Source organism: Buteo buteo, chromosome 22 (genome assembly GCF_964188355.1).
Source record: "Buteo buteo chromosome 22, bButBut1.hap1.1, whole genome shotgun sequence".
Lineage (NCBI taxonomy): Eukaryota > Metazoa > Chordata > Aves > Accipitriformes > Accipitridae > Buteo > Buteo buteo.
The window spans coordinates 12,132,322-12,249,205 of NC_134192.1; the positions used below are offsets into that span (position 1 = coordinate 12,132,322).

The 116,884-nt window shown below is 48.0% G+C and overlaps 1 protein-coding gene across 1 annotated transcript; it reads right to left on the reverse strand.

Moving 5' to 3' along the window:
- Window positions 1-1,108: 1,108 nt before the first annotated feature.
- Window positions 1,109-76,156, reverse strand: LOC142043006 (gamma-aminobutyric acid receptor subunit beta-4). Its single transcript, XM_075053628.1, has 9 exons — window positions 75,403-76,156; window positions 71,243-71,331; window positions 48,186-48,253; window positions 24,605-24,825; window positions 11,683-11,765; window positions 7,201-7,338; window positions 5,423-5,575; window positions 2,416-2,660; window positions 1,109-1,912 (listed from the first exon to the last, which is right to left on the reverse strand). Exons 1-9 carry the CDS (start codon window positions 75,480-75,482, stop codon window positions 1,535-1,537), a joined length of 1,455 nt encoding a protein of 484 aa, XP_074909729.1. The 5' UTR covers window positions 75,483-76,156; the 3' UTR covers window positions 1,109-1,534.
- Window positions 76,157-116,884: the final 40,728 nt, after the last annotated feature.

Sequence of the window (116,884 nt, forward strand, 5' to 3'; positions counted from 1 at the left end):
GAACTTCTTAGGAAAGGGGATAGTAATCATTTCCAGATTTTTTCATCCTGAAGCACAACAAACTTAATGACATCCACCCTTTTCTGCACCTTGCCATAGGCTATGGTCACTCAGTGGGCTGGAGTGTGAAGTCCCTTGCCTGGCACAAGGAACACAGGTAAAGGCGGGGAAGAATTGAGTTTTCAGAGTCCTGCAACTGCTTTCCTCCCCAAACTCAGTAAGAAAGATGCAGGGTAGAAATGATGAGGAACAACCCCTCTTTTCAGGACTGAATCAGCTTAGTCTACTAGAGATCAGATGCCAGTGTTGAACAGCAGCTCTGTCCCATTGCTGATCCCCAAAGCCCTCTCTTTGCTCAGCAAGTATATGTTTGCACAATCTACCTCCCCAGCTCTCTCTAATACAAGCTGGGACTCCAACTCCAACCTTGCGAAGCTGCAATGAGCAAACAAAACCCTGCTATTCCTCCCCAAAACACTGCCAGTTAAATGTCATCTGTGTCCTCTTTCTACAAAAGACATTACAAAACCCCCCTCCCCAGCTCCCCTCCCCAGAAAACATGCTTGCACACACACATCCATATCTACATACATGCGCACATACACACACACAGCTGCGCTGCGCACACACACACGCAGACACACGCATTCGTACAGGAAAAACAGCTTGCAAACTCCTGAAGGTGGAAAAAGGCAACTTGCAAATGTGCCTTTGTTTTTGATAAGCTCCCTCCTCCCCCCCTCCCATAACCCCACATTGCCCCTTCCCTCCCAAACAATTGCCTTGTCCTCCCCCCTTCCCAGCTCTTCCAAAATAAATATTCTTTTTATTTGTTGGTTTAAAAGATTCTTTTAGGCTTGTAAGCAAGAGAGAGGGAGAGAGAAAAAGAAAAGAGAAATCTCATAGCATGAGAATGAAACCCCACCATCTCATGAATCCATGAAAGAATAAACATGAAGGTGTTAAGAGCAGTGACAGAAGAAAGATTAAAAAAATATAATAATACTGAGAAGAGAAAGGTGAAATTCAGTAGTGAAATGGAAGTGAGAATAGCGCATTACTGAGCACAGCCAAAGATAACCTATCACCCCCACCAGTTTTTGACTCAATTTCTTTAAATCTCCCTCCCCCCTTTTTTTTAAATTTTTCTTGGTTTTTTTGGTTTTTTTGTGTGTGGTTTTTTCTTTTTTTCTGTCATTTTTTCTTTTTTTTTCTTTCTTTTTTTGTTTTTGGTGTTTTTTGGTTTTTTTTTTACAATGGTTTAAGTCCTTCAACAGGAAACCAAAATCAAGACAAACACATCCCTCCCTGAAACCAAACCCCCTCCCATATACCCTTCTCTCCCTTACCCCCCCCACACTCCATGGTTCTACATGTGCTGAAAAGAGAAGAGTAAGCTTAGAATAAATCTAATGAATCAAAGGAATAAATGACGATGATAGTAAGGAGTAAAACCCAAACCCAAAAGACCACAACACTCCTGTGTTGTCATTGTCTGAGTGTCTGTCCCTATCTCTCTCGGAGGCTGCAGGCATCAATTTACATAGTACAACCAGTAAACAAGGTTGAAGAATCCAAAGGTGATTGGAAAAATGATTCGTGACCACTTGTCAATGGTGCTGACGTCTGTCAGGTCTGGAATTTTGAGCTTCAGCTTAGATGACCGCCGGCGGAGACGGCAGTTGGCACGGTTGCGGGCTGCAGCATGGTGGGTCAGTGGGACGTGGCGGTCCAGGGTTGGGTGGTGACCAAATCCATCCCGAGAGGCGAGCTGCTTGCGGAACTGAATTCCTGAGCCTTCAAAGGACATGACAGAGTTTCGAGAGTCTCCAACGCTGCTCATCATGTCCGTGGCCAGCAGCTCGTTGTTCATCTCCAGAGTGCTGAGGAGGATGTTACCATAAGGGTCAACCTAGAACAGGGAAGACAGAGAGAAAGGTAGCAGGGGTGTCCTGTGCACAATGCACAGAGGGCCACACCATCAGGGGTGAATTTGAACTGTTTCCTGTGTAACAATACCACTGATTGGGTCATTTGTGAGCTCTGAACCTGGAGTTCTGCATTTGAAAATGTTGTCCACTGATGCTGGAGTTGAAGGACTAGCCACACGTGCTTGCAGCAAACTTTTGAGCGTGTTAGTGTGATTCTGCCAACACAGTAGGACCAAAAGCCACAGGGGTACTTTTGGGTACACCTGCCCTGTGCAAGAGGATGGTCCTGATAAGACTGACTTGAGGATGATGACAAAATGGTCAGGGAGAAAAGACTCCCAGTAATCACCAGACAGGGGAACAGGAGTTCATCTATCGTGATGAGGAGAGAGGCTGCTCCATAGCTCACCCAGGACTGAATGAACAGTGGAGAGTCTGAATTCTCCTGCCACAATGAAAGAAGGGGACAAACCTGCTCTCTCACCCTCTTCTCCTCATAACGGTGGCGTTCATTGTTGGCCTTGCTGATCCGTTCACTCTGTTTCTTTTGCTGCCGGGGGCCTCGCCCGAAGAATATGTAGTTGACAAAAGCATACTCCAGGAGTGCCAGGAACACGAAGACAAAGCAGCCCATGAGGTAAACATCAATAGCCTTGACGTAAGGGATCTTGGGGAGAGTCTCCCGCAGATGGGTGTTGATGGTAGTCATTGTAAGTACCGTGGTGACCCCTGTAAGGAGAGGGTAGGTGCTCTGTTACCAAGGTGGGATGGTTTCCTGAAATGCCACTCTCAGCTTCCCCATCCCTCCTCCCAGCTGGACAGCCTCAGGAGGAATGGGAGCAGTGCAACTGGGAAGAAAATCGTCATTATTCTAAGCCCAGCTGCCCAGTATAAATTGCTGCAGAAAATAAACCAGCTGCCAACAGTGGGAGAAAATGTCAAAGCTGAGTATCATCAGGATGATGGGGATCAACATCCTCTGGGCCTTGGTTCTTTAAGTCCTCCCTGATCCTCATTCTTTCTTTCAGTATGGTAGGAAACATTCAGTTTTGCTCTCAGTCTCTCAACCTCTTCTCCCTTTTTTCCACTTCATGAACTCATCAGGCTTCCCTGCGCATTACTGAATGCCTCAGTATCCTTGACATGAATCTATAATCTGCTGTGTCTTTCCAATGCCATGAATAGGAGAAAAGTGAAAAGATTCCCTCTTCATGTGGTCTCTTTTTTTGACTGCCTCATAGGCTTCTGTCTACATCCCTGACCCCGTCAATTCCCACCTTCCTCTCACCAGTTTTACTACTCACCACTTCAATTATCATCTGTACACACTCCTCCCATGGTCCTTACGCTCTCCATTTTAGGCCTACTCATATTTCCTGCATCTTAAAGAAACACTTCTTGGTCTCATTGAACACTTTTTTCCTCATCTACTCAGTCTCCAAGAGCCTGGTGTGCCATGATTACTCTCACAGCTTCAGCCCTCTTCTTAGGTTTCTTCTCAGCCTCTTCCCTTCTCTGGACTGTCTCTTTGACAGTCTTCTGCCAGCTTCAAAAAGATGGCAATGAGCATTCATGCTTCTTTTGGGGGCAGTAACTTTTCTTCTTCAACCTAGTCTTCTTTTCCCGCTTCACTAGCTCAGCTGTCCTGCTTTTCTTGCTACTTTGCTGATCTCCTTTTCTTCTAGGGTCCCTCCTCCTCATCTCTCTGTTGGCAGCTCTCTTAGTCTCCATGACCTTAATTTGCTCTTCTGGTTTCAGCCCTACCTCTACAGTGATGGCTCTCAAACCTCTCTGTGCATCTTGGACTTCTGCTTGTCCTGTTTCCCCTTCACCCTCATCATGCCTTTAGTGTCATTCCTGATAAAAGATTTAAAGAACTAATAGTCTTCAGTGCACAGAAGAGTAAACAGAAGGGAGATATATTTATATACATACAATATATTATATTGTCTATATTTAGATAGTAGTCTAAATATGCAGAAATCTGGGGCAAAGAAAGGGGGAATGGAATGTTCTCCATGTCTCCATTAAGAGCTGGACAAATTGCAATGGAGACTTAGGACAGGGGCAAAGAAGAGCTTTTTGACTGTCCAAGCAGATAAATCTGGAGATTAAGTGTCCAGAGGAGGCTGTGGAATCTCCTTCTTTGGAGCTTTTTAAGGACAAGTTTGATAGAGAGCTGTCAGGAATAGTTTAGGGAGAGCTGTTCCAGTTCTGATCTACAATGTTTTTCTTCTGTCTTCTCCTTTGAATCCAGATGTCAGCAGAAATTCAGCAGCTGTGCATCTCATGTCCACCCTTCTGCTTGCACTTTCACTGTGCCAGCAATGTCTGCCATGGTCTCTTTTTCTTCTGTCACTGATTATACTCTTGTCAATGCAACTTACCTTTTTAATTTACCATGTTCTTCTTGTTCCCTCCCTGTCTCCCTGTGTCTCCCTGTGTCTCCCTGCTCCAGCCTCTCCAAGCAAGCACAGCCAAATCATCTGTTTTACATCTTTGTACAAACCATCCCTCCTCTAAGTCTTCTCAAACTCTGTCTTCTCCTAGAGCTAACTTAAGCCCCCAACCTTTTCTGTAAGACCCAGCCTCTACCTGTGCTCCATTGCCTCTCTGAGCCTTTTCCCACTCACAGATTAAATCCTTCTCCCTCCTTGGCTCTCCTATTTCCTCTGAACTTTCTATCATGTTGCACAGCCCCATTCTCATATGCCAGCCATCCCCCCTTTCTCCTGTTCCTTCTTCAAAATCCTCATCTGCAATCCACCCCCACTTCCCTTCTGTTGCTTAAAAGACCTCATTTTTTTCCTCTTATAGGAAAACATTCCTATTTAGGGGAGCATGTGCTTAAGGAGAACTTGGACTTTAACTACTGTCCCACATTTGCCTTGGTTATGAAGGTCTTCAGCTACAAAAATGTCTGTATGGGGCCTAAACTATCACGAAAATGTGTAATGCCACTTCCTTTATTTTTTTTCATCTTTTAGCCATTCACTCACCATTTTTACTACTCTTTGGTGACCCACCCTCAGCGTTTATCATCCAGCTAACCAGTCCTGGCACACCTGTTGACCAAGAGGTGCCAAGGTTTCTCTGAAGAAAACAAGTACAAACCAGAGTGAAGGAACTGGTGGGCTCATGGCATGTCAGTGTCTTACATGTCTGAGAAGCTGTGACCATTTATGCTTTTGTTACAGAGTTTAAACTTGCACCTACAGAAATTTATGGTAGAACTTCTACTGATTCAAATAATACAGACTCAAGCTTGGGAAGTACTGATACTTCTGAACAAAAGTAACTCTTCTGGCTCAAAAGGTGAAGTTTGTTCTCAAACTAAAGTGTCCTTCATTTGGGACTACAAGTCTGACAGACCTAGGTGGCTTGCTTAGCTGCTACCTCACAAAGAAGGAGGTATTTTCTTTCTTACAGCTGTCCTAGCTGATTTCCCTCAAAAAAACACCTTCTTCAACATATAATGAAAAGGTACATACCCAGTGCCACTCGTGCAGCAGAAGCATCATAATTGATCCAGAAGGAGACCCAGGACAGGATGGTGATGAGAATAGATGGCATGTAAGTCTGCAGGATGAAGTAACCAATGTTCCTCTTAATCCGGAAACTCAAGGATAAGCGCAGATATGAACCTGTCAATGAGATATTAAAGGGATATGTTGTTTGAGAGGAGGGCAAGGCTGTATTTATGATAAGAGCTTAGGTTAGAAATTGAAATTTTATTTGTAAAATGTTCTCAAGAGGCAGGGATAATGAGAAATCTCTTTTTTCTTCATTTCATTTTGCAGACTCATCAGTTTTTGGAAGAGGGCTCTTCAGCATCTGCTCAGTTGGCTCAGAATATTAAGAAGAAAGGAAATTCTACATAAGTTACGTTATGGTATCAGACATCATGGGAGAATGTCTGTTCAGTGCTGAAATTGCTATTATGGTACATGCCAATTTGATACAGGCTTACACAGGAGACTTTAACCCTATATCTGGATGCAATAAGATGATTTTCCAATGTTTCATGTGCTAGCTTTTCCTCCAAACAGCAATGAAGATCTGAATCGTATTTTTCCCATGCTGTTCTAAAAATGGGTTATGGTCAGACTGGGCAAATTCATATGCAAATAGAGTACTGTTAGTTAATCTGTAGGTCTTTTTTTTTTTTCCCAAGTTCTTGCAACTTCCTCCTAATGTTTTAGCAAATCTAATGGGGATAGTAATGACAATAAGTACTTTTACAGTCCTTCCACTGGAGAGGGTCATTTTGACAGGGACAAAGCAGGGCCTCTCTCATTGCTGTGAAACAAAGTCCAAGTCATTCCTCCTTCCCACCTCCGTCCCTTAGGCAATACAGCAGCCTGAAACATGGGTGTAATCATGGGTTGGCAGCTAAAGTAACAAGAGAACAACAGCCTTTAATGATCAAGGAGGTAGACTGGGAAAAAGGAGGTTATGTTCTCTTACCATTATGTGCCATTTGTGTAGCTTGAACACAGTATTTCACCAGTCTTTTTTTGAAGGTCTTACCTATTTAGACTGCAAACTTCTTTTGGAGGAACACTGCCTCTTGTTGTGGGTCTCTAGATTACCGTTGCAATGGGACTCTGCTCCTAGCGTGCCCCCGAGGCACTATTGTAGCAACATCACCATCTGCCACCACGGCTGATAGACTTAGGCTGTGGCATTTCAAAAATTGTCCTATTTAACAGGTGTGTGGCGTGCTGTTTTCACAGTGAACTCCATGCCAGATCAAAGTGAAGACAGCAACCAAAATCCAAACCCCTCCAACTTTCCAACTGGCAGTACCTGAATCGTCCAAGGTATTCTCTCCAGATCATTTTATTGCCATGTACAGATGGGTTTGCATCTTTTCATAGACCACTTGCTTTTCAACTGATATATTCTTCTACTCACTATTGCACCTACATTAGCTTCGAGAGCCAGTTGCAAACCACATAAAAATAAGGTAAAGGCTGAGAACCTTCTAAAGAGGTTCTGTTTTGAGCTCAGTTGGTGTTTTGACTAAGAAATGGAAACAACTGCAGCAAAAAAATGATCCCATAAGTCTCTGAAGAGAAGCAGCCAAAAAAAAAAAAAAAAGCAAACTTGGTGGGCAAGGATGCCTCTTTTCCAGTGAAATAGGACCCTAAGTTGAAGCCTAGATCCTAAATTAGTGCCTCAGCATCTGAATCAGAGGAACAAACACATTGATGTTGATCAGCAGAAGGCTTGCACATTCCATCACATCCCTTCATCAGAGACTCACCGGTGGTGAAGACCACTTCCCTGCTGACCAGCCTCTGCTCGATAATGGTGAACTGAGGCAATTCTAGCACCTCCATCCCTGTGACAGCAGAATCATTTCCTTGCCAGAAGAAGACAATGTCATCAACCGTGTAACCATCTGCAGAGATGAAGAAGCAGAGAGAGAGAACTGAGCTGACAAGCTGGAGCAGATGACACCCCCATTTTCTCTAAGATGATCTGGAAAAGGATCCAAAGGAAAGCCCACACCATCAGATAGCAAGCATAGCCCCTCCCTGCTGACGTACTTTTCTTCTTCAGCTGAGCTTGGCAGTACAGTCCCCAGGAAAAGAGGAAAAAATTGGTCAGAACTCCCACTTCTGGCTAGAATTCAGGAGAAAAAAGTGAGAAGTGGCCCATCGAGCTTTGACTTGTGCTACATAATCTCCATGGGTGACATGAAAAGCACTTGTGCATCAGAAGCCTCTGTCAAATGCACCAAACACGGCATTTTGTTTTTTAAAAACTGCCTCCTTCTACCAGAAGGGGGAGACCACACAATAGATTCAGGTGGGGACTACGTAAACAGAGCATCTAAGTATTAAAAATTCCCAGAGAGAAAAAGATTTACAGCAGCAGTTGAAAACAAATTTGAACATCAGAGTATCTCCATCTTCTAAGCACTCTCAGTCAAAATTTGAAGCTGAGAAGTGGACAGAGTATCTAAGATTGGGGGCTGCTTTTACCAAGAGCTGGCTGAAAAGAGAGGTAATGGGAAAAGAGAGGAAGGGGAGTCAGACTGGTAATAAATACTAAACCCTTAAGTTTCAGGGTAATGGATTTGTTAACTCAACCAAGTGTACAGCCTCTTACTTCAACCCCAAACTATACATGCCAGACAGGGCTGCACAGGCTGGAAGTGCTGAGGAGCCCGAAGCTACAGTCCCAGGAGAAAGACTCCCCAGATGCTCTGGACTCATGGGGAGCGAGGCCCAGGGGACGAACTCACGCAGCTCCCCTCCCATCAGCGTGATGTTCACTGCCCTGCCTGTTGCCCTGGTGGGCAAGGATTCATCTCCACCTAAAAATTAATGCTACTTGTGGCAAGCTGTGTTTTGAAGCACTGTGGCTGTTGCTGCACAAAGGGTGGCCTCTTATTTGAAGCAAAGTGCAGAGCTGCACGGGAACAGCTCTGTGTGCAAAGGAGCAGTAAGATATGTACAGGCTTTGGTGTGGCATGGTGCAAGGCTTCCTTTAGTGCATGAACTTCACCTATGCCCGCAGACAGCTTTTATTCACAACCTGCACTGCAGCACAACAGCCTTATCCACAAGCCCTCCCAGCAGAGAGGCAGTTGGCTAGCAATACCCATCAAGGCTAACATCCACTAGGGAGAGCTGCCACCCAAACCAGCACCAGACTATAAGTGGGATCAGGGGAATGAAGAGCTGTTGAATGTACCATGGAGGATAAATTCTTCTACCTAACCTTAAGGGCCAAGGGTTACCCCAGATCAGAGCTGAACCTTTGAGGATGGTGTCATCCTGCAGCTCCCAAGCAGACAAAGAGCTGAGCAACCCAGTCTGATCTCATAGCTGACCCTGCTTGGAGCTGCCGGCTGGACTAGAGACGTCCTGAGGTCTCTTCCCAAACTGAATTATTTGATGACTGTGTAGTGTCCAAGCCCACAGCCTGCGCTCTCTGTCATTACTGCACTTATTCATGGGTGCTAAAAAATAATAACAATCTTCCAAATGCCATGCCAGATCTGCTTTTGATGTAAATCAGCTAAACCAGGGCTCCACCTCCTCCCCTCATGGCATGCTTCTGCTCCTATGGCAGTAAGTGGGTAAAGCACCCACACCCACGAGCCCACAGCTGTGGGCGAATGTCCACCCACATTCAGGACCCTTAGGTTATCATCTCATCTGCTGCAGACACTGGGGTGTCACAGGATGTTGCACTGCCTCGAGTACCCCAGCTTTCTGCACAGGAACTGGTATTTGCATCTGGCTGCAGCATCTCTCCCAGAGCAGTGAGACCAAATGTGGAAAGCAGCAAGAAACAGCCAAGTCCCCCACTCCTCCTGGTGGTTGATTTCAGCGGCTCAAACACTCTCGCAGCTAAAAACATTGTGTGTGATTTTACATTTGAATTCTTCTGGCTCAGACTTTCAGACTCTGGTGGTTGTTCTGAATTTTTCTAGGAGGTTACTAAGCCCTTTCCACCCAGCACTCCCCCTCTGCAGAGGTGCACCCAGCCTGTAAACAAGTCACCTCTCCACCTCCTTTGCAGTAAACAAACCAGATTGAGCTATTGAGGTTTCTCACTGCAAAACATCTGCTCTAGTCCTTGAACTACTTTTTAGCATCCTTTCTCAACCTCTTCTGATTTCTCAACCTCTTCTGATTTCTCAACTTCCTTTCTAAATTTTGGAAACCAAATACAGACAGAGTCCCCTTCCCTGTTTCACCAGCGACATATTCAGAGGCCGGTCGACTCCCTGCTCTGACTCACAGCTCCCCTAGTTTGTATAACGAAGGCTCACTCCAGCCCTTTTTGTCAGAGCCCTGCTACGAAACCTCCAGCAGTGGTGCTCAGGGCTGCCATCCCTTCGCCATTTCCCCCAGTCGATACCCGTGCGGGTACAAGTTCCTCAGTCTGGCAGCCTGGCCCGTGCTCCCGCACCCAGGCACAGACCTCCACATTTAGCTGTATTCAAATGCATTCTGGATGTATTCAAATTGGGAGGTATTCAAATGTGCAGCGAGCAAGCCACGCAGACTGCTATCTTCATCATCCACAAATTTAACAGCAGTGACTTCAAATTTACTTCCTGATCAGCAATGAAAATGTCAAATTACAGTAACTAATTTTAGGAGATCTCACAGTTAACTAGCTCTATTCCATTTATTCTATGACCTGCTGGTAGTGGGTATGAATTTTTGTATTTTTTTTTTATTATGGCATTATACAATATGAAATCGAACATGTTTTTCAGGAAGCCATTTTTTAAAGTGATTCTAAAGGGAAAGGTTGTTCAGTCTAAAAATAAATGCTTCACTTTGATTTCTAGCTTTAAAAAGAAAACCAAATTTCCATTTTACTTTTTAAAAGTAAAAGAACTTTCACAAAGACAAGTCATTTCAACCTGAAATATCATAAAGTATTGATATGACGTCTTAAAATGTCAGATTAACAGCCTGTTTGCAGTCTGCCTCATCAGGTTTCTGTTGAATCCTGTCACACACCTAGGCAGGGGTATATGCGATGAGGGCTGTTTTGGGGATGGAGGGATGGGATCAACAGGCAGTGCCAGCACTGGCTTATCTCCTGCAGGTAAGTGTCCCAAGCCCCTGTGGGGAAGGAGACCCCAGCTGCTTGCTGCTGCTTTACAAACCCAGCACCCCTACACCACAAAAGGGCTATTTTGGTGGTTTGTTTTGGTTTTGGTTTTTTTATATACTTTGTTTTTTAAGGCAGCCATAAAAGGACTGTTATTCCAGAGTTGTGTGGACTTGGAAGCAACCAAAATGGAGCCCTGCAGATTTCGAATGGGCAAGTGTGTAAAAGACAAAAGCTCTGAGGAAGGAAACGATTGAATCTCTTCATCTCTGCGTGGATCTTAGAAATATTGTAAAGAAACGTAGCTTTGACTAACAAATTGGCTTGACATGTCCCATTAAGGACAAAATAGCAACATGGGGAACTGTGGGTAATTCTCTGCCTTCTGTTTTCTTGGTTGTACCGTAAACTATTCTCAAAATGCTAAGGAGTGCCAGAAATGACATGTCATTAGTGCCTCCAGCAGGACCTAATTTACATCCCATTACCCGCCACACCAAGCACTGTGATGGCTGCGCATCCCGAGCAACCCGAGCAGCAAGGGGGCTCCCAGGCGCAGGCAGGGCTGGTAAGGCGGCACGGCGCCTTCCGACTATGGATGCTGTGGGACCTCTTTTATGAAAAAAGCAATTCTCTGATAATCACCACTGAAGCTGCATCATCATTACTGTAAGATCTGCTGCTCTGGACCGCTCCTGCGGGGATAGCGTGGTGCATTTTTATGAGGGAGAGTCGGACCTCCTCTGCCAGCGCGGTCGGGAGAGGTTTTCCATAGGAGTCAAGGGAAGATCCTTGACGTGGGGAGGGACTGCGGGATGGCTTGGGTCCCACCTCCTGTGCAGAGCAGGGCCAGCCATGAGCGAGGGCAGGCTCCCAGGACTTTCTTAGGGCTAAGGGAGGCTTCTACCACTCTCCTGGGGGTGAGAGTGATTTTAATGCCCAGCCTGCTGCTAGAGCTCCATTTTCCTGGGTATTTCACCCATGAGGTCCCCTCAGGATGGAGTTTGGGTGAGGGAGCCTGGTCCTGCCCCAGGGGACATCCTCCAGGAGGGGTCACCCATAACACCCCGTGAGGCATCCCATGAGTGGGAAGCTGCGGCTGGGGTGGGTGGCATCAGGTGGCACCCCACGGCGGAGGGCGGGCACGAGGCATACGCACAGCTCTCAATCTCCAGCGTGCAGTTCTGCTGGTCCAGGGGGTACCTCCGCAGGTCCATCATGCAAGCGGCCGTGGTGGTGATCCTGAAAGGGGAAGGAAGAAAAAAAATCAGTTAAGCGTTTTTCCTTACAAAAAAAAAAAAAAAAAAGGAGAAATGAAAGGCAGACATGAAAGTCAGGCAGCATTTGGGGCCGCTGTTTCCCTGGAAACCAGGGAGATCCGTGGTGGGAGGTGTGCAGGGCGGGGGGCTGGATGCTGCTCACCCTCAACTGTATGGCATAAACCCTTCGTGACTCACGTCAGCAAGGCAGTATCTCTATTAATGGGGTGGGGAGGGATTTGTGTTCCTCCTCTGCCTCTCCCTTGAGAGAGACAAAGAAACCAGGAGTAGGCAGAGCTATGGGCAGGGGGAAGAGGAGAGGCATGTCAGTTTGTAAGAGACAGACAGCTGACATGTGTCCATAAAACAGAAGACATATTGATTAAATTGCGCAGCAATGACTATGGAGAAGAATAGCTGACAATATTATTCCCCCCGCTTTCCTCCTGAGTTGCCCCAGTGATGCTACTTGCAGCCCCCACCGACTCATGCCCTCTCCATCGCACCCACTTCGGCACTGCTGAATCCAAAAGCCCAGACCCCACCAACGAGGCCCGTCGGCTCCTGTGAGCTTATGGCTCTGGTAACAGAGTCACTCTCGTGCAACCAATTGCATGATCAAGATTCATGAAAGACACGTGGGTGTGAGTGTGCATCCCCCTGAAAAATTAATATGAGGAGAGAGCGAGGGTCGGTGTTCCTTTGGGGGTGTCAGAGCATGGGGTGGGGGCAGAGCGGCATGGTGCCCATGGTGGGGTTCACTTGAGGGTGCGAGGAGGGTTTGTGTGTGTTACATCTTGTACGTGACAGAACATCACTTACTGGGATGGGGAATTTTAGGGTGGGGTAGATGAGGGAAGAGGGCATGAAGCAGGGACAGAGCAAATTAACAGCTAACTCACCAGCCTGGCAACGCTGCCCTGGAGTTAACAGGCTGCCCCTATTTCCAAAATACATTGCTCCTCTCACCCTTTAGTACAGTTTTCTTCCTGTGCAATGTATGTGTGCAGAGTGCTGAAGAGGGGGGAAAGATTGGTGCATTCCCCCCCTCTTTTTTTCAGTTAACCATCTGGAAGGCATTAATCAAGCTACACATTTTTTACTATGTAGGCATAACCAGTGAACTGTTAACGAGAAAGCTTTATCTTCTGAGCCCCGTGGCCTGGGCGAGAGAAGAGAGAGGAAAAAAAGAAAACCAAGAAAGCAGAGAGGATGAGATGGCGAACCAGCAAAAAAGAAGGAAAAAAAAAAAAAGAAAAAACATCAATGATAGAAAAAGAGACCAGAAAGGGGGAGAGAATGGGTGAAGCTGGATAGAAAATTGGAAACGGGGAGGAGAAGGTGGGGGGGCAAGCACCCACAGAGGAGGGCTGTCCTGGTGGGGGTGTTGGGGTGGGGGCTGTAGCAGGGCAGGAGAGCAGCCCCGCAGAGCTGCTGGCTCTTTAAGAAATCTCGTGTGCTAAATTTATCTCTCTGCTGTCTGTGAAGACTGTTTGTAGGAGATGAAGCCTTGAGGAGAGCCTTTGCCACTGCCTGCTGTGCTATAAATAGATCCGAAGCGACGGAGGGAATTTATATATATCCTCACTGGGTCTAGATACAACATTGCAACTGCCCTCTCTCCGAGCAGGGGGCCCAAGTGAGCTCTTAACCCTTTTATCTGTAATGTGGTTGGGGTGGAGGAGAAAGCTCAGAGGGGGAGAAGGATAACAGGACAGGAGCCACTTAAAAATTATCACCATGGCTTTGGGATTGCACGTACTGCTTTTACAGCCTCCCAGTTTGGCACCTCCAGGAGGGCTGCTGGAAACGCAATGCCTCACCCACCCTAGTCCTCCTGGACCAGGGTAGCTGGGCACGGCAGACCACAGTGGAGGAGCAGATCCGAAGCCCACCTGGGGGGAGCTGCACCTTGCCAGGAAAGCCCAAAGTGGCAGGTGCAGAGTCCGTCCTGGCCAGGCACTGAGACCAAAGAGTCATGCACGGGTATGACTCATCCCCCTATGCTGCACACAGCATATACTGTATATATTATACTGCACCCGTGGGAAATAGCAGTTACAAATGCGTTTTCCTCTTTTCCCTAAAGTGTGAGATGCAAAAATGTATTAAATGAAAATTTTCCACCCCATTTGTGGGACCCTGTGGGCTAAAACCTTTCCACAGTGTCCATCCCAAAATTGCAGCCTGGCTGGCTAACTTGGCCACACAAAGGACATCCAGGGGAAGCCTTTTCTGGTTCGAGAGGGACCTTCTCGCCTCTCGACAGGATTTGCTTATCACCTGCAGTGCTGGTTGGAAATGCAGAGCACGACACAGTGAGCTATGGCTACCACACTCCATGCGCCAAATCCTGCTCACACTAACAGCCAGCATAAATCCAGAGCCACTCCAATGATTTTTGCAAGATCACACCAATTTATATCAGCAGAGATTTACATCAGGGCAGAATTTAGCTGTGTTGATTCAAAAAGAAGAGAACCTCAGGATAGGTAGGACAGAAAGGAGAAAAACAAGATTAAGAGGGCATCTGTCCTCAAAAGCCAGGTAATTTCTCCTTCCTTCTGATTAAAGGGCAGGTGTATCCACACTGTATAGTTCAGCATCCTCCAGAGATACCCCAGTTGGCTGCAGGTCCCAAACTCCTGGTGATCTGCGCATGTAATGCTGCTCGGGCAGGTGAGAATTGGTGAAGGTTTTATTCTGTTTTCAGAGCAGAGGTAGCACAGCTGCACGTGGCTGTCCTGGGCTGTAGCCACCTGCTTGTCCGGAGCATTTCAGCTGCAGTGCTGTACCCACGGTGAGGTGTGCCTGGCAAGCCCAGGGACACCAGCACCACAGGACCACCTGGATGTGGGCCTCCTGCAGCATGACGAGATGCGAGGGGCAGCTGGCCTGGGGCACCAGGTTCATCTCAGGTCCTGCGTCTGGGCTTCCTACATCCTGATACAGCAAGTGGTATCCCAGAGAGGAAGGGGGTGTTTAATTCTTTAGACTTCGGATCTCAAAAAGCATCCTGGACACCAACTTCCCTTTGATATACGCTGCTTGAAGTTCATGGGTGACCCACAGCATCACAACCCTGTCATTGCTTTACACAGCACCTGCCACTGTTGGTGAAATATCCACCTGTGGCCTCTGTGACTGACTCAACATTCACTTGCTCCTAGAGAGGCCAACAAGCAATTTCTCAAGCTCTTTTGGTGGCTGTGTACTGCGGGCAGGTGGCACTCATAAAGGGGTGAGAGGTTCCACTCACCTCTCGCAGCCAAAGTGGGAATGGGAGCAAAACACAGGCACCCCAGTGACCTTGTGGAGTCACAGCACATGCCATCTCTGGTCCAGAAGGCCACAGGACCAAGCTCTGCCTCATGTTTTGATGGGTATAAATGTATTACCTTGATACACTCTGAGCTGTTGTGTGAAAAGATGTGTTTGCCTGGTACATAGAAGACAGTGTGGGGAGAACTGGATGGAGAGATGGATGGGGGAATTGACACTAAGGAGCTCCTGGGTGTGTCAACAGGGTTAATAGGCAATAAAGGTGGAAGGAAAGTAAGAGGTGGAAAAATGAGGAAAGGATCAAAGACTGATGACATCAGGAGCACTGATGGGGGAGGCAGGAGTGGAGATGAGAGACAGGAGAGCAGATAGTGCAGGACAGGAGGCCACTGGGGTAAGGGAACAGAGAGGGATCAGGGGAAGCAAGGGGTAAAGCAGCCTGGGGAAGGAGAGCTGGAGAAAAACAAGAGGTTAAAAGACAGAAAGCAGAGGAGGAGTGGATACTTACACTGTGAGAAAGGAGATGAGGATACAGAGAACAAACCATCGCCTTGTAAACAGCTCTAGACAGAGCGTGCTGCCTCCAGGAGATGCGACCAAAGTGAAAGGGAGCAGGGAGCGCGGGGGCTGGAGGGAACGCCGGGAAAGGATGCCACCTTCCCCGTGGCGTTAGCAAGAGGTGCTGGCAACCGGCCAGGCTGCGTCTTCTCCCTCCCCCTCCTCCTCTCCTGCTTCTCTGCCCACCTCCCTCCCCTTTTAAATTCAAAAATTTGTGTGGTGTGAAATTTCATCTGCTTTGACGGCGATTCACAGAGACACTGCCCATCGGAGGGGAGAGGCTCGCCTGCGCTTTGCACAATGCGCTCAATGAAGCAGTCCCGTTCCCTCCAGCCACCGAGCCCAGCCACCACCACCACCCTCCGTCTCCAGCTCCCCCTTCCTTCCCCAATCTCTGCCCACCCTGTGGGCCTCTGGGCCAGCCCCCTCACATGTCACAACCTTTACACCTTCTTCCCCACAAAAAAGACATTCATGCCCTTGCCCTAATCATTCCTCCTGAGATCTGTAGGCAGTCGTGCTATCAAGCAGCCAAGTCCTCACCGCCCTGCTACTTGGCTGCATAGCTGGCAGGTGGACGCAGTTCATTTGGGGGGAGATAGAGCTGTGGAGAAAACACCTTACATCCCCCCCAAAAAAGGAAAAAAGGGACAAGCATTCATGAGATGTCAAGCAGCTCTGACAGGCTGTGGGGTGATAGAGATCCCCCTTCTCTGCTGGCACCCAGTGGATCCAAGCAGAAGCCAAAGTATCATGGATACCTTGCTCTGGAGAGCATCCTTCAACCCCAGGAGAGGTAGAGACCATCCCTAGAAAAGCTGCCACAAAGCTATAAGTTACACAAGGCTGAGTGCTAGGTGTCTATTTGTTACAATGAGGAAAGCTCTGTCCACCTGAAGCTTGTATTGACAAAGCAGATGCTGGCACAGAAAGGGTAATGCAACCTCGCCCTGCTGTCCCTGCACCACTGCCTACTCTGCAGGCTGAACCCCGCAGCAGCAGAAGACTGTCCCACCACAGCTGCAGCTCAAAAGGGAACTCTCAGGTTTCTGTAAACCGTCAGTCTCTGCAAATATTTCAGTTCTCTGACATGAACACCACCAGCCGTTTCATTCCCTCTCTGATCCTCCTCATCGCTGTTTACTTATTAATGGCTTCTTCTGTCTTATTTAGAATGATTATATAAGTTCACAGACATACAACAGCATAGAGCTCCAACTTGCCATTAAAACCTGCCATGGTTCAATGTCTTCTTTCCATCCCTTCCTTATCCTGTCGCTAGCCACTTCCAAGGTAGCTGCCCTTTCAGCTCCTGCCCCAGTCAGATCTCCCTCTACCAAACTTCAGCTCTGAAGGCCCTCAGCCACCCATTCATCCTCTAGATCATCTCCAGTGTGTTGGGAGAACCAAGTTCACCAGCTACAAGTGTAAGGGGCAAAAAAATGACTTCCCCAAAATACCATCTGGTTTCAAAAGGAGCAGGTCCAGACTCTCTGAGGAGGACTGGGTGGGAGAGAGGGGAAGACTATTACCTTTGAGGGGTTCCTAAAGCAAGTGCGGTCCCTTTCCCGTTAAGCTCATCCTTACAAAATAAACTACTGCACTGTCTGCATCATAACTGTGTCTATATCAGGAAACTAAACATGCCTGGCACTGGTTTCTGGGGCCAATGTCAATTGTCTACACTTAAATCCTTACCCTCCAGAAAAAGGGTCTGGCTGCAGGCAAAATGCCTATTGAGAATGGTCACAAGCCTCTGCGGTGCTCTGACTGGGAAATGCCCAAGAGACTGTTTGTGGACACAGACCAAATCCAGGAAACAAATTGGCTATGTGGGCCACTGATGTCCAGTGCCCAGGAATGTTCCCCGATACCTTTCGCTTCAAAAGGTTGTTGCCTAAAACTCAGTATGGATGAGAATAGGAGGACTATAGCACAAATACCCCCACCATTGCCTTCCTAATTCAAGGGGAGAGAGAGCCAGCAGTTCAGGCACTTACCCTATTTTGCAGTTACGGATTAAGTATCATTCATTATGCAGGGACTAACACAAACACTCTCACAGCAAAAGATAAACATTTTTTTAAGTTGCTAGTTGCAACTTTTTGGATTTCAGGTCTCCTGAGAAGCTGAAGACACTCCTGTCCTCCTGGGATACAGACTCCCAAAGCTCACAACAGTTTGCAGCAATAAGAATGGATGGAAGCAGCTCAGGTTTCGTAGGACTTGTGCAGGCTCGCCCCATGGGGAAGTTCGACTCGTAAGGGAATTCTGGCGACTAAGAGTAGAGAGAGGCAAAACAGCTGTTTTGCTGAACATGGGAAAAAACCAAAATTGAATTTTTACTCTATACATTCTCAAAGTCAGTCATAAAAACAGGCTGGCAAATGTCACTTTCTGCCTGGCAGTAAGCACAAACTTTGTAGGGCCTGGAGGGATTTATAAACCCATAGTGAATTTTGCCATTCTTTTAATACAGTCTGATCTTTGCGAACTCCTGGAGGTCATGTTAGAACGAAGAGCAAGGCAAGGATATGGAATATCTTCCCCTTTTGTCTCTTTGCCTAAAACTGACTCCATAAGCCTTGGCACAATCCTGCTAAGGTCACTCTGTTTCCAAAAGTATCTGTGCTTGCATAGGCATCCTTTGATAAATAAGTGTGCACTGCACTCAAATGGGGGAGAAAAAAAAAGCTCTTCTAAACTAGTACTCAGGGTACCAGCCATCTAAATCAACTGTTTTTCCAGCCTGGGAGAGTACAAAGCAGAGTACAAAGCAGAGCTGCTTTGGCTGCGAGGTTTTGCTTTTCTGCCCTTTACACTATTCCAAAAGCGCTGTGTGTCTGGCAAGTTGTCAGCTGGATTGGGGGACAAGAGAGACCCAAGTGGAACATGTTTTAGAAGAGATTCATTTGTTACAGTTGCTTCAGACAACAGTGACCTGCACTTAACCGAGCAGGAGGTCTCTTCCTTCAACAGCATCAGGCTGGAATGTAGTTGAATTAATAAAAAAGTAACCCATGAATTAAACCTGTGGGGTTTGGCAAAGAATAGACAGGGTCCAGGGATGAGCTCAGACTGATGGCTGGGATAGGAAAGCAGGAAGACCAAGAGGTGATGTCAGGGTGAGCCTGGGGTTCAGGGCACACAAGTTGTTTCAGTCACCTGTGAGGAGACAGTGGTAATCAGCTGCTTGTGGATACACCTTGACCTCTGTTTTTGCTAATAAACAAGTTGGACTTATAGGAGATGTAGCACAGGCAGCAATTCCAGCCAGGCCCTGATGATGCTTGCCTCTGTTCTTGCAACATTAAGGATGGAGAAGCAGCTCTGGCTTGCTGCTTTATCCTGTTTTAGTGAGCTCCAATTTCTTCCAGAGCTTCTAAGATTATTCTGAAATTCCATATTATAAAACGTCCCTCCAGTGTTTCCAGCTAAGTCCCTCATCCCGACCCTAAGGAGGCAAAAAATGCAGATCTGTCCTTAACCTCAACTGGGGAGCTGAGCTCCTAATTAAATTCTCTTTTCCCCTCCCCCACCTAACAAACTCTTTTCCCACCCCCACATCTTTGCGCTAAGGAGCTGGCCCAAAGCAGAGCTCTGTGGTGGGAGCAGTACAAGACTGCAGGACTAGCTCCAAGGGGCCAGCTGGATGGACATAAGCCCAAGTCTTTGCACCCAAGCTGCCAAAGGAGAGATTTCTGTTGCCTTTGCCTAACCTGCAGAGGGTACAGGCAGAGCTACTAGAGGCAGGGTAGAGCCTGAATCGTGTCTCACATTTCTAGAGAAACCTCTCTCAGGGAGGGAAGGGGAAGTAAAAATCACAGATTTCTTCCTTTCTGGTCTGTAAGATGGGAGAAGAAAATTGTTCAGTGGTCTCAGTGTAGAAAAAACTCCTCAGTCTTAACCCATCAGGCCATCTTCTCTGCAGAAAATCAAATAACACCCATGGAGGGAACAAGGACATGGCTGCAAACAGCAGGCTTCAAGTGAGACAGGACCAGGAGAAACCTTTCTACCAGTTGGAGAACACAATAACCCCAGGCTGGGACCTGGAGAATGTAACGCAGGCAGGGCTGGGTCCTGATCAAGAGGCAGGTTGGAGAAGAGAGCTATGAAGAAGTTCCCAGGATGAGCTCCAGCAGAGCTTCAGCCAAGGGGAGCAGGCAGGGCAGCCCTGGAGGCACCACACACCGGGGCGGCATGGGGGTTTCTGACAAAGTACCTGGTGTTGGATGAGTGAGTGGGTGGGATGCTTGACATATGTCTGTTAACCTGCGTTGCTTCCCTATGTAAGGTGAGCTAGAAGTGGTGCTCTAGCCATTGCCTTGCCCAGGAACAAGGTCTGGTCCACAAGCAGGTCAGCAGAGTCTTGCTGCAATGCGAGGGCTGACATCCCCCAGGAGCTATTACCTTGCAGGGAGCAGCTGACTGGTGGGAACTTACCCCGTGAAAAGCAGAAATTAAGTGCTGCCAAAGCAGATACGCCCAGCTTCTCTCAGTTTAAAACTGCACATTTTGAGTTGTTTGAAGTATGACAATCCTCTCCCCCTTGCTTTAAGCACTGAACAAGTATTTACACTGATGAGGATAGCAGGGGCCTTCCTCCCCAGAAGGGCACTCACTGGGCTCAGAGCCCCGCTATGCCTTGGCCCCTTTTGCATGCATCCAAACTGCCTCATCTCTGAAAACACACCTTATTGCAGGGACTATCATGGACAGGAATAAAAACTCCAAAACACACATGCACATGCTCCCTACCACCACTACCACCTTCGCAGGAGGAGATCCCTCATTCTCCCTGCACAGGGTTTAGTCTCCGTTGATGACAGTGACTAAATTCCTCTGCAGTTTTTCAGTTGCTCAGTTTACATTGCCTGGGCTCCTCGCCAGCCAGGCATTGCATCTCGCTTGCTGTCCACCCGGCTTCGCACCTGCTTCCCAGCATCCCAGAGCCCACCCGCTCCCCCTGCAAGCTCAAGGATGCAGTCTGGGCTCCTCTAAGCACCTGTTTTGCTTGAATCTGGTTTTGTCCTTAATTAGAATGAAATCAAATAGCTTCAAGATTTCCCTGAAGGATGTTTTAAAGCTGGTTTCAAATACGATTTCAAATCACCATATGAGAATTTCAGCATTGTTACAGTTTCTATTTTTAGGTCTCTGAAAACAGATCGCAAAATGCCGATGACATCAGCATTTGACAAGTGTCAACCTGTTTCACTACCAAATGGATGCTACATGGTCTAGAAGATGAAATAAAAATCTCAGACCATAATATAAAGCTTGTACATGTGATAATGTAAAGCTTATTGAATATTGTGGCAAGGGTGGACTAGACAGTCTCTGGAGGTCCAGAGAAAGCCTTTGATGATTCTCTATGTTACTCAGACATCAGTAGTGGTAGTAAAGCAGCTTGAAATAGTGAGGGAAATATTGACATAAATGAAAAATTCTCTACAAGAAATTAGGAATGAAACATCAACATTCTCTGAAATGCTGCTTCTTAAATGAAAAATTTCTCCCTAATTTTTTGTTTAAAATTTGATGAAACCAATGCAATTTCTGACAAAAAGCCATTAGGAGGAAAAATATATTGAATTCAGCCAGTGCTATCCAGCTCTTCCTCACTATTTTATATGCCTCCCTCCACTACCCAATGGCTGATTGCTTTGTCTTTGTGGGTAGATCCTTTAAGCCTCCTTTCATCTTGCGGACTTCCCACATCATTTTAGCACTTTCCTGCTGTGTGCCACAGGTGACCAGCTCTCCTATGCTCCACAGGCACTTTTAATTCCTGTAAGGTGTTTGGGGGCCAGGCGAGTTCAGGCACCATCATACCAGGTTACACCTCCTAAAAACCCTTTCAGCTCTGCCGATTTGCATCCTCCCATCCCACTTTGTGTTTGCAGAGATAAGAATGCCCTCTGGGCTGGATCTGGGCTCCAGGCCCCTATTTGGCCTTCTGGGATTTATGCCACCTGCTAACTTGTAGGGGAAGGGGGTAGGGAACACCAAGCCTGACTCCAGCCCCGCAGGAGCCCAGCATCACTGTCCCAGCACAGCCCGCTGCTCTTTATGCATTCCTTTTGTTGGAGACCTGGCAACCAGCTTTTAATCTGAGCCCAGTGGGAATCAATTTTGGAGTAAGCTTTTATATCGAACGCTTTCCTAAGATGTAGCTGTATTACATCTGCTGCACTCACTTCATCCATTAATTTGCTAATTCTACCAAAAACAAGCATATGCTTTTCTGACACACGACTTTCACAATGGAGCGGAGTAGAGGAATAAAGGGCTTTATTTACTAATGCAAACAAGTTATCTGAAGCCTGATCTTGTTCTCACTGAAGTCAGAGACAAGATACCCATTGAATTCCACGTGAGCTAACTTGGACCTTGTGGTCTGATCCAGAGCTTGAGCCTGATCCTGCTGGTTGCTTGAACACTTGCTGAAGGCAGGGGCCTGCCAGGGTGTCATACTCCCCATTCTCTGACATCAGAGACTGCTGGAAAGAAAAATTACTGTTGTGCTACAAATAGCATGATTGAGTCACTTTGCTACAGGATCAGCTCAAAGGAGGGGGAAGTGACTGGCGAGAAGGTAGCAGGAGAAGGAGCAGAGCTGTGGTATCTCGCTTGGGGAAAAGCAAACAGGCAAACAAAGGAAAAGAAACAGAAATTGCTTCCTTTGGCCTTCTTCCATCAGGGCAACTCATTTTATGAATCCTTCCGAAAAATGCAGGAAAAGACAAGAACAGGCTTCAAAATACAGGGGGGACCTGCACTTTTCTTCCTGTTTGCAGGACAAGCATGACTGCATTTTTACAAAGATAAAGGGAACACAGGTGAATATTCAGTGACTATTTTCTTACTTGCTTACACCTGCTGTGCACATGGCTATGTATTTTTTAATAGGATCACAGTTATTTGCACCTGCAAAACTGGACCTAGTACTTCTGTTGTCAGCAAAATTGCAGGTGCAGGAGTCAGTACGGAAAGTAGCCCTAAGGAAATCGTTGTCCATACCACTATGAATAAAGCTAGAGACACTTCAAGCATTCAGGGCACCTGGCTTGTCCCCCAAAACCCCAGTGCTTTCAAGATAGCAAAAGCCAGCCACCCTGACCTGGGGTACAGTTCAGGAACAGGAGCTGCAGTTGCTCAGTATTTCATTTTTGCAATTGCCATTTTCTCCAGGGGCAAGAGAGCAGCTTCCAGGAAAACCAGCCAAAAGTTATAACAACACAGGCAGCTCTTACTATGGCCCTGGAAATAACAGGGGCAAACAGCTGTCATTTTCTTTCTTTTGGCCTCGATGCAATTTTCCTCATCTCACCCATTTACACAGGTCATGTGAGGGAGCTGAGCTCCCTTCCCCATGCTGCTGGGCCCCGTGGGAGGGGAAGGGAAGGAAAGGAATAGTGCAGGAGGTGCTTGCACAGCGTCCCAGCCCAATCCAGCTCAAGTGCAAACCCTCCAAGGACTTCCACTGCCTGTCACCTATGCTGCAGGGTTCACACTGCTCATTATTTGAGCTGACTAAATGGCAGTTGATAAAAATATACTAGCATTTCTTCTTCTTTTGCTGTGCAGGTGTGTGCAAAGATTTCCCACCAGCCTGGGGGAGGCAGCTCTACGCTCAGGTGGGCTGGTTCAGCAGCAAAAAGCAGCCTAAGCTTAACAGCACTCTTTGTCCCCTCCTTCCCAACAGGCTGAATTTATGCTCCTACCTACCCCAAGTCAAAGTATCTTTTTGCCTAGCCTTCACTCTTGTTTTAACACAATGAGGAAATTTGGGGTAGTCACTCTGCCACAGGGGAAGCACAGGGCACAACCACCTTGCTGCCCTGGCAGGATGACGCCCTGGGCAGCTTCCTTCTTTGCTGTGCCTATACCCAGCCCTACCATCACCAAAGCAGCCCTGCTACTTAAAAAGAAGGAAAAAATCATAACAATTCAGACTTTGCCACAAAACATGAAGCAGCAGAGGAGCTGATACTGTAAATGGGAAGGGTGGGTGTACCCTCTTTGAAGGAGAAAGGTCTTTCTTCCCCCTTTGCTGCACTGGAACGTAAGCCCAGAGCTGCTATTGCAATCATTTGTGAATGTGGAGGCAGGTCTAAAAAGCCAGCTGTGAATTTTGGTAGTCAAAAGGGAAAAAAAAAACCAAAAAACAAACTAGGAGAAAAGCTCAAAGCAGACAAATACAGGGTTGGGAAAATAATTGCCTAGATTTCAGCTAGAGTATCCAAAACCTGCACTCTTACCTATAGCTGTAAACTCCCCTTTTAGCTCTCTACCCCCTCCATTTTACTTTCTTACCTACCCTGGCATCTCCACATATCCAGATAATACACTAAGGCCAATCTTTGCCACCTCCACCACACACAAGCACAGCACTTTCAAAGGCTGTGGACTTGCCTACGTTAATTTACTCCAGACACCACAAAAAGCTTCCTCACTGAGGACCATTCCCCTACTAGATATCAACTTTCAAGCCTCAATCTTCAGAATTGCTCTGGTAAAGAGATTTATTTTTTTAACTGTACAAAAACATGTCTCCTATCTCATACTCAGAAATGACTAAAGTGATTTGACTCAAATACTACAGAAATTCAGCTTTAGATACGAGAGTAACGAAGCCTCATCTCCATAGGCCAAACTTGCAGAAAATTATAAGCAACTGAAAATGAGTGTTTCAAATGGAAGTGTTATGCAACATGAATGACAGTGACCTGAAACACTCAGAGCAGACTATTCCTATCTCCAACATTTGTCTATAACAGCACAGGAAACTTTGGAGGCCTGAAGGAAACAACCATTTCTAGCTTGGAGAAAGAGCAGATACTTAAAACTGTGCAATACTTGAGTATCTTCTGGGCTTTTGGGTCCTTGCCTTACCAGAATATCTTTAGAAATTGGGGATGTTTAGATGAGATGTCATTCTTGACCGCAGCCAACAAAGATTCCCCTTAGACTTACCTCAGGCCATACAGGACAGTCCCATCAGGATGGAGCCGAATCATGCGATTCTTCACAGTCACCCCATGCAGAAAGGACTTCTTGTCATTCAGGAAATAGGTGTCAGGCAGCCACAACTGGTCAGCCACCCGGTTGTCCAGGGTCAGGTTGAGAGGAAGGTCGTTATATGCCAGGCGTTTGTCCCGCCAGCTCTGCTGGAAGTACATGGTGATGGTGTAGTCCTGGGAGAGAAACATGGAAATGTCAGCCTGGCTCCAGGATAGGGACATAACTCAGTCCCTTCACTACTGCCGCTGCCAAGACCTTTGATGCGTCTGCAGATTCCTTGGCACCCAAATGTTCGTGTCTGCACATCTACCAGCTGGGGGGACTGTGCTTTTTTCTGGGAAAATGGAAATAAGCCTGAGCTTTGTAGGGGACAAAATGGCATTACATGACTCCAGTCAAACAAAACCGCATCCCACCCATGTTGACCCACACTGCTTGGAGTTTGGCTGCAAAACTAGTAGTAGTGAGAACTACGATAGCACTAAAGGATGTCAACCAACAGTGGGCTACACCATGCCAAAGACTTCAAAGGTTGATCTCCCAATTAAGTTACATAAAGATGTCTGGACACAATGCAGTCACACTCAGCCACTGCTTGTTACCACACAGTTGGTAAAAGCCAATTTTATTTTGAGCACAAACTCAGGAGATCCCCAAGAGCACATGGAGAATCTTACCTCCAGGCCAAGGTTTCAAAGTCAACCCAGGTCAGCCATGTCAAGCTATTAACACTTGCCTTGTTATATGAGCTAAGTTGGGACTTCATTGCAATTCTCAGGAAGGGACATATGTGGAGGAAATCTGTCACCAGTGGAGCATGATCCACTGGTAAAAGGGCAGTTTCCTAACCATCCCCAGCTAGCACAATGCCATATGTATCTCCTGCTCCTCTTCTGTTCGATAGTAAAAAGTTGGCACTTAAAACTGTTGCTAAGACAAGAATTTTATAGAGGGCATGGAGGGCTCTTTGGTGGCCCATAGCTGTAGCTCTGCAGAAACCATAGTGGTTGCTGTACAGTAACAGCACATCCAGGGGAGATCCAGAGGTCCCAGACCAGCTTGTTCAGAGACAAAGTATTGTGGCACCATTCTAGAAGAACAATTATTTCTTCTCAGGTAAACGAGTAGTACAGGAAGGGGTCTTGTACACACCAATGACAGAAAACATTCTCACAACAGGTCTTAAATAGGATATGAGCCGAGGTTTTGGGAGGGTAAAACAGCTAGCCTTAAAATAACAGGATGCTGATTAGGAAGTGGGCACAAGTCTTGCTGACAGTGGCCTTACAGAAGTCAGTGTTTTTTCACAAGTCCTTAAATAAAAACCATTTTTGCAAATGCATGCAAATGATCTAGAATGGATGGGGCCAGAGACGCATTGTCTCTTCCAAAGCAGATACCTACAGTGCCACTGAAATCCTCTTGACCACACAGATTTGCATGACGGGCATTTCTGCTCTGCAAATTCCACCTCTGTGCAAAGAGCTGATGAGGACCTTGCTCATGTGCTAACATCTGGGCTGAGCACAGAGGCAGGCATCCTGCCTGCCTGTCTTCTCCCACTGACTTCACTCAAAGCCAGGTTTGATTAACACCTCTGAAAACAAGCTCAAATAATTCCACATTATGGGTATGCCAGCTTTTGGGTATCTAACTATGATTCAGAAATCTAGACCCACATGCATATCCAAAAGGTCACAGAGTAAATCTGTGGTATAGACTGGATATAAAAGCTATATCTGTCACTTTCTGTGTTATATTGAAAAGAACAAAAACACAGTGACAGTTTTCTGGCCAAGAAACTGTTTTGCTTTGCTTTTTCAAGGACTGCTAAACTCCTGCCTCAGAAACTTCACAGTCCATCTCACAGGGGCACAAATATTTTCATTTCGGTCAAGACTTTGCAAAGGAAAATGTTCTCCCTGGTACCCCTCCCAGGGAGTTCGGACCTGCATTGCAGTGAGAGCACAGAGGAGCAGAGTGTCTGAGTTCCTGGAGCCTCTTACCCCCGTTGGTAACCATCTCTTCCCCTGCCTGTGGGAAACCTGGCTACAGAGGCATCATTTCCTTTCTCCCCCCTTTAAGAACTCCACCCACACACCTTAGCAAGCTGCTTCACTGACCTGCATTTTCCTAATCCTTGACAGAGCCCTGCAACACCTCACCCCTAACCAGGCCACCCTGCTCTCACTGCAGGCTCCTGCCAGCCTTCAAGCAGCAGCAGACAAGAGGTGGCACTGATCTCCAGAAGACAAAAAGGGCAAGCTGCTTACAAAGTGATCAGTCATTAGCACCTAAGGAATACACCTCCTAAACACATCTTCTGTATTTCCAGGATTGATGGGAATAAACTCAGAAGGGTGCAGAAATAAAAGCCTACATCCTAGCATTCAGGCTGATGATGTTCTTCAGGTGCAGAGACCTTTCTGGGGAGAACAGCCAGCCCAGCCCTGGGCTGAGCTCTGTTCTCCGATCTTCCTGGGCTTTCTGGCACTAAAGATTTCTTTGGGCAGCATCATGGAAGTCTAGAGCACTTGATAATCATGGTTCATCTAGTGCCTGAAGTTTTCCTTAGCCCCTCTCTCTGCTGATTCCTGTGGTCCACTTGTCATTCTCCTGCTCTCCCTACCCCATCACACTGTTAAACAGTAAGCAGGATTTCTGGGCAGAATGAAAAGACAAGTGTCCACCCGACAGAGGTCAGTCCTCCCTGGGAGGACAGATGCTGCTGACATACTGATGAGCACAGCACTGAGCTATGGGGAAGATGGATGCTCTGCCTCCAGGCCCCTGGGAGAGGGCAGGGCACAGACCAGGGGGCTGGAGGAAGCACTGATATGACCCACTGCAGTTAGTAAGAGGGACCAGTACCCAGGAGAGAAAGCAGTGAGCTTGACTTCCCCTTTATACCCCATAGCCTGGGCAGGCAATTATGAAGCACCCACGTGACAGCCTAGCATCATCACCTGGCCAGGCTCCAGAGCTGATGAGATCTTAATCATAGCCTTCCTTTCAGAGGCATATAAAATAATGACCGAGGGTGACATTGTTCTGCAGAAGCAGAATGGGGAGATGGAGCCAATACATGTAGTGGTTCATAAGTTCAGGAATCAGAAGTAATGAGCCTGATTTTCCTCCAAGTCTTGAATGACAACCCCTTTGTTGTAGGGTTTTATCTGTCATTGGGCTAATACGAGACCTTCCCAAATCTCCCAATAACCAGTGACATTCACAAGCCTGCTGATGCCACAGATATACCACAAGCTGGGTTTCTCAGCACCACCAGCAATTAGAAAGTTGGCCCATTTACCAGGCTCAGTGAAGAACTTCAAAGACACCTGGAGCCCATGCACCCCTCCAGCTCTTCCTTCCAGCTCACCGCAGAAGCACTTTAGTGGGACAACGCAACTCAATTTCCCTGCTGCCTGTGCTAGGGATGAGCGAGGGGGCTTTCTCTGTGCATGTATACCCAGTAAGCAGCTTTCTCTACTGCTGCTGCTGCTGGAGGAGCAAGTGGGAGATGCAGGCAAATATGACTTTCCACTTGCCTCTAAACTAGCAGCCTAGACCCTCTCCAGACTGCACCAGTGCAGCTCCAGTAGCAAGAAAAATGCTTCCAAATTTCCTGTTAGGGATTCCACTGGGTCTTTCTGGAGGACCATAAAATGCTCAGGCAGGGCCAGAGTCTGGCCAAGACCAGTCACTGCTGTGGCAAGGATGGGAAAGCTTTGCAGAGAGCTCCCGGCTCACCCTGCCAGGTACACCTATTGCACTGGGGAGAAAAGGCAGGACCCACGCTGGAGGGAACATACATGTGTCAGGCCACCCTGTGCAACCTCCTGCTTCGTCTGGTGGCTACTGGGGGACCAGAGGCAAGCGTGGAGGAAGGGAGATACCACTCCTCATCAGAAGCTCCATGCAGGTTGCACTGCAAAGACCTTTGGAAATTGTTCAGTGTGAACTTAGAATTCAGGTTTTAAAAAGCAAAGGCTGGGACAATGGAAAGAGGGCTTCTGAAGGGTGGACATGACCAGAAGTTATGTGCTTCCACCTGGTCCTCTGTTTTCCAGCCACAGGAAAACAAGCTTTACAAAGATACCTGCAAACTTTCTCTAACTAGGCTTTACTACTGTAGCTTAGCTGGCTATGTCAGCCTGTACCTACACTGACCAGCATCCCACTGTGGGAAGCTGAAATGCTGTAGTCAACAGTGCTGGCAAGGGGAAAGCCTGTTTTCAGACCCAGATGAGCCCTGCCCAGTCTCACTGACCTACAAATCACGTGTCCCTTATGCCGAAAGAGCTTGTGTTTCGAAACAAGCTGTTCCTCTCTCGTCCATCTCTGCTAGCCCAGCACTGGCCAGATCCCTTGGTTTGTCCCAGAAGTCTGGTACCCAGTAGCTCACAAGCTGCACAACTGCAATGCTGCTTCCAGCCCTTTTATTTACCGCAGTACTCCCGTGCTGCCCTCCCTGCCTTGCAAGGCAGACCTCGTGGCCCAGCTGCGTGCAGGACCGCACTCAGCATTACAGCTCCCCCTCGGCCCCTCGTGAAGCCGAGATGGCACCTGAGCCTCCTGGAAAGCTGCTCAGCATGACCATCCCCTTGGGACCCCCCTCCACATGCCTCTATTCCGTCTGCTCTGCTGAGCAGCTCCTTGCGAGCCGTCAGTCCCAGCCCCCTTTGCCTCCCCCACTCCCAGGTTTTGCAAAGGCTTTGCTCTCTTTCTCCCTCCTCCTTCTTGCTGCGTGTGACGCACGCAAAGCAGAGGTGAGAGCAACACATGGAGCCAGCAGACACTCATGTTGCAGAGGTGTCTCCCTGCAAGGAGGGAGGGCAGCTCATTTAGAGGCCCACAAAAGCCCCAGAGAAGGAAGAGGAGCTTACCTGGGGGCTTCACGTGCTGAAATGACAGCGCATCCTACCAGCTGCTGAGGACAGGGCTGCTAGCATCCATCTCCAGACAAGAGGAGACTGATAATTACAGCCTTTCCTGAAACTCAGCAGAGACCCCAAACCAAAGATGATGTAAGAGAACTGAACAGTGAAAGGCTGAAATGTTGACATGAGAGGGGCATTGATGGAAGGAAGGTATCTCCTGCAGAACCCCAGAGGCAACAAATTAAGTCAAGCATACACAGGGATTCCCCAGTTTCTCAGAGGACAGGGTAGATAAGTCTAAGGGAACAGCAGCTGAGGCACAGCAAGAAGGGAAATAAGCTGGCACCAATAGTATGAATTCAAGAATGAATTTCCACTGGCTCATATTCCAAACGCCTTTATTAGCACCTAACATACGAGCCCCTCCACCTCCATCTCTGCAGAGCCTCTTTGGGAGTGAAATGCTCACCTATCCTTAGAAAGCAAACCTGGACTCACCCTGGACCCTTCTCCACTTGTGCTGGCTCTGTGCAGTCTGGGAGCAGAAATGAGCTCACTGTCACAGGAGTCCAAAGCTGCCTCTTGGAGCAGAAGTGTCGCAGGAGGAGGATGCCAGATCTGAGCCTAATGGGAACAAACCCACTGGTGCAGAGGAAGGCAAAGTTTAAGGAGGCCAAGTCAGTGAGAGGACACGTGGGTCCAGGAAAGGGGACTAATACAGGAGAGTGGGTCACTCCTGGTGCTGGGAGCACAGGTTGGTTGCCACTGAAGCAATGACAAGAAGGAGGGCAGGAGGAAGCTGGAGCGCTTGGGGGTAGAAGATACTATCTGAAGCCACCACAACCCAGGTGAGGACACGGGCATGTGGCTGGTTGCTTGTGGGCCAGCCAAGTGCCTTGAGCAGCATGCAGGGATGCGCCCAGACCACCAAGGGACACAACACTTCGGGGAGTCAGTTCAGGGTGGGAACCTGAACTTCCTTGTCTATAGATCAAAGAACAGCAAGGAGTCGAGTAGGACCAGTTAAGGCACCTCAGTAACAAGGGCAGCACTCTGCAGAGAGCAGCTTCAGTCTCTAACTGGAAAGCCACCTAAGGCACTCCTCCTTTGCATGCAGTGACACACTGTTAAGAGTCCCTAGGTTCAAGGACGTCCCTTTGGAGGATAGCACCGTGTATCCCTTTCTGCTCACTGCAGTGAGAGAAGGGGTGTAAAATTAAGGACCCCCTCTTCCTCAGAAAGAGCTGCCCTTCCGCACAGTCTCATGTCAGCATGCAGAACACAAACATGGTATATGTCCCAAGTGGTATTCTTACAAGTGTGCTTGTGCTGATTTTGGAGACACTGTGACAGACCAAAAGTCTTTCTACATTAATATCCTGTCTTCAGTAACAGTAAAGAGAATAGCAGGGAGGAATATAAGCAAAACAGGGTCTCTGTTGTGATACTTAATTCTCCAGCTATTTGAGGCTTAAGGATCTACTGAGCCAGAGCTTCTACCTTCTTAATTGAAGATACTCAGTTTCTCTTCTGAGAGTTTGTCTTATCTCTCAGAATATTCAGCCTTTGGCATCTGCAGTCCTGTGGTAGTGAGTTCCACAGTTTTGTTCTTCCCTGTATTTACATCACTTTAAAAGTACAAATCAGTCTTACTCTTTTCTGATTCCCTTTAGTGCTTGCATTAAGTCAGTAAATAGTCATAACCCTATGCTGCTCAAGCTTACAGGGTCCCGCCCCGTTTTAGATACTTAAGGGTTACTGAGCAGAACACAAATAACTACATACACTCTCAGAAGTGCTAGAAAGGCTTTGATAGAGGCAGGAAGCAGCAAGGCAAGGAAGAACTGTTGCACGTGTTAAACACAGAACAGAGCTGTATGACAGTATCTGACGTTCTGCAGTGGGTTGTTGCACAAGAACAGACTGAAGGCAAGGTAATGGAAATAACTTTCCACAGAGCCTGTGGAATTTGCTGTTACAAAATCATGAAGTCAGGAGCTTAACAGTATTTTGGAAGGTCTAGGCATTAATGTGGAAATTACAGTCCAAGTCATAAAAGGAAGGGACTAACAGAAAAGAATAACCCAAGGACACAGAGCTTCCTGCTGCAAGGCAGAAGCTCCATCTTCCAACAGAAAGTCACCAGAAGCATCCCTCCCAGGCAGGCTGCTTCATTAACCCTCAGTATGGCTCCTGGGAAACGAAGATCTTTGGCAGGTTGGGTCAGATCATTTGCCTTTGTGCTGTGACCTATAGAGTCCCCAGTACTAAACCTGTCCGGAGGCAGAAGTGTGCATGCTCATTGGGAGCTACTCTAGACTCAGAAGCCAGGATTAGAAATGGAAGGAATAACGTATGTGAAAGGGTCGAATCTTTGCTCAGAATACAGTATTTCTGGCAACATGGATGTCTCCTGTGCCTGGTCCATTTTGGGGGATGACAAATGACTCGGATACTTTTTGGAGGGCCTTTGAAAGTGAAGGTGACTATTCCAGGCTGCTAGTGGAGGTTGTGTTTCACCAAGCACTTGTAAGGTACTGGAAGCAATAACTTTTTTGCAGGGGAGAGTTTACACTGCTCTTCTGCTGCTGCATGACTTTGGGCACAAGGGATCAAGGAGATTTTGCAACTTGCCTCTAGCACTAGCTGTGCCACTTAACCTTTTTCCTTCATTTCCTCTCCACCCTGACTTTGATAAAGCACCTCCTTTTGGAGAAGTGACCAAATAAAAGTCCTTCCCCATATAAGCAAATGACATATGGTCTCCTTGTCCAAGATCACAAAAGAACATTAGGAAAGCCAAGATGCTCCAGAAAGAAGGAGAAAAATGGAACATCTGACTTAGTAAAAACCAAGCTGCCACTGCCAGAGACTAATGAACAGTTTGCTGGCTTCAACTTCTTTGATGATTAAACACCATCTCCTGTTCCCGTCATTCTTGGGAAAGAAATTAAAGGACAAAGTAGTCCTCAAGTATGTTTCATTTTAAGGAGGGGGTAGGGGAAATAAGAGGAATTATTTTTAAGGGGAGGAGACAGGATGTGCCTGCATTCAGTTGCAAAGAATTGGAGCAGTGTAAAATGTACAGGAGAATACATGAAGGACAAAGCAAGACAACCATAGTTCTTCCTTAGCAAGCTTGTTTAAGAAAACTACTTTGCCCTCATAAGGGATTGTCCATTTTCATGCAGATAAATCAATGGGTCCCAGACTTTAATGAGCACCAGTTAATCTGACATAAGTAAATACCTGATAGCAGTCTCTCCAGCCCTAAGACAGCACAAAGTCTGTTCACACTTTTGCCTTTGCTTAGGGGCAGGAGGCAGCAGCTCTTGTACTTACTGTACTTCTCATGGGGAGAGTATTCTGCCAAAATGCTGCTTTTAATTTCTCTTTTGGTGCAAGCCAGTGCCCAGTTTACAAGTCTGAAGTTCTGCATGACAACTGTTATACATAAAGTGACAACTATTTTAGATACTGCCCTTTTCCCTACATTTCAGCTTAGTAGGTGAGAAAGCCACAGTCACTTTCCACCTCCCCTGTTTCTGAATAACCAGATGTCAGCACTGACTTGGGGATCAAGAAGAGCACCTCCTATCTGCAATCTTTCTGCCAGTAATGCAAGGGGACAGGAATGGTTGGCTTCTAGTATATGCTCTATGCCCTTTTGCGCTGCAGGTCTTTGTGCTCTTGAACTCATTTCTCTTTAGGACCTGAGAAGTATTTTGCATGGAGATGTTCCTCTCACTAATCTGATCTACTTTTGTAGTAATTTGCATGTGTTTAATTGCTGAATGCATGGCCAGAAACTGGGACAGGTATCGGCTATCCTCAACAGCTAGGGGTGTGCAAGTAAAGTGCCACTTTGCTGCCCCATTTCTCTCCTGCCATGCCCTAGCCCTGCAGCACCTGTATTGGTGCTGGTCTTGCAGGTGTAAGATAGAGGACCTACCTAGTTGGGTCCTAAGCCAAAAGAGCATTGATCTGCCCATGACAAGGCTTTCAGACTTCTGAGCCTGTATATCAATGCCCTATCTGAGCAGAGGGCAGCACTGCATGTCATCTGCTTAACAGTTCCAGTCATGCTGGAAGCAGAGGTCAAGAGGAGAAAGCCAGAACTGATGGGCACAGGGATGAGTATCACCTGCTTTATGAGCATATGCAAACCAGCAACCTTGTTCAGTGTTATAGGCAGCAATCCCAAAATCACCACCTGCAGCATGACATCTTCCTCAGGCAAGCTCTTAGAAAACAATGCCAGGCAGTTTCTATTCTTAAGGCATAAAATCTGTGAGCTACTGCATACCATTTCTGCTGGCCTGGTCTCCTCACTCAGTTCCCCATCACCTAGTAGCTGGACAAAACCCAGAGCCCATTCTACGCCCAAAACCGGGATTGTTTGACCTTCCCATTCTGCATCACCAGCTAGCTTTCAGTCCAAACCTCATCATAACTTGAGAAATTGTCTTTCCCAGAGAGGAACCACTTACTGAGAAATGGTCAAACTCATTTTTGGTTCCTATACCTTCCCAAGCCAAAGCAGCACAGAGGGGCATGCTTTGTCCAGAGAGCCAACTAAGGCCAGAGAAGCAAGGCCATACATTAAGTTCAGAAAAAGGTAATGCATGGATTTGACCAATTTTCAGGCAGAAAGTCAAAGGGGTGGTACTTACACTATCTTCTCATCCTAGATGGGCCGGGAACTGGTAAGGACTCATTGCAGTACTAGGAGAGCTAAAAACAGGTAAGATGCTCACTTAAACAAGCAGGGAGCTCAGGCAGCAAGGCCAAAGCTGAGTAATTTCTTCCAGGAAAATGGCAAGTTAGAGGGGTGACTGGCTTGAGATAGTGCAGGGAGGGCAGCAAGCTGACCCCCCCCACCATGAGAAGTACAATGTATGTTTTCCCAGGTGAAGTCTGTTCCAGGAATGACATGGGTCCCAGACAGTGCAGGTAACATGGGTTCTTCCCCTTTCTGGAGATCCTTAAAAATTTATTGCTTACATCTATCATCTGCTAGTGTATCAGATGTCTCCAAATGGCTTCATCAAGCCTTCCCAAATCCCTCCTCTCTCTTACCATATTTACTTAAGGCAAAATCTTAACTTAGCCCTTTTTGTTGATTCTCTTAGCCTCTCTCTAGGTATGCGCAAGGTCACCCATTACCACAGTGTGAGACACACAAGCATTAATGCGCTATCTCTATGGAGTCTCAGAGAAGTGTTACGATCACGCATTGCATAGCTGGGAAATGGAGTCCTAGGGCATGCTTATATTACAATAAGCTTTCAGGTTTGAAGTACTGGGTAATTTAAAACAGATTTTGCTGCCATAGGCTTCTGCTGACCCATGACAGGAAAACATGGTGCCTTCAGAAAGGCTATCTTTACCTTCTACTGTTTGCCTGCACTAATTTAGTATGCTACACAGCTGCCTTCTGCACACTTACAAGCCATGGGGCAGTGCTGGTGCCTGTATCCCACCTCTTCTTCTCCCCTCTCCCACCTAGCTTCTCCCAACTCATCTTTTCATACCTTCCCAGCGCTACCCTTACTACCTTACAGCATGTGTTGCCAGTGTCCTCCTGCATACACATATAGACATATCTAATATATAGCCATTAAAGCTCAAAAATGTTTTTAATAATCACTTTATATTTAATTAAACATGCAACAACTAGCCTATTAGAGTAAATTAAATTGGAGTGAGACATTTGAACAGTGACTAGTGAAGATATCAGTTTCTAAAGCCCTCAGAAAGATGGGGGAAGAAAACTGTATTGTGTCAAGGGAAAGGTGATGCTGGAAGACTAGTGATGCTCTCTAAACCTTTTCAAAGGGGCTTCATAGCTTCTGCATGTATCCTCAGAGAATTTTCACCTTGTAGTGACTTTCTTACCTCCTGCTTGCTGAGAGATGATCACTTCAAGTGGTTAAAACTCAATAGGCTTTCTAGCAGGAACAACCTAGTAATGGAAAAATGTAATTTCTCCAAAACACTCCCAGAACTCTTCACTCCTTTAAATGAAACATCCTTTTCACCTTGCCAGGAGTTTTACTGGACACCAATCCAATCAGACTCTACCCCAAACAGGAGAGGTTCTGCAGCCCTCCACATAGACACTGACTACTAGAGATCATGGGGAGAAAAGGCTGGGGGAATGCAGAATTAAAGCAGCTAGGGGGCTTAGTTGCCCATTGGAATTAATGTACTCTAGAAAACACCTCTGAGTATCAATTTCAGCTCACTCAATGCTAATTCTGTAGGAGATTTTGGACACTTTTACCTATGCCTCATTTTCTGTTATCTGTAAAAATAAGACACTGATGCTAACTTGCCTCCCTGCTGCAGTTTGGGATCCCCACATGTCTAGGCAAGTGCTAAGTGTGTAATGAACAGAAATTACTTTTTCTCCCTGGGGAAAAAAAATTAAATAGAGCTTGTAATTCCCTGTGGCAGTCAAGACCACCAATGCTGTTTGGGGCTGCTTAGATAGGGAATCATGTTATGAATGAAGCAATATTACTACTTTATATGGCAGAATAAAATGCTTTATATACAGCTCTAAGCACTGAAACCATGAGACTCTCTGCAACAATATCAAGGCACACAGTGCTTTAAAGACACTGTTTTAACTTAGAGAAGGAAGGTTTGATATTCCAGATTCTGAAAACTGCCACAAAGATGTCATTTCCCAGGAGGCAGCCAGAGGCAAACAAATCCTTTAAATGATGTAAGACAACTAACATGTCCTGGGCAGAGCAATCACCTCAACTACGCTGGCACAGATTGGCTTGACCAAAAGGTTAGAATGGTGTTTATTTCCTGAAGAAAGTGAAGTTTGATCATGTAGGAAGGATGACTGGGAGTAGGCAGATAAGATGGTGAGATGCAGAAGAGCACAATTTATTTCTGGCGATAGGGTTCAGTTAAGTCAAGGGTGGTCCCCTAAGGGTAGAGGATGGCCCCCTAAGGGTAGAGGATGGCAGCCCTATGGTTTGAAAAATAAAAAAGGCCTACTTTTCAACGAGCCCAAGCAAACTGGTTGCAAACTATTGTACTTGAAAACCCTGAGACTCCTGCACACAGGGACCCAGTTCTGTATCTGGGGTGACTGCTTCTACATACAAATATTCTGCATAGCTGTATTTGTGGCCCCTAAGTTGAAAAACTCAGTAAGATTGAGTTATCATTAGAGCAAAGGGCTAGCAGTCAACTGTCTCAACTGTGATGTGAGCAGAGTACTGTATAGTCATGCTGGGACAACCAAAAAGTACAGGAGTATCCACTGATCTGTTCTAGGAAACAATTTCTACTGTCAACAGTACTGACCGGACAGTGTATCATCATGGATTTAGTCTACCTCTGCCTTTATCCATGGGTTAGTCTGCCCTTGGTTATGCCAGGGTAAAGCCAAGGGAACCAGTCCAGGCTGACACCAGCAGCAGTGCACACAATATGGCCCATACTATCATTCTTCTGCTTTAGCAATCCAAGTCTTGGCTGCGGGATCATAAACCTGATGGATGGGTGCAGTGTAGTTAACTGACAATAGCATTCAAAATGCAGCTGTATGAAACACTCCTGATTCTGCTGAACAAGTCAAGCTTATTACAGGGTGCATGAAGAAAAAGGAGATTTCAGCAGGCTGTGGAGGTCCACAAGCAAGCAGACTTTGACTTCACGGCCAACTGGATGGCAGAGAACAAGCTGCAGTCTCTGTCCATGCTGAGTGAGTGCTCTCTGCAGTACCAGGACCAACAGTCCTGGAGCCAAGGAGCTCTATTTGCAGAGCTGGCTGAAAGTTATTGGCAGGGAGCCCATGTGAGCTCGGTAAATAAAGTATCCAGATAATAAAAATACCCAAAGGCACTGTTTAATTTTTCTGAGAGTTCTGATACAGCCAGTAATATTGAGAGGGAACAGAAATCTTGCAGACAGGAGCACAGGGCAAAACCAGCCTTCCAGAAGAGTGGAACACAAGGCACCTGGTAGGTCTGATGGCTCATGGCCTGTACAGCTAAATATCTGACACTCATTTATGGGGGGGAACAGCTGAAAAGGAAGAGGGTTTGTGTTCAGGAACTAGACTGGGACTCAGGAAATCTAGGCTCAGACAGGAGCTTGTGTATTGTAAAACCTCAAGTCCTCTTGAACTTTAGCTGCAAACTCTTGATGGATAAGAGGGTCAATACTTTGTGTATCCATGACCTAGGAATGCGAAGGGGATGGACAGGGAGATACAAGCCACAGGCTGCCTTCCCCTGCAGTCACACTGAAGTTAAAGGAGATACCGCGGTAGCAGGTTGCTGCAGTGGAAAAGGGAGATGAGGTCCAACCTGTAAGAAGTGAGCATGTTTTGGGATTGCTTTCCTCTTCACTAGAGCCTCAGATGGGAGCTCAGTGCACCCTGCAAAGAGGGGGCAAAGGTTGTATAAGAGGGCATACTCCAGCCTGGTGATCCACTGCACCCTGGCACAGATAGTAGGAGGCCAGCTGTGCACACCTTGCAAGCAGTGACAGAAGTGGCCAATGGATCTTGTCTTTTACTCCCTCCTCTGCCATTTTTCTGGCTGGAGCTGGCCTGAGACTCCACTTGTGTCAGGGCAGCAGGGACTACCACATTTCATCCCATGTTCATGCACACCCTCCCTCCCCCAAATGATCGCTTTCATCTGACTAGAGGACCTTTCTGGATCTCCAAACAGCTCAGCAGATCCTCTTCCTTTCACCATCCCTTTTCCTTGAATGTTCATTTTTCTCTGTAGCCTAGCAACTCAGCACAGACTCAGAATATTAACAACTCCTGTCCCCACACACGGTCTTCTCCAGAGGCCTGAAATATGTGATAGCAGAAAGGCTGAGAGGGGTAGGAGCAAGCACGAGAGATGTAGGGAGCATGCAGGGAACCTCTACCAGCATTCAGAAACAGCAAAGCTATTCAGCTGTCGTATCTGCCACCTTCACTTAACATGTACATAGCATATAGAGCTATATATAGCCCCATTTATTTACATATTGAAATAGCAACACGACACGCATGCACTTGTATTTGGATCTACGCTCTGTATCGAGGCACCGGCACTCTTGCGCACATACACGCTCTATTGCTAGATGCTTTAAATGTATATATGACAGGATGTCAGAAGGTTAGATTCTCAAGATCTAATTTGGTTTTCAATCAAACTAGATGAAGCTTTCACTTGTGGGAAGATACTTTAGCATTCTGCAGTAATCTTCTCCAATGCTGCAGCACTGCTATTGAAACAGGTGGCAGTTTGGAACATTGCTCTCAAATACAGACAGCTTTTTAATATATATATATATAAAAGAATATATATAAAGGCTGTGGGAGTTCTGCCTGTGTAAAAACCTGAATAAAAACTTAAGCAGGAAAAAAGAAAAAAAAAAAAAGACATTTTTATCCTGGGCAAAGTTTTCTGTGGTAGCAATTCTAACTACTACAGGAATGCTGGGGTACAAGCTGAAGTGGTTCATACCACCACCATACAACACTGACATGTTCAGATCTAAAGATAACTTGGCTGATACAGGAACAGATGGAGCACTGCAATACATAGCACTGTTCAACTGAAAGCACGCTGCAAACTATATAGCCATGGACTCTCATCCTCTCCAACATGACTTCTTTCCTGCTGTGGGGTGGAGTCACCTACAAAATGCAGAGTGAACTTAGCCTCCTCAGTGAGAGTACAGAAATGTTCTCATTTGGGAAATCGCCTAGTGAGCAAAACATGTGAACTCTGTTTCTCAGTACTGGAGCTGGGTTGACTCAGCCCTCCTGAGGCTTGAACTTGTGATACTGGAGGACTTGCAGAGCTTTTCCTTAGGGATAACAGCATCATGGAAAGATGCACAGGGGGGAATAATTTGCAACAAACATTGCCACCACATTTTATTTGTGCTGCAAAACCCAAGGTCTAGGCTAGGAATCAGCCAGTCTACCCAACAGCTTTCCCATAACCAAGAATTTCCAGTTATGCAAAGAGCTTTCTGCAAACTATCCCATTAAGATATCATATAAATGCTACAAGATCCCTAGGAATAAACAAGCATGGTAGAATAGAAAGCCTCAGGGACAGAGAGTCGTTCCCTAGTCCAGAAGTTCACAGTCTTTCTTCAGCTAGAGCGCTTGTTTCAGCAAGGTTTCCACAGTTCACCATCTGCTGATCTATGTACATGGCAAAATCATGCAATTCAGCCAGCAAAAGTATTTCATTCAAGGGCATCATTAAGGTTCAAAACATCAGAGCCCTTCAGCACAAGCATAGGATACCACTTTATAGGGGAAACAATAAAGCTGTCCACTTTCCCATGAGGACACTTCCAGGCAGTACAGTGGCAGGCACCTGGCAGGACTGCTGCTTTACCAGGTTGCTCTCTGCTACCCATGCACTGAGTCCTTGAGACCTCTGTCTCAGAAGGAATTCCTTGTGCTTTGTGCAGATCCAGGCTTTCAGATGGCCACGGCATTTGAAGAGACTGTATGGTGATCTTTGGGTTGTTACTTAGCAACTTGACTCTAAGATGTAGTGAATTTACTGGGCTGTCTCTGCAGTCAAGCAACACCAGGACCAAGGGCAAAGCGAGAATTTTGTCATAGGAATGGGATAACCTGTGAAATATTATGGAATACAGATAAGATTTTTCCCTTCTACAAGTTGCCATAAATGCAGTAAATATTGACATATGAGTCACACTGACCTATTTTCTAGTTTTTAAGCTGGGACAATCTCTTTGCAACCAATTTCAGAACAAATGAATGGGGAGTACTTCAGGCCCCTTCACAAGTTTGCTTTATTCTTAACTATTTTGCACAAGAACCCTATCCTCTTGTGGAAGGACCATCCCTGTCTTTTGGGCAGAAAGGGGACCACTGCTTGTTTAAACTTGAGCATCCACTCCCCACTACCACCACAGTGCAGAGCACGCCTGAGGCCAGACGCTTTACTTGGACTAAGGTAGTGCATGAGGACAAGAGATCTTTCAGCACAATCAGTGAGATTTCTGTTAAAGAAAAGCATAATGTGCTGTGAGCAGATATCCACATCTGATTCTTGACTTTTTAGACTGTATCAGTGCTGGTGAAAGTCACCCTGAGCCTCAGCAGTCACAGGATGTCACCACTGCAAGGATAGACAAAGTACGCTCAAATCTAGCAATGGCAGGTAAGATAGGTCCCCGACATCTGCTTTGTTGCAAAGATGTTTCTAGGGGATCACTAGATTTCTACTCTTACCATCTATCTATATGAGCCACAGAGCAGGCAGCTGTACCTCCTGCCTGCAAAAGAGAGCAGCTCAAAGCTGCTGTGTCTAGGGTGGTTTGGGGGTTACTCTCCACCATGCTACAACCACCTTTTATTTCTCCAAACAACCCTCTAGCAGAAGGAAAAAGCATCAAGATGCTGTTGCTTTCCTTCAGCTAGCCAAGTGCTTGTGTGTTCACGCACAAGCTGCTTCCTGTTGCTGGAGAAGCAGAGACGCGAGAAGGCCACCAAGGTGACTATATGTAACCAATGGCAGGTGCACAGGACACTACACACAACCATTGTATGGGACTGCCCTTTGCATTCCCTGATAACTCTCCCCTTCAGGAAAATGCTGTTTCACATGTGCAGAACTGCCACTGTTCGATTTCCCAAGAAAACAGCCATCCAATGCATTGCAGCTCTGCACATCAGGACTTGAAGTGACAATAGCTGCATGACCTAAGTTGTACCAAAGTGATCATCAGCAGAGGAAGGCACAGACAGTTGCAACCTTCCAGCTCAGCTGCATGTTTGCAATAGGTTAGTTTCAATCACAGCACACAGATGCCCTTAGCATGTGAAAAAAATCACATAACCCCTACCTGTTCATGCCAGCACAGAGCCTGGGGATATCTCACCCTAAGTCAGAGCTGTACCATTCTTACGGTACATTCTTATGGTACCATGCCACACTGGTAGGATCTGGCCCTTCTCCAGTACTAAGGCCCCACATACTCTGCTACCTGCAACACTACCATCCTGGGAGCCTACAGCAATCCCACAGGACTACAGCCCGTGCAGTACCATTACAGCACACCCATCATTAGCTCAGCTCAGTCTCTTAGTTTTACCATATTTTGGCAGTCTTCAATATTCAGCAGCCTTAAATACCAAGATGTAATATATACACACACACACTCAGTTTAGATACCACAGTGTCACAGGGCTGGAGATACCCTAGGCTACAGGGAAACATTTACAGCACTGGAGTGTCATGTCAAACTTGTATCTCATAGCATATATAACTACAGGAACCTCTGACTGTAGGATTTAAATGCTTTAACCTTTGCTTTTTTAAAACCTTTGGATACCCAGGGACATAGAATAGACTGACTAGGAAATATCTGTATATCATTTCTCCATCGAAAAGGCATGGCAACAAACCAGAACACTTTCAGTTAAGAATAAGGAAAATGCTGATGTATTTGAAGGGAATATATGGTAGTATAAGGCACAGTATAATAGTAGGAACTTTTTCTCGGTTTTTAAAGCTCAAGACATATATACCAATGGAAAATCCTTTTCAGGGTCATATTGCACAAAGTTGTTTCTGTCTGTTATCGCAGGCGTACAGAGGGTCTGCTGAGGGTCCTCAAAGGCTACTGCCAAAGCTGCCCCAAGGAAACCAGGGGTTTGCATACACAATTTGACTGTCAGAACAGTTCAAGAATGGATTGGACATCATGCATCCAGATCAGTGATCCCATATGGATATACATTTTCCTTCCTTTCCCTTCCCCTTTCCTGAAAGGGCCCAAAGGTCAAGAGCTCTGACCAGGAGAGTGTACGGCCTAAGAGACTGCTGTGTTGTGTACCAAAGAAAGCCTCTTGTATGGAGCCTACCCATCCACACTGCCTTCTTTCATCAACTATGCCCAGCATACAGCGGAGTTAAGCACATATTTTACTGTGCATGGGTTACACTGAAATTGAGATTCAACCAGTCAGTGCATATTCATATTTTAGTGAAAACAGAACTGCAAAGTCTGACCAGGACAGGTTCCACTACAAAGGCTATTTCAAGCATGCCTAATAGATAGAAAATTTGATGTAGTGAGAAGAGTGATGCCCCACTGATGACGGCATAACAGGTTGTAGAATGAACTGTCCTGGTCAAGACCACCCTTACACACAACCTGATCCACTCTTTGTTTTGGGTTAAAAGCCAATTTAAAACCATTGCAGCTCATCACTGTCTTGGGACATGCTTTACATCTCTCTTGAACAGGGAAAACGTTTTTGCCAAACAAGACAGCTTGTTTTTCAAGCAAGCTTCGGGAAGTTGGGAAATAACAGACATGATGTTTCCTTCCATAACCCCCAAGAGATCCAGTGCAGTATGCTAGTGCGAGTGCCGTCACTCCGACAAGGCAGCAGTGAGGCAACAGGTGGTACAGGAGTAGGGAGCAGGAGGCAATGAAGCGAAGCATCAAGGTCAGCTTTGCCAAGCATCCTGCACCAACTTCTAACCTATCTGCACTGCAGACTGTCCCCCAGCAAAAGGTATTGCCAATCCCACAGGCATCATTCCTTTAATGCATATTCCTGCGAACATTTCTGTTTGGAAGCCTTGCTTCTTGCACTAGCCCTCTACAGCAATCCTCTTGTAACTTTTCAACTTGTCACCAGGTTTATAAAACTTTAAAGCTAGTGCTATAACAAACTGAAACAATGTTATTGCAGATGTAGGAGAGCATCTTGGGATGAATAAATTATAGGAGCCGCAAAGAAATCACAACTATAACGGCTGGATGCTCCAAGCTGTCTACGGTGTGCAGATACACAGGAGGGAGCAGGCTTAGGACTGCACAGATCATAGGGCAGGAAAATTGAAGCGTTATGAAGGGTAACCATCTCTTATTTCAAATGCATACAAAACTTCTGGTTGTTTTCCTTACTGAAATAGTTCATTAATGCTTGAAGGGAGTCTGAACTGTCTGGTACTAGAAAAATACATCCCCAAAGAATACCTAGAGAGAGAGAGAGAGTAGGCTACAGTTGGAAGTATTAGCCCCTAGTCCCACTGTGCAGCAAGTACAATATGCCCTGAACAGGCCAGTCATCCGCTCTCTGTTGAAAGGACATGCAAGAGTAGGGGAAGACTTCCAGCTTCTTCTGCAGCCATTGGTACTGGATACCATGAGAACTGGATCCACCAAAGCAGGTTGGTTGAACCAGACCATTAAGCCGATAGTGACTTTGGGCAGCATTCAGGCCACGTAGCACAAGGACAGAAACCTGCATGCTGCTTCAGCTGCAGAGTGACTTGAGTTCCATGCTGCCAGTGCTCTTCATCCTCCTAGGTCAGAAGTACTGCTAGACTCCTCAGTAACTTGGGTACCGTACTAAGAGGTCTGAACATAGCACTGTCCAAGTACCACTATACACCAACAAGCATCTATAAATACCTGCATGTTGTTCCCTGCTTACCACAATTCAACCACCTGTAGCAAAATGACATTTACCAGATAACTTACCCAGCCCATTTCCTTTAAGGAGGAGTAGGAGATACCATCATTCCATTCTTTGCAGATCACCTGAGCTACTGAACATCATTATGAACACTTTCCTCCTTTCACTCTGCCTTTAAATCCCCAACTTGCAAATTTGTACAGGATATGAAAAGACTCCAGCTAGGCCTTTCGTCTTCATGGATCAGCACTTCCCAGATGGTCTGCCAGTCAAATGTGCCCTCCCCAATACCTGTTTGGCCTGGCCCCTGGCATCCTTTCCTAGGCTTTTCAATTGATGTCACTGATCTTGGCTCAGCAAATAATCCTTCTAATCACTGACAAGAACAGAGGCTGCAGCTCAGTGTTGCTTAGCAGGGCTAAGAGGAGTACACAGTAATAAAGCATTACTCTAGCAAGTGAGCTTGAAAACATGGCTGACCACACACAGGCAGCAGCTGCGATGAACAAGAAGATGCCATTTTTTTTAAAATAAGGACTGTAGTTTTGGTCCCTCATTCTTGGGAGATCGTTACAAAGCCAGCACTGCACATATGAATGTCCTGTGTCCTGGCACAACTCCATCTTCTGTGCTATACCATGGCACAGTACCTGGGCACGGCCCTCAAGGAGGTGGAGATGCACTGACTTTGTGTAGCAAGGCACCAGGAAACACATAGCATATACAGAATGCTTTGTAGCTGCCTGTACATCAGAGTGCCTGGGAACTTCCAGCATAGAGACATAACTGTGTTGCCTTTGCAGAGAGCCCTGTATTCTCCAGGGTTGAAATGTCACCACATCATCACACTGGGAATACAGTTCCCATGGGAGTGAAGGCAACGATTGCCCCTTAGATCATGGGTGGAGCTGTATTCCTCCACAGCACCACATCCAGCTGGACTCCTGTGAAAAACAACTTTTTGAATCATGCAACGACTAGTCACTGACAACACTTGTTCCCCACCATCACACAGCCAGCAGACACAGAGTCCCAGGGAAAGGCATGGGGAGCTGGGGGCTCTCCTCAGCCTGCCCAGCCCCAGCACCAGGGCCATTGTTCCAGAAAGGATGTCTGAGGATTAATTAATTATCCTACAAGGGGCAGTAAGTAATAACACTCCTTGTGGAACAATAGAAGCTATTTGGTTGCCATGACAACCCAGCTTCACTTGTGTGCCTTTAATTTATTCATTGCACAGTCCCTTTCCCAATCACACATGATGCCAAAAAATGCCTTGTTTTTCTTGCCAGTATCCATGTCCAGAGCAGGGGTAAGACACAGCCCTTTCCCCGGGGCATCTGTCACACAGAAGAATGATGCACATAAAATCCCTTCAGCCTGGAAACTTACATCACGAGAGCTCTTCTGCTCCTTTGTTCTTTAAGATGATTCTGATTTTTTAACCCCTTTTTGAAGCTGCCTCACCACGGTGCTTATAGACCTTGATCAAGTTCTCACATATAGCCACTTTGTCTCCCTTTCCCACCCCCTGCCCCAACATATGTAGGAAGGATGGGCAGGAGATTATGCTTGTCAAGTCAAGCAGAAAGCCAGGAGGGATAATCAAAAGCCCAGAAGTGACATGCCTTCACAGTATCAACAGGAGTGTGGCATGGACAGTGCCTGGTGCCCAGCTTGAATCCAGCCATGCCACAACCATCAAAACATTCAATGTCCATCAGTAGTGCTGCCCAAATTCTGCCAGATCAGAGCAGCATGTGGATGAAGATTGATGCCAGGAAAACTGCTTTCCCATGCACCCCACAGAGATATTATTGTTGCTTTTTCTCCCCAGACCTCAGCGTACACATTTGTCCCAGCCATCCTGTGGCAGAGGGAAGCAGGCATTCACTGGAGAGGGGAGAGCATCGCATTCACATGGCAAGGGCTGAAAAGTATTGCTGAGAGCATGGCTACTAGCCTAGGACACAGCATGCCTGGCCACAGCTGCTAACTACAGGTGTATGACAAAGCACCTGATCACCCTTTATAGCCCATGGACACATCTCCAGCAGGAGATTCATCCTGAATCAGCCTCTGCTGTTCTCAGCTATCTTCCCAGGTCTGCAGAAGATGATCAGGGCAGTTGTTACAGGTAAACTGAGAACCAAATCCCACACTCCCTCCCAGTTATGTTTGTGCAAGCTGGGGTCTTAAGCTACAGGTCCAGACCCCAAATTGTTCATGCTGGCTCTAGCAAGGAGGGTGACAGCTGGTTCACCACATAGGAAAATGCAGGTCCAAGTTGAGACCGGGGGAGGAGATGACTCAAGCTTGAGCTCTGCCCTGACAGGCAAGATAGATGGAACTAGGTTAAGCCATCTGGCTCTTTCAAGTTGAGCCTAACCTCAAGCACAGCTACCCAATGCAATGGGGACATAGGTCTGTACCTGAACTTCTGACTGTACATGCTGTCCAGTGTCACTGTGACTAGACTGAGGTCTAACATGCCATGCAGATAATTACAGTAATGGAGGGATGCTAGTAAAGACCCTGCAAAAGAAACTGTTCAATATGAGAACCTGAAGGTTCATGGTTGGCCCTTCACCCTGGGCTGTATCAACATATGCATTCAGGATTTTCAAGCAGTTTGGAAACCAAAACAATTAGTCAGATTGTCTTGCCTCCCCTCCTCCCCACCATGCAACAGCAGAATAGCTGGTGGGCTAGAGAAACAGGGCAGGAAAGTCCAGAAACAGATAAGTAGGACGGGAGCTTTGGGAGACCAAGGTTTTAATTGACTTGAATAGCAAAAGATTTAAACTGGCCTAGGATTCTCCTGCGTGGGTCAGGAACCGAGGAACAGGACAGCTGCTGCTAGGAGGTCCCCACCAGCCTTGCACTCCACTCAGCCTCTTGGAAATGAGAGGAATTTGGAGGAAAAGGCTCTGGGCAGCAGGGAGGAAGGCAAGGTTAGGCAATGATCAGTGCAATCCATGTCCTCCCCTGGGTGCTAAGGGCTTCTCAGGGACAGATAGCAGAGGCCTGGATGAGTACCCAAACCATGACCAAAATAATTAACAAATTTCACCCCAAACCATTGCTGTCTGAGCAGATAAATTTTTTCTTCTCAGTCGTATGAAAAGCTCCAGTCTTTCAATGCCACCCAAAACCCGATCTCCATTAGATGCCTCCCTCTCCAGTACAGATCTCCAAAGAAAAGCCAAATTACCGCCAGCAGACATGAAAAGCCACTAACTGTTTTTCAACTTGGCAGGCACAGGCTGACTGTAAATCCACCACTGCCTTTGTATCAAGCAAAAAATACAATTCCCATCTACTGTTTTAAGGCATAAGCATTAATGGTTCGGAGAGGTGGCTGTGCAACAAGCACAGAAATATAAGGGATGAGAATCTACTCTGGATAAGATGCCACTAGCTCCAGAGATGCCAGCAGAGATCCTCCATCCACATGTTTACAGATAACACCAGGGATACTTCAGTGTGCTGTTATAGACACTCACTAACCCTACTAGAATGTACCCCACATTAGGAAGTGAACTTCAGTCTTTCAGCATGTCTGACCACATCACAAGTACCACCAGCAGTGGTAGGTGTATGCCACAGAGGTCCCACATGCCAGTCCTGTCTTGCAAATGTTGTTTCAGTGAGTTCAGGATTGTTTTAGCCTGGGGCTGGGCTAAGGCTGTGGGGACAACTGACAGGCAGTCCCAGTGACACAGGCCACTCAGTGGGTGGAAGGAGCAAGGCTCAGACTGAAACCAGCATGCTAAGAAATAAGTTTGGAAAAAACCACTCATTTCCTACAGCCCAGTTATGTGTTTGAAGTTATTTTTCATCAGACTACATGCAGAGAAATGATCCTTGAATTCCTTATTCTTTAGTGAGGAAGAATTCTGTCTTAAATTAGAGTTCCCATCACCCCTCAACATTCTGTCCAAAGCAGAAGAAAAAAAATACTTCTTCAGTAACAGACAAATGTCACTCTTCCTGCAACAACTTCCCAGCTGCAGGGAAGATCTGTAGTAGGAAGTGAAGGAAGCAGGGGTGTGACTACCCTACTTGTCAGAAGTGCACCCTGAGATCTCAGGTAGCTCCAAGGAGCCATTGCCTTGGAAGCACATCTCAAGCAGAAAATGGAAGAACAACTTGTTAGGCTTTTTTTAATTTTTCTTTCCAAACTTACCATGTTGACTTCAGAGATCTGGTCAATGCTGGAGATATGGATGCTCATTCCCACTGTGACAGGGTTACCTGAAACACAAATGGACTGGGTTAGGACAATATTCAAGCCCTCCTCCTTTATCTGCTATTAAAGAATTGCCTAGAAATGCATGGATATGATTTGAAGCAGACCCACATTCCCCAAGTATCAAGGATTTCCAAGTCACATGTGCTCAAATGATTAGACAAGAGTAGATTTCTCTAATTCCCAGCCTTACAGACTCACCCCTAGGAGTAGTGCAGACTAAGCTTGATTCTTTAATTCCTGCAAGTTAATTACCCCCTAGTTATACAATTATCTCTGGTTATTCCAAATAACGCCTTCAGAGACCATCAGTAGGCTCCCAGTGGGCTTGCATAAGGTGTTACTGATTGACCATACAAAGAACATAGCAATCAAGCCCATGCAACGCATGGGCAGGAAGATACTCCAGCTCACTCCTGTATCACTCCGTCAGCTCTGAGTGCTCAGTCTGAAAACCCCAAGTGAATTTTAATACCCAAGATACCATACAAGTACAGGAACCAGATCTATGACGTGAGAAAGCAGCATTTGTATAGTGGCTTTTCAGACCAGAGCAGCACTTGGATTAGAGAACAGATTCCCCATTTTACCAGGGGCATCAGGGCACATGTCACCCCACATCCTCTTGCCTGCAACTGCAGAGCTGTGGTAGACATCTGTGCACAGATTTGCTGGGCAATTCAGATATTCCCTTACTTGGTAACCAAGCTACTCTCATGCTGTAGTAAGTGCCACCAACTGTGGCATGCAAGATGAACTTGTGAAGAAACACCACACAAGGGCAGTCACAGCCAGACCTATTGCCCTCTCTTGCCCAAGTGCAGCAAGAGCTGTATTACCACTTCCCACAAACCTGTAGAGTCAGGGCAGAAACCAGCCATTTCAGCTGATTCTTCCAGATGTATGGGCATCCCAGCTAGATGCAGACTCACACCCAGTTCTACCTAAGCCTGTCTGACTAGCAGCTCCCACAGCCGGGCAACAGGACAGCCCTTTCAGTGGGATTTAAGCCACATAAAACAATTTGCAGAGATACACATCCACTACCAAAAGCAGCAAAATACCTCCCATAGCTTGAGACGGTGTTTCTGAGTCCTACCCCTCTCCTGTCATCCCCACAGCCCCAAAGCCAGAGCACAAACCCAATCCCACGGCAAGCAAAGCCCCTCGTCTTGCACATGCAAGGTGGAAAATTATTCCTTGCAATGCAGTCCTAGAAAGAGAATGGCAAGCAGTTATGCCACTCAAGGTATTAACTCTTCCATGGACTCATTAGTAGATCTAAGTGCTGAAATATTTACAGATAATCATGAAACGGCTTAGAAAGTAATTAGGAGATTGGGGGAGAGGGGAGAACCACACAACTGGAAATGAAGTGATTTTTTAATTATGTGTTACCAGAAGTAGGGAAGTAGTGTCATTAGGGCTGCCTTGTGATTGGATATACTGTTAACCGAGACCCTCTGTTGCAAATTAAGCAGCATTATCCTTTAATGGAATATGAACAACACTGAAAACATCAGAATCAACAACTGTAATTAGGCCTTGCTATGCAAATCTCCTTAAAGAGGCAGTGCTTTTCTCCAGCACTCCTGGTTTGCTGTTGGGGTGCTGGAGGCAGGGGTGCTCAGGAGACCTTACAGAGCCTCTGAAAATCCCTACACGGCCATGCTCCTAGCCACATCTTTGCTGTACTGCTATGTTCATCTTTCATACGGGAACCAGGTGGGAAAATAACCAAGAGTCACTCCAGGGACAGCTGATTCTCCTGCATCCTCCCTTGTGCCAGAGGCTGACAGTGGCACAGGAAAGCTTTTAAGGAATCTCACTTTGATAGTTTGTCTTTTTTTCTGAAATCAGGGCCTTGTGATAGAAGCCGTAGCAGGAGGAGGAAGTCACCGCTGCCTTCAGGATCTTACTGATTAATTGGTTACAGGAGGAAAGACAGGGCCATGCACAGGGCTGCAGCAGAGCTGGGGAGAAGCCAGCTCCTGACTCCTGAGCCTTTCTGCCATGCAGTGTTGTTTCCTCCAAGGGCTGCCCTACTGCCTGTTCTGCTTCCAGTCTGTCACCACTGGTACTTGTGTCACTGTGGTTATGTCTCCCCTCCTTCCTCACTGCAAAAAGTGGTTCTTCCCCCTTGCCCCTGTGTAGGAGACCCACTGAAACCATCAGGCTGGATGGTTATAGCAGGAGAGCACCAACAGTGGTGATATACAAATATTTGTCAAATACAAAGTCTATCCAATCTAATCTATCTGTCTAGACATTTGTGCTGTGTTCATCACCATGGTATCTGAGTGCCTGAGGTCATGCAGTGACTCAGTGTCAGAGCCGTGGATAAGATCCAGACCTCCCGACTCCCAGATCCTCCGGATGCTGAAGTAGAGATCAGCCACGCCGGCCCCCGTCAGCCTGAGCTCAGCTGCACCCAGCTCCCGTGCGCAGTCAGCAATGTTCCTCTTGGCTGCTCTGGGCACTGCCAAGGCCTCCACACCCCGTCTATCACAGCACGTGGGAGGCTCCACTGCCCTCTTGCAATCCCTGGGGGCTGTGCCCATCAACCCACAGGCAGAAGCGTGTGATTGTCATACAAGCACTCCGAAGATGAAGGTATACGAAGTCCTGCCTTTACTGGACCTGCTCCTGGCTTGATCACAGGGAAGCCATTTCACCTTCTCCATCCCTGTTCTGAAGACTGTCTCGCAGTCTCCTCAGGGCAGGAATGCAAGAGCATGTACAGAGCCAAGCGAAAAAGCATGCCCTACCTCTTACTGCAGCCCAACGAAAAACTAGATCGGCTGGTGTCCAACATTCAGGCTGTAAGTAGTACACAAAATAAACAAAGGACATCAATTCTGCCAATGTTAATAGCTTCAGGCAAGAGGGATACAAAAGTAGGGTATTCAAAATATGGGATAACGTCATCTGTAAATTTGTCCAAAAAGGCAGAACTCTGCATTTGTGGATCTGAGACGAGGCAAACAAAGCAAACCTGATTAAAGGTCCATGCTTTTATTTGTGCCTTGCCAATGGGTGCAAAAACTAAACCTTCTCCCCTTAAAGAAAAAGATTACACCTAGAAAAGATTTGTAAGCAAGATCACAAGTGAGGGAGTGCGAGAAATTCTGCCACTTTCACCAGTGAACAGCACCCTCACACATCCTCGTTTCTCACCACCACTGGAGAAATCACCAACATTTTGTCCTGAAAGTAGTTTGACGCCTGTGAAAAATGTACTTGGAAAGTTGGAAGGGAAGCAGACAAAAGAGTTATAATAAAACCTGTCCTTTTTCTGCTAGTGATACTTGCCAAATATAAAAACAGTCAAGGTAGAGAACAAGTTGTGCTAATCTGCAATATTTTCCCAGCAACCAGTTATTACTTTCACATTTTATTTTATAATGCTTAAAAGCCCCAGAACGTAGAGTCATGTTGCTACAGAAATAATTCCTATGGCACAACTGCAGAGGAAAGGTTGTGTTTCCAAGCCTGTGTCTGCCTACACTACAGCCAGAGGTGACAGCAGCCTGGATCAGGACATCTCTTCCAGATCTCAGCCTGGTACCTCAGCTGCAGAAAGCAGTGAAGACAATAGCACAAAATTCAGTGTAATAGCTCTCCAGTCAGTGGATGTTTACTTGGGCAGCTGCCCTGTACTAAGGTCCAAGCTGCCCTCTCTTCACTCCTACACAAGAAAGTTAGGCTAAAGCAAGCTTGGGTTTCTCTGCCATCAGATCTCCAGTTGCAATACAGACACAGCTAAAAAGACTCAAAATCAGCAGGCAGGTAAACAGAACTTGCTTTATCATCCACTGAAGCCATACCATTTTTACAAACTACAGCCAATGCTCGAGAAGTCTGGTTCATGCATTTCTGACCACACGAACTCGGCAATGCTGGCAGAGCCAAGGCTTGCTGTTGCTAAGGGACTGGCATCAGCCTCAAACCTACCCTTTAGCCTAAACTACAGGAACAAAGATACTAACAGGGATCTTGGGAGGTTGCACAGCCCATATCTTTTATGGAAGCAGACCAGAGTTTCTTTAAACCACCAGTGTCAGAAATTCACAGCTGCCCTGGATAATCTCTTCCTGCATTTCACTGCACTGAAGGTTTTTCCTAAACACCCAAACTAAACCATATCTGCAGTGTAAATGTAGTTTTGTCTCACCATTTCCTCCCAATGATAGTGAAAGAATATATCAGTCATCCTTCCGTAACAACAGCTTTTATGTACTGAGAAATCATGACAACCCTCTCCCTCCTCCACCATACTGGCATGCCTAGATTAAGTGCACCTGATTTCTTCAACCTCTCCTCAGAGGTCATGTTTTCTAAAGCTCTGACAATTAGTGCTGCTCTCCTCTGGCCTTTTGCCAATTTGTCTACATCTCTATTTTAAAGCACGGTATCCAGAAACCAGCCACTGAAGCAAAGATGACATGTCACCAGTACAGAGAAAAGAAAAGCAACCTCCTGTGTACAGCATTCTCATAAAACCAGAGAAGCCTCTCCAAACCCACTGCACCCACCCAGGAAGCTGCTCACTTTGTGTAGGAGGTTAGAGATGTTAAAGGGGCAGCCTAGCTCTTGCCAGTAGAGTGCATCACGCATGCAGGAAGAGGGAGTACAGCACTGCCTCTTTTGAACAAGAGGTAAGATTATTCAAGACAGCTTTGTGCATGAGCCCCAGCATTCCCTGCTTGCACCCTGCCTGTGGCATCACCAGCCTCCAAGATCCCTGCAGCAGCAGGAAAGCTGCTTTAAGGTCTTCTGCTGAGTAAACAAAGCCAACCAGAGAAAATTAGAGGCTTCAGCCACTAAACCTACATACAGAACAGGTCTGTGCCTTACCCTGCAATGGTAAATACCCACAGGTATAAGACTCCATCCATGCAAAACCCTGCTCCTCATTCCCAGCTGTCCAGAAGCCAGGAGACAGCAGTGGCACTAGAGCCCAGAAACAGCAAGTCCCAGACAAGGTTGCCCTGCACTGGCTGGCAGAACTGTTTCTGCAAATGCAGGGTGATACAGGCAGGCATGGAGGGCAAGGTTTGCTGATATATGTAGCTACAGGACTGCAGTGTCTCACTTGCATTTTCAGTGACCCCCACACCAAACAGGATCAGCAGTTAGGATATTGTCAGACTTGCCAAAGGCATGACCAACACAGACTGTAATTTCACTCCCAGGGCTTTTTCCTTCAGTCTTAACCCCACTTCCCTGGACAAGGGAGAACTGTTCAGTGTCTAGCTGCTCTTTCTGTAGAAATAGTTTGCCCAAGCCGCTGCTTCTGCTTTGTTCACAGCACTGAACCTCAGGGCACCCTGGCTTTAAGTTTACCGCTTAAACCATGACCCACGTCACTGCTACGTGCAGTGCTGAGTTAGCTATACAAGGGCTGACAGTCATGGTTAGTTAGGAGGCAAGAGCTCCCAGGTAATCAGATGTGCAGAAGGCAGCGCATTCAGCATGAAGCTTGTTACTAGCTGAGGAGCTGCTGCCTGGATGCAACCATATGATCTCTTAAGAAATCCCACTCTGTCCCTCCCAAAACAGATACCCTTGAATAATTTTCAGCTGATGGACTAATTAGTCCTTGGCCATAGTTTTTTTTAAACCCACCCAAAAGGTAACTCAGAGGCCAGCCTGTGAGTAGTCAGGACACTCAGGTTCACTGTGGAGGAGTCTATATCAACACCCCAGAACAGGGAGAATGGAAACGCTCCTGGGTTTTCACCATACAGGAGGATGGTAAGAGGAGTTCACAAAATGCTATCTGCATAATAGCTGTGCTCACAGATCTAAAGACTGAGGCTCTGCTACAGCAGTTAATAGGAGAATGTCTAAAAGGTGCCATCCCAGCAGACTACACAAGCCAAATCACAAAGAATTTTCCCAAGACTAATTTTCCTGTTCCTTTCCTTCTTTTTTATCTTAGGTACAGCATCAAGCACAAATTCAGTAAGTGTTAACATTGCTTGAGGAGCGACAAAAGTATCATGAAAACAGAAACGTTTTGGGAATCACTTTCATCCAGCATCTCTGATTTACAGTGACATCTAGAAGCACCAAGTGCAGCAGTGTCTCCTAAGAACCTACTCAAACTTTTCCAAGAAAATCTAGGTTTAAATACCCATTAAACACTCTCCAACCTTTCTTCCACTTGTTTTTTTACTCTTATCTCCATGACCTCTCCCCCACCCACAGCCAATGCTGCACACTAAGCTTGCAGGGCTCAGCACAACAGCCAGGACCATCAAACACATTCAGAGGCTGATATCAAAGCTCTCCCCCTACTCTTAGCAGGTCACTCCAGGACATCCACTGGATTTAAAAGAGCAAAGCATACCATGACATTGCTTTTGGCCACTGTTATACATTACCAGAAAGAGAGATGGTCTCATGGCAAGTCAGCAAATATGACATTGCCTTCTGGTCTGGGGGGAACAGTGAGTATGAATGACTTGCTACTGCTGAGGAATCTCCTCCACATAAAGAAAGCATGGTATTCTGGAGCTGAAATACAGGGCCCTGGTCTCCAGAATATCTGGGGCTGCCAGTGCCTGCTATTTCCCCATGGGTTCATTGTTCTGCAGGGGCAGGAGAGGTATCTACCACCACTAATTCTCATGGAGATTGCAGCTAGTCTCCAAGTAGCTGTGGCAGAAAACAGTTTCTTCCGCCTGACAGGTTTCCTGCATTATGCCATACTTCTTTAGGAAGTGCTTGGTGCTTTTTAAGCCGCTGAGCCTGCACATAGAACAAGATCATGCCTTACCTTACTATGCTTTCCATCCATCCACATCAGACCAGACACGGCATCACCCTATGCGAGGAGGCTAATGACAATTTCCAGCCTGTACCATTCTGCTCTCCTGGTAACCTGGCTTTTCACCTCATCCAGTCAGATGACTGAGTTTTTACTGTTCATTTAAGAATGGGGAATACTAGGGACTTTCCAAGAGAACTCAAAAGTTAGAGCAAGCTCTTGCCAAGATGGTGACATCAAGGACAGCACATGTTTGATGGAACATCTAAGGGAGGGTACAACCATAGCATAGCTCTTGAGCAGACCTTTGGAATATCCAAACACTGAACAAATCAAGGGCTTCAGCAGGAGACAGGCTTTTCTCTAAGCAAGCAACGAGGCCAATTCTTCAGCAAGGAGCCAAGAGACACAGCACTTGCAGAGCAGGCAGAACTGACCACTCAAGTACTGCTATCCTGTAATGCCCTTTGCAAACACACAGGTTAACCTTGATAATGGCAGCCACATTTCCAGCATGTTGTCAAATGAAGCTGTCCCTGTAGATCTGAATAGATACAGAGAATTTTCTCAAGCAAGCTGTGCCTGCTTGTGAGCCAGTGCTGAGGGATCCTTTTGGAGGAACAATGCTTTCCCAATGCAGATGTAGCACTCATTCTGTGACTATTCTAGGGAAAGCAGAGAGCTAAGGAGCACAATCTTTGAGGCACAGTGGATTACCTAATCTATCTCATGGGTATTTTTAATGGATTAGTAGGTATTAGAGTGGGATATGGCAAATATCCCATGGAAATTTGGAAGTGAGAGAGAACAATCAACTGGCTGCAAAAACAGTGTAAAGGTTGTCCCAGAGGTATTGAAGGATTACAGAGGAAGCTAAATCAAGGTTGATTTTAAAAGATGTTGGTAGACAGCTACCCAAGCTGAATAAAAACAAGGTCTCAAATGTACAGGCCTAAAAATGGAACAAGAGAGTAGACGCCAACCCTTACAGCATCTGTACTACTGGTGGACTCAGTTCAGGAAAGCACCTGTACACACACACAGGGCTTTCAGCATTAACAAAAATCACTGACTACTCAGAATACCATCTGTTCTTGGGAGAAGCCTAGGTCAATATTCAGGAGACAGATTTTTAAAGCTTTTGCATCCTCAGTGATGAAGATAGTCTTCCAAAGCCTTCTGTATGCATATCTCTTGCCTGGGTGATGCAGACTTGGTAAAGTCACACCAAAGTGAGAGCAAAATAAGTTCCTGGGTTTGTTAAACTGCATATTTGCTCTCATTACAGACATACACAACTGCATCACCTTACTAGAACTGATCATTATCAACCTGGCACCACCAGTGGATCCCAAGCAATCAACTCTTTAAGAGTAACTTTACCAAGAGCACCAATTCCCAACCACCATCCATCCCTTGAAGCAGGCAACACCCAGCTCAGATCACAGCCAGTTTACTTCGCAGGGCTGCCACAGCCATCAGTTTCTTTGTCAGAGCAGGGTGGCTGCAGAGGGCAGATCCCTATCTGACCATCAGGAGATGGTGAAGGCAATGCCCTGACCTCCTTGTGCACTGTGCTGCTAGAGCAAGGATTGGTCACCTGCCCTCCCCTTCCAGCGACATTCCTCCCCGTGTCCTCCAGGGCACCCACACAGACCTGCTCCACGGCTTTGAGGTCTGCAGGGTACGCACTTTGTGTTTTGCTTTTACATGCTTCTCTGCAGAGCTGGGCACTACGAAACATTGAATTTTCCTGTGGTTATGCTAAGCTAACCCTGGGAAAAGCAGAGACACTGAGCATCCCAGATCCCTTCAGCTCTTACTCTCCACCAAGAGCAGTAGCAGGAGGGCAACAGGGCTTCCCAAGCAAGCATATATTGTAGACTGGTAGCAGATCAGCACAAGCCAGGCATTTCTTCCTCAGCAGCAATGTGAAGCATCAGACCCACACTGATCAGCCGCCCCCACATTTCTCCACCTGAGAAGACTTCCCTCCTACCTCTGTCAGGATCCTGGCAGGCAAGTGCATCTTCCTTGTGGGTCCTGCCAGTGCAGCCGTGGGACACAGTTCTGCCCGCCTGCCTGGGAAGCTTTGGGGGACTCAGGAGTAGTCCAGCCCTTTTGCTTTTACTCAGGCCCTCAGGCTCACGTTTGCTCCATCTCCTCACAGCCAGCCTGGGCACTTGTCTGCACTCCTAGAGCCACCGCTCCCCCAGCTCGGGCAGGCTTAGAAGCCTTTGGTACCCTGCTGCTCCTCATTGCCCAGCCCATCGCCTGTTACCCTGCTTTTTAAGTGGGCAGGTCTTCAGAAAGGGTTGCACACAGACATTAAGTATATTGAAACCCCTAGGTAAATGTGCAAAAGTGAGCAGGGTATTTAATCACATACCTACAGCTTTCCACCAGAGCACACTCCACGAGCCTCAGCGCAGGCAGCTACTCCCTCCTGCCTCATCTCCAGCTCACCAGGTTAGTCTCAGAACAGACCCACCTCCAGGGCTCCCTCACAGCCTGGAAAACGCTTTTTACAACCCAAAATGCTGGATTCCTGCACAAGCTCTGTTGCTACAAGGTCCACAAATGCATATAGATTTTTAAGCAGGATTAGGGCTGAATTCCTAGTGCTGGGACCCCCACAGCACCATGACACTCTTGCAACAGCCCAGGAGCTAGGAGTACAGCAAACTACCTGGGAAAACCACAGCACCATCCTCCTACCCACTTCCAAACAGCTCCCAGCGACAGGGCTGGTGGTCTGTGTGGCACATCCCATCCAGTGCTTGACTGAGCACTGACACAGGATCCAACCGCCCAGCTCCCTCCCTCCACAGGACCCTCCACCCCCCTCAGGTGGGGCTGCCAGGGTGGCACACAGGTGAGGCCATTTAGCAATTTTTCCTGCATACCAGCTGGCAGCTGTGGAAATTTCTCCCATGTTGCCCATCAGTCTGTCTTCTCATCTTCTCATTCTCAGGGCACAAAGGTCCTGACCCACCTTTTCAGTGCTGGGCATTTCTGGCACATTACCAATAAATGCTTGCTACATGGAGGAGCCTCTCTCATGTGCAGTGGAAATATCACCCCCCAAACAAATGCAGGCTTGGCCTGTACTTGAGTATGTGACCTTTCCGGGAAAACACTCTCACACATTACCAAATCCTGAGCCATCTAATCCCCTTAGCTGAAAATGAGCCGAACCAAATTAATTTCAATGGGTTAACACAAACTTCTCCGTTCATATCAAATCCATTACTCTGTCCTGGAATTATTTGTAACAACAATAAAATACCTGGACTTGTCATTTTTATCAAAGTGACAACAAGAAGGTGTTTTCCTTCTTTTCCCCGTTTTCAATTTTTAATGAGTTAGTCACACCTCCTCATCACTGTTTACAGATTCTTGCCTTTAAAGGATATCGCAGCATCTAACTCCTGGATTGAATCCAGTTGGACATGCGCAGCATGTGGGGAAAAAAGAAAAGAAACAAGATGGCCAGGTCAGGACATGCCAAACTTGCACAGATATTGAAATCAGGGCTGGGACATCCAGGAGCAACAGGGGACAGCCCTTCTGTGGGCCCTCTTGCCAAACCTCCATGAGATGATTTTTTGATGGTGCTGGACATGGTCCTTCATCCCCTGACAGCGCAAAGCCAATGGCTGGGGTCTCCAAGGGAGATAAGGTCTCCCATTTCTTGTCACTTCTGTCAAGTCTGTTGTGGAGACATAGCCCTTTCCCAGTGCCCGCCTTATCCTTCCTGATAGAGCCTGCTATTAGGGCTTTTGTTAATGCTGACTTCAGATGCTTCCAACCACTACCTCCCCATACTACACACCCAGTCCTTTCCTTACCCTATGAAGGGCACGTGTCCCTTCGGCTCAGCTCAGAGGCAGACTTTTGGGGTCACATGGTGCCCAAGGCTTATGCTCAGTGACAGGACAATTTACAGTGCAAGTATTGAAAAAAAGGAGTGAGTCAGGCCTGAAAATATCATGACATTCACATTAAAATCATGAGTCTGAGTTAGAAATCATGAAAAGTAAAGCGCACACACAAACAAACCTCCCCCTTTCCAAATGTTATACATAGGATTATATGTTTTCATCTCACAGTTTCTGAGAGATGTGCCTTGTTCAGGTTGTTCTGCATTTTCTCCCCAGTCTCAAGACAGAGAAAATCTTACAAACTTCAGTGATGACTGAGAATTGCAAGAGTTTTGTAGGAAGAAGTATTCAAGTTTGTAAGTTGGTCACTTTTGAAAGATTGACCCCTGTGCTGGTGTTTCCATCATTTCAGTAATGATTGATTTGCAAAAGTGTCCTGGAAATTCAGCAGGACAAAAGTTACCAGATTACCTTTTACCCCAGCACCTCTTATTAAGAGACAGAACTAACTGCCATTTGTTCACCAAAATAATTACTTTCACTCAGGATGCATGGATGAGTGAATCTTGCAGAGCTTTTACATATATATTCATCTCCAGCAATTCATCAACATAATAATCACGCATTATTAACTTGAGTACTCATCAATTTTTTTTCTCTAGCTTTAAAAACTAGCAAGGAGCTAGTGCGCAATAGGGAAGAAAAACATGTAGGGAAACTTGTGATGAATATTCTATTTTTGCTATGAAAGGAGGATAAGAAATAAAATTCAGCTCATAGCCTACCCTCTCCCTCACTTCCAAAAATTTCCTACCAAGCTGAGACCTTCCACAGAGGCCAGCAAACCTTTGCTTTCCAGCAGACTGCCCCAGCTGAAGGAGGTTTCCTTTTCAGGTGACGATGTCCCTCCTGTAAGCTCCCAACCATAACCTGGGTGGCCTCCTCTCCTGGTGTCACAGCCTCTGATGTTACACCCAGAGCTTTGATACCTGCAATGGGCAGCACCCTTCCTTATGCATTCCCTGTTGAACTGCCCGGTGCAGCCCCCAAACCTGGCCTTCCCCATGCCACAAGTTTCTCCCAACCTGGAGGAGTCATCTGCTGTGGTCTCACTAACTCAAAGCTCCTTAAAGAAAGAAGCCTGCAGGGGGATTGTCTTGCTGTGGCCAATGTGTAAGAGAAGAGCAAGAACACCCCTGGCAGCTGAGATGTGTTTGGAAAGATCTCCTGATCAGACAACCCATCCTGGTTCTGTGGCACAGCTGCTGTTACAACCTGTAGAAGAGGAAGAGGCAGTTTGGTGTTCTCACACCTCAGCTGACTGATGAGTCTTGGTCCCAAATGCAAGCACAGCATGATAAACTGTCACAGGAACCAAGTAAGGCATATTACTTCTGGGTCATTGCTCTTGGTAGGGGTTGGTCTGCATAGTAGAAAAAAACCTACCATGGCTTTTAGTGGCTGAAATAACCCTGTGGGCACAGAGAGCAGAGTCTCGCACTGGGACAGGGAAGACTCTGATGTCCCTTCTTGCTGACAGCCCGTGGTGAGATTCATTACAGAAGCACAAGAAAAGTGAAGGTTGGAACTAGTGCAGTAGCCAGGACACCCTTCCCACTTTTTCTACTATATGACATGATCATACACAGTGAATATATTATCTGCCATGTATAATTTTTTTTAAATATTTAGCCAATGGTAACATTTTCAAAATTTCAGTGTTTCTGAAAAGGAGAGTGAGGAATGCCCTCCTGCTCCATCCACCAGAAGGGGAACTATTTCTGAACAAAATTAATACCCACTGCATGTGAGAGCCTTTCCTATGGCTATGCCACTTCCATTTCTCTGCAGCAAGAAGTGGGGCCACCTGTCTGTTCCCTCTGGGGATTTCACAGGCTACCACAGTTGAAGGTAAGGTCACAGTTTTGTGGTCAAGCAGCAGACCAGAGCACTGAAGGTGCTCAGGTCTGTTCTCATGAATAAAGAGCAATAGCAGGAAGCAGAACTTCCCAGTGCTATCCCTTGCGCTGCCATGGGTTTTCTGTGTCATCCCCAACAAGCTGCCATCTCTTGGTGTGCCCTAGATGTAAAATAGATCTAGCGGTGGCCCGTCATCCCACAGCTAGTGGAGAAGATTTGTTAGTCAATGCTTGCACAGCACAGGAGCCTTGCTGCTCTCTGTCACATAGAGACCCTAATACTACCTGAGAACAAATTATATTCATGCACAATCAAAATCACATCCAGCTCAGCCCTGATTTGAGAATCCTTTTTTGCTGGTGATGATGTCCAGAGCAGAGAGAGCACAGCTTGATTTCCAGAGCCCAGGCTGAGCTGGCAGAGCTGGCAGGTAGAAATATCTTGTTTTGACTGGTAAACTGAGCAAGTTTGACATGGAAACCACTGAGGGAGAATAAATATGGAACAACAAGATGTAATTTTTACAGAGGCTCTTCTCCAACTATAACTGTACTCGGAGCCATCCCAGACTTGAACTAAGAGGTCCTGAGGTCTGGGGAAGGAAATTCAAGCCATGGTAGGTTTGGCTGAGGCTCACCCCTGTCACAAGCACAGACGTCTATAAGTGCACAATTACTTAAAAGCACTGTTCCTGCAGGACTGCAAAGAGCAGGAGATACAGGAAGGGGAGGTGAGAAAGTTCAGAGAAGAAAAAGAGTTTTTAGGTCTGACACAAAACCAAGGATAAATGCCGAAACCAGAAGAATAGCCTATAGGAACTGCATGCTCAGTGTTCCCCAAACCAACCTGAAATTCATACCCTGCTCAAAGGAAACAGTGGCACATCTACAGCCTGGGATGAAGGGCTGACTGAGAAGAGCTCTGTTTCTTTCCATTTAATGCGAACAGGATCAATCACTGGATCTCCAGGATACCTGTTTATTTGACCAATCTGTTCATGCTATAGGTCTCCACTGTCCAACACTTCTCCTTCTCACATATGTGATGAGAATTCCTTTAATGGGCTTTATGCCATCATTAAGTGCATCTTTGTCTTGTCCATGTTTCTAGTCATGTTTTAACAAGTGCATGATATTTCATGTGAAATACCAAGATCTAAATATACACTTAACAAACCCCACCAAGGGCTATCTGTAAGAATGGATCTTATGGACTTCTGCACCAAATACTGTCACTACTGCTGAAGAACCATCTTACATCAGTTCAGCCTGACACTTTAGTAGCCTTCAACTTTTTTTCTTTGAACCAGACATAGGTGAGAAAAGTGACATGCACACACAGTTTGTCTTTCATGTAGCAGTAAAACTACAGCATATTCCTTTTATATTTTGTGCTATGTGGGTTAAAAATATTTTTCTGCCTAACTGGGATATTGGGAGTCTTAGGAAATGAACAATGCAGATATGTAAAGCTGCTCTGATGAACAGCTCTAGGGCTGTGGGAATGTATTTTGAGTAATCAAAAGGACTTGTACTAATGGGTTTTACACTCTTTTTACATTTTGCTTTCAGTGGCAGTCCCTCGAAGGCAAGTTTACCAGCAAGAATAATCTCAGAAATGGTGACTGTTATGTAGATGTTAGTCAAGGAGGAAGATGGGTCCAGGTGAAATGGCAAACATCCTCCAGACTGGCTATAAGCAACAATCTGTTTTTAATCAGTTAATTAATTAGAGAAATATTGGAATTATTCTACTAATCAGTAACTTGAATGCATTGTATTTGGTCATAAAAAATCTATGACTAAGAAAAGAGGCAAAATTAATGGAATAAATGCTTTGTTAAAATGATGATGACATCTTTCTTTTAGAGAGCTATCTCAGAGCCCCTCACTAGTCACGGTGCACTGTCCCTGCTAGCCAAGGTGCACTAGCATGGACTAGCTCCAGCGGTGCTGGAAAGCGGCTGTGTCAGGGACCGAGCAGAGCTGCAGGGAAAGACTGCACCAGCCAAGGGTGGAAAGGAAGGAGGAGGGCAACCGGATGCAATTATCCAACATGGGCTTTGGCACAAACGCGCGAGTCAACCTCTCCTCCAGTTCCTGTGAAAGTATACGGGCTTAATGGATGATGACAAGATGTCATGTCCTTCGCCAGATACCAAATCCAGAAAAAAATATTTGGTACTACCAAGCACAGCTCTAGGGCAGGCACACAGATTGCTCAGAAACCCAAGCCCAATTTGACTCTGGGCTGAGACTCAGGGGAACTCATCTTCATTGCTGTCTTCGTCACGCCACCCAAAACTCCCTCCACTGCTGTGTCAGAGCTTCCTGTCTCTGAAGGAGGAAAATAAGGATCTTGTGGGGCCACAGATAAATGCACAAATATGTTGAACATGAGCAAGAAGGTCACAAGCTCTATCACACTGGAGGAAGGGACTGGTCTAATATTCTAAAATATTATTGCACTCAAAAAAAATGCATGAGAAAACAAAATCGACGAAAGTTAGGTGGAAAGATGCCCACTGCTGAATGGATGTTATGGAGCCAGTTCTTAATTAAACAGTCCACAGGATCCTTGTTCATTCCTTTTGCTTGTTTGACAGAGGATGGATTTGCTCTGAGGATGACGCAGGATTATATACCAGAGGATAGCACTGACAGTGGGGTCCCTGCCTGATTTGCTGAAGAAGCTGATAGCCATGCAGTGAGTGAGGGGGAGACCTCTGGGAAAGGAAAGAAGATGTTTGTGTAGCTGAGTCCTGTTCTCTAGAACTGGATGTGTCACAGGGGTTCCTATGTGCTCCTTCCTATGCAAGTCACCTAAACCTCACAGGTTTTTGTGAACTCTGCATGTCTGTCTCTTGGGGCACTGGGGCTGTGCACTCACAGCTGTGGCTGAAATCAATAGGAGCTGTGCTTTGAACATGCAGTGTGCTGACTACAATGCTGCTAAGCATTCTGGAAAATCAGGTGTTTTGGCTGGGCATCCCACAGCAGGGGATACCTTTGACTCCTCAGAGGAGAGGTGTGAACATGTTCATGCTGTACTGGTGTGCTTGACAACAGTTATAAAAACAACTAATTCTGTGTTGTGAGCAGGTCTGAATACAGAGTAGTCAAGAAAGCATGATTCCAAGATGGTCTTTGCCTGCTCAGTCCCAGGCTTTGCATCAGACACACATCTTGCTCCAGTCTGGCTCAACCTGTCCTAATCACCTGCTGTGACTACCTCAGCTAGTCTCTCCACTGTCATGCTCCCAGCCTGTCCCCCCCTTGAATGAAGGGAACAAGAAAGATTAACTCCACGTGTAAATGGCATCTCTTGTGTGCTCTGTAGAGGTGTTCAGGAGGAAACGACTGTTGAACCTTGCCTCCTGATGCATCCTCACAGGGGGACTAAATATAGATCCAGGGAGATACCCTAATTCTGGCTTTTCTGAAGTCCTGAGTGTCTGACTTTACAGCCTCAAAGTCCTTTTCACAGCATGTATTTCCTATAAAAAGAGCAGTGAAAAAAATAGAAATTCCATCATGTGGCAATGTGTTAACATCCACATATGTCCCAAGAAGGACTGGATCCTTTCATTTCCTGCCACTTCAGTTAATGAAGTAAGACACAACAGCAGGAGATTGTCATCTTCCTTCTGGATTAGCCCTAGAGAGGATGTGACCCATGGTCTGGAGCCAGAAGTCATGTAAACGGGGGAGGAAGTGAGGGCTACACAGCTGCAGCCAGTTTTACTGACCAAGAACATCCTTTTCTTAACACCCTTTTCCCAGGAAGGAAAGTGGGACTACTGGCAGCCCTGGCAGCATACCCATCTTTTCTTTGGTCCTGGCTGACACTGGGGTTTGCAGACTTCTCCAGAGAGCTCCTGTCTCTCTTTCCTCAATTTAGTCCTTTCCCAATCTGATTCATATTCACCCCTCTGCTTTCAAATCCAGACCTGCTCCTCTGCCCTGCCAGGTTATAGGGAAGGAAGGGTGATACTTCCCGCTGCAGTAAGGCTCTGTGAAATGCAGCATTTCTGGTTAACCCTGTGTCCAGCTTTGGGCAATTTCTCCTGCAGGCAGAGAAGGAGATGGCCCTGGCGGGAGGGATGCCTTCCTGCTAGGTCTCAATTCCCTGCCCCAAAGCGTGCAAAAGAGTTGGCTCAAGGCATCTCAGAAGCATAGGGATAATTGAATCTGGCTGCTCTGAGATTTAAACGATTTTGCCACAGAAGTGGAGGGGAAGAGAGCTGGAGAGCTGAGGACTAAGCCCTAGAAAGGCAGGTTTGCAGCTCCTACTGCCCCCAGGACAGGCAGCCCAGGACCAGTGCCCGTTCCCCCGCCGGGCTCCCCCCTTCCCAGCCCCACGCCCTGGTCCTCCTGCAGCAGCACCACCACTCTGTGGTGGGACCACGGCATTTGTGCCAGCCCGGTTGCTGACAGCCCCGGGCACCCGCCTGCTACACAAGCGCCTGGGCCAGCCCTGCTGGAGGTGCTGCCGGTTTCACCCCCCAACATTTTAGGAGAGGAAAAAAACCCAGCACATACATGCCTTGGCTTGCTCTCGGAAATTTCTGAATCATTTTGCTTAAATTTTCCCTCCACCCCTTCAAAAAGCCAAAGCAAGCTAGCTGCATGAAAAAAACACAACCACTGTGGCTGAACCTTATACGCAGTGGAAAACAGGGACATTTTCGGGAAGCCTTAACAATGTGCAATACCACCAGCCCTGACTACATAAGAAACCAAATTCCCATTCCTTCCAGTACAGGACCACTAAGACCAGCTGTTTCCCAGCCACACAGGGCTGGTGGGCCAGGGCTCAGGCCCCCCTCGCCTCCTGCCGCATTTGTGCCAGCCAACGCAGCCGCTCAGCCTGCCAGCCCCGCCAGTTTCGGAGCCCTGAACTACTGATGATGCTTCACTGCAACACTTTATGCATCAGCAATCATTTATTTTTACAATTCTGGATTTCAAGTGATGCTGTTACGCAGGGAAGGGCTGAGGATTTCATCCCCAGGTCCACTGAATTTGGAGTGGCCTTTGAAGAAGAAACACTGGGGAATGAGCAGGACGGGGAGGCAGGCTGGGTCCCCAAGAGATTGCAGGTGTGGTGGAGCAGAGAGGGGCTGAGGGAAGGAGGGACAGGGGAGAGAAAGGATGGAGGCCAAGATATTGCAGCTAAGGAGGGATTTGGGTGTCAAAGGAGAGGGGTGAGACTGGGCAAGGGTGATGAGAGCTGGGAAGCCAGGTCCCTGCCGCAGAGCAGATGAGGAGTAGGACACAGGCTCATTTCAATCCAAGACCACCTAAGCCCTAATTCTCATTAGGGAGGTTTGAATTAAAAATGGGGCAGGGAAAGCTGCTGGATCCACAGGCATGAAAACACAGGATTTACTGTGTAATCCTGAGAGCTTCCTGGTCATTCCTTTTTCACCAGGCATTTTCAGATACTGTGCACACCACCCGGGAGAAACACTAGGATCCCTGCACTCTAGGTGGGCTGGGGGCAAGGAGCAGAGGATGTCCTCCCCTAACAAGATCTGTAAATGATGCTGGGAAACCATAAATGGTCCCCTTTCCATCCATTCCTGGGAAGGAGAGCCATCTGCTTGAAACTCTTGCAAAGTTTTGGGCTGGAAATATTGCACCAACGGAGAGCAGCTGAGTCACTGAGCTCAGGTGGGATCCTCCTGCCATTCCTTCATTGCTTTCTCTACCGTGGGGCAATACAGTCTTTGTTTGCTTTTTTTTCTTCCTTTTTTTTTTCTCCTATGGAACTAATGCTTCTGAAAGTGAGTGCCTAAGAGCACTTACAAGAACCAGGGTGTTGCTCTGATAGCTCCCTCTCTCCCTCACCTGTGGCCCTGCAATGCTTCCCAGACCTGATCTGCAGCATCCCTTGCTCATCCAGTCCTAAACCGTGAGCATCCTGCTTGCCTTACTGTGGTGTAATTATTGTGCTTGCAATATACCCACCGAACCTTGCCCACCATACTGTCCCTCTCCCAGGCCAGGGCCAGCTGGATGACACCCACCTGCGATTTGATCTCCCTGTGAGATACGCTGCCCTGCTCCCCCACAGCCGAGCAGGCTCCCCAGCATAATCTGCCAAAAGACCTCGCTCTGCATCGTTGCTGATCTTGCAGTACCAGAACAGACATCTCCCTCTTCAGCAGACCAAGAGCCCTGGCTGGATCTTCCTCCTGCCCGGCAAATCCCTGCTCAAAGACTGCTCCAGATCCCCACCACAACCCTGGCCAAACCCCTTAGACCTGCTTTACAATGACCCCCTGCCCTTTCAGTCCCAGGTCATCTTCTTGCTCAGCCCATGAAAATTGGGCTTTGTGGTCTCTACATGTCCCACCTGGCCACTGTCCCAGATCTCTACGACACGGTGTGCTACTCTAGGGCTTGGGGGACTGTGGCTGAGAAGTAAGAGGGGATTGTCCAGGGCTCCCCAGGCTGGAAGGGTTTATCACCTGCACCCCAAGGACTGATGTACCTGCAGGCCCTTCAACGCCAGCCCCTCCACTGCACCTCACCTGGTGCTTGACCCCCTTGGGCTGCCCCCACTGAGCCGGGATGGCTTTCTGGAGGAGTTGCTCCCAGATTTTTCCATCACCTCCATACGGCTCCAACTTTTCCCCTTTCTCCCCTGTGTCCGCCCTTTCAGCCCAGCTCCCCAGGTGAGCACGTCACACTCATTGCCACAGCACTACCCCTGAGAGCCGACCTGCTCATCGGCCTAATGGGTTTCCAAGGGGGTGGGGGAGAGGGGAGGAGAGCGAGTGGCTGATGCTTCTCAGCCACTCAGCTCGGCCCAGAGCTAACGAGGCATCTCAAAATTAAAAAGTGAACTGCAATCCCCAGCAGGCCTGTCCTCCTTTTGGCATTAGTCGGAGTTCTCTTTCTCTCAAAAAAAAAAGAGGACTGGGGAGCCGTGCGTTGCATTTGGAGCCGTTGAAGCACCACATCCCGTGGACGGTGGGGGTGCTGGAATGAGGAGGGCAGCCTGGGACTGCTGTGCCATGGAAGCACTGGCTCTCTTAGAAAGGTTGTGACGTGCAAGACCTGCCCAGCCGTGGCAAGGCGCACAAATGGTACACAGGAACAGGCTCTTCCATTGCCTCTACATCCAAAGGTCCCCAGCTCCCTCCTGCTCTGCAGGCAGCACCCATGGGTGCGTGGAGGAGGCACCCCAGGATGCAGAGGTGGTACCCTGGCCGTAGGGCTAAGAGGGTGGGGACAGCGCAGGGGTGATTGCCACCAGGCACTGAGGTGGGGGGAGGATGGCAAGAAGGAAACAACACTCCTGTAGGAGTAAGATATGGGGAAAGCCAGAAGGGAAAGAGCAGAGAAGGGAGGGAAGAGAGGGCAGCCTGGTTTATCACTTTTGTGGGTTGCATTTCTCACGTGGGAATCTGTCTGGGAAGGACCTTTCTCTGTCTGCACATCTGGGGTGCCCAGCACCGGCTGCTCTGACCTTCCCGCCCCCAATGCCCTCACCCTTGAGCTGCAGAGGGCCGAGGGCTCTGCCTTGTAGAGGCGCTCTCTGGAGCAGCTCAGCCTGGCTCACAGGCAACTGAGTGGTAACTGCTTTGCTCCAGTCCTCTCCACTCCTCCTGCATGCAGCTGCCTGTCCAGCCAGACCCCTCAGCCACTGCTGGGCCAGCCCTGAGATAGCCCCATGCCATTCCTCTGGGGCACACAGCTCCAAGCAGGACCTGCCACCCCTCCGAGGTGCTGTCTTGGCCATTCACAGCTCACCCTTGACTGGTCTTCCTGGGGCAAGAGGACAAGTGGGTGAAGAGTGATCGTCTCCCCCAGCAGAGGTGGCTTGCACCCATCTTGCCCAGCTGGAAGGCAGCCAAGGGGTGGCAGGATGTCCAGGTGAAGCACGAGGGGGCCTGTGGGGCAGTGTCCTGGAGAACAGCCCAGTCCTCAGGGTGCTGGGACTGGGGTTCAGTCCAGCCCCACGCATCCCTGAGAGATAGCAGGTCTGCGTACACACAGGTTCCGGGGCTTTGCCCAAAGTGTGCCTTTTCCAGCTGCACACAATTTCTTCGGGGGAACATCGCCCTCTCCACAGCAGGACTGTGGATGAACTAGAAGCCTCAAAGGGTTAGACACATCCTGGTGTGATCCCACTGGATTTCTCCTAGCAATGGATTTGGCCCAAAATCTCAGAGAGCTGGTGAGCTCTGGGGATAGCAGTGAAGCAAGGAAACTTCACCCCTTTCCCCTGGGCTTGTAATGCCAATGATCTTCAGCTTTCAGACTCCCCTCTCAGCCCACTCTTCCCTCAACTGTAAATGCTGCAGGGGCAATTTTGTCCAGATAAGCTTATCCTCAGGGGGAGGGGGCCAGACTTGCTGAGAGTTAGGGCATCCCTGCACACCGAGCACGGTCACTGGTGCTGTCAGCCAGGACTTTGCACTCACGAGCAAAGGGAAGGACAAGAAAGGGCGAAAGGCAACACTGAGATGGGTGCAGGAAAGAGGGTTACCGTCGTCTTTCTATTTCTCCACTTGAGTGAGGGAAAATGCAGTTTGTACTTTGGGAATTCAGAGTAAAATCAAATAAAATGCAACGGTTGCCCCAAACCATCCATTTTAAAGTCAGGAAGGATGCAGTGCTTGCTGACCCCAGCCTGTGCACCACACAGACATGGCAGGGTCAGCAGCACCGCCTGCACCGAGCCCCTTGCTGCCTTGCCCGAGCTGAAGGAGGGGGTGGTCTGTGTCCTGGGGGGGAGCGGCTGGATGCCCTGGGGACCTTGCATCGGAGCACACAGGCTGTGAAGTGGACCTGGGCTGCTAGACCTCCAGACCCATGGCTCCCCACTGCACCCCTCTGCTCTATGCCTCCATGGAACCAGATCACCTACTGTTTTACTGTATCATAATCATCTCAATGGCTTACAAGATGGTTTTCTTGCAGTTTTTATGTCATCTCTGCAGTTCTCCCCCTCATAAAGTGTGACTGCACCAATTCCTGTGATTGGGGCTGGTTAGCTAATAGGGACATTTCATATTTACCAGACAGAGCCTTTAAATCAAATCCAGCCATATCCCATGTTCAAAGGACAGAAGGGAGAGGGGGAAGCCCTGTTTCCTTGCAGAGCACTGCAAGCCTCTCCAAATTGGTTCCCCACTGCACTGAAGTGACCTCCCAGATGCCCCGAGCACTATGGAGGGATGAGCATCTCCCCTACCCCACAGCCCTCCCCGAGGCCAGAGTCCAGCAGCACTTGGTGCTGCTGCCAGAAAGTCCCTGCTCCACCTCGGGGTGAAGCGCTGTGGCAAGGGTAGTGGGGACGGTGTGCGTGGGGAGGGAAGGCAGCGTCTGCTGAAGGGTAAGAGGTAGTGACTGGATGGGCGCATGTTTGGGTGATGTACAGGGAAACCAGAGGTTTCAGGGAGAGACAGGTTCATTCATGGGGTCATGGGAAACTGGAATACACAGGGGTGACTTCAAAACCTGATGAAATCAGTGGGGATATTCCTCCACCCCCAGCTTCAAGGAACTCTGGATCAGGCCCTTTGGGAGAAAACTCCTCCCTTGTATCACCATGGAGTTGGCCTGGCATCTCTCCCCCTCGAGAGCACAAGCATGAATCTGCTTCCCAGCAGTCATCTGGAGAAGGACATCTCGATGTGGTTCCTGTCCTCCTGCAGGCTGAACATCCCCCAATCCCACACATCTCCTCATGAGGAGGAAATAACATTGCCCAGAAAAGACTGAAAACAGCTAAGCTCAGCAGGATGAAGCCAGAAGTCCTCCAAATCCCCCTCCCTGTGCAGTCAGCTGTGGTTCTCCACTGCCTGTTCCTCTCCAATAAATGGACCTCAACTGTAGCCTGGAGTACAGTGGTACCCAAGGATTATTTCATATTTCATCTCCACCAGGACAACAAAAAGAAGGTCCTTCCCATTCTCCTTTTTGCTCACAGGACACAAGAGAGGAATTTCAGATCCTTGCATTTCCTACTGAAAGGCAGCCAGGCCACCAGCTCCCCAGGGAATGGTTTATCCCATATTGTTGCTGAGGGGACAGCGTGGCAGACCAACCAACAGCCCTGCCAGCTATCACCCCAACCCTCTGGAACAGGGGAAAAGCAGACTGTCTCTGTCACAGCAAAATGTCCCCAGAAACATTACACCACGGACAATCCAACTGTGCAGAAATGGGTGACAGTGGGAGGAGAGGAGCCAGTGACAGAAGGAGGTAAAACATAAGGCAAGAAAGAAACGTGAGGGAGAGGGCAAGAAGGAGATGAGGGCTAGCAAACAGTACAGGGTAGGGGACGTCAGATGGGAGCATTTTACGAGGTCAGTACATTCTGCGAGCGGCCAAGCCAGCAGCACAGACACGCAATGGCCCCCGTGCTCTGCTCCCTGCAACCGGCCGTCACCATACCTCCAAAGTCAGGCCTGAGGCGGACGTCATAGCCCTTCAGCAGTTTGTCCACAATCTCTTTCACCACAGAAATATTCCCAGTGGATGGGCTGAAAGACAAAAGAAGAGAGTCCTTGTCATCCGTGTGTCAGCAGCCACGTGGGCGGGGGTCCTGCCCGGGCAGCACCGCAGCAGCATCCCTCACGCCTCATGGCACCAAAGCTCCTGTGTGTGCTACAGACACCCCAGCCATGGGCAGAGCCTCCCCGTTCCCTTTCTCACTCATATTTTCTGACCCTGGCACAGCTCTCGGCCCCTGACCTGCACATGAGCCCCACAGGGCTGCCAGGGGTCCTAAACTGTTCTGTGGGGTGGCACAGGAGTCTCAGGAGGTATTTTGGCTCCTCTTCTGTGGCTCACTCCAACTCCTGGGTACCCCAAACTCCATCCCCTGTGCTTCTGCCTGGTGTGTGCCTGCATCCCAGCGGTCCCGCTGGGCTGGTGCACCCCTCAATGTAGGCACCACTCACTATGCACGCTCTCTCCCTGGCCACCAACCCGCACACTCGGGGTGCCTCACTGTGTCCTGCCCATAGGTAGGTAGGTGCACACACACACACACACACACGCAGGCAGAAATTGCCCTTTCTGTTCCACCAAGGTGTGCACGGGGCGGCTGCAGGCTCTCTCTTGCAGGGCTTACTCCCCTTCCCCTGCCACACTGGGCACTTGCTCCTGGTCTCACACTGCACAGCACGGACTTGTCATGCCCTGAGGTCCCCACTACACAAGTTCCCCCCTCAGCAGGCACCCTGCACTGTCACAAGCACCAGTGAAACCTCTGCTTCTTAGTGCACCCAGATATTTCTTCATATTATTGAAGTAAAGGAAGAAAAGACTGTTCCTTTTGTTCTATGGCCTCAACATACGCCTGATTTTTGGCATGTAAAAATTCATTTTCTGTCACTCAGCATCACTGAGTGACTTCTTAGCAACACAAATCAAGAGACAGAGACAGGGAAGGAGAGTCCATCTTTCCCTCTGTGTTCCAGAGCAGCGATACTTCTCCTCCCGACCCTCTGACTTGCACACAGCAGGGCAGCCATCCTCCCTAACACTGATCCAGCTCCTCCAGCCATTTCAGCAAGAAGGGAGCTCCCTCTAAAAACAGCCCAAGAGCCAAAGCAAAACTGAAGGTGGGAAACCAGAAAGCAGAGGATGCTAAAAATAGCGAACCTATTCAGTACTGCGGGGTTTATAGGTTTTCTGCCTGAATACCCAGCCTCTGTGCCACCCTCGTCCCCTGCTTTGCATGAGAATAGAGACCCTGCCGGTGACAACTGCTGCTCTTTGCAGTCACCCACCCCAACTGCATGTCTCCCTACCAACACCACCTCCCACATCCATCCAAGCCAAGGTGGAAAGCTGCACCATAGCACTACCTCTGTCAGCCAGCTCAGTGCCTCACTGGACACCGGGGTTTGCATTGACATATCCATGTGTCTGCACACACTCCCCCCCACCCCCCCCCACCCCCCACCCCAGAGACATGCATGCTCTCCTGACTGTACGGAGGATGTATAGACTCCCTGCCTGTGCACACAGACATGCAGACACACGAAAGCACTGGAGCTCAAGGGTACAGCTGTGAAACATGCACAAATGTGTGTGCATGTGTGTGACTGCATCCAAGTCTGTGTGGAGGTGACTGCGAGTGCAGATCTTGCTCCATTGGGTTATGATGATACACTGGGCTGTGGACACAATTTATGCAGGAGCACAGAAACAGGCATTTGTGGGTGCCTGAGACTGGCTTCCCAGGTGCCCAGACTCTCCATACAGGTGTGGGTGGAGGCATGTGGGACCACTGGGGAGCCTGGGCATGCGTTAAAGCTCTGGATGCACAGGGTGTATATGTGCTGGGATTTCTCAACCGAACAGGGATGTGCAAATGTGAGACAGCACACTTCCCAGGCCCAGCTTTGGTGCATGGACAAACTGTTCAGCACTTGTGCCGGGGGCAGAAGTGTCTGAGCTGCGTTCCTGAGCGAGCACCTTAGAGGTGTACGGCTCTCCATTTCATTGCTTTAATCACTGTAAAAAGGCCATAGGGGTATGCACACTGTGCCTAGGCTTGCAAGGTCCACTTGCACCTGTGGATTTCTATGCAGGTATATGAGATTTTGCAACATGCTTGTGTATATATGCTCACTGTGGATTGATGATGTGCACCAGGATTTGTTCATCTGTGGACAGTCATTCCTAGGTACATAGATTTCCATATTCATAATATAGACACTGTGTATTTCTCTGTCAATTTAGACACTTCTGTTTAGCTTCACACAGGACATAAACTCAGGAAGCAGTGTTACCGCCCTAATACAGGCAAGGAAATTGAGGCACAGACTGTAACCAATGTGCCAGGGGCCCTGCAGAAAGGAGCAAAGTGGGGAAGGGGATATAGGGACTCTCCTCCTGGTAGCTGGTAGCTACAAGTTGGCCCAGTGAGGGCATAAACTGGTGTCATGATTAAGGGCAAGGTCTCTTGCCCCTCGGTGCTCCTTTTGATTCGAAAAGTCACGTTCCTCCCGCTGAACAGTCAAGTTGTGCATTTGCCCAGCTGCGGGTGAGCAGCTGCATGTAAGTGCTATTCCTGGCAAATATGGGTCTGCATCCGCTTAGGGAGCACGTACATCCAGCCTGTGAACTGAATTTTTGAATACTGTGTCCCTGACTCTGTGTGGGTGTGCATGTGCTTTGCATATACACGTACACTTGCAGCCAAACGTCTACATATATGCACACTGTGCTGCTGGCTGGGATGTGTGGGAGTAGCTGAAGGCATGTGCACATGGGAGAGTGTTTTGTCTCCAAGGTGTGCACAGATATACATGCAGACTATAGGTGAATATCAGTCCTGGACATAAGCAGATACAAACACACATGCAAGGACACGTCTGAGCAAAGGCTTTTGGTATGGGCATTACTCTTTACACATTTGCTTGGACACTGCCTCTGAGCATGCCTGTGTATTTGTCCATACACAGTGGAACCACGCATGAATGGTGTGGGTAAGGTGGGCATGAATCTGCGCATGTGCATGTTTATAACTATGGGAACATAAATCTTTGTATACACAGATCTGCAAGCCTGTGCAGGGAGCTGCATGTGTGTGTCGGGAACGCACTGCTCAGCGTGCATGGCCGAGCAAGGAAATGCCACAGCTCCCCCCCAACAGACTTCATGCACGCCGTCAGCACAGAGGTACAAACCCACCTGCCCGCATGTGTGAGAAGGGAGGGTGAGGAGGAGTAGGCAGCGCTACTCCTGTGTGTGAAGGCAGTGATAAACGCCTGTGTCAGAGCAAACAGGTGTGCTCTGTACACCTTGTCCAGGCTGGATGGGTGCCTGGTTGCTTGGATCACTCAGAGCGCCCAGGGCATGTACCAGGAATAGCTGCAGCTTGAGTATGCAGGGTATTTAGTGCAACCATTTACACGGCTATACGCAGAGCAGGCAAGAGTGTTGTGCTGTGTAGGTGTGTTGTGATACACACGCGTGTGCACCCGAATGGGCACGGATGCATGTGCACATGCAGGGGTGTATCCGAACGGATCGCACCCACGGATGATTATGTTGCATGCCATAAATCTGCGTGGAGGCACAGACGTAGGCATTGCCTCCCGTCCACCGCAGAGCCAGGGCTTCGGTACAGGCACAGCACGCCTGGATGGGAGCGTGGCTGCGTGTGCCCTGTGTGTGTGTCGACACAGGCATGGCCAAGGCAGCCTTGTGCTGGGGTGCGTATGCACACAGCTCGGTGCCGTGCACTCCGTCGGCTCCTACGGACACCATGTTCCCCAGCAAAATGCTTCATTTTGCCATTTTCCCCCAGGTCGCGTACAGTGCGGAGCGGGGGGAGCAAGGGGACGCGCTGCAAGTGGGCTGCGAGGTGGGCTCCGGCTGCAGAGAGCCTGCTCCACATCTCATGTATGAGCATCCCTCCTCCCCCTAAAATGACACGGGCTGGGAAATAACAACAGCAGGCAGCAGGGGAAGCAATTTGGGGAAAGAACCCCCTCCCCTTTACCACATAGAGCTCGATGGAGAAAACCCCAAACAAAACAAACAAATCTCGTCTCAACCCCCCTGTCCCTGCAGCCTGGGATCGCAATCCTTACCTTTGCGCACAGCAGGCGAGACAAAGAGCTGCTAAAGCAGAGACAATTCCACTCAATCTGTCTGCCTGAAATGTCCACATTTCCACAAAGACGAAGGATGAAAAAAAATCTTTGGAGGGGAGGGGAAAGAAGGATGGATCTTCTGAAATCCCCCTCCAAAAAAAGGGGGGGAGGGAAAAAAAGAAACCAACCCCCCCCGTTAATGATTTCCTAGAGAAAAAGAATAATGAAAAAAACCTAAAAAATGTGGGGGAAAAATATCCCCCCCCCCCCTCCTTCAGTGCCAGTCAAAGAATTCGTTTCTTCTTCCTTTCAGCATCCTCTCAACAAGAGACATCCTCTGGCAATGGAGAAAATCCCAAGAGAAAGAAAAATAAAATGCCCCAAAATGGGCTCAGCAAAATGTGAAATCGAATCTCACAGGTATGTAGAAGAAGGAGAAGAAGAAAAAATTAAAAAAAAAAAAAAAAGAAAAAGGAAAAAAGAACTCAGTGTCCCCTGAGCACTCCACTTGGATTATTTTTCCTCCTGCTCTTTTGCCATCCGGTTCTGCAGATGTTGCATGGCTCCTGCTACCCACCTTCAGAGAAGAGGAGGAGGAGAAAGAGAGAGAGAGAGAGAGTGTGTGTCTGTGTGTGTGAGTGTGTGTGTGTGTGTGAGGGGGGAGGTGTGAGTTATCTAGCAATATGATTTTATTCTGGATTTTACCTACTTGCTCCCCCTTCCCTCTTTATTTTCTGAGGGGGAAGGGGAAGCAACCCAACCCCACTGTGCAGTTATTTTATTTTAGGGAAATCTCAGACTCATCACTTGGAAGCTTTGGGGCTTTTCTGAAAGGGTTAAAAAAAGGGAAAACAAATGCAACCCAGTAAATAAATAAATACATATATGCATGTGTAGAAAATAAATAAATCCCTGTCTGCGGAAAGGGCTGCTCTCGGAGGGAGGACTGGATGTCTCCCTAGTGCTGTTGCCGCAGCTCCTGTGGAGTTTTGCTGCTCATTGCAAAGTCACAAGAGGAGGGGAGGAGAGAGGGAGTTTGTGGATGGGGAGGGGGACTCTCCGGACAAATTGGGATCCTGACGTCATGGCTGACAACATTAACCCCTGCTGGCTTGCAGAGGGGATTTTTTTTTCATTTTTTCCCAGGGATGTGGGAACAGGGGAGGGGATGGGAAAGGTGATGGCATTTTGGCAAGCGGGGGGATGCGCCTGGACAAGAGTGGCTCAGCTGCAAGCGCTGATGGGTGCTGTCGTTGCCTGAAATAGTGTGATCAGCAAAGGCTGAGCTTCTTCCTTGAGCCACAGAGATAAAAAAGTGTTTTACTGAGACTCTCTCCATGCCATGGGGCACAGTGGCCTGGTGGCCTTCTCCTGGGGCACTGGGGAAGATCTGAAGCCACTGGTGGGGCTGGAGGCTTCCCCAGGCCAGGGATACTCAGGGATACTCAGCTTTCCCTGGGGGGTGCTGTGTTATGGGTACAATACAGTTTGTGGGAAAAGGGAGCCTGAACTTCCAGAAATGCTGCTGAGGATCAGCTCCCGGTGCTGTGGCTTTGCCTGCTGAAATGGTAACACCCATTGAAATCTTCACGGTCACTATTTCCTGTGCATCAGCTTCTGATCTATATCTTTAAAAAGTAATATAATTAAGGAGCTCTACATCAGACATGCAGTAATGTATGGAGGATTTTTTCCTAGGAAAAAGAAGAGGTCCAGCAGCACTTTGAATGCAGAGCAGAAGCCGTGGCTCAAGGAGGAAATGTCTTAGCTCTCACACCAGGACCGTCCCAGATGCTGTCTCCTCTGTACCTGCCTGGCAGCTCAGAGCAGACCCTCCGAGCAGGTAAGTCTCCCCTCCCCTGGCGCTGGCTGACATCCGTGTGTGGATGGTCTCCAAAGCCCTCTGGGCCAAGAGGGCAGAGCAGATGTATCACTGCAGCTGGGCAGGACGAGGTCCAAAATGCCTCTGAAGAGGCACAGGGCAATGCGCAGTGGCCGCTGGGCAGTGCCCTTGTCCTACCCTTCCCTGCAGGGAGATCTGCCCCAGCCCTGGCTGGGCAAATCCTTGGCTCTGGGGTTCATAATGCTCCCTTCCATCATGCTTGGCATGGCTCTTCGTGGTTTCCTCATCAGAGGCACACCACAGATCACGTATGCTGCAACTCCTTCTCCCAAAAAGGGGGATGGAGAGTGATTGTTTTGAAGAGCTTCCCAGTTTCAGGCCAGACTGAGCTGTTGAGATGCAGAGACATTAAAACAAGGAAAAGCTGGGTTGTGTGATGCACTGTCCTGGTGTCACAGCTCAGGCCATCATCTCCCTTGCGGCTCCTGTCACAAAAGGGAGGTCCTGGGGGCAGCCAGCACGCGAGGCTTGTGGGGAAAAGGAGGGCTCCAGGAAGATTTTGCATTTACAACAAGGCTGTGCTGGAACAGGAGGGGAAAAAGTCTTCTCACCTGCTGCTGAAGCTGGTGGAAAATGATCTCTGCTTGATTTAGAGCCCAGCCGACCCCTGCTCCTCCAGACCTCTGTGAGTTAAGCTCAGAGCAGTGATCTCCCACTGTGTTTTCTCTCAGGCCAAAGCAGATAAGTGGCACTTGTCACGTGCCAGCGACTGTGTCTGTGTGTGAGGAGTCAGGGGCTGGGATGCAGCACCACTACCCACGGGCTTTCACTACAGACCACTCGCTGTGGCGTCCCAGGCTGCAGTTTGATGCAGGGACTCATCCATGGCATCCGGCTATGGCTGGTGCTATTTAGCTGCATTGTAGCCCAAAGCAACCATTGCCTGTCTGCCTAGGCTCTCAGCACTGGGCTGACTGCTGCCCTCAGGATGTGCCCTAGCTTCCATGTGCCCTGGTATCATAAGCAATACATGCTTTGTCAACGCCCCAGAAGCTTGTGGCTCCCTGATTCATGTGGCTGAGGGGTTCATCTTTGCTTAAAGGGCTGTGGGGAGACAGGCCAAAGCAATAAGGTTTCCTCATGTGCCTGTTGAAGAAGAGGAACCAGCCCAGCAGGTCTGGGCTGTGCTCGGCCAGGGTCAATCCCAACTTGAAAAGCAGCTGGTCCCACCATTTACACAGGGCAGTTTGTCTCCTGTGTGGTCACTTGTGCCTCACTCGGTGTGCCTGGCTCTGCAGTGCAGGGCACAGCCAGCCATGGCACGGATATGCCAGCGTCCTGCGAGATCTCCCCATGTGCACAAGTACCACTGGGAGCCCTGAGCCTGGGATGAGCTGCCCCGGTGCCTCTCGGGTGCCGGCTGTTGTACAGGCACGGTATTTACATCAGCTGCTGCTGCCAGCGCACAGGTCTCCTGGCAGCAGTGTGTTTCTGAGGGCACTTATTCTGAATTAAACTGCTGGGTTCCAGGGAAGAGCTCTTGGGGAGTCGAGAAGCATTTGCCTCTGCCAAGGCTCTGGGCACCAGGGGCCCCATTTAGCCCCTCCTGGGCCCTTCCACTCCTCCCTTTTCTGGGGCCTTAGCACTGCTCTCTCCCACCAGCTATGATTGCATGTTACTGGCAAAAAGGTAAGTGGAAAGCAAATGTCAGAGGCATACATGAAGGGAAAAATTATGCTCACACATGGTGACATTTGTGCTTGCAAGTTCACCCAGTCAGGAGCAGAAACCGTGTCACATGAATTATCTGACCACTCAGCCACAACGGGAAACTTTGGAAAGCCAATTGCTTAGCAGTGAATGCATTCAAAGAAGCTGTTGTGTGCTCTTGAATAATCTACCTGAAGACATGTTCATGAATAAAGGACTGCTTTGGAATTAGTCACCCATGTCTGCTGAGCCTCATTAAGGCTGATGCACATTGACACGTGATGATGCTCACTGAGGTGTTTGTTTCTTGCCCTCCAGAAGATAGGCATGCTTCAGCCCCTCCCAGAATCCCAAAGGCTGGGTCTCCCTCCCTTGCTGGGGGCTGTCTGCTCTCCCATGAGAGCCCAGCAGTGGATTTTTCTGAAGTTCATATTCTGAGTCCGAAAAGAGCTGGGAGAGGCTGCTGGAGATGACATGCTGTGGCTGTAACCACCCTGAAGAGGCCATGGAAGACTGCGTTCGTGGCCATTTGCTGTCCTCCACTATCAAAAAATTCATTCTCACTCCTCTCTTACTTGTTGCTCTGCCACAAGCTCCACACCCTGACCTCCCTTCTTATCCTGTGGCCACTGCTGACTCCAAGTCACAGTCAGTGTGACAGTGTTGTGCCAAAGCCTCTACAGATCATGTCTTATGGTCTACAGCCACCACATACAGTGCAATTTCCTTTCTTTTTTTCTTGTTTCTTTTCCCCCTTTTTCTTTTTTTTTCTCCACAGTTTCTAACAGTTGAGCACTTACTGAATCTTCAACTGTGTACTACCTCCACCTTTGGATTCATGGCATGGGAGAGAAGGATCAGTGCTGTCCTGAGGGGTTTGCACAAGTAAAGCAGCAAGGCAGTGAGTCAGATTGTCTCTACCTTTTAGCAAAAACAGGGAAAGAGAGGGAGGCTGAGCTTTGCCAGCACCAAGGCATGATTTAGACCTCCTCTCCAAGCATGCAGATGCACTCAGCAAATGGATTCTGGGTAGATATTTCAGTAGAAAGTATCCAACATTAGGAAATACCATAATTAGAACTAGCACTAGGGAGCATCCAAAATACAGGTCCACCAGTACCACTTAGCTGTGCCACCTCCTGCCCTGAGGAGGTGTCATGTGTCTGCCTCGCTGCAGGAGGGAATGAGCGGCTCTTTTCCTTGCCATCACGATTATCATGTAAGTGCTGTTATTCCCAAGGGCTTGCCATCAAGGTGGAAAATCTTCCTGGTCCCCTCTCCCCACTGGCAGGATGGCTGGCTCTTCTGTCAAGCCAACAACTCCCAGCAGAAGATGGTTGTTCTTCTAAAGCAGAAAAAGGACAAGAGAAGAGAAAGCAAAACAAACCAGGCACTAAACCAGAAGTTTAATAAAAGCCCTGCAGGAATGGAGAAAATATTCAGCCTTAGAGCTGGCATTCCTGTGTGTAAGGTGGAAATCACCCTGAAAAAGAAATGAAGTCCACCTCATGAGATGGAAATAGAGAAGGACAGAGGCAAGGGAAGCTTTCCTACCCAGTGTAGCACACAGCCTCTGTCTCCTGCTGCAGCTGCATCCAGGACTGAACTCACCAATTGCCTTTGCAATTCCAGCTCTAAGTTCTGGCAGGAAAGGTTTTCCCTCAAGCTATCCCACAGGACAAATGCTCCATCAGAAATTACAGGGCCAGCTAATCACCCTCAGGCATTGGCAGGAGAAGACCACAAGTTACTGTCCCCATGTCAGATGGGGCTGACAGCTACAGGCAACTGCTTGGACAGTTGGGACAGTCATTTTGGCAACTCTGTGTCCTCTAACTCACAAATCACTCCTAATGTATCAGCCCGGGAGCCCCTCTGCTTGCACACACCATATACTAGATGTTATATATGCCTGAGGAAATATCCCAAAGACATAGTGTATATACAGGGTTCCCCACCTTTGCCGAATTAAAGATCCTTCATCACTTTGCAAGATAGTGCAGACTTCTCTGGAGTAAGTGGAATTGTTGACCATTCTTAGGAACCATGAATGGGTGAACTGGTGAATGGAGCTTTGCATGCAGCTGTTGTATCTCCTTTGTGCTCAAATCTCTTTAACAAGAGGATGGAAAGTGTGGAGGGAAGGGAGAAAGGATTGTCTGTGCAGAAGGGTTCATACACCAGCTCCTGCTCCCTCCTGTCTTTTAGCTTACGAGGCTGCAGACACTCTAGTTTGGGCTTTCCTTCACTTGAAAAATGGTACAGCCAGGTGAAGGTCCTTTGATTATGAAAGTACAGAAGTGCTGTGGTAGCTGTTGTCATTGAGAAGGTTTAGCTCCCATGTCTACAATGAAAGAACAGCTCTATGCATGCTGGTCTCCCCAAGCCACAGCCTTCTGCCATGCACAGACAACCTGCAGGGTGACAGTGACACCATGCTGAGCCTGTGGCACAGCGATGATCTGCTCCAGCCACACCTGAAGGCAGGTGAGTCAGGTCCGCAGGGCAGCCTTAGGGCTGACGCACGGCTGCAGTAGAGCTGTGGTGCCCCAGCAGGCATGGATTTGTTCCTGCATGCGTGTTGAGGGATGTAGAGCCTTAGTCAACTCATGAACGCATGTACAGTGGTATGGCCCCTGGCTACTGACTGCCATGGAGATCGGGGCCAGCTCCTCTAGGTGTCAGCCTGTCTGGCCCTGCTTACTGCAGTGGCTTGTCATCGACTTATCCCGCTTGCACATCTCACCTCGGGGCTGTAAATACAAACTCCTGATCTGTGCCAAAGACCTGTTCAGGTTTGAGCTTAGCACACAAAAGGCCCCAGGTTTATTTTCTCTTCGCATTTCCGCGATGGTGGTTAGGAGCAGCTGCGATGCCCTTTGGGACTGGCATTTCTGATCATATTATGACTGGCAGTGTGAAGGGCCCAAGGCAAGGAAAAGGCCCTTCATCCCTTTGCAGACAGTTAAGAAGTGCCAAAAAATGCCTCCCTGTTCATTATTGTTAATGATGGAGATCTGCTCTGATACAGAATGTGTCTGTTCAGCCCATGTCTCCCATGAGGCATCCCCATTTCAGAGGGTATAGCACCTCTTGCTCCTAGGGATGGTCCTTCCAATTTACACCAACAGAGAAGTCCCCTTCCGAGTCAAAGCTTCTGGTTTGAGTCATGGAGATCCAACAAAAACTGCTGTTAAGTAGCAGTGAAATGGATCACAGGGATCTAGGTAAAAAACTCCATTCCTGACCACCACATGGAGGTGTGAATGGTTTCAGCTCCTCACTCTCCATCTCTCCCTGCAATCTCCTACTCTGAGGAGGGCCAGGGCTCAACACCATCACCCAGGAGGCAGGAGGAGCCGAGAAAGCCAGTTGCTGGTCCCCACTTGCCACAGGGACAATATGTTCCCAGAGCAGGTGCCACCTGGAGCTGTGTCCTCCCAAAGCCCTGCAGCATCCACCACCTGCACTGAGGGGCTACAGCAAATGTGATAAAAGAGATCGTTCCGGCACACCATGGAGCACCTGTGCTCCATTCCCCCATTAGCCTCAGGGAGGTCAAGCCCACGTCTCCTGTGTCCCAGGCACATAAGAGAGAGCGAGTCCTCATCTGTATTTTATTCCATGACAAAGCTTATGGTGATGTCATCCACAGGCAATGTCTGCTGGTTGGAGACAGCTGGGGCTCTCTCCCATGACTTTCCTGCTCAGCAGGGGCTGGTTGGGTCACTGGCTCGGGGCTTGCTTGCAAACAGGAGCCCCTTGCACAGGAAAGGCCATGCATAGGGGCTTGTAGGGGTCACCCAGGCACAGTCACACTCTGGAAAATGGCAGGGAAAGATGGCCAGTGATGTCATGGGTGGAGGGAAATGTCAAGTGATGAACACATAGAAGCTGCCTGAGTAAGCACATGGCTGAAGGCAGCATCCCAAAGATGTGTGACCTGCAGAGACGGGCAAATGCATGAAGTCCTCAGACTGTGACATCAGTGAAGGACACTGGTGTCACACACATGGGGGTGCCCACCTGGGCTTTATACTCTGAGCAGAGATGAAAGAGAGAACATAAAACTGCATTCAGAGTTTCTCAGACTGAATGCAGAAAGAACAACCCTATTCCTTTGTTCATCATAAATTCCTGTTTTTATTTTTCAGGTGGGAAATTGAGGCAGATACTAGTTTAATTACCTGCCTACAACACACAATTTCAGTCCTTTAAAACTCTTGCCTCCTTTTTAACTATTACAGTATTCTCTTTGTAGAAGATTTTAAAACACTGGACCTTTGTAAGACAACATCTGAGATTAACAGGAGTAAAACAAGACAGTAAGAAAGAGAAGTTTTCCCAAGGTGATGGTTTAAATCGAGAGCCAGGAAGTTGTCTGTTCAGGAGTAGCTCTGTGAGGGACCAAGAATCCAGGAAAGTGCAACCAGAGCAATGTCACATTGCAAGAGCATCTCACCCCCAAACATGATGGACTTGTGCAGTAGAAAAGGTAAAGGTTAGTTCTTTGGGTCTTTCAGTCACTCGGATATTTCAGCTTAGTGATGATTTCAGGGAGGTTTTTAATACATAGTTTTCATTCAGAATGAAATGCTGACACTTCTGGTGATCAGATGTACAAAATACTTCAGTAAGGGAAGAGAGGCAGGTGCCATGTCTGTGTCCTGAGGAAGGCTCCAATTAAGGCATGGGTGATTATTTACATGAGGAGTGCAAAACTGGGAGGAAAAACTCCCTTGGCGTTAGGTGGCACCAATCCCAATGGCCATTCCATCCAAAGACATTTGCACCACAGTTGCCCCCCTTGAGGGAAGGCATTTACGTTCCTGCGTCCGTAAAGCATTTAACACAGTACAGTGCTCTAGGCAGGGCCACGGACACTATGACAGCAGAACGTCCTGCACCACAGTGCTGTCAGCCTGCAGCTTTCCAGTGTCACACCATGCCAGGAAGCTGCTCTGCTCAGTTGCTTCCCTGGAGCAGACCAGGATCCCCTTAATTATGTGCTGGATCAAGAGCTCCCCACTGGTAATGCAAGTGCCCCATTCCCAGTTGGGAGGTCTCTGACTTCCCAAATTTGGTCTCTCTTAGTTTTGACTGGACACCTGAGCCAACTAGCAGGCTTGTTTCTGTGATGGAGACAGTATACTGAGTCTAGTTTTTAGTGTGGAAATGCAGGAGGACACATCTGAAATGTGCTTTCTGAAGCATATGCTGCTTTGGGAAAGGCGTGCTTCCTCTAGGATTCCTCCTGCCTGGGACCGGATATTTGCAATGCATTCTCACTGGAAACATGATGTGTGCTCCTTGTTAACTCAGCATTTTATATGAGATAATATTCATGTGTGCTTTCCTGTGGTGTTTAACCACTGCAGTGGTTGCAAGGGGCTTTGGCTGACAGCTCTGAAATAGGTGGCTGAGAGCTGAGTGACTTTTAGGACCTGAAAAGGGTGATAATTGTGCCAAAATTTGCTCTCAGGACTGTTAGATGGCTGTCATGAAATGCAATTTGTACATTATAGGATGGGAGACAGTGAGATGTGTCTTGCTCCTGAAATAGGTCTGACAGTCCATCAGCCCGCTGACAAGCAGCTTGGGTCATGGCTCAACTTCTGAAGTCAGTTTAGCATTCACTCTGTAGATGTGAAAACAAAACTCCTGTGTAGGTATGCAGAGTACCAAATTAAAGCCTGCAGTCTGCCAGTCCTGTGCAGGCTGAAGGTGGGGCACCTGTTAAACAAATCCCTGTGGGAGGCAGGGATCATGCTGGTGTTTCTTACCACTCCCAAGTGTCTGACTTGCTGCCACCTGTGGGGCTGTGCCCAGAGGGAGCCGCTGCCTTCAAACAAAACTCAGCGTGGGACTTCCTGGGTGCAAACCTGGCAGATGGGAAGGTAAAGGGAGGAGTTGTGTCTTAAGTATGCCTATGCCTTGGAAAAGAAAAGAACTGAGATGGGCTGTGTTCACTCTTAACACTGGTAAGAAACTGCCTTGATCTGAACCAGCACAACAGAAAACAGAGCTGGTCCCAAAGGTTGGCAGAAGTCTTGCTGCCCATCCCTTGTGACTGCAGCGTGGGAGGTAGATGTCAAGTGTGAGTAAGCTGCACGGGGGGACAAGGAAATCATGGTTGGTCCCAGCAGGAGTTACAGGTGCCTCCTCTCTGCCTTCACCACCCCCCTCTGCCCCAGCTTTCCTGCTCCAGGCAGGGCAGCACCCCAGCAAAGCCAGCAGCCAACAGTGACTGCTGGAGACCCTTCACCCTCTCAGACCTGCCAGTCCCCATGTCCATGAGGTCCCTCTTTGGAGGAACAGGAGGAAAATCCCCTGTAGATACAGTTTATCTTGGAGCTTGGGAGTGAAATCTATGTGATGCTGTGTTGCCTGGCAACAGGCCGGGAGTGATGGAGCACAGGGCAACTCTTCTCCAGGGCTGTGCTGGAGAGGAGCATCTCCAGCCATGGTGCCTGCATGTGTACGCATGTAGCAGAGGAAAGGGGAGCGCGCTCCAGCAGAGGGACATACCTTGGAGCAAAGGCACAGGCACAAAAAAGTGAGAAGAACCAAGAGGGAGATGAAAGTCTAACTGAGGGTAGGGGAAAAGAGAGAAGTCAGAGAGGGAGAGAGGAAAGGGGAGCCCAGGGAAGACTTCTGGGCACTCACTGAGCTACAAGGGCTCGTGGCTGCCACCTCCCAGGGACGGCTGCTGTCTCTCTTCAGGTGCGTCCTAGCTTTGACCCAAAGAACTGCAGGAAAATGCAGTTTGAGCACCAGTGGTGTTTCTTCACCTGTAAGGGATTCACATAGTCCTGCTGCCCTCACAACTCCTGGAGACCTCAGACAAGTTTTGAAGCTGATTGCACTGATTTGGGCAAAGGGAATTATTCAGAGCAATGAGCATCCACACAAGGCTACACTGGGAATAGCACCACCTTTCAGACAAATCCCTGAAAGGATCCCACTCCCAGTTCAATTGTCCCAAGGGGACCACACTGGGGCTAAGGGGTCAGACATGGTCAGCATAGAGCGTATGAGTCTAATCTTCATTTCCTTTAACTGCTTGGAAATAACAAAAGAAATAACAAAAGAAAGAAAGAAAGAAGGAAAGAAAAAGAAAGGAAATAAGGGAAAGAAAGAAAGAAAAAGAAAAAAGGAAGCAAGAAAAGAAAAGAATATAGGAACAGGGTAAATGGACGAGGAAAGGAATTGTTTTCCATCCATACTAAATGCTTTTGGTCTTCATAATCCCTCTCAAAGCCACAGGTGCCCCTGCACCTCTGTCCTTTCATTTGCATCCACAGCATTTGGGCATCCCTTTCCCCACATCAACATGCAGACCAGAGGGGACTCCCTGCTTGGAGCTGAGCTATAGCTCAGGGAGGGATGGCAGGGAGGGGTTACAGCCAGCCCTCAGGAAAGATCCCTGGGGAAGGCCACCATGCTGACTGAAGTGTCACTGGGTCCTTTCCCACCAGGAAATCCCAGGCCTGTTGGTAGGTCGCTCTTTCACCACTGCTGATCCCTCCCCAGGCGATGTCTGTAATCCCCCTTACCTGGAGCATGGCACCATGAATCCTGGCTGAAGACCTCTGCCCCAGACACCCAAAAGAAATTTTCTGGAGTGCTGTTTTGTCCCACACGTGATGTTTTCCCACCTCCCTCTGCTTGCATTTCAACCCATTTTCAGCACTGAATCAGGCAGGAGGCTGAGAGCTCAGCCCTCGGCATCAGTCCCCTGATACCACACAAGACCGCCCCTGCACAGAACGCATTGCAAAAAGGATGTCAGCCATCCCTTTGGCCACCCTCTGGCTTCCCCTTTTGGTTTTTTAGAGTAACCACACTACGTCACAGTGTCCTCAGGAGGAGGTATTCATCCATGTTGCCTCTGGGACACATAAAACAAGGTATCTTGTTCACACTCACACAGTGAAGGAGTAGTAGGGTTGTGATAGACTGTGGTTTCCCCATGCTCAGCTCTAGAGTCTTAATAATTAAGATAAACCTTTTAGTTCAGTTCTTTCCATCTTGATGCTTTTCCACCCAGCCTGACTGAAAACAGTGTTGTAACAGGAATTCAACCTGGCAGGAAATCCCAAATCCAGCAGTTAATCTATCCCAATTTGGAAAGATGAGCAAAAATACTTTTTCTAAGTACAGCTGCTTATGAGATGTTGGGATAAAGTTTTGTTTTAGCTGTACATTTCTTGTCATTTCTAATATGAAGCAATACTAAATTGAAACTGATAAGGACTGCAACACTTATCAGAACAAAGTCTATTACAATCTACTATCATGAGTATTGAGGAAAAAAATCAATTCCTCTTGACAGAACATTTCCATTTTGCACCATGTTTTCTGGGAAAATTAATCTATTGCTTTCTTTTTAAAAATTAAGGCTCAGCACAGCGCCTGAGAGCGTAAGGGGAGGCAGTGGTCCCTGGGGCTGGTGCTTGCAAGGTGAAGCAGCTGCAAGACCAGGACGTGCACTGGTCACACTGAGTTTGCCTGTGCCAGCTGTGTTGCTAACCACGTCTGTCCTTGCCATAGCCTGAGCTTCGCAAGGAAAAGAACCTTTTCTTAAGAGCGATACCCAGAAAACTTGACAGAGGAGGGTTACAGCATGTTCCCTGTGCAGGGTGGAGAGGAGCTGTGAATCCTTTCTCAGTCATCCTTATGCTGGGCTGCTGTCCCTCTCACTCCACTGCCTTTTCCTCAGGCAGAAAAGTCTTTTCTCAGGAAGAGCTACCTATAATTGAAGCAATAGCTAAAACATCTGATTTTTCCACCAGCCAACACCTCCTGCTGCAGCTAGCACCAGCCTAAAGTGAGTGCAAAGACATAACACTTTAGTAGCATGTTAGATTTGCTTTGTGCTGGTGCCAGCTGCTGCAGAAGGTAGTAGAAAGTGAGTTGAAGCTAGCACAAGAGCTTTTGGAAAGCAATTGACATAAATTTAGGCCATATCTCATATGTACGTGAACCAAGGCGTGGATACAGGGGTGCAAGCTTTCTCAGTGAATGCCCACTTTTTCTTCATCAAGGTGCTTCAAATTATTTCCATTCAGATTCCAAACTGGTGTTTTCTGTGCTCACCAAATCCATCGAGGGGAAATGTTTCCATCTAAAGAAAGTCTGTAGGGAAAATTACCCTTTCCAAGGAAACTGCAGGCAGGCAAGAGAAGAAAGCAACTGGAAGGGGAAGTATAAAGCATTCCTGCAACACTGCTCAGTACAAACCTCCTCCAGGAGGGAAAGGCAGTTTCCTTTATGAATGGGAAATAGGAATGGCCACAGTGCTCAACCTTCTTGTGGGATGTGCAGGCAGGGGCTTGCAGGGAGGAGCAGCAGCGCAGGAGAGCAGGACCTCTGGACTGTGCTGTCCTGAGACGCAGCGAACCCTGGCTGGGTCAGTGGGGGGTGCCAACACTAGGGTCTTGCTGGCCTCTGCCGTGCTCCCATAGGCTGCCATTTCACCCTGAACTCCCAGGTCCTGGAAATTTCTCTTTGCTTGCTTTGGAGTTTCTAGCCCTCATTTGCAAACCAAAAGGCTATAGGAGGTGACCTGAAGCTAAGGCTAAAAAACAGGCACTGTGTGGTTACACATTTGGCTGGTCAAGATTTTGCAAAGCAAGCAGCTAGCCATATTGGGCTTGCAGATATCAGTGATGCATTTTGCTTCTTTAATTGAATAAAAGCAAATCCCACTGCTGCCTTCCCTGGGGGCCCCAGTGGAAGTGTACTGTAAAGCCTAAATAACCCACAGCTCAAGCTAAATCCCGACCTTCTGTTGTGGTTTAACACCAGCCAGCAACTAAGCACCACGCAGCCGCTCACTCACTCCGCCCGTCCCCAGTGGGATGGGGGAGAAAACTGGGAAAAGAAGTAAAACTCGTGGGTTGAGATAAGAACAGTTTAATAGAACAGAAAGGAAGAAAATAATAATGATAATAATAACAGTAATAAAATTACAATAATAATAAAAGGATTGGAATATACAAAACAAGTGATGCACAATGCAATTGCTCAACACCTGCCGACTGATGCCCAGTTAGATCCCAAGTAGCGATCCCTCCCAGCCCCACTCACCCCAGTTGATATATTGGACATGATGTCACTTGGTATGGAATACCCCATTGGCCAGTTTGGGTCAGCTGTCCTGGCTGTGTCCCCTCCCAACTTCTTGTGCCCCTCCAGCCTTCTTGCTGGCTGGGCAAGAGAAGCTGAAAAATCCTTGACTTAGTAGAAACACTACTTAGCAACAACTGAAAACATCAGTGTGTTGTCAACATTCTTCTCCTACTGAACTCAAAACATAACACTGTACCAGCTACTAGGAAGACAGTTAACTCTATCCCAGCCGAAACCAGGACACCTTCACATCTTCTTGGGTCCTCTTCAAAGGAGGACACAGCACAACACTACCCACACTGAAGTGAGGTGACCTGTATTTCTGCTATCCCCTTCCTCCAGACTCTGTTACCAAGAACAGGGGCCACTTTTCTTCCACAGCTGGAGAGGACAAAGCACTTTGTAGATGTAACCATAAGGACAGCCTCCAGAGGCAACCCAGGAGCAAAGACAGAGCTGGATACCTGCGTTCCCAGGGAACCTGCACCTAGGGTGCCTCAGCCAGTAGCCTCCCAGGAGAAGCAGCAGCTTCCCAGCCTGCTTCCCAGCCTGCCATCCCAGCTTCTGGCTGTGAAGTTGTTTTCCAGACCACCAATATAACAATGCTTCCAGCAATTTTTCTGCAGAGAAAACTGAACCAACAAATTGGTGATGCCCAGAGATTTAATCATAGAAACACTGGTTGCAAGGAAGCTCTGGAGATCATCCAGTCCAACCTCCCCTCACACTGCAAGCCATCCACACTTTGTAACCAGCAGGCAAAACCAGGGACCCTCCTGATCCAAGGGGGTTCTTGTTTTCCCAGTCTCTGGTAAGTGGTAGTTGGCATGCCGTTGCTTTCTCTTCTAGCACATGCCCTGTACCCCTTCCCCACATTGCCCTGCTGCCTCTTTTTCTGCCCCAGGGACAGAAGGGACGACAGCCTGCTGTGAGCTTTGGACCAGTCAGCAGATCCACTGCTTCCCTGTCATTGGAGTCAACCAACACCCTGGGGGAGGCTGCTGTCTCCTGGTAGTGGCACTCACATTTACATCCACAACTCTTCCGAAAGCATCTTCACCCTGGTGGAAAGAGGGAAAGCTCATCAAACTTTCTCTTCTTTGTTTCCTGGCTATCCCTGCAGGACATCTTCCTGGGAAGCTGGTGCTTTAAACACGCTCTAAAAGAAACCGTGCTGGCACAGGGCTGGGCAGCCTGGCTCTGCGGTGCCTCTGCTTCCCGCTCCCACAGAGGAGGAGAGGAGAGCACAGAAATAAGCGGACAGAGGCCCCACAGCCCACCCCAATCCACGAGCTCCCTCCAGCCCTGCACGGTCCCCTGCAGCGGCAGTGAGGGCAAGAAGGTGGCAAGGCATTGCGGGGAGTGGAAGAGCTGTTTGCTTTATTATATCTAATTTGCAGTGGAAGCGCAGGGGTCAGGAGAAAGCTGTTTTTCATGCCAAGATGTCCTGATTAAGTCAAACACTGATGATGACATCTTAAAGGGGCTGGTGAGGGGTAAATCATCTCCCGGCACTGGAAGCTCCGGGGAAAAATTACCAAAAAAATGCCCTGGTTAGGGGTCAGCAACAGCCGGGCACATGCACATCCCTCCGTCGCCAGCCCACGGCCCCCAGGAAAGCGGAGCGTTCCCTCACGACACAGGGGATGGCAGCCTCTGTTGACATGGCAACGCGGGATGCTGCGGCAGGGACGGCCGGGCAGGAGTTTGCAATCGGCAGAACGGGGAAATGTTTGATAGATATAAAAAATACCAACCGCACGCACACTCTCTCTCTCTCTCACTCACTCCACCTTGTGCTGCCAAGTTGAATAACGATGTTATTGTGGTGGGAGAAAAACAGCATAATCTGTACCCTGGCTGTCAGGGAAAGGGGGGAGAGAGGGTTTAACCACTTTTCTTCTTGATAGCCCTCCCATTTTCTTCCCAACGTCTCTCCCTGGGGAGGCAAAGCCGGGCGGTGGACAGGGATCTGGGATGCAAGCAAGAGACCCAGGCTCTGTTTGTGCCATGACATCCCACGAATCTCATCACCACTCTGGACTGCTTTATCCTCACCATTACAGGACAGAGAAGGTGACTCTGAATTACATTTTTTAAAAAAACAGTCCAAGATTCTGGGCTTTTCAAGCATTAGGTAATTCTTGTTCGCTATTAGAAATCATGCAATATTCCAAGAGGAACAAAGAGGAGTGAAGAGGTAGAGGGGTTAAAAAAGCAGGTCTGTCTGCATGGCCAAAACTTTCACTCCTTCCACACAGGATCTCTGAGATGCTGGAGAAGACACCAGGACTCCCCGCGCAAATGGCAACTGCAGCAGTCCCTGTTCCCACCCTGGAAGCAACCTCCCAACCCAAAGGGGTTTGTCCATGCACCCGCAGCAGGCAGGTATGTGTTACGCTCATCTACGTAGTTTGGGACAGTGTGACACACCACACAGTTTCACACAGTTTTGGCTAATGCCAGGCTAAATATTCTGCTGCTTTTTGTCTTGGTGTGTCAAGGGGACTTTTCAATCTGGTTCTGGTTTCTCCCTGGCCAGGACTGCAGATTGGTCCAGGTTGCGCTTCAGGTGTCTTGCAGGGGTTCACTGAGGTTCCCCTCCAGCCTCTGAGCAGCATCCAGCTCTGCAACGGTTCTGTGAGACTTCTACTTTACACCAGTGCTTTGCGTTCTGCTCCTTCCCAAACCACAGACAACAGCATAATGCAAGACCTGATAAGAAGAAAAGTCACCTGTGACACCTAAAAAACACCCAAACATCAGGACACCCACCCCTGAAGAGTTTTGCCTTATGATGCTGCAGCTGTGTCAGGGCCTTGAGCACACCACCAGGCCCTGATTGCCCCAACCAGCCCTACCTGGGATGTCCGCTGATACCCACCCACCCTCCTGTTGGGCTATGACTCCATTTAAGCTCAGGCCCACAGTACCCTCCCTTGTTTTGGGCCATGCTGTAGCTGTCTCTGGATCTGCGTCTTAGAGGGTCCTCATACATATTTTGCAGCCTTGTCTCTGGCTGGACTGCCTGGATCTGATTTGTTGTCTTGCCTTGTGTGGGAGACTGCCCGACCATGTTCAGGTACAGTGGGGTGGCACCCCGACTGGTAAGGGCACTGCCTGTGCTGTGGTCACCCTTGGCTTCTGGTTTGCTCCCCCTCGCAGAGCAGCCCTGCTCTTGTTGCTTCCCCAGCACTTAGTGGGAGTGGGTCTCTGAGGACTCTTCTGTAGTTCATATCCAAGGAGGAAGGCAGAGAGCAGATGTACTCCTGGAAAGAAGGTACCAGTTGAGGCCCCTACACTGCAATTTCTCTTGCAATACTTCCTGGCTAGGCAGAGCCTTCCATGGGACTGGGCAGAACAGGAGTCAGTTCCTGCTCCTAAGCACCCCTCAAGGTAAAGTGAGGAAGATCTTTCCCTTGGCAAGAGGCACAAGAAAAAAGGAGTGTCCCAAGGTTACCCAGGAGTTCTATGTCAGAGATCGGTGTTTTGTCACTAAAATACAACTTGAACTTAAGGTAGGGTTTTAGGATGTAATGTTTTGCACTGGGATGTGGTCGGGCGTGATCCTGAATAGGTGGGTAGACAGTTGTGTCCCTCTTTCACAAGTCAGAAAAGGCAGAAGGACTGGTCAGTGGAACGCATGCAGTCCAGGTCCCACATCTCCTGGGCTGCCTTGCTTGCACTTTCTGCAAGTGCAGGAGCACAACGCTTTGCAAGACTAGTTGGTGTCTGCTGCTGTGTGGACAGGCAGGACCCTAGCATGGCTGTAGGGTTGAGGGGGTGTCTTGGTGCCAGCAACAGATGGAGATGTGTTGGCTCTCACCAGGGACTGAGCTTTTGAATCCCTTCCCCAGTGCTCTGCTGGCATAGCAACCTTTCCCCCTGTATCTTGCACACTGGCTGAGAACAAACCTCAGCGGATTTCCTTGAAGACAGGTTGTGTGGTTTTGTGTGAGTGCTTAGCCCTGGTGCAGAGCATCCACCGATGGCAGAGGAAGGAATTCCGCTTCTCTGAAGTGGAGGGGGATGGGGCTGTGGCTGCTGTTTTCCTATACCTCTACCACATATGCAGGGAAGAGAAATCCACTCCAGCAGCTCGTCACTGTGCCAGGACCAATAGCAGGTGGCAGAGGGAATCCCTTTGCAGGGGGAAGCACTGCTGAGCCCAGTCAGCTCCTGACAGGGATCCTCAACAGAGCCCCAGTGAGCAGCATCCTACCTTCCCCACTCATCCTCCCCGGAGGATCCTTTTGAGTTTCCACCCTCCTCTGTTCTTTTGTCTCCCCCAGCACAGCCACCTCCCTCTCCTGCGTTTCTTCTGCCTCACTCCACACTGCTCTGCAGCTTTCTCTGCTCAAAATAATTTCTGCTCAGGGAATTCCTCTCCCTCCCTCTCCGCTCTCCTGCAGTATTTCTCCCTGGCCTTTGCCCTAGGAGATGTAGTTGAGCATTAGCCCAAACGTCATCTCTCACTGCTGATCTGTAGCAGACTAGATGACTTTAAAGCCCTCCTGCAAAAACATCTTGTTGCAAAAAGAGGGTATTAGAGAGGAAGACTTTGCTCTCCAGGTGGGGTGTTTGCTGAGGAATTATTCTAAGCACTGATTGTCTTAGCAAAGTGCTGTGTTCACCCAGGGCACTCCTAGCCTGAGCAGAAACAAAATCTGAGCCTGGGAGCAGCAGCAGCTTTAGCACTGCTGCCAGCATCCATCTCCTCTCCAGCCACAGGGAGGTGCCAGCCTCCAGCAGCAAATCATGCCCACCTGTGATACTGTAGGGAACCCCCTGTACCCACCCCACAGACTGGAGTAAAATCGTTTGCAATTAATCACCTGCAGATTACAATCAGCATATTTACTGATTGGTAGGTGCTGTGTTTCTGTGGGAGGTCTCCCAAGTTGGACTTCATTCATCCTGGCAGCAGAGCTGTGGGGCAGAATGTTCTGGACCTTGGTGAGGGACCTGGTGTCAGCAGTGCAAGCAGATGCCCTCAGAGGCAGGGGTCTAAGGCACTGCAAAGCCTGTTTTTTTTTTAGTCCCTGCTCTAATTAGGTACTGTTTCTTGCTTCTGCCTTTTATTTTAGCCTTCTTCCTTCTGCAATGAGTTGCTGAGTTTTGTGATTCCTCTGTGAAGTGTTGAGGGGACCTGAGCAATTACTGCCCCATAGCAAATGTGTTAGGTTTTGCCTATTGAGCTGGACCTAACACTTGACGAGCCCTAAAGGCAGGATGGTTGCCAGGGTGCTCTGCATACTGTAAAGTGTGTGTGTCTATGTGCTGCAGCTGCTGATCAGAAATTTAGTGAGGTAAGAGAAGGAAGCTGCGTGCATAACCTTTCTTTTAAAGTACTATAGCAGTCTAACACAAGCTTGTGATGGGGGTAGAGTAGTTATTTTTAGCAAACTGCTTCAGGTGAGTTGAAACTTCCCCCTTTGTTGCCTGTGTCTTCAAAGCACTTCTTTCAGCCTGAAGAAACAAGGCTAATAAGCCTCTGTTGCTTTTCAGTTCTCCTGGCAGTGAGTCTACAGTCTCTTAGATGCTGCTGCAAATTTGGGCATGGTGTTCCAGCTGCATTCTGCACTGCTCTGTGTCACAGTGCTAGGTAATAAAATGAAGTGATATAAAATTATCACAGATATAAGAAAGCTGGCAAACCCTGTATGTAGTCTTTCCTTGAAAATGAGCTGGGATGTATTAGCAGCTACTCTTCAGGGTGTCTATGGACAATGAATGACCTGGATTAGCTTAACATACTGCAAAGGAAAGTGATGCTAAAGCTGTGGCTGCCATGAAGATGTGGACTGTGGCAGTGGAGTTAAGAGGGTGATAGCCTTAGCCTTATGCCTTTTGTTGTGGTATGTCCTCACCCAGCTAGGATAATGCACAGTGGGGGCTGAGGATGCCATCCATGCAGCTGGTGCTCCCAGTTGAGGAGGAAAACTGGGTTAGTAAAGGGCCATGATCTCAAATGCATTGGGTAATAATGAAGACAGGTTTTTTTTTTCCTCTGAAATATACTTCCCCCCAGGTGACTGGCAAAGCCAGCTCCCTAGGGAGAGCGGTCCTGTCTAACCCAGTTTTATACCATGCACTTAATTCAGTGAATCTTTTCAATTTTCTCAAAGATCTTCACTTACAACAAGATCCCTTGGCACCCTTTTTTAAAAAAGAAGCCTTGTTGACATGCCTTTATTGGGCTGCTCTTAAACCTGGCACAGATAAGCAACACAGATAAGAGCTGTTATGCAGTTTGCATTCAGTTAGTAAATATTAATGCTGACTTTTTTTTAAGGTGAGTGGTGTGTTCCTATGTTGTTGGCAGTTAGCTGGTCTGGTATAAGAAATGGCTTATACTGCATCAACTTTTGATAAGGGTTCAAGAAGGTTTGAGCTATTGGAGTTTGAGGCCAGAAGGGGTAATTTGATAAGTTGTTCTATGTAGGGTGTTGTCATGGTTTAACCTCAGCCAGCAACTAAGCACCACGCAGCTGCTTACTCACCTCCCTCACAGTGGAGTGGGGGAGAGAATCAGAAGGGTAAAAGTGAGAAAACTTGTGGGCTGAGATAAAGACAGTTTAATAGGTAAAGCAAAAGCTGTGCATGCAAGCAAAGCAAAACAAGGAATTCATTCCCCACTTCCCATTGGCAGGCAGGTCTTCAGCCATCTCCAGGAAAGCAGGGCTCCATCACATGTAATGGTTACTTGGGAAGACAAAATGCTGTAACTCTGAATGTCCCCTCCTTCCCCCAGCTTTATATGCTGAGCGTGATGTTATATGGTATGGAATATCCCTTTGGTCAGTTTGGGTCAGCTGTCCCAGCTGTGTCCCCTCCCAGGTTCTTGTGTACCCCCAGCCTACTTACTGGTGGGGTGGGGTGAGAAGCAGAAAAGGCCTTGGCTCTGCATGACCACTGCTCAGCAGTAACAAAAACATTCCTGTATTATCAACACTGGTCTGAGCACAAATCCAAAACATAGCCCCATACTAGCTACTATGGAGAAAATTAACTCTATCCCAGCTAAAACCAGCACAGGTGTCCTGAAGTTTCAGATGGTTAACATTCCTCAGCTGATGAGCCAAATAACTTTAGCTGGATGAAGGCAGAGTAGGTGTTTGGCAAGGCCACATTGTTAGAAGGGTTGTATTTTGATTTGTAGACCTCTTGTAAACAGAAGCTCCTATGCAACCAGATAGACAAGGAATGCAGTTGTAGGGAATGCAATACTTAATTACCCATGCCATTAAAAAAGTTTGGTTTGTGACTTTTTTATTGGCTAATTGGAGGTCAATTCTGGAAGAAGCAAGTCTTGTTTCTCACCTTCTTCCCTCCTCCTCCCCCATAGCTAAACTAACTCAGCTTACTGCTGAATTTAGAGGGCTTTGCATTTGAAGTTTCATTTTTAATGATGGTGAGCACCTGCAGTCTCCTAACATGGGTGCAAGATGTGGGAGTTGCTTAGCTGGGCAAGTGGGTCTATAACTCATGGGAGTGTTTATTTGGCATTTAAGCTCTCCTCACTGGTAGCTGATAAGGATGTCCTGTGTTGGACTCGAGTCCAAGGGATTACAAATGATCCTGTGGAAGACCTAGGGTGAATGCCAAGTAGCCTGTGCTGTCAGTGTGATGGTATATTACAAATGCAGCTTATCCTCACTCCAGCACTCTGTCTGGGGCCTAACAGGTCAGGTAAGCACAAAGGGGAGAGGAAATCTGTGGCTAAAGCTCTAACTGGAAGGCAGATGTTAACTTTCAAGACTGCCACAGAAGCAGTTCCTGACTGGTAGCAATCCTGTGTCCTTTTTGCTGTGTCTCAGCTTGAGGCTGCCAGGGAAGTGTCGAAGGTTTCTTGGCCCCTCTTTGCGACACACGTCCTTCATTAAGTTCCGCATCTGCAGAAACCAATGTTACTCGGACCCAATCAAAAACATCACTGAGAAAAAAAAGCTGGGCTTGGCTGGTGAGACATTGTGTTGTGACACTTTCCATGGAAATATATATAATGAAGGCAATTTATGCACCTCTGTTGTACCTGGTAATGTATATACACATTTAACACAGGAGAAATTGCCTGCTCCATGGGGATTGAGGGCTGTTTGGCAAAGTAAGCACTCTGCCATCAAATGAAGAGATCAGCTATGCTTCCTGGAGCCAGCAAGCCTCTGTTATATTTAACCCAGCAGTTTTCACACTGGGAGAATAAGTACACTCTTTATATCTCATTTCTGTGCTGGGTGCCATGTTGCATCGCAATTGCAACAGAGGTGATACGTTCCCCATTAACACCTTTACAGGCTGCTTAGCACATCTGAGGCTCCTGGAGGGTAGGGGAGAGGAGAGGGAGGCAAAAGCAACTGCAGAGCTTGGAGCCTCTGGTCCTGGCTTTCTAACCAAGCTCTCCTCCCTTCCCTGGCTGGCTTTCTGACCTCCTTTCAGCCCTGCTGGTAGTGGAGCAAAAGTATAGAGTTGAGTTCACTCTTGTATGTTAGGAGTGGGTGAAGAGACAAGCAAATGGAGGAAGAGGTGCAACATCCCCATCTAAGAAGTCTGGGACAGCTCTAGAGGCTGAAGAAGTGCTGTCCTGCCCTTTGTAGGGCTTGGCTTTGACCAGGGTGGTCACCACTTTCTCTCAAGCCACCTAGTTCAGACTAGGATTGACCTTGGTAGACCAAGACTGAACCACAGCAAGCTGAGAAGGAAGCTCTAAGCTCTGTGGTTGCTCTCATGTCCTCCTTCTCCCCCACCCTCCGGTAAGTGCTGCTCCACTGATGTGGTGCCCTGTGCTTAGCAAGGTTGGGGATAGCACTGCTCCTCTAGGAGTGTTTGGGCTCTGCTCAAGGGCTGCTTTCCCCAGAGCAGAAAGATGTGAGAGATGCGATGCCTCAGCCTGGAAGAGGTTTTCTAGGCCTGGGGCTGAGTGTTGGAGCAGGGAAGGGAGACCAGTTAGGGCGTGGGGATGCTGAATCTCCTTCTCACCCCAGAGATGAGTTGTACCCTCAGGCAGGGCTGAGGCACACTGCTGTAACAGCATAAGCAAAGGGGACCTCAAATGTCACACTGCTCATTATTTCTTTGTACCCTGGGGGAAGGTGTAGCACCCGAAGTCTTCAATTAACATTAATGAACACCCCTTCTCCTCATGGAGAGCCATGAGTGGAAGCTGACAGGGGAGAAGGAGCAGAGTTGGAGTGTGCAGATCTTCTGCTGGTGGCTGCACAAGGGGCACTAGCAGTGTGGCACAGGGGCTTTGCAGCCCACTCCTCCATCCCTGGGGGAGGAAGGCCTGACTGTTGCAAGATTACTGCTGAGCCATTAACTCTGCTTTCCATCCCTGGCAGAGTGCAGAACAGTCCTTGCAGCTACCTCCTGCCCTGCAGAGGGCAGAGGCTTCCCTGTCCCTCCTATCTGTCCTGTAGGATATCTGGTATGAACAGCTCTGTTTACAGGTGTACAGGGAGAGCACAAAATGCTCTACAGGAGCAGGCTTGTAGCATAAGTCCATTTTAAAAAACAGGGCAAACTGAGGCATGCTGTTATAACAACATGATCAATACGTTAGCAAGCCTGAAGACTGTAGACCTTGCAGGCTTTCCCGATCCTAAGCAGGGTTAGGAGGTTACCTGGAGCAGAGTTAGGAGGGTACAAGGGGGTTAAACATGTCACCTGTATAGCAAAGGCAGTATGTGTGCCTACTGAAGCCTAGGAAGGGGTGCATATGCAGATGCGGAAAAAAGGCAAGATAGCAGGGTCTGGAAATTACTGTACGTAGATGGCTGGCCAGATGCGTGTTGCAAAGGACAGCATGTGTCCTGGCTGATAGAGAATTGCTATCTGAGAAATGGGACTTGGGGCATGGGGTGGAAATAGGGGGAATGCTGGCAGTTTCATTTCAGGTTAATGAAAATATGATTAACAGTTGTAATTAACTGATGAAATGGTGGCTAGTCTCTGCCCCCTCCTGATGATTTATGAGGTGCAGAGTCTGCCTGTGTCCATGGTTCCTGCTTATGGCAGCACTCTGCAGCATCTCAAACTTCCTGCCTCTAACTCAGGCCTGGAGGGGGGTTTCCATGGCTCTTGCTGCTGAGACTGGAGTGTGGAGCTCCCCTGCACCCCAGCCTTGCCGACCCTGATCCCAACCCTGCCTGGCTGGGAGGTTTAATAGCAGCGAATGGCATGCCGGGAGTGCTGAGGCAGGAATTGAGAAGGGATGTTGACCTGACAGAGCAGCTGCTCAACAGCAAGGCTGAGAGATGAAGCCTTGACCACAGCTCACAGAGGGCTGGGGACTGAGCTGATCAGGCACCTGGATGAGATGGCATTTCCTGATGTCAGGGGCTGCCTATGGATCTTATTGTGTGCCCTAGAACTGTAACACATGCCAAGCCCCAGAGACCAGAGGGGCTTGGGGTGTGCTCACAGGTTTGAACTGATGTCCCAGGTTCACACTGTGGGCTAGGCTGGCTGAGCTTTTATAAGTGACTGCCTCCTTAGCAGTGCTTCCAGACTCTCTTCCTTATTCCCCCAGTGCCAAGGTTATATTGCTTGGAGGGGGTGTGTGGGGTGTGATCCAGCACATGTGGGTGGCATCTCACCAGCCACAAAGTGCTGAACTGATGCTGCATCATCTGCTGAATTAGTGCCCCTCTCAGTAGCACATTCATTGCAAGGTAACTCCTGCAATGTAACGAGAGTGACGCTCCCTGCCTCTGTCTTGTCCAAGCAATGGTTAATAGACTGTATAAAACAGGCATAAAAGTACCCATGGAGCTGAACTTGCCAATTTAAAAATCTAGGTAAATTTGTACAAGTATGTGGGAACAATACTAGAGGAAGGCACTGTATGCATGAACTCCTACTATGAGTAGGGCAACTGCATGGGTGACAAGGAAACAACTTTCTTTTGTTTATTCCAGTATGAGGGTAGCATTCGTCCCTACAATGAAGACAGATGGCACTTCTGGTGCATGTGCCCAAGGCAGATCAGAAACTGGTGCTCAGTCCCATCTGAATAGCTATTGCTTTCATGGGAGCAATTGTTAAGGATGTGCTTTTTGCTGTAGAGGGGAAGAACAGGGCAGGTGAACTATATTTTGTTTGTCTGATTGCATATGCATGATCTAAAAAAAGTGACTATCCATTTCTCTAAGGATACCTGATGAGCATTAAAAATACAATTGCAAGAATAATCAGGTCAGACTTCAAACAAACACAGGGAAGCAAATCTGTTGAAGAAACAGATACCCTGTTATGTCACACTTTGTCTGAACAGTTCTTAAAAGCTGATCTTCCTCTTGGAGATCAAAACAAGGTTTTTCAACCCGCTTGCCCACAAGCTGTGAGTAGCCAAGGAGTTCTAATGGGAGAGAAAAGCAAACCCCATGATTTTATGGGGCCTCTCCAGAGCTTACAGCAAGGCATGGCAGGTGCAGGCTTTCAGAGAGGGCCTGTACCTCTATGGCTTACGGTGGGTGCAAACACAGGGTTAGGACCACAGTGGGTTGGTGGGGGGGACTACCATGAGGGCAGTGAACTGGCCTGTCTTCCAATGGGCCCTGCTGCCTGCTTGGCAGGGAGAGTTTAAAGGAGAGGCATGAGCCTATTCTAGTGAGCTTGTGGTATGTCTGCAGTAGCATAAGCTGGCAAATGCTTAGTGCTAAGCTGCTGTCTGGGTATGGTTGAGACTTGCAGGCGTGAAGCTCGTTTGTGCTGAAGCTCGCTCTTCCAGCAGAGCCAGGGTTAGAGGTGCTGCCAGCTGTCTGTGGGGTGTTAACACAGGTGTGGGGAGACTGAATTTCCCTATCCCTCAAAAACAAAGTCAATGACTTCTCCGATGTCCAGCTGGGACAGTTGTGTAGGAAGGGAACTTCTGCAGATCTGCAGTTGCTGGGTAGAGGTTTAGTCCCCTGGTTTTGGTCCTTACCTTGCTGGGTAGGTTTGCAGGCTGGGGCCTGTCTGGGACAGCAGAGCTTGTAGCTCAAACCCTAACTCTACTGAAAAGCAGCAACTCGAAGAAGGAACTGCCCACAGCTCAGCTTGTAAAAAAAAAAAAAAAAAGTCCAGATACACAAAAATGCCATCTTACAGTCACTTTACCTGCAGAGGGACACTTTCATGCATCAATGGGATGCAAATGCTTGAATAAGCTTCAGTTTAAAATGGAAGTTCATTTGGGAAAGCAGAGGTCTCCCATGGACATGTCCACTTACCAGAAATGCACTGGTTGATCTGAATGGCTGTGGCACATGTCTGCAGGTAATACCGTAATTGCTTTACAGCTTTTCTTAGCATGTGAGCAAGTGAGCCTAGAAAAGACACTCTGGGAACCATGTGTTAAGGGCTGCTAGAAGTGCTGTGTAAAAGGTGGGGGAGAGCCTCTCTGAGAAGGCAAGACTGTGTCCATTTAACTAGAGAGCTTGGATTTTCCTGGAGTCCAGAGAGTGGCTCTTGCATCAGTCTCCTTCCTTAGGAACCAGGCACTGGTGCTGTGCAGAAATTCCCAGGGAGCTCCCTGCCTGCTGTTTGATTACTTCTCTGCAGGAATAAATACGCATAAATAAAACAAGCTGTATCTTTGTACACCCAGATCACTGCTGCTTCTGCTCTGCAACGCTCATGTGGCCATCCGCTATCACCAGTGGAGGTGCGGAGGCTTCTAACAGGTGCTTTGGTCTGAAAACTGTATGAGTGTTTTGTGGCCTGGCTGAGGTGTGGCTCTCTGTAAGCTCTAGCACTTGCAGGGCGGGTGGGGAGGACGGAGGTTTCCCTGCCGGATGCTGCTCTGAGAGTCTGTTCTCGATTAACGGGGGTCTGTTTATACCTGCCCGTGTGGACCCGTGCAGTCCCTGTGCAGGTGTCCCGAGAGCCCCTCTCCCGGCCCGGCCCTGCCGCAGCAGCGGCGCTTCCCTCCCGTGGCTGGCAGAGGGCAGCAGAAGCCGCGGAACCGCCGGCGGAGCCCGGAACGGGCCGGGGGCGGACGGCGGAGCGGCGCCACCCGCGCGCTGCCCCGCTGTCTCCCCGCCGTCAGCCCGGAGCCGGTGCGGAGGCACTTTTTTCTGCAAGGGTGTTGGGGACTGATCAGGGCCGTGGGGATGGGCGTCGTCTGTTGCGGTTAGCCCGGCCTGTTGGGTGAGCTCCTCCACCGGATTCATCCAGTCTCCCTGCAGGCTCCTTCCTTGCACGAGCCTGCAGGCAGATGTTGTTACTGCCCGCAATACCTCTTGCCCCGACCTCTGTGCCTGCTGAGAGGATCTGTGCTATCTGCGGTGGGCCTTCCGCTGGCATGTAGGCACAGAAAGCAGCAGGATCTCGGCTGGAGCAAATGCATTTCTGTCCCGTGTCAGGAATTGGCCTCGTAGCAGTGTCATTCCCCAGCAGGACTGTGGCCTGGCTGGCCTCTGGGACAGGCAGTCCTGGGACCAAGGCACAGTCCTGCCCCAGGCATAGGGATGGGAGTGTGACCAGCAAGGGCTGTGGGTAGAGCCTGAGAAAATAAAGAGGGAGTGCAGAAGGGAGGCAAGTGGGGAGGGGGGCGGAACTCAGTGATGTGGTGAAGAGAAGCTCTTGGAAATGTGGCGCAAACCTCTGGGCTCCCCTTGGTGTGCTGCTCCCTCACCACAAGCTAGGCAGGGCCCTGGGACAGTGCCTCTTGGCCCCAGGGCAGCACAAAGAGGCTGGCCTGGGCTTGGCTCTGGATGGAGCTTTTTCTCTCCAGAGTAGTTGACTCCAGCCTCGCATTGATTTCCATTTGAGTCAGACACTTCTTAAAAGCCCCAGAGGGAGCTTGCACAGCATCTGTATCTCTGCAGTTTCCAGAGTGAGCATCTTGCCAAGTATCTCGGTGTGTCAATAGCTGAGGGAATCCCTCAGTAACCTCCTTTTTATGGATGCCTCTTTCTAGGTCTCCTGAAACAGGGTATTCTGGTGCTAGTCATTGCCAAAGGACAGCAGTCCCTTTTGGAAAGAGGTCCTGATCTGCACAGCCCAGTGCCACCCCAGATGTGGTTTTCCTTCCCTCAGTGTTTTAGGAAAATGTGCAGCTCTTCTCATGCAAGCTATAATCTCTCAATATCCGAGTAACTTTCAAGGATGTTTAATCCTGCTGTAAAACACCTCTTGCAGATTGTGGTGGTGTTCCTTGGCCCTGTCCTCATGGCCAGGACCAAGTCTGGATCTGTTCCTTGCAGTACAGCAATCAGTGCACAGCACTACCTGGCTCTGGAGGCTCTGAGGTTTGTCTGTGAAGGGGTGAAAGCAGCTTTACTGTCTCTCTTTACTGTCTGTCTCATCACAGGGCTTTGTTTTGCAAACTGGTTGATATTATCAGCCCAGGTTAAAAAAAAGTACCTTTAGCAGCAAGTACTAAACCCTCCTTTTTTTTTTTTTCTTAGAGGAATGTCTAAGCACAAGAGTTGAATCTGGTTCAAATGGGCGGTTTCTTGGTGAGAAATAGCCTTCTCTTTGAATTTTCTCATCCATTTTCACCTGACAAAGCTTTTTTGTTCTGATTTAATTTTTTATTTTCTAAGGGAAGACTTATCAGGCCTTTCCACCTTCCTCAAAGTGATGGAAGCCCCTCATAGCTTTTCTAGTTGCTAAAACATGAGTGAAGAAAGGACTACGGCAGTAGCTACTTGCTCAAATATTCAGACTTCTTTGTCACTCAGGTGAAGATGCAAGGATAAAAAGGAGAAAAGAACTGAAAAAGATTGTTCTGTTTCCTCTGAAAAATTCATCTTTCTTACTGCTGTTCTGGTCAGTAGAGAGCTTAAAGTGGAAATGTAAGACCTTGAAAAATGCAGTTTTTCAGAAGTTTCATTCTACATTTTTAAAGTAAAAGTTGTTGTTTTTTCAAAAAGTAGAAAATCTAACAGAAAATATTTTAAAATGAAAAAGCTGCCAGCATCACATCCTTGTAACTCTGGTTCTTACTAGCAGGGCAGTGCTGAAACCTGGTGCAGCTGATGTGCAGTGAGGTCTTTTTGGTTCTTGGCAGCGGCTCCTCAGCACCATCATGCCTTTGTACTGTGTCTCTTCCTTCTAATTCCCCTCTATCTCATTCAAAGGCATTTGGAGCACCCTCACCTGCTGGCCTTGTCTCTATGCCCCAAAATCAATAGGAAAGCTGACCACTTGCTCCCGTTCCATGCCCCATGGAGGTGCTTTGGAGATGGACTCAAGACAAAATGAAAACTAGCCCCAAAAAATCATCTAGGCTTTGGTGTGGAAACTCAGTGTGTGTGGAGGGGGAATAGGTCAGTTGTATCTCCCCTCATGTCGGGCTTCAGATAATCCTATTTCTAAATGTGTTAACCAGCATTCTGAGTGCAAGCTTGAGTTCCCTCATGCTAATGGATAGCAGGTGGGACTGAGGCAAAGAACTTTTGCTGGAGACAGCTGTAGGTTGTGCTGCCATTTTATAAATGTCAGTGAGGACAAGGCTGCTATCAGTTTCCATGGGATAAACTTTATATAGGAGATAAGATAGTGGAAAAGAAAGTAGAGTCACGGCCGAGGTCCTCCAAAGCTGGGATATAGAGTCAAAGAGCTTTGGCTTGCATCAAAGTAAACCACCTGACAAATGACTGGAATGGAAAACAGTCTGACTCTGCCTGCGGAAGGCCCAGATGAGAAAGACTAAATTCACTGAAGAAACCAAGAGCTGCAAGTGGACCAGCCTAGCCTGTTGTGGTGGTTCAGGGGTTTCCAGGCACAGAAATGCCATGTTCAGAGCAGAGGCCAAACAGATGCCTGCACAGGTGACCACAAGCGTGGCTGTCTTACACTTCCAATTAGAAACATCACATGGAACGCAGTAAAGTAAATCCACATGATGAATGCTTTCTTGGCCAACAGCAGTTTGCCATCTGCAGCTGTTCCAGATGTGTTTGCTGTGGGCTGGAGGCCAAGGCCAGCTGGCTGCTGATCTGTGAGGCTCAAGCCACAGCAGCAAGATGCAAGCCAGGCAAAGGCATCAGACAGCTGAAAATTACTCCCCAGAGTCTGTGGTGAGACCTCATTGGTATTGCAGTCATAGGAGGAGTTAGCAGTGCTTGCTGAGTGTGCTTTGCATGGCTTTTAGGATGCCTGGAGTCACTCTGATAGCCCCGCTTTCACACATCTGCCTTCTCACCAAGAGATGCAAACATTTCCACTTACCCACCTTCCCTTTCCCCTGACCTCTACACTCTATATATCTTTTATAGCTATGGTTTTTAGAGTAAATGAAGTATTGGCTCTCAGGTCAGCCTTTTCAAGAAGTTGTACTTCCTTGTAAGCAGTCAAGCTTTTTTGTGAACCTGGTATTCTCTACCTTGATTTAATTTGTCTTTTTGACCCAACTTTTTATCTTTTTTTTTTTTCCCTAGCTTCATTTTTAACCTTCTGCTCTTTACCAAGCTTCTCTTTACTACATATGCTGATGTTACTGGAATGTTCCGACAGTGAAGCCTGATGTTCAGGAGTTGGGAGATGAAAACTGATCTGCCTCTTTTACCTTACCCCACCCCATGCTGTGCATATGCATCAATACAGCCCAATTACCTGACCCCCATGGATCTTCTCTGAAGCACCTCTGCCTCATTGAGTGCACAGGATACCCAGTGCTTGCATTCATTGTGGCTCTTAGGTTTTTTTTCTTTTGCCTATTGTAGGATCTGCTTCTTTGCTGCACAGTAGTACTCATCACTATTGTATCAGACTGCTTCACACATGGTAATGAATTTAATTTCACACCACCACTACTGGAAGACAGGTTATTTTTATCCTCTCTTTAGATTTGTGAGAATTGACATGCAGAGCTTAAAGCAGAAAAGCAGTGAATGCTTTTGGCTGTCAAGCTAAAGATATCTAGGGTCATGATTTTGGAATACTTAACCCCAGAGGGCTCTCTGCAGTGCAGCTGCTCCTGAGTAACAGTAGTGGGTGCCTGGCAGGTCTGTAAGGCAGACACAGGAGATCTCGTATACCTCAGGGAACCAAAGTAAGTGGCTCCCTATGGAAACTTGGGTTTGAGTGGTTCTGTTGGTATTCTGTAAGAGCCAGAGGCAGCACATGCTCCCACGATGTGCCCTCCCAAGATAAGCATCCTCTGTCTTTCTGCAGCTTTATGGCTATCTGCTATTTGTCCCTCATTATCTGCAACAAATAGAAGTTCCCTGTAAACAGGAGCTGCTGCTACTTCACTGGGCTAATTCAGTCTGGGATAGATGCATCTGGCTGGTTGAAAGAGCTGGAGGTCCTGTAGTGAAGTAATAGGATTATATAATTAAACAGTATCATAATTTGCTGCTCTTATATCTGTATGTAAGGGCATCAGGGCTGCTCTGAATTCTGGCACTCCTGATTTGAGTGCTTGACTCTACAGCCTTGTGGGTATTGCTTCTGGAGAGGCTTCACAGACTGTTGGCAGCAGACACTTGTGGCCATAGCAGTGTTTATGGGCTTTGGTCCCCGCCCCATATGCTTTGGCTGCTGTTTATGGCCCAAGGTCCTATGTCTTCAGCCCAGCATTTGACCAATATGGCCTTGTCTCAGTTGTTCCTACCTCCCCAGCTGGTCCCGACATCCCTGACTTGACAGGTAGAGCTGGCAGCCAGTGAACTCCCTCTTGTCCCTTTTAATCTGGAATTCCTACTGTGCATGTTCAGTATGTGCTTATGCCCTTGTTTTCGAAGGGCATTCAGAAAGGTTGCTTGGGGGCTGAGTGGGGTCCAGCTCTCTGCAGCGGTATGGGAAATAGTTGTTTTTCCTTTGCATTTCTGCTTCTGTTAATATGGGTGTTGGCCAACACTTTATCAGGGATGATGATGAGCAAGGCAAATATGGACTTCAAACAATACCATGTGATCATTTTCCTTGTGGATAGATGCTTGGTTGGCTCAGCAACACAGCTACAGAGCATGTGTGTGAGCAAGAAATGGGAGAGGAATGCAAAAGAAAAGGAAGGTGGCAGTTCCTGCTGGAATATGTGACTAATTGCTGTGCTTTGAATTCAGGGGATTTAAGAAATGCCCAGGACAGAAGCTGATTAATTAGTGGTGATGTCATTCTATTAGCAATTCCAGGGCAGGCCAGCTGAAACATCACCTTTGGATGTAGATATAATCTTCAACAAAGTAAACTGCATTAAAGAAGTTTATAATGAGTAGCAACTTCAAGACAGACATAGCAAAGCTGGAAATGCTGCCACTGTCAGGGCAGGGAAAGGGAGTTTGCCTTTTTGTTTTGCAACTTGAGAGGAGAGTGTGTCTGTGCCTCTCTGAGGGTGGTCACTTAGGCTCTCTGAGTATATCTCTGTCCTGGAGAGGTTGCAGCTTCACCCAGTTATCCTACTGCTCAGCAAAAGCTTTTCTGCAGCACACCACTCCCTGGCTTCCTTGGCATCTGAAGACTGCTTCACTAAAAGCTTTTTGTAGCTTTTGAACTTCTCAAAGAAACCCACACAAAAAAGACCCCAAAGCCCCCCACTTTCATCCTTAGGAAAGGGTGAAGTTTTGCAAGTATCTTGTCTTGGTCTGTGTGCAAGGCTGGGAGGCTGTGCTTTATTGCCGTGCCCTGCAGCAAGAGACTTGAATTTGGATGAATCTTTTGCAGGTTCCCAAAATGGTCCTTTGCTAAAAGTGAGCAAAAGTTTCCCATTTTATCTGGGGACAAAGCTTCCATCATTGCCTCCTAATAGTGCTGAAGTAAAAAACTTGGGAGGACTTGTCTTCTTACAGTGGTGTGCCAAAGCCCTTTCTGCCTGGGGGCTGCTTTGGCTTTGTGGAAAAAGGTAGAGAGAAGCAAGGGGCTTCTGGGGTTATTGGGGTGAAGTAGGGTTGAACCTCCTCCTCCTCCCCCAGCCTCTCTTCAGTGCTGTTTCCTTTGCTGATGTGTTCCGCTTTCTTCTCACCTGATTTTTTTCCCTCCTCTTTATATGCTTTTTTTCAATTTTGATATTGGCAGCTCCTCTGTTTCAGATCCTCTTCAAACTTAATTAATGTGCTGCTTATACCCTCTTCCAGATCGGTAATTATTATATTTAATAAGACCAGATCTAGTCCTGATCTGTGCATTACCTCCTGCTCTCTCAACACTTTCCAGTTTGCCATGACCTTACAGCTTACAGTAATTCAATAGCACATCAGTCCATGTGAAAAGGTCCCTACCAATCTGGTTGGAATGGCTTTCTTTTCAAATAAAGAACAAAAATATATCAGACCTAGGAAAAGAGACCTCTGCTTGTGCTATTAAACAGAAGGTGGAAAGAGAAGCTGCTGTAGTGGTACTTTTCCTGCCGCAGCTCCTGGCACCTTGGATGGCTCCAGAACTGCAATCCACAAAGCAAGGTCTGCTCTGCTGTTCCTGGCAAAACATGTGAGCCTGCTCCCTCTGTGAAAGCTGATTGTTGGCTCCTGGAATTTAGAAAAGCTCTTTCTTTTCTTTCTGCCTTCCTAATTATCATCTCTGCATCTGCAAATTATCAGGTTTTCATCAAAATCTTGGGGTTTTTTTGTGGAGAAATTTCCACTTATGAAAGAAAAAAATCTCCTATTGAAAACTTCTGGCTGGGGACCTTTCAGATTTGCTCCAGAACATGTGCCTTACTAAAGACCACCTCCACAGCCTCCCTCCAGACAAGGGAAGCTATCTTGGGGTTGCATATCTAATGCCTAATGCTTCCCACTGATCACTTACCCTTTTGTATAAGAAATGTAACCAAGTAGCCTGATTAACTGGGATTGAAGGAATTAAGCCTGTGTTTGTGGAGATAACGATCAATGAGGTCTCTTTTAACACACTCGTTACTCTGGGCTTCCTTTGATTGGCATATCAGCAGCTACACACCATAAATTACCTTGATGGATTCCCCTGTGCATCTGAATTTAAAAGAGATGAGGCAGAGGGTTATTTTAGTTAATATTCCAGTGTGTGATTTGCCAGGTGCTGTGCAGCTTCTGTCTCGATTCATAACCTCTGTTCTTTTACTTCTAAAGCCCTGTCCATGGAATTAGCATTGCAGCTGCCCTTGAACCTGCCTCTGGGCTTTCTGTATCTCCCATATTCCTTGACCCAAGTCCTTTCTGCCCAGACCATTCCTTAAACAGTATATGCTCATGATGCCTCGAGGAGGGAGCAAGTGCTGCGAGACTGAGGCAGTTTAATTACTGACACAAACCCTTGGCAGAACCTAGCAGGTTCTCCCAGGTGACCAGCTGGGGCTGCTGGCATGGATCCTGGAGAGAATTAACTAAAGAAGTGTTCCTGGATGCATGTGGGTCCACAGCAGAAATTTTGGTGGTCCCCACTGCAGCCCATTAGCAGTGAAGTGAGAGGCTGCCTTCCTGAGATTAGAAAGCACTTGAGGATGTCATTTACTCAGGCAGATTTCCCAGCTGACTGAGCATTCTTATTGCACTAATTACAAATCAAGAGGGTGGCATGTGCAGTGGCTCCCAGACAGGAGGAGCTCTCCTCCCTAATGGTGGGGCTGGCTGGACTGGGAAAGGCAGAATGGATCCTGCTAATTATTATCCTCTCCCCTCCTATCAGTTGGAACAAAGTAAAGCTTGCTCTAGTAAATCCTGCAAAGTTTGATGCTCAGAGGCTGCAGCTGGTGCCCTCTAACATCTGAGGCCGAAGTCTAGCCCTGCAGGTGAAGTGTATCAGCACTGGGGATAACTCAGAGCCAGGAGCCTGGCTTAGACTGGCTGCTGCTTTGGAGTCACCTGAATAGCCCAGTACCTGGGACTAGGGACACATATGAAGGAAATAACTAACCTGAATCTTTGATAGGTGTCTGACCAAGCCATTGTAGGACTGTCTTGTTCTGACTGTTTTCAGCTAGCGTGGGAGGGAGAAGACTTAGGAAAAGTTGCTGTTTCAGATTTCCAAGTATTGAAGTCTGGTGTGCTTTGGGATGCGGGGCTGAGTGGAAGCAGTGGTGCTCATCACAGTCCAGCCAGCCTCGGGGCTTCCCTCTGTGTAGGGCTGTCCTGGGTCATTGAACTCGGCCTGTTATGAATATTGCTGGTTTGGGGGCAGTTACAGCATCTCTTTTCTCATTTTGAGTGTCCTTTGATTCCCTGGGCCTGTGTTTTCCCATTTGGCTGAGGCTGACTGCATTTCCAGAGGCTCCGTGTCCCATTGCCAGACAGCTGATAGCAGCAGCAGAACATCTGCCTGTATCTGTACCCTGTGGCTCTTCCTCCTGTGCATAGCTACTTTGCTCTGCCGTGTGCCTTCCTGTCGTCAAATGCTCAACTCCTTTTGCTGCTTGTCTCTGATCTGTTTACACTAAAAAACCCTCCTGAAGCTGGTTGGCCCTAGGAGAGCACTGACTATTGGTGGTACATTTTAGTCACAACTACAGCTGGATTCTCCAAAGCACCGTGCCAGGAACAACTCCCAGCTGCCTGCCCTGGGACCCGTAGCCTAATGTCTGTCTGCCTCAATGTTGGCCCAGTTCTGGCAGGCAACTGGTGTAGTGGTTTCCAACGCACATGTCTGAAGGTGTTTCTGAAAGTAGGGGTCACCATCAATCCCAATGAAGTTAGAGATGGAGAGGACCTGGACTGATGGGTAAGCCAATCTTCCAGCATGCTTCCACCCCTGGCACTAGCTGTGCAGATGGTGTATGCACGAGAAGCTGTGGGAGACAGCCCTTGGGCTTTGAGCTGCCCCTTTTTTTGTGCTTCACCGCATGCCGGGACAAGGCTAACATGTGAAACATTTCTGAGCAGTTCCTCCTTTCATTAACTACTGAGCTTCTGGCTCAGCCTCAGCTTCCCACACGGTGCCTCCAGGAACCAGCGGTTGGAGTGTCCTGTCTCTCCCAGCCACCACTCACCTTAATATCATGAAGAGCACTTATTAGCTGGGTCTCTGCTGTTTTGTTTCAGCTAATTAGAGCTGATGAGATCCACTCAGTGTTAGGCAGTTGCCTGTCCCTCAGCTTCCTGTGGTCCTTGTAAAGTTTACCAAACATGACAAGATATTAATCCTTTCAGGGACCATAGCACAGGCAATGTGGTGACATTTAGAGCTCTTGTTAAAGCAGCAGGTTCAGCTGAAGTCTTTAGGAAACTTCTGCTCTCCTGCTGACAGGCTCTATCTACAACCATATTGCATGGCTAACTATCCTGCTTGAAGGAGAGGATCCTAAAATTGCTGTTTCAATGAAAGTACAGTCAGTTTCCAGATGCGGTAGGATCCTGAGTGCACCAGAGTTCATACTTCCCTTGGGATTTATTCTCCTAATGGCCTTTGTACCTGAAGCTCAGCAACAGCTTTGTGCCAGGAAGCTCACTGTTGTTTCATGTGCAGCTGTAAACTGAGCTCAGTTTATCAAGCTATGATGAGACCACGGTCTCCTTTGAGTTGACGAAGAAAGCTGAGGAAGGGATTTGGAGGGGAGGGAAGACCTGGAATAACATATTCCATGTAATATGAACATAGGGCATTTTCCAAACTCTTCAGCTAGTGTTGTCAACTCCTGCAATTTTTAGTGGGAATCTCCTCATATTTGGCCCTGTTTCAAGTTCCAGGTTTTGGCTTCATGCCGCTCTCGATTTCCTTTTGAAACAAAAAATGAGTTGACAGCTTTGTGGGTGCAAAGACAAACTCAGAAGGACCCTGGATCAGAAAAGCAAACAAGCAGGACTCTTAATGCCAGCCTTCCTAAGCACTTGATTTAGATGAGTGTTAGGTACCTAAATTGCTTAAGCATGTTTGGACTTCACAAGCATGCGCAATGTTAGAAATAGAAATGCTGAGGCATCTAAAACCTTATGACTCCACAGGGGGATTTTTGAACTGATGCTGCTATTGTAACTGCAGAAGAAGAAGGAAAGAGTATGTGAACGGGTCTTTCTCTCCAGGTTTATTTTTGCTCTTGCCAGGGGACTGCAGGACAAATAGAGTCTCTTTCAGGCCCATTAGCTTTTATGAATTTGTTCCACTGCCAGCATATAGGTTTTGAAATTCGAGACAGCTATCCCTGCTAAAAGAGCTCTGGTACTTCTCCATGTAGTTGGACCTGGCTTCTGGAGATTTGGATGGAAATGTTTTTGTCATAGAAACAAGGCTCCAGCTCTTTGCTTTACCAGGATCTGTTGAGACACAGACCTTAAGCTCTGCAGTCTTCTGCAAGCAGGGTTTTTTAGCTCCTTAAGTTGTTGTGTGGGTATACATGCTGAGCATCTATGTAAAATGAAGATATACAGCTATTCCAATGCCCACTTCTGGATTTCCTTGGGCATGTCTAAGCTACCAGTAAAACCCCAGATATACTGCAGCGCCTATGTCAAGCAGCAAGGATTATGTGATATTGTGTAGAAACACCATATTGTGCCTCAAGCATCCCTTGGTATTATATAGAGAGAGATCAGGACCCCTCAGGGAATGTGGAAAGGTGAGGAAAAATCATCATCTTCCACTAGTGCACATTAGACCTGTCTGTTTTGTCATGGATTGTGTCTGTGACTTCAACTGAACCATTTGATGACTCTGCCTTAGCCCATCACCTTCCTCTTCCCACCAGCACAGCCCTGCAATGCTCTAACGGCTTCTAAAGATGATGATTCCTTTCTCGCTTACTTTGCCAGGCTTCTGTAGACTAAACTTCTGGTGGTGGGAGCCACCTTTGCATTTGTGTTGCCAAGATTTAGCCCCAAGAAGTGACAAACTGCGTAGCATGTAGGATACAAAGAAAAAGCTCTCTCCATTTTCTAAGTCTAAGGTTTAGAGGTGGAGAGTTTCAGCAGCAAGAACACATTTTTGCTCTGTGTTTGAGGGGGTTAAAAGAGCAGCATGTCCTGCAGCTCCTTCCCAATGCCACAGTGAAAAAGTGAGTGGGAAAGTCTGCTTTTGTGGGGACCAGCAGATTCTTACCAGTCACCTACTTTTAATTCACCAGCACATGTGCAATAACAGCCAGTGGGTTTACTGGTAAGGTGGTGCCCAAAGGACAGTCCTGATGAGAGAACACTTCAAAGGGGAGCCTTGCATTTGAACTGTGCTAGGGGAAACGTTGTTCTTGAGCTGTTTCTGGATATCAGGGACAGCACAGCATTTTAGGTGTCTCTTTGTTCCCTCCTGGTACGCTTTGAGGGCTTCACCATAGACAAAGAGGGGAGGGGGCTGCCTTACCATGGGGGAAGGAGATGCTGCCTTTCTGCCTCAGCCCTGTGCTGTGCCTCTTTACTGGGGGCTGGCCCAGGACTCTGCTCCCTGCCCAAAGGAGGAAGAGCACCAGCTCATCGCTGGTTTGTATGGGTGGCTCCCATTTGCTTGCAAACTGGGAAAACCACCAGCTTTTTGATACTGTTTCTTCGGATGACTGTTAGACTTTGCTTGAGGGGTGCAAACATGGTACCACGGAGGGCAAACAGCATGCCTGCTTGGGACAGCCCCAGCGGGGAGGCTGGGACAGTGGCAGCAAGGCTCCCAGCAGCATGCAGGATGAGCGGTGACCCCCGTCTCTGACCGAGGACGCAGGTGGGTGGTTGATTTATGGCCAAGGCAAGATAGGGGTCTCTGAGTTAAGCTGTAGGCGAGTTGCCATGGAGATGGGCTAATAAAGCACCAGGCAGCAGCCAGCTCTGATGCTGCTACGGTTGCAAGAAGCAGGTGGTGGGGAGAAGGGGCAGCTGGCCCAGTGGGGATGGAGAATGAGAACAGGGTAACACCAGGAGAATGGGGCAGGAGTTGGATCTGTAGGACTGTTGAGATGGCCCTGGGTGCTTTGAGAGAGGAAGGGTTGATGGGAGAAGAGAGCCCCCTTCTCCCAGCTCTTTGGGAGGGGGTTGTCAGCACGGTGTTCCTTGACCGTGAGTGGGAACAGCAACTTTCAGGGAAGGGGTTGGACCCCTATGCAGCCAGAGTATCTTTTGTTCTCGTCTCCTGCCTGCATCAACCACCTGTCTGCTTAGTGACTGTAGGCTGGCTGCTTCCCCCAGCAGCATGAGAGGGCCTCAAAGTGGATGTGGATGTCAGCTTGCACAGCACACCTCACACAGGACTGGTGCAAAGGACTCTGCTGTGCTGAGGATTAGCTTAAGTGTGGGAAAAACTTCCCCTGCGTCTCCCTCAGCATGCTGCCCTTCTGCCTTTCAGCAGTGGGGAAGGTCACCTGTTCCCTGGCTTGGTCCTCCATCCCAGCCATTGCAATGTAACTACAGCCAGCTGCTTTGGATGCCGAGTATGGGTGTTGGGTGGGATGAATGGGGATGGCGTGGACTTGCCTCCAAAGAGGTGGGTGTACTGGAGCTGTGCTGCACATCCCTAAGCACTTGCTCCAGCCTGCACCATCAGAATGGACCCTCCTGCTTTGCTGTAGTAGGGGGTAAGTCTGCAAACCCATTCAGTTCGAGGGCACTGTAGCATGGACCTAAAACTAAGCATACTTTTATTCTGGTTAGTTGAGCAGGGCGATGGGAGGGAAAGGCTTAGCTAATTATTTGCAAGGTATTGCCAGGCTGCTGTACTTCCATTTTGAGAGATCACTCTTCAGTAATATGGTGACAGCCATATTTTAACCTTGATCACTGTAAGGGTTTTGCCTCAAAGCCACCAGTTCCTGGAGTGTGCCAGGATTCAGGTAGATGTTCCAGCAGGTAAGGGGGGGTGGTGTATATATTTTAAGAAGGAAATAAAATGCCTTATGATGGAGTGATGCATTAAAAGATAATTGCTTACAGGTTTCACAAGATGTTTTTATGCCTCCTAAATTGATGGATGTATCCACAGAGACTGATGCTCTTAGTGGAGGGTTACCTTCCCTTCTGAACAGAGCAGAGTTCAAGACAATTCCAGGTAGCTAATGCCAGCTATTGATAACACTACTCCTACCCTCCAAAGAAAAGGTTGTTTAAAGCTGGACTTCTTGAGCTAGCTAATGCCTTCTTCCTTGGCCAGAGCCTCTCCCCCCACTCCTCGACAGCATCCCCTGTTCAAAGCCATCCTGTGCTACTGCTGAATAGCCCTTGTGTCCTTAACTCTGTCATCATGCGCTATCCAGATGGTAGGAGTCCTCCACTCCCTTACAGGTCAGTTGGCTTTTGGCACTGGCTGGGATGCAGGATGCTTCCACTGCCTCTGTCATTAACAGGGCCTCCCTTGATGTCTCTACAGGGCTAGCTGGTGGGGCGAGCCAGCCAGCCTTTATTGTTGCCGCCAAACTGTAAGGGGCACAGATCATGCCAGGCTTTGGATACGGTCTAGTGCAGCCTCTATAATCCAGGAGGGATTTGACTGGTGGAGATTTTGATTATTGCTGTTTGGCAGCCAGAAGCAGGTCTTGCTGTGGTGCACAGGTGCCTGCTCTGCCAAGGATTTGCATGAGCTGATATGGTGTGGATCAGCACATCCAGAGGGGTGGAAAGGGTTGCAATGTGCATGTCCACTGACCTCCTTATTTAGGGTGCTTTTTAGGTGCTGTATCTCTTTCTCGGCTCGTAGCAACTCACTGTTCATGTGAGTAATTCCTTGTAATTCCTCACCTTGTGCTTTCTTTCCTGTCTGACCCCAGTTATGGCCACTTCCCCCACCTTTGTAAGGAGAACTTGGCATGTGGTGTGGCTACAAGGGGAGGGATTTCATTTGATTTTTAGATTCTTGGAAAAACTTTTCCAATAAAGGGCCTCATGCCCAAGACTATTTCAGGCTGCTGGCAGTGTCAGAGGAGACATCTGAGTGGAGGAGGCAGTCTTTGGAGAAGGCATCTCAGAGTGGAGTGAGATATGTTGCTCCTGGGGAATTCTGTATGGCTGTGGCTCGTGGATGAACAGGCCTCAAGAGAAGCATGGTTTCCATTGCCTGTGACTATTGTTAGCACTACTTAAATCTGTAAAACTTGGAATGTTCTTCAACATGAGCCATTTAAAATCCTGAGTCATTTCTGTCTCCGGATATGCTTGTCTCGCTGATTCTGTTTCATGCCTGTTCTCATATCCAAGGCAGTTCATGCCAGAAGCTGAGTCAGTTTGGAAAGGAGGAAGAACAAGTATCAGGGCCTCTTCTGCTCTCAGCCTCCAGGCAACCAATGTTCTTGGGTCAGGCAGGTCCTGTGTCTGGTCCCACCTCTGGGCATGGTCATCTCAGTGATATTCTCCAATGGAGTGTCGCCTTCCGGTGGGAAGATGGTGGACCAGATCCTTGGGGCTTTTAGCCAAGTGAATGGCTGTGCCTTGGGACTCCCTCTGAGCTCCTCCCTGTTCCCTTGCCAACGCTTTTGTGTTCACAAGCATATAAATCAGGAACAGAAGATGTGCCTTGGAGCAAACTTAGATGTAAGTAGAAATTCAGTGTAAATAAGTATGGCCAACTTATGTTGCTCACGGGGCTCTTCCTTAGCTGACCGTGCTTTGAGTAGGAAGTTGGACTAGATGATGTCCTGAAATCCCTTCCAATGTGAATTTTCCTATGATCCTATGATTTGTCTCAGTTGGGGAGACCAGCAAAAAAGCTCCTTTGCTGGCACGCACACACAGCTGTCTTCTTGAGTGATGCTTTACATTATGGCAGGAGGAATTCAATGTAGAAACAGACTTTTTTTTAAATGGGACCAGCCCCACACCATGTACTGGTTGCTGTTATTCATGTATGAGCAGTCTAAGGACAATTAAAACGTTGGCTGTCCACATGAGATCTCAAAAGCAAGGTCCCTGCAGCTCAGGCAAAGTATCTTTCAGAGATCAGAAAATAATAACTTGAAGGCCTTGTTGCTGATGCTTCAGAATTGTCCTGTGAGTATTTAATCTCCATTGTCTAGGGTTGGTTGTGGTTTTGAGGGCTGGAGCATACAGTCTG

Bases quoted from the DNA above. Each gene is read 5' to 3' on its own strand.
- LOC142043006 (XM_075053628.1), bottom strand. From the start codon at position 75,482: ATGTGGACATTTCAGGCAGACAGATTGAGTGGAATTGTCTCTGCTTTA. The intron at 7,339-11,682 runs GTGCGTATGCCT...TCATCTCTGCAG, and splicing joins CACGCTGGAGATTGAGAGCT to ATGGTTACACGGTTGATGAC. The intron at 1,913-2,415 runs GTGAGAGAGCAG...TCCCTGTTCTAG, and splicing joins ACCGTTATGAGGAGAAGAGG to GTTGACCCTTATGGTAACAT.